This window comes from Ciconia boyciana, chromosome 3 (assembly GCF_034638445.1).
Source record: "Ciconia boyciana chromosome 3, ASM3463844v1, whole genome shotgun sequence".
In the NCBI taxonomy this organism is placed as follows: domain Eukaryota; kingdom Metazoa; phylum Chordata; class Aves; order Ciconiiformes; family Ciconiidae; genus Ciconia; species Ciconia boyciana.
Genome location: NC_132936.1, coordinates 114091015 through 114232361, shown reverse-complemented (window position 1 = coordinate 114232361; position 141347 = coordinate 114091015). Strand labels below are relative to the sequence as shown.

The window sequence follows — 141347 nt, the reverse complement described above, 5'->3', positions numbered from 1 at the left end:
TCCCATCCAGAGGATGATGGATGGGTAGGGGTGCTCTCGCATACAGAAGCTTCTCATGGGAAGCCATGGGAAAACGATAATCGTTGTGGCATGGTGAGATGCTAGGGCACTAGTTTTTCAGCAACGTGAAGGAGAAAAGGGAATCACAGCTGAGTGAGGACAGACTAGAGGTATGCATGCCCAGAGCAGGGCTGGTCAGCGTATTCTGAAATGGCCTGGAAATGACATAGGCAGGAAGGAGACAAAGTTTGCTGATAATTCGCTTTTCAGGATAGTCATACTGAGAAGAGCAGCAGAAAGGCCCTTGAGACTGAAAGAGCAGTAGAAAAACCCTGTGTTTGTACTACTTAAGGCCAGAGCAGAGAGTTAGACTGTCACCATGGTGCAATCCCCTGCGCAACACAGGCTGAGACACCTCACCCTATTACCTTTCTCCTGAGCCCACAAGCTGCCTTGGTAAAGACTGTGATGCCCAACATGCCCCAGCCCTCAGGCGAACATGGGTATACTGAGATGAGTCTACTGTTTTACTGATGGTTTACTCCAGCTGGAGACCTGTGTCTCACAGCAGCACCACTTGTGAGGAGAAGCCATGGTGACCTCACTCATGCAGCAGCAGCTGAGATGGGCTTCCTGAGGTCACCCTCAGCCACGCTTAAAGATCTCTCTTAAAATATTTTGGATGTTTGGCATTCATGTCTAAAACAAGACCCCGTTGCTGCCAAGAAACAAACACCGAGCAAGAGTCTGGGCTCCTCCTTGGTGTGTACTGGCAGAGAGTGTGAGATGAGCGTGTCCGGAGGCTCGTGCCAAGCTTTGGTCAGCTTGCTTATACTCATGCAAAGGACTGTCTTTATTGCTGTTTGCACAGCCGGGGACTGGAGTGGATGCCCCATCCTGTGCTCCTCCTGTGCCTTGGAAAGGGGTGGTATTTTCAAGGAACTGTGCTGAGGGCTGGAAGTGTTTCACCACCACCCAAGCCCTCTCTTAAAACATGATGCCTTTTTCTTAGTCTCCCTGTGGCATAAGGTAAGTTAGGGGTGTAAATGAGGAAATTAAGACTCCAGAGGAACAATTCTGAATTACAAACTGGGTGGTAAAACATGAAGAAAAAGGCAGCTGCCCCAGGAGAGAAAGCTGAAGACATTCAGGAGCAGATTCTCAACCCCCCGAGACACTGAATTCCAGAGCTCTAGCTCAACCTGTGCCAGCTGAGGGAGCTGTTAAGTTGGGGTCAAAACCCCATGTGGCCATTGCTTTTGTTGCTAAAAGGCTCCCACTGACTTTGACCTCAGTGCAAAGAGGCCAAACACATGCCGCAAGTCTTGTTCCTCCAGCCTTCAGGCAGGAGGAATGCTCTCCATCCGCCTTTCCTCCAAGCTCAGTTTTCCAGTTTCCCTCTGTCAACCGTAGACAATTCACAGTCAAGTTTGGCCCCACTTCTTTAAGAAACGAGATGTGTTAGTAATCCTGTCTCTGGATCTCAGAGGTCTTTTGGGTGTTTCTTGCCTGTTGACTGGTTTGAGCTCACTTCAGGAGAGGAGTACTCAGCATCAGTCCTCACGATGCTGAACTCCTAAATATTTTATAGAGAGAGGTGGCTGAGGAGAGGAGACAGAAACCTGAATTACTGCACCCACAGACAGAGAAGCTTCTGCCTATCATTAAACATTAGGGAGACTGCCAGGGAGAGAGAAAATATGTGTAAAATCCATGGGAAATCTGTCTTCATAAGCCTAGCAGCTCACAGTTTGGTTGAGTTTTGTTACTTTTTACAATTTACAAATGCATTTATACACACATGTGAGTTTAAGAATGAAATTCTTTAATTTCACTCAAGCCAACACATCTGGAGCAAAAAAGGCATGGTGAAAAGAAAGATCACCAAAAGCCACCATATCTGTGATAACTGAATAGATATTTCAGAGCCCAACTCTGCACTTAGCGTGCTGTGCCTGATGATCAATGAAGGTGCAGAGAGTCCAGAAATTAGTCTGTAAATTGCTAACGTGGGTTATAAAGAAAAAGTACAGGAAAAAAAAATGTTTAGGAATAGCTGAGATAGGGTGCAGGGGCACCAGAACCAAGCAATAGGAAGTTCACCATCCTGCCTCCCTCAGTCCCCTGACTTGGGTGCAGGAGAAAGGCAGGAGAGACTCAGCAGATAACTCCTATGTAATAACCATCATGGAAAGAGCACGGGTTCCCAGAGCCGGCATTATGCCAATAGCCAAGGTTGCTTGTATCCTTACTTTATCTGCTGGCTTTGAAACTAAGCAATCTTTCTGGAGAGTGTAACCAGCATTCTGGGTGTCAGTGCACAACTACCTGTGGAATTTATCATCCTCAAAAGGAAGACTTTGCCATGGGAAAAAAAAAAAAAAAAAAAAATAAAATTGCCATTCTCCCTAGGGCAAAGTTTAAAAAGAAATGTAAGACAGCCAGCTTCTTTTTCTATTTTCTAGTGCTTCTGAGAAATAGGAAAACACAGTAATTTGTATGTTTAAAATCCTCAGTGTATGCTAACACCAGTTCTGTCTCTGTTTCTGTTTATGTATTTAGTGCAGCTATTGGGAGCAAGAGAAGCAGTACCAATCCACTGGTATGGATATTGGTAGTACCCACACACAGCATGGTTGCAATGCACATGCATGCAATAATGTGCCATACTGGCCCTTTTCAAAATGCATTTACTGGTACTTGTCACAAATCAATTATGTTGCATAATGACTTTCAGCCGTTATGTCCACACATGCACAAAGTAAATAATCTTTTTTTTTTTCCTAAATCAACTCTTAAATCTTTCATGAACAGCTGACACACAATTATTATTGACCTATGGAGCTGAGAAAAGTCTGGCTAGATTTACCAGGGGCTGGGCTCAGAAGGGAACTGCAGGAAGTTTAAATATTTGCAGGAGGATTAAATTAAATGAAGTTTAAGAAATTTATCCACTTCTGATAGAGTTTAAGAATTAGCAAAAAAAAATCTCTTCTTGCCTAATCCTTAGGGAAAGCAGGAATAAATGAATTGTTGATTGAGATAGCATTTCCCCATATTTCTTCCTCTTAGAAAATCTCATATTATCTATAAAGTACCCAGCAAATCATAGAATCATAGAACCATAGAACAGTCCAGGTTGGAAGGGATCTTGAAAGATCATCCAGTCCAACCTCTTGTGGGAAAAGCAGCCTAGATGAGATTACCTAGCACTCTATCCAACTGCATCTTGAACACCTCCAGCGATGGGTACTCTACCATGCCCCTAGGGAGGTTGTTCCGGTGAATGATTGTTCTCAATGTAAAAGATTTCTTTCTTATGTTGAAATGTCTTTTCCTCCTTTATCACTGAGCCATCTGAAGTTGAGTTGTACTGAGTAAGTTTTGTCCCCACCTCTAATTTAGACCTTTCTGCCTCAACTTCCCACCACATGAAATCTAATTTCTTCCCAAAACACTTTTAAAAAATCCACAACCCAGACTCATCCCACTGGGGCTGTATCTGGTCGCATAGTCCACTCTATTATAATATTACAAAGGGAAATGAGGGGATGGTGGATTACTTGCCAACTCTGTGTCCAGCTGTCGAAAACCATGCAACAATTCAGCAGCCAGACCAAGCAAAAAGGTACGGTTTGCTGCTGTCTGTGCCTTCCCATCAACGCTCGTCCTGTGCCCCAAAAAATCTTGCTGGCATCATTGAGACAGAAGGGACACAGAGACCCCAAACACATCAGAGATCAGTGTCCTAGAGAGGAAAAAGTAGGGAAAACTAGCAGAGCAGCAAGAGTGTATGCCAAAGCAAACCTACATCACTAGGAGAGTCAAGGAGTTCAACCCTCATCAAGCCTGCAGCAAATCTGCAGCAGGGAGTTTCTGACTGTATTTTCCTCCAGCCACCAAGATTGTCTGGGACTGGAGCACTTGCCCTGTGAGGGGACACTGAAGGAGCTGGGTTTGGTCAACCTGGTGAAGAGATGGCTGAAGGGTACCTAACAGCACACCCCCAGTACCTACAAGGAGGCTGTTGAGGAGGCAGAGCCCAACTTCATGCTGGTCCACAGAGGCAACAGGAATAAGATGAAATGATAGCTTCCAGCTGGGTTTAAGGAAAAAGACTTTACTATAAGGATAGGTGAGCACTGTTATGGGTTGCCCAGAGAGGTGATTGAGTCTCCATCCATGGAGAATTTCAAGACCAACAGGACAAAGCCCAAAGCACCATGGTCTGAATTCACTGTTCACCCATCCTGGACTACAGACCTCCAGAGGTCCCTGCCAATCTGAAAGACTCTCTGATCTTGTGCAATATGCTAAGCTCACTTCTCTCCTGGATAGAAAGGTTTTTCCCATTTTTGTTTGTGTCTGTGCTCTTGTCTCTGCCCATGGTCTGGCTCCTAGGTGGTGAATATTACAGGGCAAGACCTGGGCTGACTACTCTGTGCAGAAAGAACAAATATTTGCTTACTGTTGCTGTAGCTGAAATCATAGGAGAACATGCTTCATCTCATTGCTAATTTAAGAAGTGGGGATTCTGCACCAGGTATATAAACTTATGAGCTGGTGAGCAAGTTGCTGTCAAATGCGTTTGCACCATCAGGACTCAAATCCTCTGGCTACCTGCTGCTGGGGGGCACAGTGCTGTTTAAAAGTTACATCACTTTAAAAGACATCACTCCAAAGTCAAGCAGAGAAAAATACAAATTTTAAAGTGTTGGGGGAATTTGTGTTGGACTATGGTGTAAATCCAGATAGGAACACTCCTGAAAGTCATAGCAGTAACTGCTCATTTCCCCCTAATAAAGTAATTATGGTTGTGATCGATGAGTTGATGAATTCTGCTCATAAAATTGAGACAACTTTTACTAAGTATGTGCATCACAGGCATCTCATCATCCTGTACATCATCCAGAGTGTTATGACCTGCAGCAAAGGCAAGCTCTATACCACTGCTTGGCCAAAGTGCTTGACTTGCATAAAGCCAGGTAACTGGAAAAGAGGGAAAATAATGCTCATTCTACTGGGACAAAACCAAAGAGGAGAGGTAGGAAAAGGTGTCCCTTAATGATAAGTCTTCCAGGAGGGGATGGTCCCAGAGAGGGTCAGGGTGGGTTTGGCTGAAGGTGCCACATTAAAGACATGCTCATGTATTTTGAGGTGAAGGGACTTTGCCACTCTTCATCCCAGGCAGCGTGCCCGGGGGACCACTCAGCCGAGCTCTGCAGGGACCAGGACATACCTAGGAGGGGAGAAGTTGCCCTCAGAGGGCACTTGGGCACTGCAGGACAAGCTCTGCTCTCACCTGGCTCCCCACAGCCCACACCGAGCAACTCCCCACCACAGTGTGGAGGTCCTGCTGCCACCAACAGCGGCGAGATGCAGCCCCAGAGCCATGCTTCTCAGTGCTCATCACCCTTCGCAGGCAGGCAGGGCACAGGAGAAGCCTCCTGGGGCTGGCAATGTCCCAGGGAACATAATAAAGTCACTTGCTGGGAACACTTCCCTTGATAAAAGTCATCTCTCTTTGCAGCAAGAGTGAAATAGCGCCGGGAAGGCATCTCCATCCTGAATTACCTGCAAGCATCTTTAGTGACACATCCTTCAGCAGCCAGCTGCTTCAGCATGGTCTGCTGTAAACATCCTCCTCATGTGCAGCTCCGGGAGTGGATTCTGCTCTCTGATCAGTGATGTGCAATTTCCCAGTGCAGCATACAGTGTGAATCTTGCAATCAAACAGATCACTCGCAACTGGCTTTCTGTGAAATAGTCAGGCTTAAACTGGCTTTTCATGAGTATTCAGCCTGGCGTGCTGGCAGCTTTTGCAGGAAGTGAGCAAACAACAATTGCTGATCTGTTCAAATGAAATTCAGCTTTTGCACTTTGAACATTTGCAGGAAGAAAGCAGAGGAGGCTGAGCCACTCGGGAGAACTCTAGCATGCTTGATTCCACCCCCTGCAGTCCAATGTTGAAGGGACCTGGTGATTAAAGGACATCGGGGTTGAACTAAGTGGATCTGCATAACTGCATCTATGGGAATAACTGTAACAACACAGATCAGCAATGTTCACCTATCTATGGGGAACAAGACTTTTCCCATCACCTGCTGATGGGGAAAATCAACCAAATCCCAACCCTTTGCTATGCGAAGCTGGTGGCTACTGAAAGATTTTAACGTTCACAGATGGGAAGCAGCATATTGTTTCTAGTTGCAGCTCCTGGTTTCGGTGATACAAACACACATTAGACAGAGTGAAGATGGGTAATGCCATGTGTATGAAATTCCGAACGTGTCAGGAGCACATTGCACAATCAGCTGTGGGAGGTGGGTTTATGATTCAAAGAGCCTGGATAGCTGAAGCTATATAATACCCAGAGTTCATTTTTTTTAATGTGAAGACTCGTATCTAATCTTAAATGCCTTTTTAGATGTGCTGTGTGGGTCCTCTCCAAAATAAGGAAAAAGCTTTTTTTATCCTCACAGAAGATGGCTGCATGGCAAAGGGGCTGCTGCAAGACTGAGTTTGGGGCTGAAAGAGGAGATAAGCTGTATCCCCACAGGAGATGGACTCATCTATCTGCGTCCATCCTTCCCCTCCTTCTCCAGCCTTGGGGCTTTCCGGATGAGCTCTCCAGGAGGAAAAGCGCAGTTTTGAGTGTTGTTGTTACTGCCCTATTTCCCCCTGGGGAGGAGATGGAAATTAACACTTCTGGCTTGTCTTTTGGACTTTTCCTTACGGCAAGCTCAACAGAAGCCACATCACACCCCATTTATCAGTGCTGCTGGAGGGATGCACCCTGGAGGCACCCGTGGAAGCGAGGGGTGCAAAAGCCAAAGCAGCATCCAGCTGCAAACATTGCACAGGGATGGAAACTGCAGGGCTGGAGGCGGGGACACGAGGGGAGAGACATTAGCAAGCAACGGGAGAGGGGCAAGGGAGCGTGCAAAGGCATGGTGCGGTCACTTGGCTGTGGGAGGAAAGCCAGAGGAAGCTCAGGGCTATACGGAGAGCTGCGAGAGCGGAACAACTCATGCCTTCTTTTAGCTGTGGAAGGTCCCTGTGCACATGCACATCTGCGGCCTGCTTAGTGGGAGGCTAGGTGATACAATTTGCAGTGAGAATGTAATTCATTAGGTGTAGGAAGATAAAAGGACACATAATAAATTTGCTGGAAATAATGCAGTTTTGAAGGTGCTGACATGAATCACAAATTGCATGAACTTTGTTCAGTAGAAATGGGTAGCTCAGAGTAGTTGAGATGTTTTGTTTCACCTTTTCCTTATGCATTTGCTTCCAGTCTTCTTTTGAAAGGAAACTTTTATTTCATTTTCATATTTTAAGGGAATAATAGAAAGAGTTAAATAACCTGAAAGTTATATGAACGATTTTGTCATAAGCCAGATATTGCAAAAAGAGAGAAGCAGGATTTTCTTTCCTTATGGCTATTAATTTTATCTGTGAACATGGGCACTTTTACAAACCCAGATATCACTTGGCCATACCCTTAGCTGACTTCTGCAGGGCTCTGTGGGCCAAACTGAGTCGAGTCAGCAGCATGCCTACAAATGACAAAAGCTTGTTATTAACAAGAGTAAAAGAAGGGGTCCAAAGCATAACGAGCCCCTGAATAAGAGCACTGCTGAGGGAAATGGGTCTATGGTCTCTTCTACACTGTGTGCCCTCATGGAACAGCTACCGTGGCTGCAAAGTTGATAAAAATTATGTTTTCTACCAGAAAGGAAGGACCTCAGGTGGTTAAGTCCTCTTGAAATGCCACAGTATGAACAGAAAATGATCCTTTAGGAAGTCAATGGCAGACCTTTCACAGGGGCATGCAAAAAGCCAGAACTGTTGCTCAAAACATAAAGCACCTATTTAACCCCAGCAGTGACCCCAGCACATCGGGTTCCCCACAGCGATGTGGAACATAGGCCTGAAGGACTCTGCACTGCAAAAAAAGTTCCTGGTTTATGCCGACAAAATGTAAGCATTGATGCATGGAGCTTGCAGAGACAGAGCAAAAAGTCCTCATCTCATTCCCTGTTCACCGGTACAGGACTATTTTCTATGAGCTAACACTGGTTCAGGTAATAATTAAAGGAAGTGGGAAGGACAGCAAAGCCAAGGCATCGCAGGGAGCAGAGCACTGTGTTGTATTCAGCCTCATATCTTTCCTGTAGCCCAGCACTCAGGTGTGAAAGTCCAAGACCAGCTTTGGCAAAATGTTCTCCTATTTTGTGAGCATAATTTATAATTGGAGAGGGCTGAAACTGAGATGCCTTTGAGTTTGCTCCCAAATATCCGAACCAAAGCCAGTTATTTGTCCAGGAGTGTATTAGCCATACAGTATTTCCATATCCTCTGGATTTGAATTGCAAATTGGCAATCTCACACACACACACGTGCCCTCTCCAAACAAGTGCACAGCATTAAACTGAGCATCTACTGCACCTCACGTCCGTGCTCCTGGGGGCATTACCTAGTGAGAACAATCCTGGACTTCTGTATGGGGCTTTTGTTTTTGAATGGAATAACTTCGGGCCTTTCAACAGAGGCACTTTTCCCTTAGAAATGTTTTCAAAGGAGTTTTTCCCCTCCACAATACTCAGCACATATAAAGGCTGAAAAGTTACAGCCAGTTACAGGCCAATAACAGAAGTGAACAATTACAGCAGCTGTTCTCTGAAACCATTAGCAGCAGAGGTTATTGCTTTCTCTGCCTCAATTAACCAGAACTGGCCAAAAGTGGATTTACTCCTTCCTGCTTCTTCCTTCCCTTCCCAAAGTAAAAAAGTTTACGAATCATGGGATGTCAGTTTGTAACAAAAGTGGCATCTTAGGTTTGTGATCATCTGAAATCAGTATTTTGAAGGACAACACAATTTTCATTTTAAAATCTAATTAAACAGGAACCATTTATCATTGCAAATAATTTATTTGCAATTAAAACATTGAAGATATTTTTCATTTTGGTGTCTCACTTCAGAACAAAAAGCAATTGCAAACCATCTGCCTTCCACTTGCAAGCTCTGGAAATAACTCCCCGAGGCCTGAAAGGAAAAATGTTTTCAAACCCATCTCAGCTGATCCCCTGGCTACCCTCTGCATTGGGGAGACTTAAGAACGCCATAATCCAAAGGCCTATCACTTTCATTAAGATTAAATTTAAATAATATGAAAACAATACTGTACTGTCAAACTTCTGCCTCCAAGAAGACTTCTGCCAGATCCAACCTACAGCTGGCTGGGCCGTTCACTCCTCAAACATGCCTGCACTCAACTGTACTGGGGCATTTCTAACATCAGCTACAGAAAAAACCTTCCCACTGAGAGATACAAGGAAATACATATGAGCAGTGCACTTTCCCTTCACTGCACTGCCAATGCTCCTGGGCTTGCACCAATCTGTTCTCTGCCACAGCTCCCTCCTCTGGGATGCAGGAGACTCGGTCAGTTCCTCACCTGGGTATGGCATTACCAGATTTCCTTCCTGAAGAACATGAGAGGAACACCTAGGTTTTCCCCAAGCCAGTGATCCATGATCACATCTCTCCTGGTGGAGCTGCTTTGCTGCACGGGAGTGACATGGAGCCAAACAAGGAGCAGAGAGGGAAAAGCAAGAGGTGGGCAGGTTGCAAGTTCCTGCTCCCGTCCACCACCCTGCAAAGATGCAGGAGCACGGCCGTGCTATGTTTTCCAGGAGTCCTGATGGAAAGCTCATTTCTCCCCATAAGCAGGAAGCACAGCCGTTGCGCCAAGAAGGACATGTTCAGGGGGAAAAAGCCAGTGTCAGAGAGGAGTGAACCACACTGCCATTTTTCAACAACTTCTTCATTCGATAGTCACCAGTATCAATCAGAAAAAAAAAATTTCAACTACAGCTCTCCTCTGCACAAGCATCTTTAAGATTTCTGCCAACTGTCAGCATGCCTGGCTCATCAAGGAGAAGCAGGAAAACTTCTAAGCAAAGAGATCAAGCGATCCAATCCCCTAAACATTTTAACTTCTCTGATTAAACACTCGAGGCTGTGGCTCTGCAGGTTTATTTATCCTGGGGTGAAGAAGCCAATTAAACACCCGACGCTTCTGCAGGCTGTCGGGGAGGTGTCACTCCCAGCCTGCCTTGGCTGCTAACATCTGGTGGCAACAAAAGGAATGAATAATGCGTTCTTTGTAAAGCAAGGCAGAAAAGGATAGTCATCTGGGGAGGAAACAATGTGCTGGCAGCAGCCTGTCCTCTCTACCTATCTGCACGGGGCTGTGAAAAAATGGGGGTAGAGTGATACTCACTTTGCTGTAAGGGGATAGCCAGCCCCACCAAGCCGTGGGAAATACGGCCGGAGATCACAGCTCTTGGCTATCCCTGGTTTTTTGCTCCTGGTCTTTCATCCGCGGCGCAGCCAGGCTCGTGGCCCTTACTGCCACCGTCCCTGGTCCCTGTGCTAGGCTGCAGCTCCCAGCCCCTGCTGAGCCTCGCTGTGCAGCAGAGACCAGACCTGCACCCCAGGCCAAGGTCTTGCAGCACCTGAGCCACATCCGTCCGGTGTCACGCCACACGCTCGCGCACTGCTCTTTCCCAAAACATTTGCATGTATGCATTTTGCATATATCTTCTGTATGTCTGTCCTTCTCAGACGTGTGTGCCCTGACCTCTCTGGCCAGTCTATCAGAGATCTGGGTGTACCCAACTCTGAGTGTACCCAAGGGTATACCTTTGATGGTGCTGCTAAGCATACATGATCCAAAACTTCGGCACACAGAGCAAAGCCAGTGTGGCCAAGCCTTGCTTTGCTGTCCTTATAGACCCTCCAACAGCATCTCCTGGCTGGAGGGACCCCCACAAAATTGTACTAGCATCCTAGTCAGGATTAGGAGGAAGGTGATTCCTCACTAGCTCTTACTACTTCCTCACTATTCAAACCTCTTTAGAGCAGGTTTTCAGAAGCACAGACCTACTTTGGGTAATGAATTGCATGGTCTCATGTGCACAGCAGATGTTGGTAACTTGTTCAGTGCAAAACTTTGAAACAAAACAAAACTGCAATACAAAAAGCTGATGTTATATTCTTGCATCAGTTTATAGAATATGAAGACCCTGTCCTGCCTGAAATGATTCTTTTCCTTTAAGGGGAGTGAATAAAGCCTGTCTTCTAATTATTTTTTAATTCACTTAGAACTGGGAAAGCTTGAACAGGAAAATAAGGCAAGCATCTCAGCGATTTGTAGTCAAATATTCATTGAAAATTGCCCAGGCGTCAGCAGCACTATCTAACAAAAATGATACTAAAATTTCAACTCTACAGGTAGGTTTGCTTCAGGGAAACTTAATATCATTATATTTCAATGTTTCTTTCCAGAACTTCATACATAATCATAGCATTTTGTACACTAGCATAAAAGTGCATAAGCAGAAAGATGCTGATGCTGTATTTGCACAATTAATTTCTCCAAGTAGTAAATTGACCCATGTGTTATGAGGGTCAGATTGAGAGAATTAGAAAATGTTCCTCTGCAAAAATTGAAAATTGCTTGTATTATTATGAGGTTGTTTATTCTGCGGGTGCCAGAACAAATTAAAAATTACATATTGAGAAAATTGCCCCAACAAATAAGAGCTCAGATCCTGTGTAACGACAGCAGTGAATGCTTATAGCTACTCAAATGGGCTTGGACTTTTTTTTTTTTTTTTTTGGGGGGGGGGGTGTCACTATTATTACTATTTTACAGAGTGGGGAAACTGAGGCAAGGAATGATGAAGCAACTTGCCCAAGATCACCCAAAAAGCCAGCACCAGAGCCAGAAAGTGAAACTGAGTCTCTTAAGATCCAGCCCTGGGTTCTGGGACATGCCATCCCCTGGGAAGCAGTTTGGCTCCCTGTTACTTCCACCAAGGCTCTCTGCCAAGCTGAGAACCACTCACAGGCCAACGTGCAGACCTCAGCACCAACAAATGACCTTGTAAAACCTGTGGGGGACCTGCCTGTTCCCTGCAGCAGATGGAGATGGACCTGCATGCTTGCCTTTTGGGCGAATGGGGAGAAGTCGGACATTAGTGACCAGAATATCATCCTGAAGTTCACAAACTCTGAACGGGGCTTCCTCCACCCACTAAGACTTTGGTGGAGCAGAAGAGCATGGCAGTCACACAACAGCCTGAAGCCATGAAACATGTACCATGTATGGACCTACTGCTACCATTCACAAACAGGACAAAACATAGCCCTTGCCCTGCAAGGGGGCCAAGAAAAACCACAGCACCAAAGATCACATCACTGAAAACATGGCATTTGCAGCTGGAGTCACAAATTAATGCAGGCTGGCAAAGACATCTGGAGATATCTGGTCCCACACCATGCTCAAAACAGGGCCAGCTCAAGAAGGTTACTCTTGGACCTGCCTGGTTGAGTTTTGAATGTCTCCAAGGATGGAGACCCCACAGCCTCTTTGGGCAAGCTGTTGCAGTGCTTGGCTGATGAAACAGGGAAATCCAGTCTGATCCTCTCTTGTCTCAGTCTATGCCCCCTCTCTCTCATCTTCCTGACATGCACTCCTGCGTAGACCCCAGCCCCATCTTCTAGATGACCTCTTTGAAGTACTGGGTATCTGCTCTTAGGTCCCCCTGTACCATTCCTTCTCCAGGCTGAACCTCACAGGGCAAGTGCTCCAGCCCAACCACCTCGCCAGTATGCATGACCTGGGGCCATATCATAGCACCACAGAAATGTGCAGAAGACAAAAATCTTCCCCTGTGCAAAAGGAGCAGGCCAGGATCCATCCTGCTCCATGAACATCACCATGCCTGCAAGCCATTTGCTCCTGATTCATGCACCACCTGATTCATGCACCATCCCAGTTACTCTGCAGCAGGCAGATTAATGTGGAATGAGTTTCCCTCTAGGATCAGCCATTCATCTTTCCTTGGCATCCCCCCCAGATCCTGCCAAAACACTTTGTTCAGGCTTGCAGGGCTGGGATTTTCAAGAGATTTCACTCCAGCTCCAGCACAGCCCAGTAAATGTGATTCGTGCCATTGCTAGTAAAAGGTCACGAGCTTTCTGCTGCCCTGACAGTGCAAGATCTCAGAGCATGCCTTGGCCCAAACTAATTTTGACTTCTTTTAGCTGTGACTCTAGATGCGAGGCCAACTGCATGTGAGGCTGATACCTGAGGTCCCAGCCTACAAACACAATGCACAGTGGTCAAAGAGTGGTCACTACCGGAGTGAGCATGTAAGAGCATGTAAGCAATGTTAAGAAAATATATAAAAGTAAACCTGCCACTAACTCTCAGACTCCCCCATGCCAAGACCTCAGGATAACCCACTGTGAACACCCAGTTTCTCCATGTGACTCAGACTGAAGTCCCAATCGAAGGACCCAGAGGTGGAAGGGTGAATGTGACACCCACGAAAAGGGATAGGTACTGGGAAGCTTTTGCATACGATGTTAACCATTTCATTGATGAGGCTTTTCTGATTGAGTTAGGGCAAAGCCCATTAATACAAGTGGAAGTGCACTAATAATAATACCTTTTGTGTGATACTTGGGTTATTAGGGTTTTATGGAAGACCACAAATAAACACAGTACAGGCAATACTGACTTGTGCATCCTTACAGGAGTGGTGGCAGGCAGGCAGGGAGAAAAAGTGGGGCTGCCACCCCCATTCTAACCTCTGCCAAATTTGTGTAAGCCTCCCCAAAACCCCTCTGTCTCCTTTTCCATCCCTCAGAGCACAACAGCAGTGTCTGAGCTTTAGTCACCCATGGTGGCTGGGAGCCTCCCAGTTTGCAAGAACAAATCCTCACGTAAGGTACCATCTGAAATCCCCCTCCAGACAACATGTTAGTTTAATATACAGAGGGCTTCTGCCTTGGAAACCACTGATACCTCTCTTGGGCTCTGCTGTGCAAGGTAAAGTCAAGACCTTAGGAGAACCGAATACCCATTCTTAGACATCCTTCATTCTCAGAACGATTTCTTTTTGGTGCAGTCTGGAGGTCTTACCCGTTTTTTATGGTACTTTATAATAGTAAAAATAGAACAAATCAGCAAAACTGACCTATGATAACATTAAATTCATTAAGAGAAAACCAGACAATTCAAGTCAAGTTACTCTGAGATGAACTCAAATTAGTGAATTAAGTGTTGTCTCAGACCTCCAAATCTTCCAAAAAATGGCAGCAGGTAATCAAATCCAAAAGGGGACAAAAAACTCTGTTTGCTGCTCCGGTCTTGGTCTCCCGATGGGTGTGAAAAGATGCTTTCCCTCTGCTCTGGCGATGGCCTCAGAGTACAGTGTTAGCTTTGACCAAGTGTTGAGCCACGTGGGTCTTAAGCAAGAGAAGTCACCCACATCAGGCACAAAACAAACTCAGTTACTAAGCACAGAAACAAAAAGGTTTCCTTCAATCTCACTGTATTGTTTTATCCTTAAATCGAAGAGTAGATAAAATAATTATTGATCTGTCTGCTCTTATTGAAGCTTTCTTTCCAAACCCAGTAACTTAGGGTTGAGATGCAGCTGATGACAAGACAACCCTCAAAATAAATTTTCAGTAGCTGTTTAGTAGCTATTTTGCTTCCAGGGAAGTAAGTGATGTAGCCTTCCACCTCCCTGAGCGGGTGTTGAGGAGAGCAGGACCTTGCGGCAGAGCTCCCTGGGAACTCCAAAAATGCAAATACTTTTCCCATATGACCACGGGAGGGTTCGGAGGGGACGTCCTGGCTCCCCCAGACACTGCCCTCATAGCAGCGCAGCCAGAGCTGTGTCGTGCTACGAAGAGCCCCTTGTCCCTTACTCAACATCTTGCATTCACTCACATACTGCCTCATTAAACTCCAGCTGGCTGTTAGCAGAAAATGGGGAATTTAGCCATGCCTGACCTGGGTACAGCCAGGACCATCCCTAGGACTCTGAGCTGAGCACTCCCAATTAATTTTTGTACCTTTGCAACCTTTTCCATTTGATACAAGACAATTTACGGTTTTCTGAGTCTCACCTCAAACAGGGGTCTGTCACCCTCACAGGGAAGAAATAAGCTCTTAACTGATGGCACAATATCCCAGGAGCAAGAAAGCAAGCAGGAAGCAAGCAAAAAATGATCCTGATTTTCATTTCTTCTGCACAATGATCCCAGTTGTACCATATATCACATCATTTGCATTGCCACAACACAGCCTTTCATATCTGCTTGAGTTGCAAGCCATTTAATCTCAACGTACCTTTAAAAAAAGGCTTGCAGAAAACGAGACGCTTTATGCTGATGCAGTTAAGGGAGCTAATTTCAATTCCGAAGCAAACAAGATTTATTCAAGTTAATAGCCTGAGGGGTCCAGGAGCCAACTAGAGTAAGGCTGTTGTTCTGTTTTAATAATCCATGGGACAATCCCAGGTATTTACATAAATTGAATCCTCCAGATCTCATCTAATTTCCAGGCATAATTTCCTAGGGGGGGAGGACATTTACCACTAATTTCAGAAGTGTGCATACAACTTTTGCTGGCTTTGCATGTGGCCCTGAAACATATTTGGGGCAGCATAAAGACAGTTTCCCACTTGGTGCTTATTTGCCAGGATTAAATGCCACCGGTATCAAAAAAGGTAGTTTCAGTGTCTGCAGAGTCAATGGTTTACTCCCCCCCCAGTTGCAGGGTCTGCCGGTACAAGAAGCTGCTATTCAGCAGCTCCAATATTTACAAGCAATGCAGTGGCATGTGTCAGCAGCTGTTCTTGGGAAAGCAATGCAAAGTTCTACAAAAGCATAATAGACTGCATTTCAATTAGGACAGAGATCTGAAGAATCACTAAATTAATTTCATCTGTCATTAATATATTATAACTCCTGCAGTTTATTGATCATGCTGGAGAAACATCCAGTTTCTTCCTCTTTCTTACAGAAACATATTGAAAAACAGCCAATTATTTCACCAACAGAAGGGAATATTTTCTTATGCGGAGCCTGGTTTTCCTGAGGAGCTAATCACAATGAGATATCTCCAGTGTAACATTTTTAGCAGAACTCAGGAAAGTTCATAGCCGTTCCCCCAAACATTTATGTTGGTATCTGTATAAAATTTGTAACGGCCACAAATGCAATTTGTCAATCTTTGTGTTTGATTGCCTCTCTGAGCACCTGCCAGGTAGGAGGGTAGTGAACGATCTGTGGTCGAGGATGCACATATTTCAGTATCCCAGTTCTCACACTTGCCTACACAGCCTCAGGACCTGTGCTTGCAGAGGCACAACCGAAGCTCTGCAACTATTTTCATCACATCTGGGCTATCGAGCAAAACGCATTTTCTATTGAAAAATGAACGGAAATCACAAAGCAAAAAAAATAACCAAATCTATGTACAATCACTCAACAACCCAGCACCAAAAACTGAGTGCACAAGCCCCTCTGCCACTGAGCAGCGAGGGAGTGAAGGACAAGGCATTTCTCTGCTCCATTTCCCACCACTCTGTCTGATTCAGCCACAGCATAAGCATAACAACGGCGGCTCATGGCACACAGCCCTTTGCCCAGTGCCGGCTCTGGCCACTGTCACAGCCACAGGTGCCGCTGGAGCTGCTGGAGGATTTTCTAGGAGAACAGAGAAGCCCTGTGTTTGCTCCTGCGGTGCTTCTGCAGTCTTAATGCATGCCAGGGGAGGGGTTTGCTGGCTGCATTGGCATTTCATGTCCCTCAGATAAACCATGCCTCTGAACCAGCAAGCATGGCTGATTGCGCCTGCCTGGAACGTAGGTGAGGAGGTGTTTCCCCCTTGCTCCAGACTGAGTGGATGAACAAGAATGTGTTCACAACACAACATGTGTTTTTGAGTCCTGCTTGCATGCTAAGCCCAGATTACACATGCAGAACGTGTTTCGGGGCATACATAACGTCAGCTGTGGAGGACAAGCATGTTCATATCAGCATTCCTCAAAAGATGGGGAGAAAACTCAGAAGCACTGAAGACTCAAGAATTATCTTATCTTGATCTCAAGGAACATGATAAATGCTTTTCCCCACCTAGGGGCTGATACATTTGATTTTGCTCTTCGCACTTACACAAACAGCTTAATTATCCTCAGAAGCAGGACAAGAAGATGAGACAAAATTAGAATAATTTCCTTCAGTTTACGGACCACCTGGACACAAGATGCTGAGAGGTATCTGTTGACAATGGCAATATCCAGGCAAAGAGCTGCAAAAATGGGTGCTGATCCTGCAGGAGAGCATCTGTTTGGGACATCCAGGCTTTTGAGGGCCTGAACTGAGGCAGCATCAGTCCCTCTAGTGCCCTTCTGCCTGGGCGATCAAAGCAAAATGCGTCTCCAGGCAGGCTGTATCAGACCTTCCTCCAGGAGGCACCTGGATGGAGGTGGCCTGGATGGAGATGACCTGCTGGGATAAGGGACAGGGTTGTGGCAGATGCCTGGCTCTGCCTTGCTTTTGCTAAGGATAAGAAAACAGCCTGCCTTGCATCCCCAGCCCGGTCCTGCATCCCCTGTGAGATGGTGACCCCCTGTGGAAAACTTTTAGGTTACACATATCAGGCTGCAAGAGGTGAGAGCATTAGCTCAGCACTGGGGAAAGGAAGGCTTTACTTAGCCCCAGGTATCTGGGACCACTTTTGCCTTTCGTCTTTCAGGAGGGCTTGTGAGACAGCATCTTCCACGAGACAACACAGACGTCCCAGGAAAATGCAGATGGGGATGATCAAGCCCAGGAAAGAGCAGCCCAAATGTCAGCAGAGGGATGTTCTGGTCACATCTGCAGCTTACGGGCTGGTTTCAGACCCCATCACACAGCACCTTCCCTAAAGGTAGATATTCCCTCAGCATTCCCTATAAAATAAAAATAAAATTTAGAAAAGTAAAAATAAAAATATAAACCCTGCTTGCCTGTGTCAGTATTTCAGACCCAGGTCCAGTCTATACCTCTCTGTTGGCTAAAGCAGGGTTTCTGGAGTGCCCTGCTCCCCTCGCAGCAGATACTTTGGTACCACGTGGAAGTTTCAAAGGTGCTTGAACAACCAAGGTGCTTAGAGACATCACATCAGGTGACGTACAGCCCCTCATATGGGGCATCGCCTGGCCCAGCAGTGGATACCAAACACAAGATTCAATGAAAGGCCGAGAAACTCTCTGTGACTTCAGGGGGATTTGGGAGCCCATCTCAGTGTGAGACCCTTTGCTGTCTGCACTGCCAGTCCCAGGCACTGGAGGACCCCACAGACAGCAAGGCGTCCTGCCACAGCTCCTGTGTTGGCTGTGTGTGCTTTGGGCAGGGTGAAGGAGCAGATGCCAGCCCTGCAGCCACTCACAGGGTTCACTGACAGGAGCCATGCCCGGGACAGGTCCCTGCTCTCCAGCTCAGCCAGATTAGCATGGCCCCGCTGGCACCGGGAGGGGAGAGGATGTTCACCAGGTGCTGCAGCCCTTTCACGGGGCTCCTCTCAGCAGCACCCGGGCAGCACTTCTCCTTTAAAGTCCCTGAAGGACAACTGAAGTGCTAAAGATTTCTCCAATCCTCTTTAAAAAATAAGGAAAAAAAAGTTAAGGCTGGCATGCAGCTTATAGCACAGGCCCAGAGGCAGGCTCGTTTCCAAGCACGTCACTTCGGCTACAGTAATGCTTTAGATCAAAAACTGTCTTCCACGCCAGGCTCTGCCATGAGCATCGCCCCCAGGATGGGCAAGGATGCTGGGGACCGCATCCCTGATCCACAGCTTTGCACCAGCCTGGCACTCCCCTGACCTGTCCCTGAGCAGGGCAGCAAGCATCAGTCCTGACTGGAAGCTCTCCAGATAGCCAACATATGGAAAAGCAACGTTGTCATCTTCCTTTCTCCCCTCCTAGCCCCAGATGCAGTGAAGCCTTGAGCGCTTTTCCACTTCTGAGGACAAACAGACTAATTTCAGTGCACTCAGTATAAGATGTGGTAGGTATCTGAAATGTAACCAAAACATGTCAGTCTGGGGCCAATGTTTAATTTCTCACTCACTACTCGCTATTCACTCTCACTACTTCCTGATCGAATTGGCTCTGTTGATAGCCAGAGGATGCTGGGTTTTTTTCTAATTGCCAGCACCGCAAACTCAGCGGAGGGTCTGAAAACCTGTCAGGCATTTTCCCTCCCACCTTCCCCCCCCACTATCAGCTGAGGAGCTCTGCGGTTAGTATTGAGCTGACAATCTTTGTGATGAGGTGGAAGAAATTGGTTTATGGCAGCCATGGCTCTTCCCTGGCAAATCCTACCCCACCAGACCCGAGCACAGACCAGCCCTTTTTCCTGTGAGTCCTGCCTGCACATCGGCCTGTCCCACAGCGTGCACAAACCACGCTGGCTCCCCCCGTGCAGCTCCAGGCACAGTTGACCCCAATGACATTTGCTTGGGGGATTAAATATCTAGGTCTGCCCTCCTGTGCTGCAGACTGGGTTTCTGCACAGCAGCTGCTTCCCCCAGTGAGCGCAGGCTTTGGGCTTTCTTTATTCCCATTAGAGCTGGTAATCAAGGGGACAAAACGAGATTTTTCTGAGCGCTCTTGATTTGTGCCGGATTGCTGAAAGCATGTCTGTGCTCCTTTTCCTCTAATATCTGAACTCCGCTGCTTCTTGCTTTCCCAGCACAAGCATCTGCAAGAAGCATTTGCTATATTTGGGAGAGAGTAGTTTGAAACAGCACAGAGCAAAAAAGTCTCTTGCCAGTTCTACAACTTCCTATCAAACAGATCCCAGAGCCAGTTCTGTTCAAAAGCCTCTGAGCAAGCCAGCTGGGCAAAAAGTATGTCAGAGCTGTGGAAACACTATATTTCGTTATTCTCTCAACATTTCGCAGAATAAATAATTTTCACTGAGCTACCTGGGGTGTGCAGGAGACGGACAAAGTATTGGATTGAACAGGAAAAACATTTCCAACTATGTTATCTGGCTAACACAGAAAGCAGTGAAAAGACCTACTATTCGGGGAGGAAAAACGGATAATTAAAAATCTGTAGTCATCTCAATAAGTTCCATGAGTTTTAACAAGGAAAGGTCAGTGTAATTAGCCAACCTGCCCAGCCAAGGCATGCTCAGAGGTCCAAAGCTAATTTCATTTTATAGGCTACTGCTCTTCTTGAGGTAAGCCTGTTCCTGAAGAGTTCCCAGACATCCCTTCTGGGATCAGCCCTGTGACCCCCAAGTTCACCAAATCACAACTCTGCACAACCGGAGCTTGGTCTATCCTGTTTCACCCGGACAAGCTGCAACATGGTATGCGAAGAGCATCTTTTCAAATGGCTCTAGTGCCCCCTCTCCTCCGGAGAAGACATGCTCAGAACTAGCACGGCTGCATTTGCAAACTGAAGTCACCCAAAAAGCCCAGTCAAGCTTGTCTCCGGCCTCTTCCTCATCAGCACAGTTGGCTTCATCCAGCTTGGCCATCAACAAGCTAACGCCAGGCTCACCAACCACAGAAGTCTCCTGATGCTCCTGTGTGTGGGAAAATCACTGTGCTTTTGGCCTTTGGTACCCAGAGGTAGGAACTTCCCTGGGCAGCTGCTTAGGATGGGTCCTGGTACAGCTCGTCTGGCACCTTAGTCAACCCAGGACTACAACAGTGATGGAGCAAACAGCAGGTGAAGAGAGATGGTCACCAGCCCTGTAGCCGTCGCGGCTGCCACGTGATGGAGGGTGGTGGTTCATTTTCCTCTCTGTCATGTAGCAGTTTGCAGCCTGGCAGAACTTGTCACTGCAGCAATTCAATCAGGAGACAACAGAGGGTTGAAGATGTTCAGAGAGAGGTGGTCCGTGCTTCCCTCATCGCTAGTGAGGGCAGGATGTCTCTGCACAGGAAGCCTTTGAGGGTGACAGCAGTAACCTCACCACCCACCCCACGGTCAAGGGTGGGGGACGTTACTGGGAACAAGGAGGATTCAGGCTTCACTGATGTTAATGCCACAGGTTTTAAGCCACTCTTAGCCACTTCTGGCACTTGGAGATGGTAACTTTTCTCCAGGGATGTCAGGGCTTCCCTCCCAGCCCCATAAGGAGGGAAGAAAACCACTGCGCACCTGTACAGATGGGGGGACTTAATCTAGGACAAGGGAGAGGGGTATGCTTAGTGTAAATGTCACTACTTCACCTGAAACCACTCTTTTCTTGCTAACTTTTATATTCAAGATTAAAAAAATAAATTCCCTGGCCAGGCCTGAGTCCCAGTTTCTTCTGCAGCTGGCGGTAGTGCCCTTTGTGGTACCTGTACTCCATGGGAGGACAGAGAGGATCCTGCTGGGTTTGGCTTCTCTGTGGGATCATCCTGCAGCTGAGTACATGCACACACTTAATTCAGAAGAGTCCCTTAGGGAGAAAGTTTGACTTTTTAGCACTCGTATTGGTTCCTATCTGCTCACATGATTATTTTTAAAATTGATATAAAGTTTACACACCTAGATTTTATTTTAAGCTTCTTTTATTTTTTCCCCCGCGTCACTCTCCAGGTTAAGGGGAGAGGATGAACTGATGATACCACACAGTGTCCCCTACAGACTGTTGCTGTGAACAGCCAGGACCCCTGTTTGCACGGTGAGTGGCAAGAGCCACCTCCAGCACTCCACCTCCTGGCCCACGCCTGCAGACATGGGCCAGGAGGTAAGTACAGGGAGAAGATGCCTTCGCTTGCTGATGATGGCCTCATCCCAGCTACAACAGCCAGATCACCCCGGGGTGTTTAAAAGAAACGGGGTGGACATGGCATGACACAAGGTATGACGTTTCTCAGCTGGTAGGGAAGAGGGGACAGTGACTCCCAGCAAGGCATGGTACAACGAGCACATCGTGAGTCACTGGTGTTTTTTCTCCAGCTGGAAGCAGAGAAAGGTTTCCCCATCGTTAGTCCTATGCACACACATACCCACACCCAGCTCCAGCAAGGTCAGAAATAGCACCCAGCACACACCCCAACACTCATGCACCAGACATGAGTGGGTGAACTTCTCCTTTTCTTCCCTATTGCAAAATCCTACAGTAGGAGCCTACTTACCAGCTCGCAGAGGTAGAGCAATGCCATGCGAGTGCATGACGACACAGAAGAGAGTCTTTAGCAAGTGTCACCTTGAGCCCCGTGTCCTGCCCCAGGGTCCACCACCACACTGAGCCATGCCCCATGTCAGAGGGGGACAGCAGGGAGACGCTCATGAGAGATTTGCGCTGTGGACCCTGCAGGTTGGCTGCTCTTCTCACTCGAGCCAGGTGGGCACCAAGAGTCCTCCTCACCCCTCCTTGCCAAGGCTGGGACCATGCTGCCTGGAGAGGAGAACCCGGCACCTGCCCTCCCACCTTCTCACCAGCAGGCCACAACCAAAGAGTCATGGAGGGGCCCAGCATCATCAACAGTGACCTAACTTAGGACACTTTCCTGCTCAACCCTGCAGAAATGATTTCCAGATCAACGTTGCATCCCGCAAGGAAAGGGATCTGAAGTCTTACCTCTCTGGTGTCGTCATCAACAGATAAGGCATGAAGAGTCAAAATGGGATGTGGGTTTGATCAGTAAATTTGATCTCCTGAAGGATCCACACTACAGTGAATCTAAGGCATTGCATGTTAACAATGAATACAACCAACGTAGCATCTTCAAACACTCACTAAGAGGTCTCCATGCCTTAGGCTAAGCAATATTGGACATCCCAAGCACATGCACATTAGCAACAGCACTGGGTGGCCCAGCCCAGGGCTGCAGGGTGACCTGGATCCTCACATGGTCATTTTCTTTCATAATTGCAGGAAATTGCAATTTAGGCTATGTGCAGAAGGAAGTCTCCATACCTAGCAGGAGTGCTGATATAGCTTCAAGGATCTCAGAAAGACCCTGCAGGGCCACATTCCAGGGCCAGCATGAGGAGGGGATGAGCCAGGAGCTGAGGGGGCCCCAGCACTGGCCATGCCCTCCCCAACAGGGCACAGTCCCATGGGGGCTCGGCAAGGCCGGTAGAGCCAAGGGTGGGACAGGGTCCATCAACAGCCCCAGACACAGGGAGGGAATGAACCAGGACCAGGGTCCCTCCAGGAAGCCCAGTCTGGAGCAGGAGAAGGGACTGGAGACAAAGCTACAAGGCAGGTCCAAGGTCCATGCAGCAGCCAGGGCTGGAGATAAGGACATATCTAATGCAGCTCAGACAGGGACAGGGGACCAAGGCTTAAGCTTAAATGAGGTCTTAGGCCATGGGCAGAGGAAGTGGGTGAGGGTCCCAGATAAGGTAAAAAAGCCAAAGGCAACCTGTACCGCATTTCTCAACACTGTCTGGGCTCTTCAGTTCTCGTGCTAAAGCTGCTTTTTATGACAGACTCTCACACATATAAGATGCCCTTTGAAAAAGCCAGCTAGGCTGAATGCTGTCAGCCTGGTCGGGTGGGATCAATTCTTCTGTTTGTTCATGCCAATGAGGATATAGCCCCATTGTCTTCAACTGAGCACGCCATAGTTGTGGCACACCAGTAATGCCCACAGGCTCCAAAAACATCATGACTTTCACAGCTCTGTGTCTCAGCTGTGCTTTGCAGAGCTGGGAGCTACAAGTCCATGTGAGCATGGCTCTGCAGGTGCAGGCACGGCTAAGGAGAGCTACACTTCTCAGCCGGTTGGCCCTAAATCTCTCTGAGTCCCAGAGCCAGGAAAAAGCTTTGGGTTCATGAGCTGCAGCAGCAGCTCTGACCCCATCTAAGTTTAAGGAAGCATGACCCCAGAACTGATCCATCAGATGCAAGCAAAGCATAACAAGAGACAACATGAAATAAGCACTTCCCTGGTCACTTGTTCATGTCTGTTGCCGACATTTGAAAAAGTCAGGCAGTGAATGCAGCTAAAAATGAGGGCTCAGCGTTCAGCTGACCGAGCTATCGCCAGCCAGTCAAGCAGAAAGACCTGTCAAGCAAAATGCTCTTGGCAGGGGACCTTCCACTATTGCTCTTAGCCTGTTGCAAACGCAAAGTAACACAGCCCACAGTGGAAGGTGCTTAAATTGGGTCAGGCTTTTTTGGCATTTGCTCCGAGTGGAGAGCACGTACGGACAATCACCAGGGCTGACACTCAGCAGCTTGTGAGGACAGGGTAATCTGTGCCATTCATTTATGCCCTTAGTCATTGGCATTTCAACATGAAAATGCAATACCTTTGAATTCAGGAGCTTATAACACTCAAACTCTCATTTTTTCTGGCACAACCACTCTTTTTGCGACATTCAGAGACGCTGGCTAATAAATATAGCAAAAGTGGTGGAAATGCCTGGTCATGTCCACCTGCATCCTCATTTCTTGCCTAGTCTCTTTACTAAGGAGACCAGTGCAACTACCCATCCAGGCCTCAAGCCAGGATGATAAAAGGGAAACACAGGCAAACCCACCAAAAGCATGACAGAGTCCCTTCACCACTGCCTAGTGCTTATACAGATAGACTGGAAAATGGGGAATAAGCATGTATGAATTAAGGGAGTAGTTAGAAAAATGACAAGTGAGGGCACCTGAGTGGCTTGGCACCAGGATTTCCTTGGTCAGCAGGGTTAGCAACCCAACAACACAGCAGACACCTGCACAGTCACTGACCTGGCTGGCAAGAGAAACAGGCCATCTTCGTGCATGGCACTCGGGAGGAATGGGGCAATGATGGTGGGGAAGCAGGGGGAATAATTCCTATCAGATCTGAGCAGATCCTGGACGGAGATGCTTGGTGTCAGGCAACCAGCTCATCCCCCTGACAACGTGAATCAAGATCTGGCCTCATGCTCACTGCAAGCTCATCACACCCTGGCAATGATGAGAAGTGGCATGTCCCTTGGGAGAAAGGGCAACCCACAGAAGATGCACTCCTAGGGAGCTGTATTTCCCACTAGAAGTTTGTTTTCTGGCTACTCTCTTGATTTGCTCTCCTTTATTACATCCAAGCCCTGCCATGCCCAAAGATGTGGTTGTGTTAGCTCTCATCAAGATACCATTTTTTAGGCAAAGAGTAACAGCATCCTTGCACTTCTCACCTCAAGCTGCTTTCTCCAGTCATCAGATCACTTCTGCAGCCCTTCTCTGCACCCCTCCCACCTGCCTTTCAAAACAGGACCACCAGACCTGGACACAGGACTCCTGGGCTTGAGGATTAACATACAGCATGACAGAACACTGGACTCACTTTATCCCTGGGTGAGATTCACACCAAAAGGAGTAGGTTTACTTCAAAACACAGAAAAGCAAAGACACAAGTAAGAAATGCCCTATTAGAACTATGCAAAACAAGAAGCATCCCTGTTGTTCACCTCAGCACCTTCACCCACTCCCAAGACTCCTTCGCTTGACCTGGCACCTTCCTCTATTACCTGAAGGTTAAGTTTCTTTCGAAGGAATCCTGCTTCTTCCTTCCAGTCTTCCCCCAGGACTAAAAACCAAAAGACACCTCCTATGCACAATCCCAAGCTCCAGTCTCCCTTGCCTTCTGCTCATGGAAGCTTCCTTGTCTCTTTTGCTTGGGTTCTGGGACATCACATCACAAGACATTGAAAAGCTACATTTTTTTTCCCTAGATCTGGAGCCGTCTTTCCCTGTGATGCTCACACCAACCTCAAACACGGTGCCGTACTTACTGAAACTAGCAGCAGTGCGCTTGACTGAGTGAAAGACCCCACCAGGCTTGTACATGCACTTGGATTTAGAGGGTTGCTTCTGGGGAACATTCACACCTGCACAACAAAGCCAGGTTTTGTGGACAATACCCATTTGCTATAAAACTACACTGGCTGGTAACGTTTCTTTCTTATCAGTTATCCCCTTAACACCAGTTACTAACTTTCCCATTGTTTTTGCACTAGGCTGCCCTCAGGCTAAACAGGTTATGGGTATCAGGGTCACCTGTCCTTTCCCATGCAGGCACAGTATCCCCCATTTCCTTGCAATACAAATTAATCACAGTTTAATAGCAAACACCTCAGCCAGTTCTCTTTAGAGTTCTTGTGTGCTGATCCTCTCTGCCTGCTGATTTAGAGGTATTTACTAGATCAGACATCATTCAAATTCCCCCCAGTTAATACACAGCCAGACTGTAGTTCAGTCTCCCCCCCAAGACAGACATGTCAGTGATCCATTCCAGGCATTTCTGCACCCATCTCTGCTTGTAAACAGAAGCTGTCATGGGCCAGGCACACATGCCAAAGCAGCTGTTCCTCCAGCTCCACTGGTCATAGTTTAGGTTATAAATGAAGTGACCCATGCTACTGCTTGGACTGCAAGGAAAGCCCTGGGGCCTTCCGCTCCGAAAAAGCTAGGGATACAACCTGCAAGGACCAGACGCCATCAGAAGCAAGGGTTCCCAAAACACCTCAAAGGCAGTGCAAGAAGACACTAGAGTGGTTAACTCTTAACACAGCACAGCTGCATAAACACACACAGCCTCACAACAGAACAGTATAGCAGCCAGGACCTGAAATGATCACAGCCTTAATACAAGCTTTAGCTAATCTTCCCAAGACCAAGTGTTGCATACTGCAGTGTTTTCAAAAGCAGAGTGTTTCTTCAGTGCAAACAGCTAGAGACTTCCACCTCTTACTCAAAACCAGAGGCCAAGTTAAGGGATAAGGAGGCATGGTTTATCTCCCCTGTGATCAGGGCCCCACATTCCTTCTCACCCCAGTCTTTGGGCATGATAGACTAGGTCACAATAAAAGCAAACCCTCCCTCCAAGACAGCAGAAGCTCAAAGAAAACCATGCATCACAGCAATTAAGTTCTTATGTTCACAGTAGTCACTTAACAGGCATACCAAGTTTTTTTAATCAGAATTCTGATGTTGGAGTTACTTTATTGGTAAAGCTGTAGGAAGACCAAAACAGCTACTCTAAAACATAATTATGAAGAAGAAAAAGTTGAGATCATACTGTGCTTTAAAGGAAGTTACATAGTTTAACTTGCATAGCACAAGCATACATAAGTAGTAAGTTAACAGGCATTGATAAATCCTATCTCAATTTGTGTTATTGCTTTTTTTCTCCTTTTAAATCTGAGCAACTGGTTGCTGGTCTCTGCTGGAACCAAGGTAGGCTTATTGGCAGCTACTCTTCTGTAGTTTCATTTGGTTTAGCCAAGGAACAACGTACACTACGAAGTTGCAAGTGGCGCGCTAAGGAGAGAAAGAAAAAAGCAGTTATCAGATTAAGAACATAAAAGTGTCATAGACCATTGTCCTACACCGATTTACTACCCCACATGATCCAGAGTGTATGCCACTGCCCTGGCTCTCTAGATTTGCACTCTCCTAACAAGTATTCTGGAACACCACTCTTGTTAGCATCTGCTCAGGATTAATCATTTCTCTCAAATAAAGAGAGAAGCTGAGCAGTCAGCGCTTCTGAAGATCAGGTTACCTCCTTTACCCATTCACAGACAGGAAAGCTTTCAGCATGGGTAATACTCCACCATAAGCTCCCAGGCACAGGTAGGCACACCTGCACAGCTCATCTGTATGTGCACGTGTCAAATCATTGCAGCTGTCGTAACAGTACACACAAGCTTCTAGCTAGGTGCTTAATGGATCACTTGTGTGCAGTTATACTTCTCATACATGCAGGCAGAAAGGGCATGTACACAGTGAAACTAAGCCTATCACCATGATTAACAGAAGTAATGAAGTACTATGGAAGAACTAGACTCAGGCCAGATCAAGGCAGATATATTTGGTGCTCTCATCTGAAAAGCTAAGTACTCCTTAAAGAGCATTGCTATTAGACAAACTCCTATGTAACAGCTTGGTGGGCACAGAGAACAGGGGTAATCTGCCCCTTGTGATCAGTGCATAGCCTGAAGTAATTTAAGTCCTCCAGGAAAGCGTGTCAAATCAAGCATGTTTCCATCACCATGGGACAAGAGGAGCAGATAATGGTATGGGGACTCAGGACACTGGACTGAGAGCCAGGAGACCTGTAGGCTTGGCAGAGTTTCCTCCACATATCCTTGTGATCCAGACCACGAGCACTTTTTAAGAGGATTGAGGCACACACTACAGCCTCAGATCCCCACTTACAAAACAGGCTAAAAGGCCCTGCCTTCTCTGTCACCATCATCTGGCAAGACAAGTTCCACAAGGGCAGTATCTTGTTAAGTGTAAAGGCATGAGGTCTCTGATCTTGGCTGGGGGAGACAGGGGACACTGCCCATACCTCTCTGTACTAAGCCAGCCAGAGGGAAGGGGTTGGAAAGCCAGGGGCCAGCACACTATGGAGCCTACCTTAGCCATCTGTGGCTCATCATGGAAAGCACAGCTCTGGAGATCAGCTACTGGCTTTGGGCAAGTTGTCCGGCCAATCTCAACTTCCATTATGTACTTGATTCCAGACACAATCTGCAACAAGACAAGAGAGCACAAGCAGCTTTATTTGCAGCACATACAGAAGAGCTCTCTGACAAAAGAAGCCTAGCAGAAAGGCAGAGAGTTTTCTGGTTACATGATGGAAACCAGACTCCAAAAGTACTAAGAGGATCGCGCATGGCAACCTCCACAGAAGAGGCACTTGGCACCCTTTCAAAAACAGGAAGCAAAATCCAAGTAAACAAGTCTCACAGCGCAGCTTCCTTAGTCAGTAAACAGAGACATGTGTTAATTCATCAGCAGTGTAAGGACCTAATAACTTCCTTCAATAACACACAGCATTCAAGGGCATTCAGATTGACAAGACCCAAGCTATAGAAAACCACTTTTATTCACCTCCTGCGGAAAAAAACAGCTGGAACAACCCCTCAAGCTGGATGCCTGCTCCTTCTCCAGAGATGCCACAGGCCTCATTTTCAGCTGCTCCCCGGAGGGTGCCAGGGCCGACCCCGACACCTCCCCCCGGCCCGGGGCCCACCCGGCCGCCACCGTTTACAAGCCCGTCCCGGCACGCACCTGCCTCTTGGCGCTGATGATCCGCACCACCCGGCTGGAGTACATGTCGTTGCTGGCCCTGTTGTACTCCGCCATGGCGAAATGCAGAGCCCGCTGCAGGCCCTCGTCGTTGTCGGCTATGCTCATCGGGGCCCCCACGAGCACCGCGCGGCTCTCACTGCCCAGCACGGCGCCGGCGAACATCAGGGCCGCGGCCAGCAGCACCAGGAATCCCGTCGCTCCCGCCATGGCTGCTCGCTCTGCCGCCCCTCCGCCGGCCACCGCCATTTTAAGGCCGGCGGGGCGGGGCGGGGCGGGCCGCGGCCCCGGCCCAAAACACACCGCCCCGGCCCGCCCCCTCCCGCCGGCAGGGAGGCCTGCGGGGGCGCTGGCCTGTCCCCCCCGCTCGGCTCGGCAGGCCTGGGCTATAGGGGTGGCCAGTGCCAGCCTTTAGTGCCAGCCCCAGACCAAGCTGTGCACCGCCAGGCTGTCTGAGGAGCAGCCCGAGCGCCAGGCGACGCTGCCTGACGCCAGGCTTTCCTGTGAGGGGACTCGGGGTGCCCTGGGACAGGCTTTATAGCGAGGCAAGGTGCCTGACTAGAGGCTCCCCTCCGAAGTCCCTCTTTTCTCTTCAGAAAGGCCAGCGCTGTGAGGAGGAGGGGGTTTCAGTAACGCCTGAAATCTCTCTGCGCTGGGGAAAGGCCTGTGCCCTAAAGCCATCTTCCTTGCGAAAACACACCTGTGTCCCCTTGTCCCTCGGGAACGGGACAGGAGGTAGGCGAGGATGTGACAGTGGCATTACACTGCCCGCGGCCCTCCACAGGGTAATGGGTGGAGGAAGATGTTTTCCCGCACGGATCCAGGAAGTTGAAGACTCTGCCTCCTCATGGGTTATTCTAGCACTTACGACTCTCTACTGTGAAGGGAAAATAAAAACCACAGAGCATTTTAAGCTACAAATGTGGCCCCCAGCACAAAACACCATGTGTCATTTCCTATATCTGCCTCCACAGCATTGGTGTTACCTCATCTACACTAATTGCGCCGCGGAAGGTCAGAGGGGCGTCTGCGGCAGGGGTGGCTTCCCAGACAGATCGCTTAACTTCCAGTCTCCTCTCGTAACCACAAGCCTATCTCCCCCATCCCGTCAGGAATCCTAAGTTTGGAAAGACAGGACTTAATATAGCGTGAGGGAGCTAGCTCCAGTGAGATTTAAGGCCTCATGGAGTTGTTAGGCTAAGAGAGGGCAACGTTTTGCGCCTGAATATCCGCAGCATGCCTTATAATGAAAAGGAAAGGGCTGGTGCACTGACTGGAAAGGCTGCCTGCATGCTAGCAATATCCAGCCTGAGAGTTATCACTGGAAGAATTCCCGCGTTCAGCAACAAGCAACTAATTCAACAACGACGGGGCATTGGGGTAGTTTTTACAGCTAGAGAAAGGCATGAGCACCACTGAAAGCACCAGAGAGGGGACCGGGACGTGGGTATTGGGACATGAGCCAGAGCTGCTAGCGGCTGCACGAGTCTGTCTCCATTTATCTTTCCCCTAATTTGCCTTGGATCCAGACTGGATCAGTTTAAAAGTCAAGGTGAGAGCTTGCCTAGTGTCTTTAGAGGCAAAGGCTCTCTTTTGCGCTGTCAGTGACTGCTGATAACAGGAACAGCTGGCTCTGGCCTAAATCAGTTACTGCACCTCCAACATACCTGCCAGGTCTCCTTCCCACCGCCCTGTGCTGACCCTGCCAGCTCAGGCCTCCATCAAGCAGTGCCCCGGCTCCCAGCTGCTGGAGATGCTCATCAGCCCCACGAAGGACACGCAAGGATCTGTGCCTCACACTACTGCACAAGGGAAGCACTGTGAGAGGGAAAACCTTTGGGATTCAGGGAGCTTTGTCGTTGGAGGCAAAGAAGCAAGCAAAGTCTTAGCTCTGCTTGGGTGACCTCATTGGAGTTAAGGTATCCAGCGTGGCTTAAACTCACACCAGCAGGCAGTAAGTCAGCTTTCGGTACAGTTGTGGTGATCTCATGGTTATTGCTGCAAGCGGACATCGTGCATGATGACACAGATGACGGTACACAATGACACAGCTGTGCTCCCGCTCACCTCTGCTTTGACGCCACAGCATGCCCATTCAGCTGGCCCTGTTCTCCCTCAGAAACCCAGGGCTTCAGTTTCTTCTCACATGCCAGTCTGTCACTGGCCCAATGATGCCACATTGGCCCAATGATGGCCCAATTGATGCCACAAAGCCACTCCAGCAGAAAAGACTGAGGAAGCAAAGGAGACTTGCTTCAGTAATGTGAGGGGTGGCGACACCTTTTGGGAGGAAAAGGTTCATCCCCCTCCTTAGGCAGATAATCATTCACACAGTATGGAAGAGGCTCAACACAGAGAGGGACCATCCTCCCCAAAACAGGGACCATCTTGCCTCCAGAGAGGCAACAGCCTGGGCACAGATGTGGAAAAGTTTCTGTCTTGAGTTTTATGAAGCAGAGCCTTCAGCCTGAGTTTCTTCTCTCCCTGGGAAGTGCCCTATGTACTGGCTCCTCACAGGTGGGGAATTGTCTCTATGGAGTTTCAGCCAAAAATTTCCTCCTCATCAAACCACTGTCTACAGCTTCCCCAAGCTGCAGCTGAGGCAAAGGAACATTTTCCAAGGAATAATGCCCAAACCCTTCCCACACACTGCAGACAGGCTTTCCCGAAACGCTGTCTGCCCTCCTGCTCACACCACCAACTTTTGAACCTAGAGGCAAAGTTTACATCCAGTTTGAGAGAGGGGGAGAGGTCTCAAAGACTGCAGCTCACTGGTCACAAGCACTGAGACATCCCATTGCCAGTAGCAGCAGCAGTGCCAAGTCTGCCACACCCTGCTTTTTCCCCCAAAAAAAGTGCACTGGGCACTTTGACATTATATCACTGTGATACTTAAGGTCACTGATGATCTCCATTTAGAGGATCCCCACTTACAGTTTCCTTCCCAGGTACAAGTCAACCCAAGCACAGGAGTCTGCTGGATTTGCAGCTCAGAAGTCAGCTTGGCCCCTTTCTGCCAAGTGACTTAGTCAGGTGCTAGAGGTCCTGAGCACTGATAGTCCTTGAGCATCAATATCAAAATTCCCTGTTCTCTCCCCTGGTCCTTCTGCATTCCTGCTCCCTCCCACAGGAAACAGAGACATATCTGGAGACCTGGTGGATGCCTGACAGCTTTTTAAAATGTCTGAAAGGAGTTGCACGTTGGTCAATGTCATGTTGTCCTCTTCCTTGGTCATCAACTCTTCACTCAGTTGAACGCATATAACTGCAGAAAGTAGAGCTGGTCTATGCTCAGCAGTGTCAGGCCCTGGAGTTTCTTTGGTGCCAGGATTTCTCTTTCGCTTTCCTAACAGATGCACCAACACTTATTCTGCAAAAGGGTGGCTGACAGAGTCCCTCTTTGACACAGTTCATGCCTCGCTCTGCTGTGCAGAATGGCTGCAAAGGGAAACTTGCCCTTTGGAGTTCCTGGTTGGACAGTGCCAGACAGACCCTGCAGGTCCACAATGAAAACAGAAGCAAGCTGCATTTGTTGACTATTGCCAGTCCAAACCTCACAAAATCAGGACTTGAACCAAAGCAATTTTGAGAAATAAAGGCTTGGAAAAAAATGATGCTCTACAATCGATGAATAAAGGGAAACTGGTTCATGAAATAAAACTGCATTTTGTCCTTTTGTTTCTGAAGGGCGTAACCATTTTTCTCTAACAGAGGCACTTTTTAAAATATAAATAAAACAGAAATTCTGAAATAACAAGATGACCAAAGGAGCTGGTAATTTAAGGAATCTACCAAGCAGCAGGAGACTCATGATAACATTGCAGAAGTTTGTAATACTGTGTGCTATCAGTATAGCTAGAAAAATAGAGTTTTAGTGTCTTACACAGTTGGTTCAACAGCATTTCTGCAATATCCAGTATATGTTCATCTACCTTTTTGTCGATGTTTCCATTTCATTCAGGACTCGTGAGCTTTTTATATTACCAGGCATACTCGTTTCTCCAGATAACTGCTACATTCCTTGCCCTTGCTGTTGACGTCCGTCATCTCTCTTTTAACATCCACAGGAACAATTATAGATGTCTCTACTCAGTAGCTGACTGAAAAGCTCTGGAATACTGTGACATGTCTTTCAAAGTACAATTAGAAAAGGATGTTTGAAAAAGCAGCTAGTCCTTTAATCAAGAGTAACAGTTTCTGCACCGAGCTGAACTCTGAATTACCCTCGAGAGAGAGTAATTACTGTGATAGAAGCAGGAACAGTGGGAAAAGCATGATCGAACACTAAACATCTGGTTTCAATTTCTCTTAACTGAGGGACAGCAGGCCAAGTCTGTGCTGGGGTCAGTGCTTTGTTCAGCAAATGCCTTCCACTGAAATAATTAAGATCAGGATTAAGGAGGTTTGGCATAGCTTTGCAAGGAAACGTGCAGAGACCCACTGCAGGATCCCCTCCATTGTCTCTGGCATGCTGCTGGTTTTATGAGTATTAAGGCTTTCACAAGCATTCAGTAATAAATTAGGTAGCATTTTCTTCATTCTCTACCACTCAAAAAATATATTTCTCAAACGTGAAAGCTTTGCTTTTACAAGTCTAGCTAATTAGAATATGTTCATATTTGCAGAAAATCCTTCAAATATATGTCCTTTAGCCTCCAGCGAAAGCCTCTTGCCATCTGGACAGGCACAGAGAATCCTGTGAAATACAGTCAGCCAGAGCATTTTCCAGTTAGATAGTTATACGGGCAGTCCCTCAGTCCCTCTGTCTCAGTGGGACTGAAAGATAAACTCCCCAGTTTAATTCAACGGTAAGGTTCATAGGGCCAAGCTCATAAAGACACGGACAATAGAAATGGCAGGTGAAAGTATGATGGCACACATCAAAAGGTAGTGCTGCTATGGGCCATGTTCCCAAGTTTGCTTTCATAGTATGAAAATAAACACGGCGGCATGTGTTCTTTTGGAAAATAATATATTTAAGTGTGGGAGATCTTGTCATCTGCTCTCAGCTTTGGCGATTCCTAATGTGTACGCAGAGCTATTCTCTGGACACAGAGTTTCAGAGTTTGGCTGCACTTCCCAGAAAAATCGCCATTATTGCAGTCCCTTGCACGTTACCTAAGTATCTCCACTCCAGGCCTGCTATCTGCATTTGTCTAAAGATAATTACATTTAGCACAGCCCCACGCTGGTTCCTGCAGGGTTGGAAAGCCAGCCCGCAAAGCTCTAATCTCTACACGGCACTCAGGACGGAAACCAGGACCTACAAGAGGGACAATAGTTTTTGCCATCACTAAGCAACAAGAGCAAACCTCAGATGTTGAGAAATGAGTAATCATGCTCCCTAAAGCTAGGAGATTACCTTTGAAATATCTCAAAACCAATACAATCTAAATGCTTTTATTAATCTGCTTTTTTAATTCTTTTTTAAATATGTCAATCATAAATCAGGGTTAGATTTCCCAGTTTTCCTCTGCCAAACTGGCAGCCAGAACCAAATGCAGTATAATGAATAACAGGGTTTGCATATGTTCACATGAGTCAAGGGGCTGGAACTTGAAAAAAAATCTGCAAATTATTGTGAGATCTCTGAGAGGAAGCCAAATCCATAAGGGTTAGCAAGGCTGTGGTGATACATCACTGCACCAGCCCAGCAGCAACATGTAGTAATCAGAGATATTTATTAGGCAAAAGATGTTTCTTACAAGACTGAGAATAAACTAATAAAACCATGCACATATGAACACACACACAGACACCTATCCAATAAAAAAAATAACTACCTGAATAACTGAGAGCAGCAAGGGGAATAAAAATTATGCATGAGCCTACATTCTTGAGAGATCACTGTTTTTAAAATCTAAATTGCCACTCAGATGTTTGAACAGTTACTTCCCGATCAGGCAAGCTGTCTCATTTGGAGAATGCACGGACAGTATGTGTTCAACCCTTCCTCTTTTCAAATGCCAGGGACCTCTAAAATCAGTGAGGACAGAATAAAGAGAAGTTAGGCAGCTGGATGCGGAATTAATTAACCACACTGACACTTGGTATTTTCTTTCCAGTTATTCTGAATCATTTCGTGTCAGGTCAAAGCATTCCACCGGGCACTTAGATACTGGCCGTTAAACTTCAGGACTCCAGCTGAACAGTTTTTTACGTAGTAGGAAATCACTCAACAACAAAAAGGCCTTATTTACCATGGCTGCACTTTACTACGAAAATAGAGAGCAACTGCGCATGCCTTTGAGGCAGTCATTACAAGTATGCCATGGCCACTTCAGCATCAAGCAGCATTATCCACCTAGAAGTCCCACTGTGCTGAGCAAAGCAAGCACAGTCCCACTGTGCTGAGTCTGTACAAAGCAAGAAGCCTGTAGGGTTTACAGTCCAGCACTCCAATTCTGGGCTTGAAAACACACAGGCAACCAAATAATGTCACTCTTCCAGGCAGGGTAATGCTTTCTTGATGCAAACAGCAGAAGCAGGACTAACACCTTGTTTATCTCCAACTTTCAAAGATGAGGACTTGTCTCCTGAACCCTTTGTTGGCTTCCCAAGGAAAAATCCAGTTGTCCTCCAAAAGTATTCATCTAAACCACTCCTAAGCCACCTTCTCTTTTTCCTTCAAATTCCAGAATAAAACTTTGCTTTGATGAAAAGAAAATAAAGCAGTGGCAGGAAGGTAATGCATTAAAGCCCTGTCCTGCTGCTTGCCACTGTGTTCCTCTGCCCAGATCTCGCTGTTCATGTTACACGGTAATTTGAAGCTCTGAGTGGTAAGAGCTGCTTCCTTCTCCTGTGCTGGTACAGCATCTGCAGACACAAGCAAGGAGTTCAGCGCTTAAGTGTCACAATACCTCAAATCATTTGGAGTTCACTGGAGTGAAGTCAGCTTGCACTGGGTGAAGACCTGTCCTCTATGATCTTTCTGCATCTTTCTTGAAGATCATATCTTTCCTGGAGAAGTTAACTGTGAATTTGGGGAGCTGTCAATATGGCTATTAATTGAACTTCTAGTTGCAAAAGCAGCACAAGCAAGGTTATTGCTCAAGAACACACAACATCGCTGAATACATTGAATCAGATTCATTCAATACATTGAATCAAGGCCCAGAATCAGGAGAGGGAGATCGCAAACATGCCTTAATACCTCTCATTTAATTGCATTAATTTTTCTTTCTTTCTTCCCTCAGCATATTTCCTTTTAATCACAGGGGGAAAGTCCCTCCAGGAGGTCAGTGTTAATAAAGAAAAAGGCATATTCCTTGTACTTCTGATTAACATTAATGACTCATTGCATGCCATGCAGTAATCCACCCCCACACACAATTAACAATGTCCACATTAATAATGTCAGGAATGCAGGCTCTCTTCCCCCCACCCCAAACGATTTTGCCTGTAAAAGGGTCCAATATTTCAAGGTGACCCCAGCAGTCTCCGGTTTGGACATAATTCACCCCTTTGCTTACACAGACTTGAACAAGGAAAATGGGTGGTTCTAACTTAGGTCAAAACCAGGACATCCTCTCCCCACTGCCAGATGAAGGCACCTGCTAGGGCCCTAGTTTCCAGAATCACAGGAGAAACTAGAACAGCCTCACTTCTTCTATTATGAATGCTAGTTTTCAGGCTGCTGTAGAAGGGAAAAAGAAGGTTGCAGACCTCTTACCATGATACAGATTATAGCAGAAAAGATACAGAGAACATCTACACAGTACCTCAGCTGCCTGAAACCCAAGAGCTCCAACATCTGCTTCTACAAGTCCATTAAGAGACAATTCAGGCTGCTTAGAAATCCCACCTGCTTCATCATGAGCAACACGGGCCCTTCCAAGGGGGTTTCCATAGCCAACATGGGTGAGGGAACATCATGTCAAGGGCAGGTGGAACAATGCGGATGATCAGTGAATTAAGCCAAGAGGCTGTCCTTAAGATGCAGTGTCTGTGTAACTGGATATCCCCTAGCAGGGGGTATGGGGAAGAAAGAGCACAGAGGGTTCTTACCATGAGAGAAGTGATACCAGGGGAAGCACATCCCTTTGCATGAGGCAGAAGATGGGGTTTGCAGGGAATCCACGGGGCTGAGGAGGCTGAGAGAGTGGCCATGGGAAAAAGGAAACGTGAGGGACCTCTAAGCTGCCCCTGTTCTGCTCCCCTCCTGACTCCAGCCCAGGGGTCAGGCAGGGTCTGGAGATGCTTCCAGCTCTGATCCCTTGCTGTTCTCCCTTCCCCGCCTGGGCCTAACCAGCTCAGTCACAACGTGCGACTCACTGCTGGGGTGAGACGAGTTGAAGCCTGTGCAAGCGGGGGCAATCCCACTGAAGACAGAGCAATTGCCTCTGCAGTCCTCTCTGACCCTGATCCCACATGAAAGCCACTTTCTCCAAAACCCTCTCAGCCACGCTCAAGAGAACAACAAACAGCCCAACCAGTCCCCACAACAAGCCATCCTCTGTTGTGAAGCCCACGCTGTTGGATTTCAAGTGGTGAAAGTGTCCTGCCACTCTAGGAGTCATTCAGTCGCCAAAGAGTTGAGATTAGAGATTAGTGATTCTGGAAAGAAAAAAACAAGCAGAAGTAAACCAACAGTTGGTCTCAGATCAGAAAGGAGTCCCAGGCCATTTGGGCATTTGGGGACATGGCCCATAAGATGAGGGTGGTTGGCTAGCTCTCAACTTCATGAGACAATCCTTGACTCAGGGAGCTCCCAGTATAAGCGAATGGAGAGAATGGGAAGAAAGAAGTGAGGTGATTTACCTAGGGCTCTCAGGCAACCATTAGCAGGGCTGAGACCTGGGACCCAACTGCTGAATCCCAGCCTCATGCATTGCTTCCTCTTGGGCGTACTATGGTCTTGATAAACAAGTAACGCTTGTGTCTGCAGCTGCTGCTTCTAGGCTGGAAGCAGTTCTCATGTATCTCTCCACATATGTCTATTCCCATTAATATCAATTTTAAAAGAACCTCACTGCTTTTTCACTGACGTCCTCACTGCCAGCCATACACAATGAAATGGAAGAAATAAGAGGCTTTAGCTGTAATTATGGTTTTGTCTATTTTGTAGAGAAGTCATCCTGTGAAGACTGACACAGCTGAATACCTGCCCTGGTCACCAACCACATCAGTTCTCTCAGTGGGAGTTTTAAGAGGGAAAAATTAAATTGCAGCTGTATAATACATTGAGCGCTCAGAGGCAGGCAATGCCAGTGATTATCCAGCAAAATGACATCAAAAAGCACAGGCACCAACAGTGATAACTTCCAAGGGGGCATAAAGTATTCTGAAGAGTTACCCTGCAAAGGACAACAAGGCCCTTCAAGAAGATTGTCCAAATCTAACCATTGTCCTTATGACAGTCAGGAAAACCTGCAATCCACTGAAACAAAGTAGTACCTACCACAAACTCTGTGCTTCATATGTAGGAGTACTGCACTTTCAGTGGGCAAAAAGAAAAGGGGCGAGGGTGTGTACAGAACCACACATATATTCATAACCTTTACTCTTTGGCTTCTCTGTGAGACCTATAGGGACTGGACCAGTCCTATAAAACTTTGCAGACACTTCACATGTGCTTGCAGGTACACCTCCTCAAATTCAGCTGGCAAGTCCCTCCTTTTCCTCTCTTTCCCAAGCCACGAAAACACACTGGCCAACCTCCCAGTTCAATCCCTCCCTTAGTTCTGTTCACCCCAGTGCTCGGGCACCAATCCTGCCCTTCCGCTGGCTGCATGACAAGGGAGCACTCTTTTGAACTCCACTGCCTGAGTGTCTCACTGAATGGAAGCCTGTCATCCCCCGTCCCAAAAACCCACATCTATATCTTTTCTCTAAAATTCACAGCATGGCCAGGACATTGCCTTCTTTCCCTTCCTGCCCACCTTGGCAATCAGGCAACCCTCCTTGCTGTTGCAAGCGGCCCGGTATGGTATGATATGTAAGCCCTGTGGCTCAGCCAAGCTCGGCGCACCTCCTCAGCTGCTATCAGGCTGAGCAAGCCCACCTGACAGACAAAGCCAGGGAGGTTTGCTATTTAGGTGAGTCTGCAAGCCCATGGTGAAGAGTGTGACATGAAGCAATGCTAGAAGGCAGCAATGGATCTACAGCAACAAACACAAACCAGGAAACATAGAGCTGGTCTGGGAAGCAGCCACACCTTGACTTGGGGCATGACTGTGAGGAAGTGCAGAAATGTTCTCCAGCAAGGTATCTTTGTAATGCAACATCCCCAATGCCAGGTATAGAGGAGTCAAGATGTCAAGAACCAGGCACAGAAGAGGTGGTAGTTCAGGGAGATGCCAGATTCTGTAAAGGCATCTGGGGTCATGGGTGAAATCACATTGCTTGCAAACCGCCACAACCACAGTCCTGTCCGCAGCTGTGCCAAGGCCAGTGTTTTCTGAGTCTCTCCTCGACACCTGTGGGAAAACAAGGGAACATAAGACCCACATGATCACCCTATGGCAGAAGTCCAGGTATGAGGATGCTTCAACAGCACACCCAGTGTGTAAACACACAGCAAGTAAAGAATCCAGCCAGTGTGGATGCCCGAGCACTACTCAACTAATCTCCATTGCAAGAACCCACTGCCTGTTTTATCAAAGGCCCTGGCTTATAAAAGAAGGGCCTTCTCCACCACCACCCACACACACCCTTCCTTAAATGTAAGCTTTTATCATCCATGTGCCATAAACACTTTGCCAAAGGCAGAGGCCTAGCCTGGAAGTTCCCCAGATGCTGACAGGTCATGTCCAGCTGGTGTCTGAGACAGAGCTGAGGAAGGAAGCAGACCCAATTCTCCTTCATCTGGGGAGTATCTCCTTGACTCTTCTGGATGCTTCAGGGATATACCTCCAAAAACATGTGTGCACTGGGGGCTACAAGGAGACATAAAAGCTAGGGGCCATCTGCTCTTTCCAAGCTTCCTTCCCATCTGGCCTGACACACCTCCTGGCCCAAAGTTCAGCACTGTTCCTGTGTTCCTACTTGGCTCCATCCACTTCAGCTATCAAGTTCACAGGGGTCCCAGGATGCATGCAAAAGTAGATTCCTTTCCTTCCAAACCTACACCTTCTGCATATTACCTCAAAGAGTTTTATTGAAGGTGAGGGGTGGAAATAGATTTCTAACAGTTAACGTTTTCCCCACTTTTTTCTTTCCTGCTACAAATCAAACTATCTGCCTGTTTTTCTCAGGCTCCTCAGACTTCAGAAGATTCAGAACAATCTTCATATCCACTCATGCAAACCAAAAGACAACAGAAATGCCCCAGAATGCAAAAATCATTGCATTACATCTCATTTAGCAGAAGACAAAAAGCCCCTGGCTTCCCTTCCCTCTATTACTTTCTGCCCCTGTCCAGGGTCATGGGGCCTGCACACCAACTCTTCATACCAGGTGACACTCAGTCTCCAGGTCTACAGCAACCCAAAACTGCAGTCTTCCAGATCATCGGCCTCCTGATGTTGCAGTGTCAAAGTTACTCCCCACCTGCTGTCCTTAGGACAAAGTCAGCACCCACCTCCAAAAGCCCTGAACATCCAATGCACATCAGTAAGTAAGCCTACTGGTTAGGACTCATTTCTTAGGCTCAGGGCACACTGCAGACAAAGTACATGGGCTACCTCTAAGCTTAATGAACTGAAGAGAGGCTTGTATAGATAGCAGAGGGGGGTGCAGGGGACAGGTGGAAGGAAGGGTGGTGGAAACATCATTAAGAACATGGCAATGCCTATGCCGTGTGTGTATTTTGTAGGACAGGAAGGCATCTCCTAGCCTTAGGAAGGAGAGTGCTAACCTTCCCTCCTTTTGCAGAGCACAAAACTTGCAAAAACTAGGGCTTACAAAAACAATCCAGGCAAGGAATGGGGACATAAATTTAAATTTTCCCAGTGTTATACTGTCTGCAGTGAACTTGGCAGCATGTCACAGCAGGGCTATACACCTCAGTCTCATCATGACTTTCACTGGAGTATCTTTGCAGTAAAAACACTCTTCCAAACAATTCAGTAACTCTCCAGAAATATTCTGCAGCTCTTATCGCATTCCCAGGTCAGACAAACTTTCCTCCAGCTCACTAGAACAGAGATGGAGTGCCCCACAGAACAATTGGTTACAGATCCAAAAGTTCTGGAACGCAGAGAGAGGAGGGCAGCACCATGAGGCAATCACTCAAGCAAGGGTTTGAAGCACAAACATGCACACAAATAAATCAGACGCATGCTCAGTTTATTCTGGAATGAGTTCATGCCTTTCAGCAGTCCCCAGAAGCCTAGATGCAATGAAACAACAGATCCAGATTCCCTACAAGCACCACAGGGATAGCCACACCTAGTTTATCCTGTACAGATGTGGAGCAGTTTGCCAGGAGAGAGGATGGACTTCATGCCACTGGACAGGAAGTTTTACTCAGGTTAACCCTGCATGTAGACTGCGAAATGGACCAAATGGCCACCTCTGATTTCCAGTTGTTGTATTTTACCTTTTGTGTCCTACCCATATTCCAACAAGAAACTAGACATTTTAGTAGATCCCTTATACCCCAACGCTGAAAAAGTTTCTTACTATACCACATGACAGAGCTTCACTCTCTCTGTTGATACTCTCAAGTTTATTGGCAAGAATATTTACAGGACCAGCCAATTTCAAACAAATATTACAGAACATGACTAAAATACAGCTTTTCTGCATGCTCTCACACTGCATACCTAGTTTTAAAAGAAAAGGAAAAACCAAACTCCTCACAGAGAACAAATATTCCACAGGAGATGTTTCTCACACATTCCAGTAAGCCGGTCCTAAACAAAACCAGCAACGAGGCACGGGCATTACTGGCAAGTATCAAAAACACTGCTGAGAAACATCACAGACACCTTGCCAACAACACCCCAGCTGGGCAAGAAGAAGGAAGGAGAAATAAGCACTGAAGGCATCAGATCTGTCAGAAACCACTTCTCTCAGATCTACCACAGCTCACGGATTTGGGCTCTGATGGTCAGACTCCCACACACTTTGAGGAGAAGCTGAGAAAGCCTGTAAAGAAAAATAAAAATTGGGATTTTTCACTCATTCTGCTACTGCATCTTGCTCCAGCAAGCATGCTGAGTACTGCCAGCCCAGTTCTAGGGTCATGCTTTCTGCAAAGTCGTCGCTTAGGAATTATAAGTGGCAGTTCCGAAGTGAGTGTTTTGAGAAGTGGCTAACCAGTTACTCTGGAGACCAGCAGTGCCACAGTATCTTCATAGACTTGGCCATGCCACCTCTAACTTTCTATGTCTCACCCTGCCTGCTCAAGTACTTTTAATCACTATATGCCATCCAGCAGCTTCCTCTAAAATGTGTACACACCACTTATTAAAGGTTGGCAAACACAGTCAGTCCGTGCTATGAGGTGTGACTTGACGTGTGGCTCAAAGGAATGCCCACTTCTCTCTCTCCCCAGCTATGCCACTCTTGCTTTTATTTATTTGAGCTGGGATAGCTCAGCCTCCCATGGGGCCTGTGGCAGCCTCAGTTGGTGGCAGGATGCAGGGTCTGTTACCAGATGCACTGGTTCTGTTACAGATTTCCTACGTGGTCTCTAGCAAGTCCCCTACAATATAATGCTGCTGAATTTATCATAGAGTAATCCAGGTTGGAAGAGGTTTCTGAAGGTCATTAAGTCCAGCTCCCTGCTCAAAGCAGATCCAGTCCGATCAGGTTACTCAGGGTCTTATCCAGTCTATGGCAGTTAAACCTTGGAGGCACCTCTCTTTGTTGGTTTAAAATGGGAGTAAAGCTACTCCTGCCCCCACCTTCTGGCAGCCTGTTGTATACATTGCTTAATGCATGGATCGGCCCTTGCCTTGCACCCAGCGCATACGGGGCCATTTGAGGTTACTAATACTGGGAAAGGCCTGAACTAGATGGAATAGAAAAGCTCAACTGCTAATCATCCATATGGCCTCGAAGTCCTGGACAGCCATGGGCCTACCACAGGATGATAGATACAAACACTTAAGCTCTGAAGACAAGGACTCTGACAAATAAGCTCTTGCAAGCCTTTCTATAGTTAAGACATTTCTGTCTCGTATATATGATGCTCAGAGCTGCAGATCTTATTCCGTGGATTTCTAACCTTAACAAAATAAAAAAAGACATCTGGAAAAGAAAAATCACACCAGGGATAGTACATCCCAAACACTGGATGGTCCAGGTCTAAAAACATCATTTCACCTAGGTGAAATTTCCTCAAGGGAGAAATGGTCCTAAATGCCCCCAGCCTGACTGCAGGAGAAGCTGAGAGATGGCAGTCAGCAAGGGCTGTTGCAGAGTTCAATACTGCGTGGAAGCACTAGCGTCCACCCGTGGTTTCTCCCCTAAATGCAGACACATGGAAGCAATCTGCCTCCCACAACATAGGACAGAAACCATACCCTTTCCAGAACAGTCCAGGACAGGTTTAGAGCAGGATGATGGTCTCTAGACAAGAGCCAGTAGCCGTACTGGCTCCAAAGATACTAGCTCCAAAGCTGTACTGGCTCCAAAGCTGCGCTGTGCAGAGATATACTAACTTCACACCATCATGCCTTTCATTCATGCACCCACAGCTGTCACACGTGCTTCAGGATCTTCTTCAGATGAGCTGTCAGCCTTGGACAGTGCTATATGCTGGTTCCTCACCCTCCCCAGGCCAGGACTTCCCCAACACATACTGATGCCATGAGCTTCCCATGTAGGTCATACTCATCCCATTTCTGTTCTTTGGGACTCCAACAACCAGGGCTTTGCAGACCCTTTATTTTCATTCTGCAAATAGGGAATACAGTTCACCACATAAAACCTGGAGTCAGTCAGGAGGGTCAGGAAAGGGACTTCTTCCACAAGACAAAGGGCAGGATGAGGTCCTGGGATACAACAGGGTTTCTGTTCTCATTGCTGGCTGCTAAGATGACTGTAGCCTGAGCTCTAAATATTCATGCTGGAAGGACTAAGCTCAGGCTAGCTGCTGTGGATGGGGCTGTGCCCAATCCAGCCAGCTCCTAAGAGCAAGATCTTAGGCCCACAGCAAGTGTGTTCAAACCTCCGTCTTCCAGCTTTCAGAAAGCACAAGAGTTTGGGCCAAGCCAGCATCTGAGCTTGAATTTGCCTGTTAGCTCCAGGAGTGGAGGGCAAGAACAACCTGGTCTGAAGGCTGCAGCGAGGATGAAGATACGCAATTATCATTCCCATGTCGCACAAGTGGGGGATAGGAGAGAGAAGGATCTGTGTGTTTTTCACCCTCCAACTTCTGTCACACCACCCAACGGCTTCACCAGCAGTACAGCCACAAACTTTGCCACTACAGACCCTCAGAGTCCAGCTCTGCTTGGAGAACTGAAATTCCCTCTCCATGAATTCCTGCATTGCGCATGTCTTTCACCAAAAACTCCATCATCTCCTCTGGAAAAACAAAACAAGCCAACAACTTCCCCAGTCACGAGAAGATGAGCTCAAATGTGACTTTGAGTGGCACCACTGAGCCACGCGGAAACATCATGCACTCAGCTGATAAAAGGCAATACCCAGGTGCAACATCACCCACCACCCAAGGTGGAATTTTCCAGCACCAGCTCAAAACAAAGCTGGAAAGCAAAGAACAGGATGAAGAAGCCAAAATGAGGAAAGGAAGAAAACACCAAATCCAAGGTCAACATCAAAACCAAACCAAATGGAAATCTACAGACGGAAACATTAAAGTCAAGAGGGAAAAAAGCATGAACCAAAAGAGATTCAGGATTAAATTCTCAACTCAGAACAAAACAAAATTAGTTGAGAAACAAAACAAGAGACAAAATGAGACTCGAGCAATGCTAAAGAAAGTTTTGAAAAAGAGGTGTTCTCACCAGAGAAATATTCAAAAAATATTTTATTTTACAGAAATATTTACTTTTCATAAAAATTAGTATTGCTTAACCAAAAAGAGACTAAACTGATTCCAAAATCACACATGCCCTCATGCCAGCAGCCAGGTCCCAAAAGGCAGATATTGATACTTTTCCAAACTGCAGAATTTCTAAGCCAATCTAAGGCTGTTTATTTGCCATCTCAATTTTAAAGATATGAACCAATTTTTCCATTGTGTTTGGTTTTGATTTCAACATCCTATCTGGAACATTCAGCTCATGTTTTCATGTTTTTCTAAGCAACCACGAGGGTTAGAAACTCACTTTTTTTAAATGAGAAAATTGAGACTCTTATGCAATATCTTCCTTCCAGCAGCTGGAATTTTAAGAAAAAAACAAAAAATATATACAACATCCTGAGACTGCTGACAAAACCATGAGGCTTGGTAACCACTGCAATATGCCATTAAAAAAAATGCTGTCTATTTCCCCTCCACACATAGCTCTCTTATTTGTATAATTCAGTCTCTTCCAAAGGTTTACTGGAGTGTTTACTGAACCAGTGTACTAAAATGAACTATTTGTAACTTCTTTAAAGAATTTCCATTAAAGCATGACTTGGATGGCTCAACAAGCAAATATCACTGATGCTACACCTGTCACGGACAAACAAACAACATTTGTGCTTGGATGTGATCAAGACATTGTTTTATGGAGAAGCAGTGCTCCCAAGACCATCACAAATCCACATGGTGCCTGTTACTGGCAGATTTTATGTTCACATCTCGAAGTAAACTGAAGGAAGTGGAAAACCACAAGTAGACATGAAGCCCCTTAATGATTTAATCAACAGCTTAGAAGAGTCCTGTGCTGTATTTGTTCTGGCAAACCCATGAAATATCTAAGCCTCATGAAAATGCAAGTGTTGGAGCATGTAAATAAATTATGAAGCAAGTTCTCCTACTCTAGAAGAGCCCTGGCTCTTTTTTGCCTGTGGATATTCACACACAGATGCATTCTAGCATATGGTGATCTTTTGATATGTATGCCCCCAGACTCACCCTTTTGAAACATTTCCCCTGACCTGCACCAGGATTACAACTGCAGGACTCCTGCTGCTTTGAAGCACCCTGACAGGTCAGACAGCCTTCCAGGATGCATATCTCCATCCAGAGTTTTGGTGCTGTGACAGAGTTGTGTTGCAGCTCTGTTCAAAAGCAGGACTCCTCAGGGCTGAGAAGCTGTTCTGATGATGACTGAAGATATACATTCTTTAGATGTAAGTTTCTAGTGAAAATCTGGATAGCAAAAATGCTTCAGTCAAAATGCAACCTATTTCAGCTAAAAGTGGAACTGACTTCACAGCTGCTGCAGCATTGGAGCCAATTCTCATTCATGCTAAAGATCCTTTACGCTGCTCAGGAGAAAGACAGGACACTTTATATGGCACCAGCATTAATTCACACCCCATTTAAAATCCCTACATGCTGGAGTGAGAATCAGGCTCTGCACCCAGAGCAGGGAGGTCAGCAGGAGGGAGAGAGTGTTTTGCAGATGAGATCTCCGTCTCCAAGCTGGCTGTTCAGTTCTGCTGGTTTGCTTCTCAGCAAGACGGAGCTCACTGCGTATGTCAGAGAGTGCAAGCAGAGCTTCTGGCTTGCCTTGGCAATTCTGCCTGACCCAGCACTCCCAAGAATGAAACCAACACCCCAGGGGCCTCTTGCAAACTACCTCGAGCTGCTGCAGTCTCTTGTTGCAAACAGGGACGTACATGGCCGATATGTACTTACTTAAGACTGCTACAAGATTATATTTCTAGCTTGGGGTGATCTTCTTTGATGTAATGCTACTGCCCAGTGCAGCCAGAGCTGCTCGTGACCAGAGAAGGGGTAATGCTGCAAAACAGGCTCGCATCCCCAGGCTAGGATAATGTTTCTGGACCGCTAACTCCAGCCAGGGTCAGAAGGAAGACACATTGGACTGAAAAGTGCCAGAGAGGTGTCCTGAGTTACCTGGGGTAAAATTATTCTCCTGGTAACCACCTGGATTTTGAAGGAATTCCTTCTCTTCCCTGGCACTATGTGACTCAGTTTCCAACAGACACTGCACACAACCTTTGTGGATCCATCACGGGAAAGATCCTAGGCCTAAGAGGGAACTTGTCAGGAAGGTCTCTGGAGATGTGCTTCCACTCTCCTCTCTATGCTGCAGAAACTTCTGCTGAGGAGGTCCTTTGCTCTGACAGACCAGCTGAGGACATGGATGGAAGTTACACCGTTCTCGATGCTGCTTTTTAAGAACCTCCAAGAAAGGACATTCATTTCTTTCCCAAGTAACCTAGTCCACTGGTTTGCTATCCTCACCCTTGGAAACATTTTTCTGATCCAAATGCTGACGTCCCTTGCTATGATCTAAGACTAATACAGCTTGTCTTCAGCTAGCATGAACACAATGAACACACTACTCTTCCACAGCTGACCTCACATATGTTTGGAGCTTGCTATAACCTCTGAAGTCCTCTCTTCCTTAAACTCAGCAACCTTCCACTTCCCTCCATCTTCCCTTGAAGATCATGCTTTCTAGACTAACACAAGCTTTTACCTTTACCTACGGTCTCCATTTCCCCTATCCTGTGACTGCACGTCAGTGCTCAGCATAATGAAACCTGGAGGGAACCTACCTCCCAATGTTACCTCACAAACGGAATTCGTTACCCGGTGTGCAACACCCAATATGCACACAGAGCCAAGACACCGATTTATTTCTGGTTTGGCACAAAACCAGGTGCTCGGTGGCAATTCCACAAAGCTAGCAGGCCGCTCGTTCATGCAGGTACAATATTTATACAGTCTAGTTATACATATGCATAAGAAATTATGCAAAGCAGTTTTCTATAGGTCTACATTTTCTTGTCTTACCCTTAAAGCTACAGTATTACTTTAATATTCTGCACATACTCAAAGGTGAGGGGTCTCTGCTTGGGCCGGGGTCTCCAGCTCAAGGGGTGTGATTTTTAATATTAGAATGAGGATAGTTCGCATGAGGGTGCTTCTTATCACACTTCTACTAGTAGTTTCAGATGGTTCCCAAAACATCTTAATTAGCTTACATATTCCTCCAGGATGTGTTTCACTCCCAAGGACAATAATTTTTGATTAGACATTCCACATCCCAGTCCGAGTCCCCCTTATCAACCTTATGTAAGTCCCAGCCTTCCACCAGTTCTAGTATACTTCTCACATCTAAAAACTTAGATCAGACCAACCTTCCACATATACCTCTATAACACTGAATCTGATTGACTACAATTCCCCCCTTTGAGACTATCTAAGAGTATTTCTTAGATAAGTCTCACTTTCTCCTCAGGTTGCTTAGCATTTGCTAAGCAACATCTGCAGGTGCATTGTAGTAACACATATAGAGACATACAAAGATGCTTAATCCAATCAGTGTTATGCCCAACAACCTCTTTACCCATGGTCTCAGATCAGGGAACCAAGAGGTCAGCCATCTCCAGGTCTCTTCAAATCCTAAGGAAGTATCATCCTTTTGAATTTCATGTAAAATTTTAGTTTGTTGCCAAATTTCATTTAGATCGGTGGAGATTCATCCACTCTGGTCAACGTAAACACAACAACTAGTGTTTAACATTGTACAGACTCCTCCTTGTGAAGTCAGTGCATGTCTAAGGCCATTCTATTTTGCGTAGAAATATCATTAGGCAGAAGAGGGATATCATTCTCTCTATTTCCTTCACTCTGTACCTTAAAGAATTCAGTATATTTACAAAGATATGTTAATAATATTATTGTTCCCAATATTAGAAGAAAATACAGAAATAATTCCCTTTGAACACAATCTATATGGGCTATGGATTCTATCTGAGTCCAAGTGCAGCTCATTTAATTCCAAGTCAGCTTCAATTTCAACAGTGCTGTTTCTCTCGATGTCCACTCTTCCGGAGGGGAGGTACACCCACATGTAGTGAATCCAAGAATCTATTCCTTTTACTTTAATAGCTGTGGGGGTAATTAGTAACACCAAATATGGTCCCTTCCAGCGTTCTTTCAAAGGTTCATCTTTCCAGGTTCGGATGTAGACTTGGTCCTCTGGTTGAAAGGTATGTACTGGAGTGTCTAGTGGAACAGGTGTTCTCTCATTCAGATACCTGTGAAGGGAAGTCAAAGTACGCCCCAATGACAGCAGATATTCAGTCAGTATTTGGTCTCCGCTGACATGCATTTGATCACTCCTTCCTGTTAATTTATTTACAGGATATGATTTACCATACAGAATTTCAAAAGGACTAACCCCCTCCCTAACTCTAGGGGTAATCCTGATTCTTAGTAATGCTATAGGTAGAATTCCTATCTGTTTCATTTGGGTTTCCTGGCATAATTTTGAAATGTGTCCCTTTTGATTCATCCGTTCTACTTGCCCACTGGATTGCAGTCTCCAAGGGGTATGTAAATTCCAATCAAATTGTAAAAACTTAGCAACCTCTTGTACAATTTTAGCAATAAAATGGGGCCCATTATCTGAGGCCATTCCTTCAGGGATACCAAATCTAGGGATTATTTCTTTCAACACCAAGGCAACCTGCAGGACTGCAAGCAAGAAGCAAGAAGAGCAGTGAAAAACAAGCCTAGGTCTCCACCAGACCATTTTCAGAGCACAATAAATTGCAATAAAAGCTCCCACAACACTAAGCTGTCGCACAATGTGCCACTCCAGGAAGCAGGGAGCCTGATGATTCTGCACCGTCTTCTCCAAGAGAGCACCCTGGCTTTGAACAGGATTTCCTCTTGGCCACAGCTACAGCCAAGCGTGGCCCTCACTCATCATCTCGACAACAAGGTGAGGAGGGGAAGGAGCCAGTCTTTGGGGCAGAGTCGCACAGCTAACACCGACTGGTCTGAGGCTCTAGAGGCAAGGGCTTTTTTAAATATCAGGCTACTGCTGCTTTTTTGAGGTATGGATTTTAGGTACTGCTGGCAGATAGGGCCTTTGTTGAAGTGGCTCTCAAGCAGGACAAGAGAGACTAGATCTGATGAGATGTGACTGTTTTGACCTCTAGTGCCTTATGCTCCCCAACCCTCAGTTCCTTTGGGATTTCTCTCAGGTATAGCGCACCATAGAAAAGTGGTGTCTAAACAAAAATGGAGGAGATTGAGCAAATTGAGAGCAGTTGCAAGGATGGGGCCTTCAATCTCTGCTGGTGCAGGGAGCTGAAACTATTAGTTCGCAGATTGTCTCCACCAAAATGTCATGGGGGTAACTGCTCCTTGGCTGACGTCTCACAGGCTCCAGGTGAGCCAGGGCTTCCTCAGGCTCTCGGCATGGGTAAGGGGCAGGGAGGAGAGGCAGAGAAGGAAGGCAAGACATCACATTGGCCCCCAAAAAATGGAGCGCAGTCATTTTTTCCAAACTCACTGTAGCATTCAGACTGCTCATCCAGGTCTAATTTTTCAGTTATCAGTTTCACATATTCAATGAACTAAACCAATTATCCATCTTTTCCTTCAAGCATGGAAGACTTGTCTCCTCAGCAAAGCAGAAATGTGGGAGGATGGAATATGTGTTTGTGAAAGTGCCAGGTAAGAGCGGGGAAAGGAGCCAGGCATTAGAAGGAAGGAGCGTGGATGGAAAAGGCCAGAATTACATTGTTCACGGAAGTTAATGATTCAACCTTGTAATTAAATAGGAAAAGTTATATCGCTGCTGATTACAAATTCAAATTAGTACAAAACTAAACATACTGCATGTGCCAACACTGACGGTAGAACCGTAAGGCACAGATGCAAGCAGAAGTGCCACGTAGGTTTGTGTAGGACTTCTGTAGGACTACTAGCAGCGAGGCTAGTGCTTCAGGCAGACCCTCTCAAGCCCTGCTATTCCATCAGCAAGACTGTCCAAACCACCAGAGAGAGGAAAACTGCATTGCTGCCACCAAATTTCCACCTGCTCACTGTGTTTTCTCTCATTAGCCAGCCTCAATATACCCAGCCTCAATATCCCCACTTTCATAAGAAGCCTGCAATGAAGGGGAAAAATTCATCCAAGCACTAAAAGAAAAATATTTTTTTTAAAAGGCAGAGAAAGCACCACAGAGTCCAGCCCTTACTACAAGAGCTGTGATGCGGTGGAGACTGAGGGACTTTTTTGCCATGCTGGCCACTATTTCCTCACCCTTGGACTGGTGTGAAGGATGGGAGCTCTCTGGTGGCAAAATGTGAACTTGCAAATACGGACTTTCAGTGGCCCCACTGCTTTTCCCTGCTCACATGGAAGGCACAAGAGCATAACAGAAAACCAGTCCTGTGCTGCCCTCTCCTAGAGCACTGAGACAAGTCAGACCTAAACACTGGACGAGATGTTTTTTAGTGGAGGGGTGCCTCTTTCAGAGCCTGGCACAACTCCTAGCTTGCAGCCTGCTCCTCATGACTCTGCAGCCCTTTCTCCACCCCAGCTGTGCTGGGACACACGTTCACAGCCCAGGAGGTACCTGCATTTCATTACATGACAAAAGCAACAGCAGCCAGCCACATGAGTGTTTTCTAGGGGCTGCTGTGGCTCCAGTCCAAAGAAAACAGGGGACAGCTCCAGGAATCCGAGATGCTAGTGAGAGAACGGGAGAGTTGATGGGATGTCTCATGGGAAGCCAACAGCAAAATGAAAGGGAAGTGCATGAAATTGGTCTGCTTGGAGAAATACCAGCAGTTGTGTAACCTGCCAGCTGAGGGGAGAAACACCTCAGTCCTCACCATCCAGGTTTCACAAGACCTCACAATATAAGCAAGACCCAGCCAAAAACCAGGAGAATTTGGGTGAGAAAGAGCTTGGACTGCCATGATTTTCACAAAACAACAGGCCTCCACTTTTCTCTACCTGATTTTTGGCACTGCTTTCTTAGGGAACAGTCAAGCTCAAGTGTCAAACTGTTGGGGTCTCAGGGGATCTGGAGGAGCCAAACCACCCCATCTCATACAGACAGCTCACGTACAAGGCTCGCTCCTTAAGGCCCACTTTGACACCTGGTTCTCAGCTGTGTGCCACTGCTCCTCTCTGCTTGAAGATCAGCCGATCCACAATCTGGACACATCTGGCATATCTGGTCCCTCCAAGGGACCTGGAAAATAGAGACAGCAGTGACATGCCACCAATCCTTTCTGGCATGTGGTCTGAGCCACGAGCCCTAGCATGCAGATGAACAATGCCCATGCAACCTCGGACAGCTGTTTCCACCTCCTGGCCCAGGGCAGCCTCCTGCCCAGCTGCCCTTCCCAAAGGTGTAGTGAATGCTGGGAGCCTTCATGGGTTCAAGTGGTGATGAGTCAAAATCAGGAAGGACGAAATCCATAGAAGGTTATTCAAAATAGAGGCACAATATCAAACTCAAGATGTTCCTGCCTGCACACTGAAGGCTGGCAGACCATCTAGCTGATCTCCTGCTGCCAGCTCACTGCCTTCGTCTGTCCTTTCCCAGGCATCTGCTGTCAGGAAGAGGATACGAGGCTAGACAGACCTCTGATTTGACCTAGGACAGCTCTAATGGGAGCAGAGCTGTCACATCTCAGGTCCTAGCAGAGCCTGTCCTTGGGCAATTCCCTCTGCAGCTCTGTAACACTCCTTCCAGTCTGAGAAACTGTACCATGCTCCAGGAATGACCTGGAGCTGGCCAAGTTTGTCAGCTTAAGCCTCTCTGCAAGAGGTTATTGCAGCAGCTGGGGAAAAACAAGCACATCAGGCAGGTGGGGAAAGCCACAGAGGAGCTTAATGCCGCAAAAGAGAAAAAAAGGGTGTGGAGGGGAAGTTGGAAACTACTAATTAATATCTGGCTGAGAAAGCCAGCACTGCTCTCCGACACGTGTGGACAAATTCCTTTCATGCCACCAGATGGTGCCCTGCCTTCAGTCACCAGCAGGCAGCTGGCCTGGCAGGGGACAACAGCCCTCCGCTCTCCTGCTCCACCTGCGTTTGGTGGGCACTGTCCTCAAAACTGCAGGGAGAGGGAACCACCAGCCTTGCTTTGCCTCAGGGCCCGGCCTCCCCAGCAGGACATCTCACGGCTGCAGGGCCACCTCCACCCTGAACCGGGGTGAGGCTGACTTTGAACCCGGGACCAAGAGACTCGGGAACCAGGGGAGTAGCGTAAATCAACCGCCTGCCCGGAGGCGAGGCCCCTGGAGCTGGAGCGCAGCTCAGAGGTACCTCCTTGAGCACTGTGAGAGCAAAGCATCATCTCTCGGGAGAAAGACTTCTGTGATGGGGGAAGCACTGTCCAGGAGTTGTGCTTTGGTTACATTCAAGTCTTTTTGAACCAGAAGTGTCAGAGCCCTGGAGAAGGATTGCAGGGTAGCCTGCGAAAGGAAGAAGTTGCTCTGCCAGGCCAGATTTAGCCCATACACCATTGACTGGCAACCTGTGCTTCCTGGCCTCCTTCAGAAATGCAGCTGCAGTCACGCTCCTTGCCAGCACCCACGTACGGCTTGTTGGGTGACTACCCATCAAGAGATCTGAGCAGTGCTAGTCAGGCAATGCAATGCTCAGAAAGACACCATTGGTTGCTGAAGACTGGAAACACACAGGCTCACCAAGCTGGTTCATCCCACCAGACCAGCTAGCCTTTCTGCGCCCAGTGTGCCAGAGGAGAGCCAGCACACCAAGCACAGGCCACCATCACAGATCCAGGCACAGAACAGATCTCAAGAGGGCAGTGGGAAAGGGCTGCTCCACTCGCACTACCCTGTTTGTCAGTGGAGACTTCCCCACAGCCGCCTCCTTGGACAGGATCAACCACAACAGGAAGATATAGCTCACCATGGGCCAGCTATCAGCCCAGGTGGCTAGCAGAGCTATAGTTATCAAGCCACTTGCCCACATGGCTAGCAGAGCTATAGCTATCAAGCCACTCTTGACCCCATTCTTGATCTACACATAAAGACCACATCCTGCTGCAATCGCACCCACAACACAGATAGGAGAGAGGTCAGGGATACTGTCAGAGGTTCCCATCCACGGCTGTGTGCTGTCTGCCTGCACACTTGCAGGAAACACAGCAAGACCCTCCTCTTTTCCAGTTTGTCTCTCTGCAATGTCCTCCTACTCCTCCACCTCATCTCGCATAGTCCAAGTGGCAGAAGTGGTAGGAGTGTTGGATATCTATGTGTGAGGCAGGCTGACCAGGAAAGCAACACCCTTTCTTAGACTACCTGATATATTGGAAGGCAAAAAAATAAGCGAGTACAACTTGGTGTGCTTGCTCTCCCTAGCAGCCACCCGTAGTGCCGCTGGCACAGCCAGCTCTCATAGCTCTTAGACCCATCCAGTCCCAGGCTGTCGGCAGGAGATTTGTCCTGCTGCCTGCCCTAGTTGTGCTCCACAGGCACTGGCAGTGCTGTGGCTTCTTGCCAGTGTCACAGTAGCCAGGGCTGTGCTTTGGAAAGGAGTGCTTAACTCTCCATACCTGCCTCTACAACTCAGGCCTCCAGTAACCACCCTAAATTCTCAGAGCACCCCCTGGTACAACACTGCATTCCCAGAAATCACATTCAGTGCTACTTCATTACCTTTGGACAGTTTTGAAGGGCCTTTCTCTACCCTCTAGCAAATCCTTCCCAGCTATCAGGCTGCTGTTGATGAACACCCGTCATGCTGACTAATATGGTCTCATTGCTTCCTTTTTCATTACCCCATGCATTTCTTATCTTATGGTTAGACAGTAAGCAGATTAGGGTGGGGATTTTCCAGGCTATGCCTGTACAGCACCTTGCACGATGGGCAATACATGTGGTAGGGCTAATTCACATGCCATCTAATCTTACCCTCAGAAGCCCTCCTTATAATGAACTCCCAATTTTAACCACCCCAGCAACAAGAGCCAAGCTCCCCCCATTCCCAAGAGCTAAACCTAGACAGGTTCAACAAGTGGTCACAGCCCCAACAAACACAAACAGGCCTGGAGTTCCCAAGCTAGAAGAAAGAGCCATCCTGCAGAAGCAACACACCACCAAGAGGTTTCTTTGTTATTCTGATGCAGCTACCTGATCATGAAAAATACAACCTGCTACAACAACCTTCTGTCTGGGTCGCAGTGTGAGAGGAGTGGGGGTTAATTTAGTCAGGAAATAAAAAATTATTAATGGCATTGCAGATGGATCTCAGCAGCAACCACCTCCACACCTGGAACAAAGCCCACATAAGCCACAAGTGCTTATTCTCTAAGAAATTAATGCAGCCATGCCGCGTTCGATGAAGTAGTATTATTATCTTACATGCGCAGAGGAGAGATGGCCTAAGGGTTAGGGTGTTACCCTGTAAAGGCAGTGAAGACTTCATCAGACTTACCACAGATTTCCTGCCCGAGGCTGGGAGAGTCATGCAGCCTCTCTCGGCTCAGCTCTCCCCCTCTATAAAAGGGGTTGTGCACACAGCCATGTCTCACAGCAAAAGCTCAGGAGCATAACCACACTAAACGCTACAAAGTGTTCGGGTAATACAGCTAGAGATGCTGCTTAAAGCTTTACTCACTAGTTAAGAGGACTTCAAGGCCTCAGTGTACTCAGCATGAGCCTCCCTTCTCAGATTGAGGGGGATTTAAGATCCAATTCACATGCATGCAGGGAAACCAACGCATCATTGTAAATTTTGCTTGTTGCCTATTTTGAGGATTTAAGCGAGAGTTGAGGAGTGGCTAGTCCTTAAGCTGATTCTGGGGCAGGATGCGTTTCACTCTCACCATACAAAGTACTTTGGACAGGCACTTTAGTGGCAACAAAAGTGAAAAAAAAAAGGAAAAAAAAATTAAACAAGCCAGGTAGGAGAGTAGCTTGATGACATTCTTGCATATTTAAATTAACATGGGGCTGTTCCATTCCTGAGCTGCCTTCTTGTGTTATTCCCTCCTACGTCCCTCTAGTGGTGAAAATGCCCCAGAGGTAATGAAGCATCAGGCTACCTTCCCCATCACACTCAATCCAGAATGGTTCTGATGAGGCTGATACAATTAGCCAGGTTTTACAGCAGTAAGGAGGGTCAGATTTTGGTCCAGTTGTTCATAGCCTGCAGAGTTTTTACCGTGCGGAAATTAAAAGGATTGCAACCTGCAGCAGTTGTGGAAGTTGAGAGCAAATTAAAAAGAATACAAGTTCTGGCATTCATCCTCAGCAATTTAGGACAGCCTCTTCATTACTGTAAAAATAGCACGTATTTATAAGCAACACCCAGCTCCGATCTCCACTAAATCTCAAATTGCATTACAGAAAAGGCAGTAACAACATTAACACTTTGCAAATGGGAAACTAAGGCAAAGGGGGGAAAAACAGCTTGCCCAGCCTCACCCCACAGGCTAGGGCAGGGGTTTGGACCAGACTCCAGGTTCTTGGCTCCTGCACGCTGCCTGCTGTGCCACACCACCTCCTTGGAAAAGGAGTGGAGCATCATAGCAGTTTCTGGAAATCACCTTTAGGTTCTCCTCCTCCCCCAAAATTTCCCTTTAAATTTTGATTCTGGTGCATCTACTAAGTAGAACGTTTCAGCAATGCACAGCTATGGGCTTCTCAGTGCTTTGTTTCTGCCAGTGAAATAGCTATGACTGTAAGGTTTACAGAGACTTTCTGTTCCTGTCTAAAATTATCTTTGCTGAGCCTTGCGACGCCAAGAGCACAGAGCCAATATTCCATAAGCCCTGAGAAAAACGGACTACATTTCAGGCGCACTCAGCTAGTGCGGTTACAGTAACATCCATCAGCCACGACCAAAGCTCAGGGCCACCACCACATCAGGCCTCGCACACGGGGACATCGCCTGTTTCTTTGCTGCATGAGACAGCACGTAAAGTCAGGGCCTGATCCTGCAACGGTGGGGGTTCTGCGGTTGTGGGGTGGTTGTCCAGCCAAAGAGGAGTCTCTGCCATCCCTGCTGGAACTGCAATATCAGGGTGAAAGAGTATGAAAAGACAGCAGGTGGATGCAGACAGATGGGGAAGCACCGGCTAACAGGGAGACAACAGCAATTAGCATAAGCAGCAGCAGTCTCAGCTCACCAGCTGCTTTGCCAATTGTCTGCCTCCCTGATTTCCAACAGCAAAGAAGCAATTTGCCTAAGAGCACAGTCAGTAGCTAAAACTGCCCCTCAGAACTGAAAGTATTGGGGAAAAAAACCCTGATTTCCATGGTACAAAAGCAAGGCTTGCAGGGCTGTCATGTAGGAGTTTGCCTAAGTAAGGCATGGAGCAGGCAGCTCAAAACAGCCACCAAATACTTCAGAGCGAAAGGCTAAAAAAGGAAGGTTTTAGAGGAGGAAATGAGTCAGTAGCTTGGAGGACGGGAGGGGGAGTTCAAATAGCTGAGACATATAAAGTAAGCAAGTAGTCACCATCTCAAATGCTAGAAAGTCAGTGAGGTAGATGTATTGATCTTTGGTTTCTGTTGATGCACGGTCTCATTCACAAACGGGAGTCCATGGGCAACTTTTTCTATTGACCACACTGGGCTTTGAAACGGTCCTTCACTGGACAGACGCCTGTCGGCTGCAGTTCACACCAGTGTTTCAGACTGGAGCCAAAGTAGTCACCACCAGCTACAGGACTGCTGAAATTTCTTGGGGTCCCCCATGGCTGGGGGGTGGATTTTCTGGAGGGAAGTTTCAGGTTAATTGCAAATGCCATTTGCCTTAAGAGAGGGAGGGGGATTCACCTTTCGAGATGGTTCGTCCAAACATCCAGCTTGAGCTTTCAGCCTAGCTTATTTATAGCTCTAACACTAGGAAAAAAGGACAAAGCTTATTCAGTGTTGAAAAGCAGCAAAGCCAGTAAAAAAAATTCCATCTCCACAATGCTGTAGCAATCCACAGCGCTCATTTTTTTCTTCATAACAACCTTGTATTGCACTGAAACCCTGGGAGTGAAGGGGTGAGTCTCAGCTCCTGGAAGCCTTAACCTTGCTCACTCGTACACCACCACAGCAGCTGGCCGTAACAGGGCGTGCATTAGTGGAGCAGTAAGCCATGAGAGGGTTAGTGTCAGTGTGGCAACAAGCCACAAGGCACGACTTCCTCACCTCTGCCCCACGTCCCTGTCCCATCAAAAGGGCAGGACTGATTAAAAGGGAGCTAGTAGAAAGCAGCACCAAAATTCCCTCCCACTATCCCCAAAACAGGGAGCTTCCCCTCTGTTCAGGCACCAAGAAGACAGCTACGTAGCTGCCGCACAGGGACCCTTCTGCAAGCCCTCTCTGAGGGAAACTGCAGCACTGCAAATGGCTGGGGTGATGCTTAAGGTCACAGGCACATGAGGAATGGGCTGTCGAGTCAGGGGAGCAGCACAGGACTGGAAAAACTCTCCCTTTCCCCTACACAAGCAGCAGCACGGGATTTACATACAGCAGGGGTTCCCAAACTGTGACATATGTACTGGTAATCACCGGCAGGCAGCTCCCGCTGCGGAGCTGGAGCTCCCAGTGCCCGTGCTGGTACAGCACGCAGCGTCTGTGGAGCCCTGTGCTAAGGCAGGCTGGTACCACCATAAGCCACGCACTTGTCAGTGCATCTCGACACACAGCTCCTGCCTCTAGCTTCTTCAAAGCACCACAGCCGCTGTGTTTATGCCTCACTGCACTATGCTGGTTTGTCTTTTGGGGAATGAAACCTTTCAAAAAGCCATCATGGTTCTCAGTAAGTGTCCTTCCCACAGCAAGCACATCTTCCCCATGAGACAGAAACAAGTGAGAGAGATCTCCCGTACTCTGCTGGTGAAGGAGCTCCTGTCCTTGCTGAGGTTCCTTTAACTAGTTAGATACCTTCTCAACCCACTGCAGTTTCTAAAAAGACCTCTTGAAACAGACTGAGCCAACAGGACAGTTCCAGCTCATTTTTCCTTATAAGTATACAATGTGAAACAGCCCTAGCCCTGTTCTCATGGCCTTACATCATCCCTTCCCCTCCTCCCCAGGATGTCTTACTTCTGTACCCCTCTTTCATAGTGAAACCGATCTATGAAGAGCAAGCTTGGAACAATAACAGACAAATTACCCACATCAATTAAGACTAAAAAGCACAGCTGCCCCAGGTCTCTATTATGTGCCACCAGAGATGGAGGTCTGCTACGGCACTGTGCATCACCAAACTGCCTGCCTTGATTTTCTCTCCCAGCCACGCAGCACGCACTGCCACCAGGCTAACAGTAACAGCAGAAAGATGGGACCAGAACAAATTGTCCAGCCAAACGTATTTGTAGGACTGAAGCTCTACTATTACACAGGCATTTTATCTTTTTAGAACTATACTTTAAAAAAAAAAAAAAACCAAAAAACCAAACATGTTCCTACTCAATTCTTGTTATTACTTCCAAAGTCAGTTAAGACTTTAGTCCAAATTTAAGCATTCCTTGATTAAATACATCAGAAAAGAGCCTAGGGAGGAACTACCCACCCACCCCAATTTAACTCTAAGTCATACTGGTAGGTCTTTTGCTAGTTTCAGTACAAATCTGATGCAAAATGCTTTTGCAAAAGGGACTCCCGGCCAGTGTAAGCCACCCAACAAAAGAGCCTAACACAATAGGGCTGCTTTTCCGATACATGCATCTTCAGCATGGGGTCTTTCAGCAACTTTATCTAATGTGAACGGGCATAACAGCATCTAAAAAGGGCATCTACTGGGGTATGCAGCAAGGAGGGGAAAAAAAAATCAAAATGTAATACCCTTAATTAGAACACCAATATGGATGAAAACTGTAAGGTACAGCTCACACCTTTATTATTGCAGCTTTATACTAGCTGTAACCTGGTATGAAGTATTGCTGCCTCATACCCCAGCCCTGAAACATGCAATCGAGTCTTGTTTTTGTTTTCTGCTTACAAGCAGGCACAGAAACTCAACAAAAAAGCTTGAGGCCGGGGGCTCTTTGCTCATCAATTCAAGCCGGGAACACCACTGCAGTCAGGATCCAGTAATGAAACCTAACTGTCTACACATTTTTTAACATTAGCAGGTGCTTCTGTAATCTGATTACAAAAAGCTCGAGCTTCATTGCCCAAAAACATTACGGAAATAATATTTTCATAGCATTTCAGAGTGAGCAGTACTGCAACAAACATGGAACAGCAGCTTCTCCGAGCACCCCGGTCTCAGCAGCAGCGTTTTCTCAGCGGTCAGCTTTGTCCCGAAGACAAACCGTTCATTGTTTCAGCCACCTGAAATAGATGCCGCTCTGATTCATGCCGGGACGCTGCTGCCGCTGCTGTTAGTGCTGCTGCCGCCGCCGCTGGGAAGAAATGCACAGGGTTTCCTGCAGCACACGGCGAGCGCAGCCGGCCTGAGCCAATCAGGAGTGCCTGACTGAGATCGCACCAAAGTAGGTATTAAAAAAACCCTCAAAAAAAAAAAAAAAAAAGAGAAAGAAAGAGAAGCCCCACACTTCCTCCTCGCCAGCTCTCCTGACCCCCCGCCCCCATCTGCGGCCTTTCAGGCCGCCTCCCCCCGCGGGCTGCCCTCCTGCTTGCCACAGGGCCGTGACCGCGCCACAGCCGCCCCCTTCGATGCCCCCCCGGTGCCCCCCAGCAGCTCCCTCTGCCCCCCCCCATGATTGCCGCCCCCGACCGCTCCCCTACCCCTCACGACTGCCTCAGTCCCTTTCATCTCCCCAACGGCCCCACTCCTCTTTTGCCCCCCGGCAGCCGCCCTTTCCCTCGCGGCTCCCTCAGCCCCCAACTCTCCCCTCAGCGCCTCCCCGCCCTCCCCCTGCACACCTTGGGGCAGGTAATCCCGCCCCACCTCGCAGAGGAGCCGCCACCATTGGCCGGCCGGCGCGTGACCGCCGTCAATCACCCGGCGGCTCCCCCCCGTGATTGGGCAGCCCACCCCCTCGGCCGGGCTGGAGGGGGGCTGGGGGTGCGTGGGTTCCCCTCCCCCCGGGTGCGGGCGGACACGCGCGTGCGCGCGGAGCCGGGTGGGGTGGGGGGGGGGAGAGAAGGAGGGGTCCGGGGCGTTGCCACGCAGGGCTCCCACCATAGCAACCGCTTCCTCCTCCGGGCACGGCGGCCGTGACGTCGGCAGCGTTTCCGCCCGGCTCGCGCCCTCGCCGCTTCCCTTCCTGCTGCCGGAGCCCGCGCCGCGCCCAGCATCCGAGGGGAACAGCTGCTGCCGCACCGCGCTCCGCCGCCCGCCGCGCCCCGCCGACACCATGGTAGGGAGCCGGGCGCCACCGGGGGAGCGGGGGGCGCGGGCCGTTACGCTTCTCCCCCTCCCCCCCTCCTTCGCCTTCATCCCCGGGGAAAGAGAGGAGGGGGGGGTCGGTACAGCCCGCCCGCCGCATCCCGGCCTGCGCTCCGGCCGGCGCCGCTGCTGTGCCCGGCGGCACGACCGTATCGCGCCCCCCTTTCCTATTCCTTCCCTCTCCCCGGTCTTTTCGCCTTTGAACTTGAGGCGGCGGATCTGTTCTCCTCCCTTCCCCCCCCATCCTGCCATGAGGCGGCGGAAGGTTACTTCCCCCCCCCCTTTGAGGCGATGGAACTGTCCTCTCGCTTTCATCCTCCCCCCGTGAGGCGATGGTAGGTTCCGCGCCGCACACAGGCGCTAGGGGCGGGCGCGTCCATTTCGCCTGCGGGGGGGCGGCGAGGAGAGCGAGTGAGGCGGGAAGAGCCGGGGGGGGGGGCGGCCGCTGCCGCCGCGGGGCGATGCGCGGCCCCTCCCCGTGCCGCAGGGCGCGGCTGGGGGGGAGGGGCGGCGGCTCCCCCCACGCGAGGGGCTGTGCGGGGAGTAGGTCGCAGCCTGGCAGAAAGGCCGCCGGGTGTGGTGGTGGTGGTGGTGAGAGCCCGCCCCGGGGGCCGGGGGGCTGCCCTGCTCGGGAGGAAGCGCGGCCTCAGCCGCATCCGCCCCGACGGCCGGCCCCCGGCGGGAGCCATCTTCCCCAAAGCTGAGGGGTTTCGGGCCTGGCCTAGAAAACGGCGGCGGCACCTCGGCGGAGCGGGGCGGCTGAGACGAGCACCCATCCTCCCGCCAGCCAGAGCCCCGCTTCGCCGTCCCCGGTGCGCAGCCTCTCGGGGCCAGGCCGCCCTTAATCAGGCCCGGCTGGAGTCAGCAGTCCTGGTAGCAGACAAAAGGGGGGAAGCAAAACCGGCGGAAGGAAAACGCTGGTCGTAGCAAACACGTTTTTGTAGCGACTGCTCGAAGAAGCTTATATTTTAAGGTACTTGCTGCAGAGGTTTGGGAGGTTTTTGCCTTGCTTCTCTGCACAGAGAAGATACAATGGTGGAAACATAATATCTAAGGTATGATGCTGGAAACAGGAAACGTAGAAATGTATTAAATGTACACACTGACTTGCCCATTTTCTCTGGCTTTCAAAAAAATGCCAGGGGGCTCCTTTCATAAATGGGGCAGAATAGACCAAACAGCTATTATGCTTCATGGTGGTTCATTTTCTGTTGGTTTGCCTACACTAAAACTTTGCATCCCCGTTTAACTCGGGCTACTGAGACTGACACATTCACTTGACTTATTCACTCATACAGTTTTAACTGCTGTCCCATTTTTGCTTGAGTCGTGCACAAACACTTGTCCAGCAACAAACATTTGTGTGTTTTGACACACTTGCCTAGGTTATTGGCCTTTAGTAGAGGGGTTACATATTGAGGCCTTCCCATGGTATTTACCATCAGTTTCTTGAACACGTGGTATGTCCAGTAAATAAACTTTTAGTCTGTATAGACCTGGCAGACAGGATGTGCTACTAATCTCCCTGCTTCCTGTAACACCTGAGTTGAAGCATCTACGGCTGGTCTGCAGCGTGGAACAGAGCTAATGGGAGTTGCAGATGAAGCTGCTAAAAGTCTGACGAGACTTGCAGCTCTGGTTTAAAATAGGCTTGTCTGAACAAGCTAGCTACCACCTCTGCAGTACGCAAACCTAGTTTAGAATGACTACTCAGTGTGTCAGGCTTCATCTTGCTTCAGAACCAAAGAATTCCCCAGTCAGTCAAAACTAGTATTTCTCATAGTGATCTCCTTTTTGGAACAGGGTCTGGTGGGTGTTTTTTTTTTTTTAAGATGCTTTCCAGTTGCTGCAAATGAACTTGCTTTTGGGCAAAGAGTGTAGGCCTTCTGGCAAAGTACAGTAATGCCAGCAGGAGGGCATCATTTGGTACCAAAAGAGCATTGGATTTTCTGCTTTTGTGTTTTGCCACAAGGTTCAGTTTCTTTGCTACTGGATTAAATGAGTCCATGGTCTTTGGAGGACCGTGCAAATTATTTTTCTTGGTTGTTAGTCAATACTATTCCCAAATATGTGTAAGTACAAGGTACATATGCCTCATATACAAGATGACAGCCTCCTGACAGTTGATAGTGTGGGTGTCTGGCATGTTCTTACTCGCCTTGTCAGAATATCGCTATCAAGAGGCTCCTGCTGGGAGCAAGGGCTGACCTAAGCAATCTCATGCGGGAGAGCCTGCAGACAGCCAGAACTTGCATGTAAAGCTGTTCAGAGCCTTTTGCTCGCCTGACTGTTCAGTATTCACAGCAATCTCCAGGAAGGATACCTCAGTAACGAGTACTGGGATGCCCAAAGCAGGCCTTCAGAGCCTGTTTTTAAGGGTGAGGTTTAAGCTTTAGGTTGCTGTAGGTGCCTGGAGGGCCACGAGAAAATTCTTACAGATGCTTGGGCTCATAATAGCTGATTTCTGTGCTGAATGCATTTCTAAGAAGCTTTGCTTTCCTGCAAGAGTCCTGTTGCGTACCAACTTACAGCCGCATTACCTTAAAAACATGCATTTCAACACAGGAAAGGGTACTACTCAAAACTTCTGCCCTGCTACTGGCTACCACAGTTCCTGTTTTTCAGCAGTGTTGCTGGGATTGCCTTTTGCGGGTACTGCTTTTTCTGCCTACCTTGATAATTATATCAGGAGTGAACTTCATGGTGGCTCGGAGAAGGTGATGATTTCCTCTTTGGCTGAAAGCTGAGGAAGAGACCTCCAGGAATTCAGGGGAGACTTTTCTGCTTTTTTTTAATAATTGCTTTCTTAGTCATCTCTCCTTGTCTAGGCGATAACCTTTCTTACTGGCAGGGAAAAAAAGCTGAATAGAATTTTGATTCCTTTCCCCCCTCTCCCCAGAAGAGACCAAATAAAGCAAAATAAAAAAACTCTTGAGTCTAGCAGGCAAGATCTGCCTACAAGTGATATGCAAATAACTCTGTACTTCTTGCTGGTTTATGGTGTGCAAATAATGGCCTCTTACACAACAGCAGTAAAAAGGCAGTTAGTTATGTTTCCTGTCATGCTTCAGATCTGAATTGAAGCTTTGGAGTTTCAGATGCATAGGCTGCCTGGCATAAGTGGAGGTGTCTGTCTGTCAGGCTGTAGGTAGCAGAGGACATGGGCCTATTGGGACTTGGAAGTCACTGGTGTTCCCACACTGGTGCTGGTCTTTGGGGTGAAGGTAAACTAGTCACTCCATGCATTGCCTCTTTTCCTACTCAGTAAAGTGGGGGTGCTAATATCAAATGGGTTTTCTTGAGTGCTCAAATAACAGATTAAAAGCAAAGCAGTATTTAAGATCTGTGTATCTTTAACCACCCACATTTTCAGTCGGCTTGTCTGCCATAGCTGACAACTTTTTCGGAGGCCTGATCTGGCAAAATCTCCTTGTCTGTTAGCTGCAGCCAGGCTATGTGACCCTCCGTATCTGCTAGGTGCTCTCACAATTAACTTGGCTTAGCTTTCCCTTTAAGGTCTCGGTGCTGATGATGTCCTAGGGTATTGTGTGGCAATGTAAGGGACAGCTTTGTGAAGGCTGCTGTCCCAGAACAGTCGGGTAATAGGTTTAATTGAAAAAACATTTGTCGCAGAGATGTACTATGACACATGACTGAGTCAGATGGAAATGCCACATGGTTACACAGGCAGTTCTGGCAGTGGCAAGGGATTTTGAAGGTAGATAGGAGGGATGGTATGCCAAGCATAGGGGAAATTAGGTGTTTACTGGAGAAACTGAGAACCAAATATATGGCAGCAATGTGGCTAGCAAACATGGGAGCACAGTGTTCTCAAATCTCTGCCTTTCCAATTAAACAAGGCATACTTTATTAAGTTCTTGGTGTCAAATTCTGGAAAAATTTATGCTTTTCCAAGAAGCAAAAGTTTCCACTTGAGTAGCTGTGGATAGTCCACGCCAGCTTATACCATGTTTGTGCGTGGTTCCCAAACAAAACAAGTCACGAACTGGTTCTTGAAATGTCTCTGTAGATAATACATGCACAGACACCACTATGGAGGGCTCTTAGGTTCTGATCACAGGAAAGCAAACTCACACTGTAAAACCGTCAATACTTAAAAACAAATTTAGTCCTTCAAACTTGTCTTGAGGCAAACTAAGTCATTAGTTTAAAGTCTTCTTGGCTGTCTTACAGTTGAGGGGGGAAAAAATACTTTTCTGAGGTAAAATATTTTAATATTCAAGGAAAATACTGAGTTCACAGTGCTTCCTAACAAAAGAGAAGGCAAATCTCATTGTGTCAAAGTTGTGTTTCAATGCAGGCTTGCTACAAATCCAGTTTATCAGGCGTCTGGTATGTGTCTTGCTCCTGAAATGGCTTTCTGTATACAGAGATTTTCTTGAGAAAGCTTTGGATTATTCTTCAGTCTTCCCCCATTTAGATTAAATTTCAGTTGTAGAGTACTTGGCGATGGAGGCAAAATGTTGGAAGCTATTAGTGGAGGCAGCTGGGGACGGCTCTTGCAGTTGGAAGCCTGCTAGACAGAAGGCTCTCTCTTTGGGCTGCCCTGTGTAGGGACGGCATTCTGCTCTCACAAGACTTCTGCAGTGCTTTGCACTTAAGGCAGGAACGATGGCTTTGTGTAGGGAATAAGAGCCACTGTGTTACTGCAGGGCATGCTGACGAGGCATTTAATGCAACCATTACCTCATGTGCCTACAGCAGTCTATATGAAAATACAATGGGGATACTGGTATAAGTGCTCTGGAATAATGTACAAGGCAACGCTGCCTGCAAGACACACTGCCTTTGCAATAGTTGCATGGAGATACTGGGGGAGAACTCATTTTTGCTGATTCCCTCAGAGAAACTTACTCTGTCCATTCTTGCCTTAATGTGTCCCTGAATATGCTGTACTGGTGTCAGTTTCCCGTCTGATAATTAGGTGGCTTGCCTCCTTGCTGCTGCCTTGTTTCAGTGAGGTTAACAGGCCCTGCAGTTAAGGTCCTCGACATCTATAGAAACAGGCTGGCTACTTGAATGTAGTCTTTCCTCTGCAGTTGTGTCCTGAGAATGGTTTTAAGTTGGTGTTGCCTGTGTTACAGGGTTTATCTGTCCCCTACAACAAAATGTCACCAGCTAATGGTTGTGTGTATCCCACAAGTACCTGCAACATGGGCTGCTCAATGAACAGCCACCCGTGTACCAGTCCAAAGTTGGATACCTGCTTTCATACTGAAAAAGGAACAGAACCAGGCTAGCTGTTGTAGCCCTGCAGCATTCAAGCCAGAATGGACAAAATAATAATTAATGTGCTGTATTGAATCCTCTGAGCAGAACGATATTGGGCCAAAGAGAGAAAATCCAGACTAACAAATAAACACTTATATCCTGTCATTACTGGTGGGGTAGAGGCTTCCTACCAGCTATTCTTCTGGACAAATCAGCAGAGACACAGTTAAAATGTCGATTGAGGACATGTATTTACAAGTGTGGCATTTCTCCTTGTTCCAGTGCTCTTAACAGTCATCCTGTTGCTGCCCTACACAGAATGGTTGCAACCAACTTACAACAAAAGCTGCCTAGGGTTTGGGTTTTTTTTTCCTTTTTAAGTATGTTTATGAAGCCAGTCATGGCTGGTACAGGCCCAGGGTTGAAGAGGGAATCCTACAGTTACAAAAGTAGATCCTCTTTTTGGAAGCAATTAGTTGCACCAGGAGTATATGGGTTCGTTTCAACCCATACTGTGACACACAGCTATAGGGTTTTCTCAGATGGAACAAATCTGCATTGTCTCTAGCAATATAATGGCTGCTAATGTCAGCCTGCATGATGAATCCAGGGGTTGTACAGCAGCTGTGAAAAGGAGTAGCACCAGCTACTAACAGCCTTTTGCTTTGGAAAGTTAAAAAAATCCAGTTCTTACGGTTGTCCCTTCAGCTTCTGGTCAGTCCCAGTTATCAGCTGCAGATTAACAGTGGACTTTGAGTTTCCAGACTGAATACTCTCAGCGTTTTTGGAATCTGAACTGACTTGCCAGCAGTGCTCAGTTTCTTTATAAGGAAACAACTTGTCTCCCAACTTGGAGACATGTTTCTGGCTGTGCAGTAGCACAAGCATATGCTCTTGACTGCACAGTTTGCGTCAACCTGCAGCTCCGTTGCTGCTGCTTGCTTCTGGCTCTTTGAGCATTAATCTCTTCTTGTCAAAGTTAACTTCTTGGGAACAGGAATTGGTGCAGGGGAATTAGTTGTTGTAGTCTTGGAGCAAAGACCAAGAACTGACAAAGGTAGAGCTAGGTGACATGAACTGCTTTTATGCAATTACTAGACTCATTCCCATGCTAGTTCAGGCTTTCTAAGCATTTTCTACTTAGAATGTTGAGGTTTTGTGACTAAAAACTGAGTCTTAACACCTGTTGTCAGCTACTGAGGTGCCATTAGTTAGAAGACAAACCTCGGGGCAAAAAGGTTGTCTTGAGTTCACTGTGGATTTGTCTTTAGTGAATGATTGAGTAGTTCTAGTCACTGTGCTGTTTGCTTTATTAGGGCAACCTTGTGTTATTTAGGGTCTTCCCAGAGAGCTCTTGCCTACACCAACCACAGGGATGGGAGGAGAAAGACCTTTATTCCTCATTAGTTCTTAATCACACTCTGACAAAGTGCAGTATCTCTGTATGTAGGAGGTGACATAGGGATGAGTCACTGCGAGTTGATGTTTGCACTGTTGCTTGAATTTATCCTGGAATAGGCTTTCTCTGCTTACTTTCCTTGCCTTACTGAAGATACACTGAAGGGTGGCTGCCTGCCAGACAGCTGAGGGATGGTGATTTACTCCCTGTTCTCCTAACACTAAGTAAGTGCAAGGGATTCTGGATAGATTGCACCTAATAGACAAGCCATGCATTGTAAATTATGAGGGAGGTCCCCTTGTATTTGAGTAAACCCTTAAAGAGCACTGTTCTCCATGCTAGGGAAAAGCTTCTGTCTCAGATTCACTGCTGTATGAGATTGCCCTGATTTTGCATGACCAGCACTTGGGAGATCTAGATGCCATACTGCATGGTAATAGATTCTGCCAGCTGTGCCACCTCTCTTCACCAGGTTAGCTGACAGGCTGACATAGCTTTGCTATGTCAAGTTATAGAAAGAGATGTTGGTAGAAAAAGGAGAACCTGGGCTCATATGAGGTCCTGTGTGGTAGGCATTGGTCAACACTTTAAAAAAAAAAAAAAATACACATTAAGTAGTTGTCCAGTCAATAACCATCTCTTGAGGACAGCTTGTTTGAAAGTTAGCACTAAGCAGTTCCCCTTCACCACTGATTTTCCTGGTTTTGCAGCTGAACTCTGCTGTTTCTTTAGAACATTTCCACTCTGACAAGGTACAATGTCCCCCACAAAATGAATCCATTAAGCACATGTTTTGGGGCTGAGCTTAAGGAAAAACAAAATGAGGAACAACCTTTAGTCTTTTTCAGTTGATATATCTCACATGATGCTTTACCTGACTGTTTAGTACTGCTGACTGTGCTTGTAACAGTGACGTGTGGCAGTTTACACAGAGGGAGGAGGGCGATTTTCGTTCTGAGATATGAATTGGCATATCTGAGGATAATGTCATTTGAATTTGGAAGACCAAAACCAGTGGGGGAAGAAGCAGTATTAGAAAGGAATCTCACTGTTTACACTGCATGCAGCATTTTGAACAGATAGATGAGTGTTAGGCAGGCTTCAATTTGGTCTTTACTGCTCTGGCCATGATGTCCTTTCAGCAGTGTCCACTGGCCAGTATACCAGTATAGCTCCCTGCATTTGCTATTGCACAGCTGCTTTTAAGCTCTCCAACTTTGTTGCACTCTGAGAACAAAACTCAGATACAAATGCTTCTACCCTACCACCTCTCTTTTTTTTTTTTTTTCCCTTTTGGTCTCGTTCCCAAAAAAGCAGCACACGGAAAATGCAGTTCAGCCTCTTGTCATTCTTGCTAGGTCTTGTCCTCTTTATTCTGTGCAGCTGCCTTTAACATTAGATTGGTAATGCTGCATCTGCACCTCCTATTACAGCTAGCACAGGAGGATACCACTAAGTAACTAGAATTTCCCATCAGACTTGGGGGGGGGGGGGGGGGAGTTGAAAAGGCAGCTTGCTTTAAAAACTGATGGAGGAACTGCTGGGAAGTAGACACTTTAACTGTTAGACTTGCAAGTTCTCCCTTTAAAACACTGACTTCGGAGCAGCTTCTGAAAGTTGGCTTGTTCGGCTAAAAACTGTACAACTACCCCACTACATCTCTCTTGATCTCTAAACCAAATCCATGTGACAAGCATGGAATTCGGCCATGTTTTACTTCTGTTCTAAAGCTGCTAGCAAGCATGCTAGAAATGGCTATGAAACTTTGAACAGAAGATCCTTGTGGACTTGATTGTCTAACCAGCCTGAAATGGGTAACAAAATTAAGCTGCTCTAATGCCAAAGGATCTGCCACAACTGAATCTCGGAGGACAAGGGGTGGACATGCGTGTAAAACTACCCCAAAACAATGTTCTAATATAAGTAGGATTGTGTCTTCTTTGGAATAGTTTTGGTTTGGCAGCTGGCTGTGGGCAGCATTGAGACTCCAGATTCTTTACTTGGCTTGGAAAAAGAGGGCTTGCAGCCTTTTCTGACAAGACTCAGGCCACTGGTGACTATTGCCAGTATAGGTTGTCTTCTAGCCTCAGATTTAAGGTGGTGTGATAATGTAGTTCTGAAAATTTGTGGTGGTAGCCCTGAAGGTCCTTGCTCTTGTCTTTGCAGGCATCTGGAGTACAAGTTGCCGATGAGGTATGCCGTATCTTCTATGACATGAAAGTGCGGAAGTGCTCTACGCCTGAGGAAATTAAGAAGAGGAAGAAGGCTGTCATCTTCTGCCTCAGTCCAGACAAAAAGTGCATTATTGTGGAAGAAGGCAAAGAGATTCTGGTGGGAGATGTCGGTGTGACAGTTACCGACCCTTTCAAGCACTTTGTGCAGATGCTTCCTGAGAAGGATTGCCGTTATGCCTTGTATGATGCAAGCTTCGAGACCAAGGAATCCAAAAAAGAAGAGCTGATGTTTTTCTTGTGGTAAGCCATCTTCCCAACTCATTCCTAACATGCAGTCCAAGCACTGTGGGTGAGGTCTCTGAGCATTTGTATTGTCCAGGCTGGCAAGATGGCAGGCTTAAAGTGAGCTGGACAGCCTGATGCCTGTATTGTGAGCCATGAGATGTTTCACTTGTTTGTAATCGGTAGGACACTGCTTCTGTCTATGCTGGATAATATATGTCACTAACTGGACTTTTTTGGTGTATCCCATTAGGGCACCAGAACAAGCACCTCTCAAAAGTAAGATGATCTACGCAAGCTCCAAGGATGCAATCAAAAAGAAGTTTCAAGGTACGTAATACAGCTAACGCTCCTAGCTGTGCCATGCCTCTAGAATGCTTACACAGCAAGGCTTAACCGTTGGCTAATTGGCTTTTTTTTTTTTGAGATACTAGTGAGAGGTGCAGAACTTCACAGGTGAAATGCCCTGTGACAGAGCTAAAATGAGCTCTGGCTAAAACTTACGCTGTCTGACCCTGAATTTCAGAGGCACTAGAACTGTGCTCAGGACAAGAGCAGGCTTTGCAGTGTGTGACACCGTAGCTGTACTGTACAGAGCAGCACATCAGCACCATAAAGGCTAAAAATCATTAAATTCATAACACTGAGCTGGATTTTGTGCAGAGCTGCCTCTGTGGCAGAGGACTTTCAGCCCTGTGTCTATTGAAATACACAATCACATGAACTTACTGTGCTGTAGTAGTAGTAATTAGCAATTCACTTGATTTAGAGATGTGGTTGTGATTACTCATTGCAAAAGGCATTGCATCTCCAAGTGGAGAAGCTAAGTTCTGTTCAGCCTGTCAGGCACCATTAACCAAGGAGTAAACACCTTGCTGCAGCATTGAGAAATTTCATGCTAACTTGGTCATTATGATGGCTTGCAGCCAGATAGCACTGCCCCCCCTTCAGTTCCTCATGCTGTGCTGGGCCACAGTCTTGCAGTGCGCAAGACTGACAGGGTCATTGTGCAGCCGTACCAGCCTTCACAGGACAATCCACCAGGACTGGAATCAGCCAGGGAGACTACTGTGTGCTGCAAATGTGGAAGCTGAAAAAAAAGAAAAAAGAAATCCTGTGGTTTTTCTGCTTTTCTCCACATAAGACAGGCTTGCGTTGGACTCCCCGCCCTCCAGAAAACAAACCGCTCTTAATTCCTTAGACCAGCAAAGTCTTTCTCATCTCTGCATTTCAACTTACCACTGATTCTTTCACCCACTTCTCCAGAGCCAGCGGGAGCTGAGTCAGCCATCTTAGTGTGCTTGCGTGTAGCATCCTCAGCTGCCATATCCAGGGTAGCACTAGAAATGAGAGATTCACTTGCAAGATAGCCTGCAATGAAAAGGTTAACAGTCTGAGCACTGATCTAGTGAAAACTTCCTCCCTGGTATTTCTATGTTGATATTTGGTGTGTAGCCAGATGTCTCCTGTGACGTATCAGGGGAAAAACATCCAAATTCCTAAGCGAAGGCAGGACTTACCTGCTTGAGTGACCAATTGCCTCTTCTAATATTACTACCAAGTATGTTTCTTTGATTGATTACTAGCATGTTGAAATAGTGCATTATTGAGTGTTTTGCCTCTTTTTTTAGGCATAAAGCATGAATGCCAAGCAAATGGGCCAGAGGACCTCAACCGAGCTTGCATTGCTGAGAAGCTAGGAGGCTCCCTAGTCGTAGCTTTTGAAGGAAGTCCCGTGTAGATGTCATACAGTGCCACAACTCTACAAGCATTCCATGTTTTAATATATCAGTTATGTAAAGCAACCATTCTAGGCAAGGGTTTCACTAACTGTAGGGAAGCTGTCTTGTAGAATAAAGTAGATTTTGGAGATGTAGCTTGTATGTACAAATGACCCTAAATAAATAAAATCTAAGGATTTATCTTGGTGTATTAATATTTGCATTGGTTTTCCAGCCCAATACTGTCCCTGATGGATTAACACTAAAGGTCTCCAAAAATTGTGGTCCAATGCAGCAGTGTGTCATGGGATGAAAGGGAGGGGGAGGTGAGAACAATCTGGTTCTGGTTCTTACTTTTCTAAATTGTAACAAGCAAAATTCAGTCAGCCTTTTTGAGGCTACTGGCCAAATTGCCAAACTCAAAAACTTTTCCCCTGTAACAGTTTAATACAAAACTTAAAACCCATAGTTAAAGTTAGGCTAAAGCAACCTGTTGGCACCAAAACTGGGTTAAATTCTTAGTGCTTGCAGTTGCAGAGCAGTACTAATAAAGGCTAATTCTGAACTTAAATAAGAGATAAAATAGACACACTTTTCTGGAGAAATAGTCCTAATCCACTCTCTTCTAAACTCACTGTGCAGTAATAATATTTAAAGGTTCACTTGTTCTGCAGGTTCAATTTTCTTGTTATGAAGTGTCTTGAGGTCTCTTTCAGCCTGAGTGATTCTATAAAAATTGCTTTTCTGTTGACATAGTTTAATTTAGAACTACCTTAGTTTCACTAATACATACTTAGTAGCAGAGCAGATGCTCTGAGGCTTTTACAAATGCAGATGCTTATAGCAGAGTTCTCCAGTTATGGGTAGTACAACGAGAAGGAACCACATCTTAAAAAGTGGTATTCTCAGCCCCAGTCTTTGGTCACTTGGTCCATTTGTCCATAATTACTATTGATTTAACTTGGTAGAACCAATCGGCCTGACTAATACGGCTTGATCTGGGCTTTTTGTCTGTTAGCTTCTTTAATTCTGTAGAAATGCATGGAAATGTCACCTACTAGAAAGTTTGACCTGAAATGCCTTTTGTATGGGGGGTAGAGAACATTCCTGTGCCAGCCACAGAGATCTTAAAAGCTTCCATGTTTCACCAGTGGTTTATTAAAGCTGTTTCCTTTGTGTAATGTGTACATGGGAGTTGCATAGAGTTTTCCTGTATGTCTGTAGAGGAAAAAAAAAAAAAAACAAAAAAAACCCTTAGCCTCCAGTGCGTTACTGTGATATGTTCTGTGCGTGCCAAATTCTAATAGCCTAAATAAATGGGGTTTCCCTCCCCTGGGTCAGTGACTGATTCCTCTCCAGCCTCTGGATTAGTCGTCCTGCAGCGGGGCCGGTGCTGCTGGCTGAGCACGCCGGTGCCCTGTGTAAGCCGGCTGCTCGGGGAGCTGGTACGCCTTCTGCAGGTACCGACCTGGGCTGCTCATGGGGGAGAAAGGATGGGGGGAAACAGGCTGGAAGGAAGAGCTGGTGGAGGCGGAGGGAGCTGGGGGTGGAAGGCAGGTTCATCTGTCTGCACAGTGTGCTGCCTGCCTTGGCCCTGCACCCCTCTCACAGCTGAGCAACTGCCAGCCTGCCACAGGCTCTAGCTCCCTAACAGCACCTGGTCTCTTCCTTTTAGGCTTTGGACCCCATTTCCATGGGCTGGGGAACTTCCTGGGAAACGTGGTATTTGCAGCCTGAGCAGGAGAAACCCAGCACATGTCAGTTATTTTGTGCTGTGTTCCTCCTAAGAACTGAGGGAGCTTCTCTGGCCAGCCTGATGAAGCCCACGCCGTTACAGGCTGCCCCTTCCTCTGCAAGCTGTCGCCAGATGTGCAGGGACGGAAAGCTGTACTGTCCCCGCAGCTCCTCGGCAGGGCAGCGCGCTGCGCTGGTTTATCTGCGGGGCCAGGGAAATAATGGTCCATTACCTAACTCAGCATGTGCCCTCTCTGGCCATGCTGCATGGTTAAAACTTTAATTAAAGGCAGGCATTGACTGCTTGCTCTAACTTGGCACCCACGCAGGTCACAGGGTTGGGAGCACAAGCTTCTCCGATGCAGAGATCCACCAGAGCAAAGCTTTCTGATTTGGAGAGGAGCACACCGGCCTGGTTTCTGTGGGTGCTTTTAGCCTGTGTTTCAGTCAGCTCTGAGCTCTCCCAAGTTGGGTAATCATCCCCATAAACAGCTCCTCCTTGCCTAGGTGTCTGCAGTAGTGGTCTGCGTCCAAAGTCCAGGCTGAAATAAGGAAACTGGAGTGACACAGCGGGAGTGGTGCTGCCTGACAAACAAAGGGAACTCCCAGCCAAGATCCAGCTGATAACTAGTGCCTCCAGACTGCGGGCATCTTCGAAGAGATATCCAGCCCAGGTGACACTGTGGTGGACTTTTGCCTGGGATTTCCTTTTTTGGTTAGAAAATGGAGCAGGAGACCCTGCAAAGGGGCAAGGATGGCAGACCTGGAAGGTAGAAGGGCACTTCCCACAACATGAAAGCCCTTGGATCAGGGACTTGGGTATGAAGTGCCTTAGTTCCGGGACTTTGAGGGATGAGAGGTCTGAGGTGGCGCTTTGGGCCTTGGTTAGGTGTGGTCCCACAGCTTCAGGTGATCTAAGGGGCTTTGGCCACTTTTAGGACCCTTGCAGCAAGCCCTGAGGTATTACACTGGCCTCACTGGAAGAGTACTCTTGCACTCCAGCACTGGCAGTAACTTAACCTTCAGAGCTATAATGCTTCAGGCTTGTCTACATCATGGAGTTAGTGGGCCAAACTTCACCACCTCCAAGATTGTTTGCCCTTCTGCAGTTGGAGGGGATGAAAAGCGTGGGAAGATGTTTCCTCTTGTGACTGTTTCAAACCCTTTCAGTTAAGGTTTCTCCCAAATCACCTAGACCTTCTGAAAAGGCAAGGCAAGCAGGGAGAGACAACATGAGGAATGCTTCCTATAGCTTGGCCAGTTGCTGGGGAGAGAAATTACTTTCTAACAAACAGAACTACATGAAGAAGAAAAAAGGTGAAGGAGTTCAGATGACAGACATGGCTCAGACCTGTGCAAGCTCAGCAGGACCGCAGCCCAGGTAGCGCAGCTCAGGTATAGCAGGAGCAGAGCTGCTAGAAACCTTTTCAAGTCCACATGCAGGCAAGGGTTTCCCGAAAGCCGTTTTTGTCCATTACACTGTGGAGAAGATGGAGATGGGAGATGGAGACTGGTAATTCAGGCCCGAGTATGAGCAGTAGATGGTGTAAACGTAATTTAGCTGCTCCAGCAAAGGTGAACTTGAGTGTCTGAGCTATGGCTTTATAAGCCCATGTACCTCGGCTGAAAGGTAACTCCAGCCTTGGCTGAAATCAGCAGAAAGATCCAGCGCTTCCATTCAAAATCACCCCCACTTGATTGCTTGATCTTTAAATAAAGTACCTGCCTGTAGCACCCTGGTGCCTGGCTGCCGATCGTACCTGCCCTGAGTCAGAGGCTGACAGGTAACAAGCCAACAGTGTGGCTTGCCTGGAGGAAAGGAGATTATAACCCTTGGCAAAGCCCATGCCATTGGGCAAGCATGTTGCAAAATCCCACCAGCTCCTGGGAGAGCAGGGGCTGGCCCGTCCTCAGTCTTGCGTGCTGGTGGTTTCCTCAGGTTTCTCCTAGCCCCTTGGGATGTCCTTCTCCTTCCACCAAGGTACCAAGGGAAGAAGAAAGTCCCAGCAGTACCAGTCCAGGTATCAAAAATTAAGCTAAACATCTTTCTCCAAAGAGACATGGGTTTTTTTTCAGCTTTGCTTAATCAGCCCCTCTCTTTCTTCCTAGAACAGTCAGCTTGGCAATGTGTCCTGGAAGGGCACCATGTCCCCCCACACTGGGGACACCGAATTGTGACACCGTGTGGCTTTTGGCGCCCCATCAGAGCCCACCTGCCCTGTAGCACGCTTGGGATGCCAGCTGCCATCCTTGCGTTGGCTGGCTGGGGGCTTTGTTACTGCTCTTGTGTTAACGCCTGGGTATGTATGTGCTCTCTTTTGCCCAAGTGCTCACTATAAAGGAAATCCTTGTTGCAAAAGCAAAACAAACTGAAAAACCAAAGGATTGCATCACTTCGCTGTGCCTACTGCTCTGGGCCCCTTCCCACTGAGAGCTCTCTGGGGGGGTGGTGGCCACTCCGATATGCTCAACAGCTTGGTCCAGCCTATGGGTTGGGTGGGGTTTGTTTTTTTTTTTTCAATCCTGGTAAAATCCAGGTGTCCCCTCACTTTTGGAGATCGTAAAAGCCGAAAGGCAACAGGCCAGGCAGGCATGCTGCTCCGTGGTGAGAGGCAATGCTGGCAGCGTTGAGGTCACCAGTGGTCCTTGGCTCATGAGATCCTCCCTGTGCGTCACAAAGACTGGAAAGAGAAACCAAAGGCCCATCACGGCTGGGGGGCAAAGGTCTGCTTACTGAGTTTGTCTCTCTGTCGTGGGGAGACAGACCTGCCAGAGCCCAGGGTGCTTGCAGGATCTGCCGCCTACGCATATGCAACAGCTCTCATAGAGCAGGGCTGGGGGGGCGGGCAGCAGCAGGGCTTGTAATGAGTGTGTGGGGTCTCAACTGCCATGCAAAGGGCTGGGGCCACCACCCTGCAGGGAAACACAGCCCTCCAGCCAGGTGCTTCAGCTCCATCACCTCCCATCCTGCAAGGAAATGTAGGCAGGGGCAGGCAGTGAGTGATGGAGGGGCATCACTGAGCCACCCACCAAACCTGGAGGGTGGCCCTCCCCCCTGCAGCTCAGCACAGAACCCCCAACGGTGCTCAGCCCATTTCTGCAATGAGCGTTGATGGGCTCAGTGCTGACGTGTGCCCTGACTTCTGGGTGCAGGAGCCCTTGCTCAGCCTCCATCAGCAAAGCCCCAGTGAGTGCGGGATAAAAGGGTTCCTTTGGACAAGGATGGGAGGCAGGTTTTGGGGGAGAGGGGGGCTCTCAGCTTGCCTCTTCCTCAGCCAGAATTCAGCAGGACCCCCTTTTCTTGCCTGGTCAAAGATGGGTCACACACACACGCCCCCAGGCGTGACTGCACACCCCTTCTCCATCACAGCCCCGGAGCCAGCCTCAAAACTGCATGGAGTCTCTGGTGTCTAATATAGAGGTTGCGCGCACACTGCCTTCCCCGGGAACAAAATGGAGGCAGGTGTGTCCCTCATCCCCCTTCCTGGCCTTAGCTCTTCGCGCACCCCGGAGGGACCGAGCGATCCAGGGCCTCTTCCCCCCCGCTCTCAAATCCCGCTGATGTCAGCGCCCGGCTCAGCAGCTTTATTGTGGGGAGACAGGCACCGAGCCGTCACGTGGCCTCTGCCATTTCCTAAGAAACCAGCTTAAAAAAAAAAAACGGGGGGGGGGCAAAGGGGGAGGAAGAGACAGAAAAAAGTAAAAAAGGAAAGCCGCAAGAGGAGAGCAGAGGCTGGCAGTGACCGAGGACCACCACCGCGCTGCACCCACGGGGACAAAATGACAGGGGAGCGCTGAGGTTTAAGCAAGGAGGAGGGACGGTCCCCGCAGGGCCGGCGTGACCGGCCTGGCTCACCCCGCCGTGCCCTGTCCCCACGCCCGGCGTGACCCCACAGCCGTGGGGCAGCAACGCCCGGCCCCGGCTGCCACCGTGTCCCCGCCGCCACGGCGCGCGCGGCGCTCCCTCTGCCGGGCCCCCGGCGCGCGCTGCCAGCCGGAAAACGCTGCGGGAAGGAAAAGTTTCTGGAGGGGAAATACCCGGAGGGGATGGCTTTCGCAGCACGGCAAGGAGCAGGGAGGACCCAAAGCAGGGTCCTTCTTCAGTGACCCCAAGACCCGCCTGGCCTGCAAACTTTTAAAAAAAAAAATTAAATAATAACCTGAAAAATAAAGCAAGGACAAGCTCTTTTCACGATGTCATTATTTTAATTGCATCGACACCCAGAAATAAACAAAGGATACGCGCCAAGAGCCACCCATCAAAGAGAGGCTTCCTTCCATGGTGGGTCCTAACTTTCACACTTCTTTCACTCCACAAAAAAAAAAAAAAAAAAGAAAAAATATAATAATAATTGCACTGGTTGATGTACAAACACAGTCTTCCCTTTTCACACATTCGTGGATTCTGCCGCAACGAGGGTGAAGCCCCGGTGCCCACCCCAGCACGGTCGGAGCGGCTCCCTGGGGAACGAACAGTTGTACAAAGCAGTATGAAGATTTTCTTACAAACGTACACCTGCAGTGTTTACTGGTTGGGGTTTTTTTGGTTTTTTTTGTATTTTTTTTTAAAGTTTCAAAACTAGGTTTTGGGTCACTAATGGCTTGTATCTTTTATCTACAGTAAATTCAGCATATATTTTTATTTTTAGGAATGTATAAGGCATTTTGGTAAGTTGAACAGTAAGGTCTAGGTCACAGACTCATCAAACTGAAGTCCCTTCCTTTGAACTGTCCTCTTCCCCCTGGAGAAGGAAAACAGAGGTGGGTTACTCAACTGCGTCTCAACCTTATTCTCATGGTGGCTCAAGCATCAAACCATTTCGCAGATGGGCCAGGTCCTCCCTTCTGGGCAGGGAGAACTGCGACCACCATCTCAGGTGGTCCCAGGGCTTCCCAAAAGCCACCCGGATGGTTTCTGGCAGCAGGTGCCACCTTGCTTCCCATTTGAAACCACCGCCTGATGCACACTTGCCCGCGGCCTCTGACAGTATCAAGGGGAGGGATGGCTGTGGCCACCGAAAGTACCGTTTCCTGAAGCTGTTCTTTCAACTTCTTCACCGTTTCTCTCTCTTTGGCCAGTTGGTCCTGGGTAACCTTCAGTAGCTCCTGTAGTTTGGTTGCTGCCTGGCCCAGGTCCTTTGTTAATTTTTTTTCTTTTTCAAGTCTTTCCTACACAGGATACAAAAGAAGGCATCTGCCTAAGCCTCCCTTTGCCATCTGGTGACATCCCCCCCTCCAAAACACCTCTGGTCACCTCGGGTCTGAACTGAGCCACCTTGATGGCCATGAGCTGGAGGAGCACCCAGCTCCCTCTTTGCCAGAGATGCCAGGCATCACCCCACCACCTACAGCTCGCTCTTGCTCCCCGTCAAACCCAGGAGACGCCATGGGCTGAGACAACCTTGCCGGAGCAGAACAATTTCCCAATACGTGAAAAGCCCAGCCTGCAACAGCATTTGCTCAGAGCATCATCCTTATCTGGATGAAGGAGCTGTGACTTGCACCCTGCTGTCCTTCAGCCACGTCAGAGCTCACAGCCAGCCCTGGGGCAGGGAGCTACCTGCAAGGGAACCATCTACCTTGCCCCGCCATTCCCAAGAACGATAAACCATGCCTGCAGTCCCGCTCAGACATGGCTTTTGCTGTCTTGGCTCAACACCAAGCACAAGACAGCAGGGCAGACAAATCACCTTGAGATGCTGGGCCTCCTCCACGTCTGAAGCTGCTGCATTTTCAGCCAGTCTCAGCTTTTCCAGCTCTGCTTGCAAACTGCACGCTGAGCTCTGGGCCTGGAAGGGGGACACATACTCAATTAACACGTGAGTTAACAGCAGCAGGCACCTCCCGCATCCTGCCCTGTAGAGCCCCTGGTGCCTGGTGGGTCTGCCTCTGGTGAAGAGTTAGGTTATACAGCCACTGTCAGACAGTTGGATGCTAAACGCAATGCATTGCTTTTGCTGATCCAGCTTCCATCAGGAAGACGGCATTTCTTGCCAGAAGCAGAAAAAAACCCAGCTAAAGCCCTTAACCCTCAAGGGAAAGAGCTGGCAAAAAAATGGGGGGACTCAGAGGGCCAGCAATTTGAGGGGCCAGCAATGCCACGTGGCTTTAGCACAGCTGCCACAAGAAGTTCTTCAGATGTGTGAGGGAATGGGGCAATGTCTGAGATGCAGACAGGGATGGGGAAAAATGTTCAGATTAATTCTTGAAATTAATTCTTGGGCTTCATTAGCAGCCGAAAACCCATAAAGGCTTTACAAACCCTTGTATCCTCCTTGCCCGCACCTACCTCCTCCAGCTCCAACACCAGCTTTTGCCGCAGCACTTGCTCCTTCTCCACTAGTGCTTCGTTTTGCTCCAGCTGAGTTTTCAACTGAGTTGAGAAAAGCAGAAAACACCCAGAAATAAAATTTAAAAAAAAGACCCAAGAGAGGAGCTAGCGGGAACATCACCAAGAAAGCTGGGCTAGACAGAAGAAACGAAAACTGAAGCTTTCCCCAGGGGACCGAAGGGCAATAACTACTGGCACCCCTCCTCTCCGCACAAAAGCCGGGAGGATGCCAATGGCAAGCCCGGGGCTCAGCTTTGCATTGCCAAATTTTGCCTGCTCCTCCGGCAGCACCAGCTGGGACTTGGGATGAGAGACACCCCATAGCGGAGGGCGTGCCTGGCAGGTCCCCGCGCCCAGGAGAAGGCTCCACACTTAACGGGATTAAAGGAAAGAGACAAAGCCCGGCTCTTAGCAGCACCGCCACCGGTGAGAGGTGTTAGCCTGAAAGGCAACAGCCGCTGCTAATGACCTCAGCCCAGCTCTAGCAAGATTTACAGAGCCGCCGTAATCCTAATCCCCACTGGCTGAGAAGGCATCCTGGTGCAGCTCTGTCAGGGTGTCCCCTTCCTCCGAGGGGATCCAAGCCCTGAACCCAAGGCGGCATCGTTGGGTGGCGATGTTGGCCCGAGGGCTTGCAGCATCTCCTGCCTGCCTCCCCCAAAATCCTGCCAGCCTGGTGCTGTGACAGAGGGCTCCCAAGGGGAACAGCCTGGCAAAAGCCAGCTGGTGACATGTTCCCAGTGGGAACAGGATGCACGGTTGACGGGATGGGGGGCTGGCTTCCCCCACAACACACAGGACGGGAGACGAGACAGCCGCGACAGCCCTGAGCAAAGCCACGTGCAGTTCTCCATGCGGTTAGAGATGGTGAGACAGGACAAGGGACATGGTTAAGGGTCAGTGCCTGCATGGGTAGCAGTCTCACCGCCCTAACCTCGAGGGGCGCAGGCTCGCTTGGGTCAGCTTGTAACCCCACTACTTCTCCATCCTGTACATGGCTCTTCATCTCACTCAGCTGCTGCCTGACCTGGAAGGAGGACCAGCAAGCCTGGCTCAGTTACACATGCCCGCACCGCAGCCATTACAAGACCCACAAGGACCTACAGATAAAGTCTGATGGCTTTTTTGCTCGCACACGAGCTAAAATGTTTGGAAAACCACCTCAGTTCCTGCTAGACGCAGGATGGTGGTGCCTATCCTGGGCAGCTTGAGGCATGACAGCTCCTAGGGGTGCAGAGCACATGCTTGCACCTTGTCTGCTCTCTCCTTTGATCACTTGGCACCTTGGTTTAAAGCCACTGCTGAGGGTTTGCACTAACATAGTTGAGGTGTTAAATAAAGCAATTGAGGCAGAGTGGCAGGTCTCATTTTGCCATCGATCACAGCTGGGATGGCTGGGGAGGCAGTTACTTGAACACCCTCCACCCCCCAATTAAAACCCCCCCACTCCATCTACCAGAGCTCCATCCTGCATCGCAGCAGCACTGGCAGTCAAGCTGCAAGCTAACAGAGTGCCTTGGCCAGAAGAAAGGGAACACATCATTGGATGAACACAAACGTGTTCCACACTTACAACCGCCTGCTCATCTAATGAGATTAAGGCTAACGACGACCGCGCGCCACATTCCCTCGAGAGCAAGAGGCTGCATCAGCTCTCTGAGTGAGCTGGACAGTAGCAGCTGCAAGGCTGGGAAGAGTCATGGCACTCAAGGGAAACCATACTCCCGGCTCGCTCCACTCTGAGCAGCTCTGCAAGCCAGCAGTACCACCGAGGATTTTTAAAAGTCTCCTGAGCCTCTCACAATCAAAGCATGGACTTAAAAACAAAAGCCGTCATGGTTTTGGCAGGTCTGTTAGCTCTCCTGGCCCTTTATCGCAGTCCTCTCCCCCACCTACCTGCAGAAACCTGGCCCCATCCTTCAGCCCCCTGAGTGACCCCTACACACGGGCTGCACAGCCTCAGTCCTCCCATCCGGAGGTGCATGGGCGGATGCTTAAGGCACCCCAACCCCTGCCCCACGGTGGTGCTGGGTAACCAGTGTCCATCGGTGGGGTGGCTGGGGTTTTCTGCCACACGCCAGGTTCAGCAAGCCTTGCTGCTCTCCTTTCCTTCCCACCCCCCATCACAGGAGGGAAGGCAGGCAAATAAAAATCTCCTCCTGGGTCATGAACATCCGCTCTGAAAGCTGGATCAGTCTGGTGCCCAGGAGCACCGGCTTTCCCCATGCGCTGGCTGTGCCTTCCTCCCCTCCCCAAACCCACAGGGAGGATGCCAGCCCCACAGCTGGGTTTGCAAACCAGCCTTGGGCAGAGCAGCCATGTCCCAGCAGGGCAGTTCCGGAGGTCCCCCTTACCAGGGCCAGCTCCTTGCTCTGCTTCTGTGTTTCCGTCTTCGCTGCCTCCAGCTGCTCCTGGGACTCTGACAAGAGCTGCCTCAACTGACGAGGAGGAACAGAGAGAACAAAAGTCCATTTATGCCCTTGGTTATGGAGCCCTTTGGCCCAGGGAAGCATTTTTATGATGCAACATCTTCTCAAAGAGGCCGTGATGGCATCACTTGCTAACCTGCCTGCTGATGCCTGCTCAGAAAGAGATGGCTGTGAGACAGCTCCATCTCACCTGAGCCACAGAAATCCTGCAGACCACTGAGGAGCACCACTGAGGACAGCACCTCCATACAGATCTCCCTGTCCCATCACCCTGCCAGTGGATCTCCTGACCTTAAGTGTCTACAACCCAGACTGGAGCAAATACCTCAATCTATTTTCTCCTGCTTTGCAAAGCTGCAGATCCCCAGGGCACTCCCCAAACCCCCAAAATGTGGATGGGTGCTGAGTCAGGCTTGCTTAGAAGAAAGAAGGTAACGGCCGCCACACTTACGACTTCAACTTCTTTTGTGTAGTTTTGGCGTTCGGAGCTGGCTGTCTCCAAGTGATTTTCCAGTTGTGTTTCCAGAAGAGAGGTGTATTCCTTTAGCTGGATTAAAAGAGAGGAAAGCAGGAGGGGGTTAACTGTTTGAGGTCCAACAAATCCCAAACATCCCATGGTTCAAGGCTGCCCTCCCCAGGGCAAGTCAGGAGATGGGTCCCAACTCAGCCCAAGCACAGCACGCATCTGTCTGGCACCTGTGCAGGGACCTTCTCCCTTACCCAAAAAACCTTACCTGATCTGTGCTCTGCAGATCTGCTTTCAACTTCTCCACCATGTCTTCAAGGGATTTCAGCTGGAGTTGCGACTAAGCCAGAAAGGATCAGAGAAGGTCAGTGAATGGTGTCTCACACGGACACTGAGCATCTTTTGTTCAACCAAAACCAGGCCAATGTTCCACTCCCACCTCTCCCATTTCATCCTATACCCAAGTGTGGAAGAGACCTGACACCAAAGCGGAGGTCCACAGCCTTCAGGGCAGGAGCTCCTCTTCCCAGGGAGGATGAGTCCAACAAGCCCAGGACGTAAATCATGGAGCAAGGTAACAGCTTTCGCCTGCAGGACTTCAGCTGGCTGCAGTCAGCTTTCAATACTCGAGAAACTGGCACCAGACTCGGTGCAAGTTTCCTACTGAAAGTGCCTTTGGTTTGGAAGCAGCAAGGTAGACTTTCCAATGAGGTGTCATGGACTTTGCTATTAAGAGAAGCCAAGCTATCAGAAAAAGCATGGGGTTTGCATTTAAACCTAGACTGATTTTTGAAGAGGACTCCATGGTTGCTGAATTTTTTGGAAAGGAGGAATTCACCTCTTCTCCACAGAGAGGCAGGACTGCTCTGGGACCTGCCCTAGCCACCAGACGTTCATCCCATCACGCACACCCTGCTGCCAGCACACCAACAGCAGCCACGTCATCCCTGTGCAATCCTACACCAGCCCTCAGCAGCGCTGGCGCTGCAGGAGCCAGCAACAGGCTGAGAAATCAAAGATTTCTTGTACAGGAACTCCCCCACCTCCCTGCAGCCCCAGTTAACTTCAAAACCCCATGTGATGGATGGGGAGCAGCCAGACCGTGAAAAGTAGCTTCATCTCAGTTCTGCGTTCAAGAGGGAGGAGATAACTTAAGTCTGCTTTGCAGAAAAGGCACGGCCAGCCAAGTTCTCCTAGACTCCAGCTAAGTCACGAGAGCTCACAAAACACACTCCCCACCAAACTCCTGGGCAACAACGGCTCTCTGGCAGCTGCTGGCTGCTTTTTAGCTAGGAAGAGCGGTACCCAGAGCTAGACGAACAGCTGGACCCAAAACTATGTGCAGTACGTGGCTTGGACCTCAGCTCCTTTCTGAAGGCTCAACGAACGCCAAGGTCAACCCGGGTTTTGAGAGCAAGCCAACTTCTTCTGAAAATGGGAGTCCAAGAGCCCTGCACATGCTCTCCTCCCGTCAAGCCAGGGCCCACTAGAAGGGCTCAGCCCGATTTCCAAGCATCAGAGCTTGGATTACTGAAGCTGTGACATGGTTTCCCAACTACCGTGCCTGAACCGGGGAGCTACAACCATTCCTCCAGCTCCACTGGCAGGATCTAGGCACACACCAGGCAGGGAGGTGGGATCCAGGAGGAAGAGAGGCTTAGCTCCTACATGAGATGGGCTTCTTGTCTGCTGCTTTGGTGACAGGAGGGGTAGATTTGGGAAGAAGAGAAAGTCCTTGTGTCTCAGAGTTCAAGGCTGACAGGAACAGTAAGGGTCACCATCCGATTTATAGCCAAGAGCCCCTCTGCTCCTGTAAGTCCTGCTCCACAAGCGACAAACCCAGGTGTGCCTCAAACACGCACCTTTTGGAGTTCTTCTTCAGACACCGTGAGCTTTGCTTTCCACACCTGCTCCTCCTCCTCCACGCTCTTCTGCAGGTTTCGCAGCATCCCTTCCTGTTGGCAAAGCCTCAGCTGAGCCCAAACCTCCTCCAGCCCTCCTAAGCCGAGCAGTGTCAGGGCTGGAAGCCCTGGCATACCCAACACCTCTCCAAGGATTTGGGCCAAGAACGGGTGACAGAATTAGGTGCCTCAGGTGGGGGTAGGGTCTCCCAGTTCCTAGACTGGCTCAACCACCCTGCTCATCAGAACCCTTGCTGTGCCCCATCCCACCACCACCAGGAAGGTTTCTGACACAATTAGGCTGAAGAAGAGCTCTAGAAATTCAAGTTTCTCCTATTCCCCTGTCTCACTGGCAAATAGTCTTCCTCACGGCAGCCCCTCAACATACTAAGGGATGCCCACCATGAGCCCACGGGCAGCCTGGGCTTCCAGGAGATCTCTCAAGAGGTATTTCTAGTGGAAGACCAACACAGTGCAAAGGGCTGCAACTTACCGTCTCTGCAAGGATAGCTCTATACTGCTCACATTCTGCTTGTAAAGTGCTTTGTGCTTCCTCTGCCTCTCTTAATTTAAGTGCTGAATCCTGAAAAGAGAGGGAAGGGATGGAGAGAGGGGTGAGGAAAAGAAACAAGTGACCCTCAGGCATTCCCTCACCCCTCCACTTTCCAGCCCCTTCACTTACCGTAGGCTCTGTTGCAATCGTCTGCTGCTTTAGCACATCTATGGTCCTCTCCTTAAACTCTTGTAGCCACGTGTCATAATCCTGAGTCTGAAAAAAAAAGAGAACAAGGAACAAAACGGATGCTTAGACGTCTGTCCTTCCCATGTGGTAGAGACTCTGCGGGGGTCTGAGAAAGCCCGTGCCCACCTGCTGCGAGGACATAGTGACTCCGGGGAGGGCAGAGAGCAGCATCTGCTTGGTTCGCGTCTGGAGCGTGTCCACCTGTTGGGCCAGCTCTTCCTGTAAGAGGGACAAACTGGCATGGGATAGAGGTCTTGGGCACCTGACAGCCAGGCTGCCAATACCAGTCCTGCTTTTCTGTGCCTACAGGGGTGAGCTGGCATGGGGAAACCAGCCAACAGAGAAAATTGCTGCCACTGAGAACCACGAAAATGTCTCTTCCAGTTCACCCATCTTCCCAGTTCCCTGACCATGACCTGTACCAGGGATACACAGCCCTCAAGACAAACTTTGGAGAAGCTAGCAGGAGGATTGGGCCAGCTCCTAAGAGGAGGCAGGCAACACAGGGCAAGCATCTCTGGTGGCTCATGGAGGCTGAATTACAACACCTTACAACACCACCTTACAACACCCTTACAACACCAGCATCACCGCCAGAAAGAAATGCTGGGCTCACCTTTGCTTTTGTAGCAGCAAGTAGTTTTTCCTCGCACGCCTTCTCCATTGTGGTCAACGCTTCCATTGCCTTCCAGTTCTTCTCACGAAGGTCCTGCCGAGACCACACACAGAGGGCAATAAGCCACACATCACGCCGAAGGCCACCAAGCTGCTTGTTGTCACTGCGGAGGATTTCAAAGCCTCCACTCAGGAAAACAGGCAGCAGCCCGTTGCTTTTGTCAAGGGTCTTCCATTCCCACTGCCCGTGTGCGCCCCCTTCCCCTCCATCCTTGCAGTGGCCCAATGCACCGCATCACTCAGGCAGTGGCCTTGAGGGAGCAGAGCAGATCTGGATGGAGGCAGGAGCTCCAGAAGCAGTCCTCAGGATGCCTAGAGCTGCCTGGAGAGGACACAGGCCAAGTGGAGGGCTGCAAGGTTGCCTCCGCATAACTGATACTGCCTTGTAGTAGAGGGATAAGGAGCAGAGGAGCAATGAGGTGTGACGGGCCCCTGCTCAGGGATTGTCTTGACCCTGCCAGGTCAAGATTTGTCTTGATTGTCTTGGTCAAGATTGTCTTGGTCAAGATTGTCTTGACCAGCCTCCCTGGCTTACCAGGTCCTAAATCTCCCAAGAGAACAGGGGACAGACACCTCCACCCAGGCAGCCCATTGCCTGCTGCAGCCCATCAGCTCGAGCTGCGCAGCCTGCCAGGGGGATTCCTGCTCTCTGGCAGACAAGGCAATGCCTCCAGTGCTCTGTGGGGCTGGAGGAGCCTCTGGCTGCACCACAGAGCCATCGGTAGCCAACTATGATGGGTTGTCATTCAAACCCCAGAGAGCTGGGTTTTGGAGGAAAACATTGCAAGCAGCAAAAGCTGAGCCCGGTTCACTCACGTACATTGTTTTTCGCCTTCTGTTGCTCCACTGCCTCTCGCAGCTCTGTGGCTTCCCTTTCCAAGGATGAGAGCTGGTCTGTCTTCTCCTGGAGCCTGGAAGGGCAGGATGTAGGAGTGAGTCTCAGCATCCACCACCCTCCAGGGCAGCAAGCTGTCAAGAAGGGGATCATAGCCCCTCCTATCCCAGTCTGCTCCGGGATCTACACACAGTGGGAGGAGGAGGGAGGTGGACTAAAAACCATGACCATGGCAATGCTGGAGTGGGGTCTAGTTTTCTACCAGCTTATCAGCAATAACAAGCAAGTGAGTAGCTGGCTGGCTGTACACCCAGGACAAGAGGAAGAAGTAACCTGATCCAAAGGCCAGAAATTCTGGCTTACACAATTGGGACTGCTCCCAACACACTCCCATCCACGGCTCGTTAGGCTGCATTTTGAAAGTATCATCCTACTATCTTGAGTAACCATAAATCAGGGCTGCCAACTAGATGCCCGAGAGCCTGCAGCTTCCCTCCACACCCTCAGATCCACCATGTGCCCTGAAGGGAGCCTCAGCTTGAGCAGACCAAGGAAGGTTCAGGCCCTTGACAAGAACCACCCAAGTCTCTTGTCCTGGGTCCCAGGACAACTGAACAGCTTCCCTCCTTTAGAGGAATGCTGGATGCTTGCTGGCAGTGCGGGCATCTGAGAAATCCTCCCCCCGTGCACAGCCTGAGCCTTCTCAGAGGTGCCCAGCACACGGACAAGGGGCAACAGGCAGGAGCCGTGACACGGGAAACTCCAATTAAACGACAGGAAACCTTTCTGCACTGGGGGGAAGAGGTTGTCAAACACTGGAATGGGGACCCAGAGAGGTGGTGAATCTCCATCCTTGAAGATACCTGGAAACATCCTTAAAAAGCCTCCTCTGGTTGGCCCAGCTCATCTTGGATCAGAGACATCCCACCCCCAGCACCACCACCACCAGAACCTCCTATTCTGCAGGACCAGTCAGCCTCCACATGCCTGCCAGCAATTACAGTCTCACTTCAGAACAGACTGGCTGTTATTTGGGGCCAGCACTGGAGCCAATTAATATTTTAAACAGTTGTGTTGGCTAGGATCGACCTTGTCTTCCTAGTGTCGCAGTCCCCAAACCTGCCTAACGGAGAGGGTGGGAAGCCCTCACCCACAGGGCTTGGTGCCCAGGGAAGCCTGGGACACACGGACAGCAAGGTGGAGGTACCACAGAAGTCTCCATGTGCATCTAGACCCACCTTGAACGCAGCTGCTTCATTTCTGCTTCATTGGCTGCCTGGAAGAGAGAAAGCACTTTCACTACCTGTCCTAGGCACGTGATGCAGGTCAGCCCTTTCTGCGGCATCCCAGAGGGGATCCCAGAGCAAAGATAGCACAGGTACTGCGTTAAACACAGTGCAAAAACACCTGCTTGAGCAGTGTAACCCCCTCTCCTCCTCCCACCCCAATTAAACGAGTACGTGACCTGCAAGTCTCTGTCTTTTTCTGCCTCCCTCATCTGGCCTGCCTCCAGCAGAGCTTCGATGGATTTGATCCTCTCCAGGAGCTTCGTGTTCTCCAAGCTGGCATCTTGCAGTTTCCCCTTCAGGTTGTCCAGCTCCAGCAACTTGCTTTTAACCTCTGCTTCGGAGCTCAGCAGCTTGGCCTGCAGTTCTGTTGGAGGAAGGGGTGAAAAACATGGTAAGGTAGGTGCAAACGAATTTGGAGACTCCCCATCCTGCTCTGCCCAAGCAGGACTCTTGGCCAAAGAAGCCTTGGCCGTGGATGCTTTCAGGAGGCACAGAAAGGGCAGGCAGGGATGCAGGACAGCACAGGAGAGAGGCATTGGAGTGGCATCCTAAGATAGGACCACGGACCAGTCCCACATCTTGCTCACACTGACACCAGGCAGCCTAACTCATCCCTGGGTCTACTTGTCCTGCCCCGACCAGCCCCATCAAGCACCTGGCCCTGAAAGCTCCAAGTCTGCCCCACAGCTCTCCCTGCACCGATCCAAGGTCCTCACCAGCAATGCTCTGCTGCTGTCCTTTGGCCTTTTCTGCATCTGCTAACAAGCTTTTGTAGCTGGTCTGGGTTTTGCGGAGCTCGTCGCTTACTTCGTCCAGTCTCTTCTGCAGCATCGCCTCCACCTCCCTTTGGGAAGCCTGCATGGCAGGAAGAGAAGGCTTTCCGTAGCATGCCAGGCACCCCGGCCAATTTGAAGCAATGCTCCATGTGTCACATAATGTTATTTTTAAGCTGTGCTTTGGGGGGTTTAAGTCATCCTTCCCTCACACTCCTCCCGTGCATGAAGCACCTTGCCTTGCACTCGCATTTTATCATTTGCCAGCCCTCAAGTGGGAAGCAGACAACACTCAAACGTCTCGGTTCTGGGCCAAGACCACAGCCATCTTCCCCTCTGGAGAGCTAAGCTCTGAAAAACCTCTTAAAGCCCTGGTCCTAATGCACAGCCCCAGCCCAGCAGGGAGAGGTACTGCCACGGTGCTTAGCAGGACGGAGACACCCAGCCACGTGTTTCCACACGTGGAGGAATTTTCTGTGCGGTTTGGGCCAGAGAAGACTTTTTTTTTCCATCTTAGAAAGCAGTGAGGAAGAGGCCTGGCCAAGGCAAGCGCTTCAAGGGGGAAGGCAGAGGAGGAGGACGAGGAGTGTGCTGCAAACCAGCAGCTCTACGGGTACAAGTTGCACTCTTGCAGATGGAGAAACGTTGCTTTGCATGGAGGGGACAGAAGAAGGTAAACCAGCAGCCCCGTCTCTGTCTGAGTGATGCTTCCAGAACCACTAAGAAAGCAGGACTTCTCTGTTATTTGAGGATTTGACCCCGTATCCTCAGCTCAGAGTTCCAGGTGTTACTGTGAAGCACATTCTCCCTAGCACTTTAAACACATCACTGGCTTTAAAGGCTTCCAGCTAGTATGATTTATTTAACTAGTATTAAGGTGTGCAGCAAGCTGACAGCCCTGGAGAAGTTCTCCTAAAAGCATGCCTAGAAGATGGTGTTTTGAGCCAGGAAGGCGGCTTCTGCCTTCATGCCGGCTGCGTGCCCACATCACCCCCCTTTGCTCCTCACCTACAAAAGCAGCAGGGGCCAAAAACAGCCCACCAAAAGGAGTCCGCATCCTCAGGCACCCAAAAGATTAAGAGCAAGGATACTGAAGGCCCCTTGCTCTAGGAGCACCTCTACAAAACCATTTTGGCATGCCCAGATAAAGGTCTCCACCACCACAGCCCCTTTGTAAAGAGGCCAGAGCAATTCGGAGACCACAGCACATGCAGGAGGGACACATCACATCCCTCACCCTGTCTGCCACCCCTGAGGGAAAGAACTCCAAGTTCCCAGGTCAGGGGTACCCAGGATCAAAGGTTCCAGCCCCCGGCTTAGCTAAATCCCAGCAGGAGCACTGCCACCCCCCCAGAAAATGCTCTTCCCTGCGTGGGTACAGCCTGCCTGCTGACAATGCGCCACTGCTTCTCCACCGACAGCATGCTCAGAGGCTCTACTTGGGAGGTGTCCTTTAAACACCCCTAAAAACTCCAAACCCAGCCACGCCCTGGTGACAACAAAAAAGCCACAAGCTCTACCTCCTGCAACAAGGAGGGAGAGCAACGGGCTTAAAAACAGCTGAGTCGAGAGAGAGCGCCCATGTCTGTGTGAGCACAGGCTGGCAGGGGCCAGTGGGTTTCCCCTCTCACCTTAGGGTACCACCCATCTGCGTGCACCTTCTAGGCTTCCCCCCCACACCTTCACACCAGGCTTGTGAGCTTCACAGGTGAGCAAGAAGAATGGCTTCAACCGGGGCATTGTGCTCCCTAGGCTTTGCTGGTGATGCTGCACAAAGAGTGCATTGCATGTGACAAACTAATGGGGGGGAGACAATTAAGAGGTCCGCAAGGCAGCTTGCTTTCCAACCGTGGATGCTCATCTCCCTCCAAAGATCTTCCCATGGCCAAGTCCACAGATCCCATGAAATTTAGCCACCCACCCCATCTCTGTGAGGGGAGTGGGTTTGCCAGTGCCTGCCTGACCTGCAGCTGCTCGATCTGCTTCTCTGAGGCCACTGCTTTGATCTCCCAGCTCTTCTTCTGCTGCTCCTCTTGCTGCAGCACCTCTGATTTCTCAGACAGCTCTTTCATCAGCTTGTTGCACTCTTGCCGTAACTTGGCCAGCTCAGCGTTTTGCCTGCACCAACAGAAGCAGGGTTATTTTAGCCTGCAGGCCAGTCAAGCATCTCTGATATTACCTAGGGGGGAACACATCCTCCTGTGGGACTGATACAGGACTTGAAACATCTCAATGGTTGCATTCGCCTGTTTCTAGGACACGCCTGGTCCTTCAGGGATGGGGTGGAAAGAGTTGACAAATCACTTTTCAAAAGCTGCGTTTCAATCACAGGAGACATTCCTTTCTCATGAAGTAGAGGACGCGAGGATCTGTGTTCCCAGACACAAGAGGAAGCACTCTAAGCAGCTGGAGTTTGCTCTGTAATTATTTGACCGCTGTTAATCACCAGACATTTCAGACTTTATATATAAAGGAGCGTGAAATTCTTCTAGCTAGCTCCTATTTGTTCTGCATGCACCGGGCAGGTCTCAGTTCTCTGCAGCATCACTCCCATCAAAGAGCCAGCTGCATTTCTTCTGAAGTTTGAGAGTACAAACTCCCCTAAGAGGGGGAAGTGCCATGGTGCCTTCTGGTTCCCTCTCCCCCCCTCTGCTGCCTGTTGGCTCTAGCATCAGCACAGGTGACCCCAAAGCAGAGAGGGTTTGCCCTGCCCTTCCACTTGGGAAGAACATCCTTGTTTCCCCTGCCAGCCCCTCAAAAGCCATTTGGCAAGCTCTTCCTCGCTCCCTCCTCTACCTCCAGCTAGTTAGGGTGTCTGTAGAAGCACCTTCAAGAAAGGGGGTAGCCAAGCCCAATGGACAGCCAACCCCAGGGTTTGCCAGAGGGTAGCCCCAGGCTCTGCCCCCTGCCCCTGCCTTACTTGCTCTCCGTCTGGCTGGTGGCCTGGTTGAGGGCGTCCCTCAGGATGGAGTTCTCTTGCTGCAGGCGAGCCAGCTGTGTGTTGGGGCCGTTCTCCAGCTGCTCCTGCAGGGTCCGGATCTAGAGGAGCCCAACAGGGGTTAATGCCACCACTAGCCCCTTTGCTTTCCCTGTGAAGGCCACCCATAGAGCAAGAGGGACTGGCAACACAGTGGGGTGTCTACTGATGCTGACAGCCCCCCAGGCATGCGACATCCCGTGAGGATGCTCCCACATGCCTCTTCTCCCTCGAGCACCACGGTCCAGGAGCATCGCAGGCTCTCGCTCCTCCCTGAGGCTCTGGTCCCCTCACACATCTCAGTCTTCTTCAAAAGACCATGCATCTGCCACCAAAAGCCACCCGGCAGCCAGAGGAGGAAGCTGCAGATCACAGCGTGGGGCTCACCTTGCTCTGGAGCTGCTGCGTTTCACTGACGTGGTCCTGGTAGCTGGCCTGCATGCGTGCCTGCACCGCCGTAATCTCCCGCTCGCGGGCAAGCAGCTGCTCCTTCAGCTTGCCCTCCACGGCCGCCGCCTTGGCCCGCTCAGCCGCCAGTTCCTTCGAGGGAGAAGTCACCCAGTTAGTCCTCAGCGTACGAGTTTCCCCGCTTTAAGGGGATGTGAAACCAGTGGCCTCCTAGCTCAGAAGACTTAAAAGTTCAGCCCTTTCAGAGCTGCCCCCGTGCCCAGCTACGCCATTTAGCACTTACATTTCCTCCTGCATTTTGTTTTGGGCTCTGTGGCCACTGGATGCCACTGTTGTTCCACATTGGGCCAGCTAAGAGAAAGGAGTAAGACAGCCTGGAATTTTATTTCCCCCCCTGCCCAGGATCAGTAACACCACATAAGGTTTGGGGTAAAGCAGGAAAATTAAAAAAAAAAAAAACAAAAACAAAAACCCAAAACAAAACAAAAAAACCCAAATAAACAAACAAAAACCCACCCTCTTGCCCCCCGCCGAGGCAGGGGTGCTCCGTTAGCTGGCTGGGCAATGCTGTGCCGCTGCCCTGCGTAGTCTGCACAGGCAGGGGTTTAGCACAGTGCCCAAGTACATGGGATGGCTTTGCCCTCTCCTCTCCTGCCTGCAGGCAGATGGACTCGACGCTGCTGGGTCCTGCCAGCTGCAAGGCAGGAGGTGCTGATTCCAGTGTGGTGGGGGTCTGTTCCAACTTCAACACCCAAAAAGAGGTGCAGGCAGGGGGCTGAGTTGGGGATAGAGGGTATAAATAGGATCAGGCTCCTTAAAAAGGGATGGATCAGCTCCTTCTCAGCTTAGATGATCCGGGCAGAGACGAGCAGGGATTTCTTTTCCTCCCTAAAGCAGCAGAAAGAAGCAGAAGGCTTTCCCCTGCTTCTCCTGTGGCTGCCAACAGGTGCTACCCTGCGGCTCTTTGGGCTGGTGCCTTCCCAGGCTGGATCAGGCCTGGGGAGAGGAGGTCAGGCGGGGATCTTCTCCCCTTTTTGGGGAGAAAACAGTAAACAGGTGAAGGACCCAGAGAGCCCCTGGGCTTCACCTCCAAGGGGGATGAGATGCAGGGAGCGGGAGGCACACCAGCGTGACCACGACAAGCAAAGCCCACGCCGGGGATGCTGGGAGGGCTGCGCAGCGCTTACCTTGCTCAGCTCCCGCAGCTTGTTTCTGGCAGCAGCCACATCCTCCTGCTCAGTGGTGAGCTGCTTCTCTTTCTCTTCCAGCTGGCGTTTCAGGACGGCGACCGGGTCACCCTTCTGCGTGGCCTGCCAGCGGGGCAGCACATCAGTGGGGACCACCACCTCCAGACCCATCCCCACCATCCCACACGTGCAGGATCCTGCCCTCTGCTCCAAGGGAAAATTCAGCTCCATTCTCCAGGACTGACCCTCGGGGCCAGCCTGCCTGAAAACATGCCACCTTCCCTCCCCTCCACACCTCCCGAGGCTCAGCAGAGCCCAGGCAGCAGGCGGCCACGACGGCGTTGGCAGCCCTACCGTGTGCCAGGTGTCCTGGACGATGCCTGCCTTCTCCGTCAGGATCTCAATGAGCTGCTGGGCCTCCCCCTCGCTGAACACCATGCTGCTGACGGTGGACACGAGTGTCTTATAGGGCAGGTAGAGGGGCCCGTCTGAGTCCGCGGGTGCTAGGGAGGAGAGAGGAGGGACTGGGACTGCTCGAGCTGATGGCAGAGCTGAGTAGCATCATCTAAGTTGGCTTCAAGCTCACAATTGCCATTTCAAACCAGCATCCACTCAGATTTCCACAGTCAAGTTTGATACCTCTCTAACTGAAAGCAATATGAGAAGTGCTGGAGGTGACACTCACCACACGTGTGCTTCTTGAGCCAGCTGTCACTTCTGCCTCGCTCTACTACTGGTCCCACCACCCTCCCACCATCCTCCATCAAACTGAGTGATTCCCAGCAGGAGCTGGGCATGCTTTGCCAATGCCAGGGACCAGAAACATGTTGGGCATCAGAAGCTGGACCACACCGCAGTACAACCTTGCTGGGGGATGTCACCCCATGCAGTGGTGTCAGTGATGCAGAGCACAGCAAGGTCATCTCCCGCCTTTCACTAGGCAGGTTTGTTCCAGCTCTTTGCTAAGGGAATGACACAACTCCAACCCTTCCCCTACCCCTATGCTAGCCTGGGAAAGCCAAGTAGCATCAAGGACCATGATGCTGTTGTAGGACCACAGTGCACATGGTCACGATAGATAGAGGGTGGCGGGCAGTGGTTTAGGAGCTCCTGCACAGTATCTATGGCCCAGTGGGCTTATTTTCCTAAAAAATCCCAGAAGAAAAAGCAGTTTGGACTCCAGTAGCTCCAGAGCCTCTAAAGCCAGGGTCTCCTGAATGCAGAGCTTGGACCCTTCAAGCAGCAAGGACAGAGAAGAAGGAGGAGGAGGTGCTGCAGGCATTGGAGCAGCTATTCCCCTGCAGCCCCTGGAGAGGAGCCCACGCTGGAGCAGGTTCATCCTGAAGGACTGCAGCCCACAGAAGGCCCCAGGCTGGAGCAAGGGAAAGGTGTGAGGAGGAAGGAGCAGCAGAGAGGAGCCATTATGGACTGACCACAGCCCCCATCCCCCTGTGCTGCTCAGGGAGGGGAGGGTAGAGGAGATGATAGAGGAGTTAAGTTGAGCCTGGGAAGAAGGACAGGGGGGGAAGGTGTTGTTTTAATTTCATGTCTGTTTCTCATCTATTTTAATTGTCAACAAACTAAATCAGTTTTCCCCAAGTCGAGTCTGTTTTGCCTGTGATAGTAATTGCTAAGTGATTGCCCTGTCTCTATCTCAACCCATGAGCTTCCCCATCTTATTTTCCCTCCCATCCTGTTGAGGAGGGGGAATGAGAGAGCAGCTGGGTGGGCGTCTGGCAGCCAGCCACAGTCAACCCATCACAGCAACAGAGCAGCAAAGCTCGGGAACGCCTAGCAGCTCCAGCACACAGTTTGCTCCTGGCTTCTGGTAGATCCATTTGGGATGGCAGCGCTAAGCCCTGGCAGCAGCAGAGTCTGTCTCACCAGCAGCAGCACTTCCCAGTAGCACAGCCGGGGCAGCTCCATCGTCTTGTGTAACCAGGGCCCAAGAGCTTGGCTCACACTTTACTCACGCTGGCAACAGTGCAGATGCAGGACAACACATCACATCCCCTGGCTCGGTCCCGCTGGGCGGAGGGACCCACCAAACAAAATTTTGCCCATCTCCTGGCGGCGTTGCGCAAGCAAGCCTTGCACAAGGCAGGCACGATGCAAACCCCACCTTGCAGCTGGCAAACGGAGCTGGGGCAGCCTGCCAAGCCACAGTAAAAGGAAGCCTACGCTGCTGCTGAGCCCATTTGCAGAGTCGGGAACCTCATGCCTCACCGAAGGAAGCGGCGAAACAAGAAGCAGCCATGCAGCAAAGCTGCTATGGGAAAGCACAGCACGGACAAGGGGTCTGAAGAGCCGCTTCTCGAACCCAAGGGGACACAGCAGACACGGATGGCCCTTGCATGGAGCCCCACACCCGGGAGACTGCAGCCCAGATTGGGTACCCATGCATGTTTCGTGGGAAGTGCGTGGCTCCTGCTATCATAGATAACAACCTGGGATCCGAGTACACACTAACCACTTGCAAGCAAGTTTGTGTGATGCAGGAGGCTAAAAACCAACCACACATGAGAAAGATACCCCAAGACACTCTTGTCAGGTTTGCCATCTGTTTCAGTGCTGAGCATGTGTCTTTGGACACTTTGAACACCCATTTTTATCTGCCATGGGATAATTTGTTGCTTCTACCTTGAGGAGGAGAGATCGAAAGGCTGCTGAAAGGCTGCCCATAATACCTTGGTCAAACTGCAGCCAACTTCGTGATGCAAATACTGCCAAGAGCTTTCCTTTGAAAAATCCCACAGGAGCAGCTAAGACATCACTCTTGGCTTTTAAGACATGCAGGACCAGCACTTCATTCCCAAAGGAGTGGGTGTTCAGAGCAGCCAAAAAAACTCCCAACTTAAGTGCTAAAAGTTCATCTCCCATCCACATTCCCTTGGCTGTTACAGCTTCGATTTAGGGCCACGTTTTCCAGTGTTAGAGAAGTACATCCCTGCATGCACATGCCAAACCAGCCACCTCCAGTTTCCCCAACAGCATCACTGCGATACCCTCCAGTAGCGGCTATGTTTCAAACCTCATCACTATGTGGAGATGGCCTTTAGTAAAATCCTTTCCTCAGAGGAGCAGATACAGAAGTTTTAACGCAACCTTGGAGACCAGCGGCCGCAAAATGTCCTGCTGAGCAGCAGGCCCTCTTCCAAATCGTGGGTGTGGAAACTGCCAGGTTACACAGCAGCCTAGGTTTGGATGTGCTGGAGAAGGCTATCAAGTAGGGGTGTCTTTTTGTTTGGTTGGTTTTTTTGTAGATAAAGAAAGAAATGAAACCTATGCACACCACATCACATCTTTGAGAACACCTGAGAGATTTCTCCCACATGTCCATATGGGAACACTTCTACACGTCTGAAAGCACTCACATTTTTAGTGCCTGTAATTATCACTCAAGCAAAAATAAAATCCAAACTGTTCACGTTGGTACAATGAGAGGCAAGAATCCAGCTAGAGCTGTTTACAGAGTAAACAGCTCCCCACACCTATTTACACCCTGGAGAGTTCGGGATCACCTTCTTTAATCTCTTCCATCTCCGAGTCAATCAAGTGGGGCATGAATGATGACAGGCAAGTTTTCCCTTCCCTGTGGCATATCCAAAGTCACTTCCCTCTAACTATCCTATGATCAATCCCCCATGGTATAAAATCCCTTCAATCCTCTTTCCTCCAATTGGCTGTTTTTTACCTCCACTGAAGAAGGAGGAAACTCTAGCAGTGACCCACCTCCCCGTAGAAGAAGAGTGGTAGAACTCCTGTGTGCTTTTAATAATCAGGGGTGGAAGGGGAAAACACCTCATCTTGGCTTTCCACCCAGATGTTCAGCACCTTGGCAGCTGCTCCCTCTCCCAGGACAGGTACATGCACCTCCCATTCATCCTCGGTGTGCAGATCTGCTCAGAGACCCCCAACACAACAGCAAATCTGAGAGGAACCTGTAACTCTCCAACATCTGTGTGCTGGACCAAGGAGCTAAGCACCAAGCAGGGGTACCCGATGCAGGAGGCAACACATTACAGAGTGCAAAAAAGTCAATAACCTCTTGACTCAAAACGACTCTACTTCCCCCCAGAGAGAACTACAGTACAGTACAGGCTTTTTCAACCCACCTTCCCCTTGGCGCACATGGTCCATCTCACCAGAGACAGCCTTTCTACAGCTGCCCTGTTTCCAACACTGAAGAACAACAAAGAGATCTCAGAATGGGACAGCTCTGTATTAACAGCACCAAGATGCCCTGCTGGCTTACTCGATAGGGAATATGCAGAGGAATTTGGTCTTACCTGGCTCACTCTTCTTCTTGGATGCAGCCTTCTTCTTGACAGGTCCATCATGCTTCTGCTCCTCATGGGTCGGAAGAGCATCGGTTTTCTTGATGGTGACTGAACCGATGACCGGAGCACTTTGCTGCGTGCCAACTGGCGGCACGGCCATGACAGGCACCTCCTTAGGGGTCACCTCCAAGACGGGAGAACTTTTGGGGACACTGACAGGAGGCGAAGCCAACACTGGGCTAGGAGCAGGCTCTACCTTTGCCACCTTCTTCTCCTTCCTCCTCTTCTCCTTAGGTGACGGAGCAGGTTTCTCCTTTTCCTGGGGGGCCGCTGACACCGCTGCGATCGGAGACTCAACAGTTACAGGCTCAGGTACCACAGCAGGCTCAGGAACCACATCCTTGGGAGAGTCCATCACTTCCTGAGTCAGCTGCTGCTCCGGGATCTTTCCATTAGGTTTCTCTTCTTTTTTCTTTGCTTTTCCTTTTTTCTCAACAGGTTTCTCTTTCTTCTTTTTCTCTATTTTCTGCTGCTGGGTCTTCTCAAGCTCTTTGCGTTGCTTGGCCAAAGCTTCCTCGTAAGATGTCTCCTTCATGGAGAAGGTGGACACCAGGAAGATCCCGATGGCTGATATCACCATAAAACCTCCAAAGACCATAACTCCCAGCGTCTGAGGGTCATACACATCCATCCTGCCTTATTCTTCTGTGCCTGCAAGACACCAGAACAACAGTTAGTTGGGGGAAAGAAAGAGATGCAACGGCCCCTCTGAGCAGGGAGTTTCATATGGGCATCTGTGTCTCCAAATGGCACCATGCACTGAAAAGACAAACACTCAAGATTCACACAGCTCTGGTGAGGGAGACCTACCTACACACCCCCAAATTTGTGCTCCTCCACTATGTTGCCTATGCACAGTGGTCCAGTCATACTGCAGTGACTAATTTCACAGGCTGCAGCAATCTCCAGAAGAACCAAAGAGGGGGAAGAAAAAAACAGATATGCTATTAGAGACAGCCATGAGCAACTACCCATTACATGGCCAATGGCATGGTTTTGCATGACCCTAGGCAATACCTGCAGCCCTGTGGCAGTAAGAGAGCCCATTTTCAGACTGTTTGGTGCAGGCTGGACAAGATCTGGGCTCTCCCTGGAGCACCTGGCCTTTTCATTGAACCCAGATGCACATCCAGGTCTCGACTTTGGAATAAAGCATCCCCCTGGAAGGAGAAAGCATGCACAGGAGAGCTTTCCCCAGCTTTGCAGCAGCTCTGGCCTTCTCCCTTTGCCACCTGCACCCTGCAGCACTGCTGGCTTCTGCCCAGCCCAGAAGGGAGGACACGCAGTGACCGCATCCCCCTGGGTAGCTGCTCCCAGCGACGAAAACCACCTCAGCAATGATGCTGCCTGCACAGACGCCATACAGAGAACCAAGCCACAACCATTTCCTTGAGATGCAAATACCAATAAAAGTCCTAAGTTCAAGCTAAAGAAAAAAAAGCATGGTCATTAATTCTCTCATCTTCCCAACAGATGCCTGCAGGAAGAAGTGAGACTTGCAAAGGGAGCGCTGGACGTGGCACTTCTCTTTCCACCTCTGCTATTAGCTGGAGGGCAAGCCAGGCACAGGGTCCTTCCCACCCTCCTCTCCAGCCTCAGTTTCTCCACCCGTAACACATGGAGCAGCAACAGAAACCGTACTGCCTGGTCTGAGATCTGGCAGGTAGGGTGCAGCCACACAAGGAGAAAGATGCTGCTATCTCCACTCCTCTTAATTGCTAATTGAACCCTGCCCCTAATTTCGAAGCCAATCTCTTCTCTGCTGTCCCACTCATGTGTTTGTCCTATTGGGGCATCACCTCCACGTGGCTTCGAGGTGGCTCGTGAACCCCCAGATGCTGAAGTCAGGCAGTTAATCTGCAAAGGGGCACTTTCCAGGAGATGCCAGGCTATGGTTTCTTGTCATTGTGCCTCAAAACATAATCAGGAAAATGCAGAAAGTCCTCGGCTATCAGAAGTTCCCATCCCCACACTTAACTGTAAACATTATCAAATTTCCTCTTTAAGAGGTTGTGGGTTGAGGAGGGAGGGAGGGGCTGAAAGGGGAGGAGGCAAAAATAAGAATAAAACTAAGGAGATCAGCATATTTTCAAAACCTCAGTGCTCGCAGGGAGAGACCTCGGAGCCTTTTCCTTTCTAACAGCTGGAGCAGCAAACTCGCAGCCAAATCTGCAGCTCAAAGCTGCTCGTGCAGCAAGGGGGTGACAGTGCAATGAAAAACCCTCCTCCAATGCCCAAGCAGGGGGTACAGAGCTGGAAGGAGCTGCAAAGCAGCCGTCTCCCACCAGAGATACACACCTGCGTGGGGAAGGATGGTTTAACCAGCAGCCCAGCTCTCCCTGCCCACCTCTCCAAGCTTCTCAAGCAAAGCAGGAGAGAGCTGGCAGGCAGGAGGGCTGCCAAAGCCAGCTGGAACCAGCCTCCCCTGGCAGGGCCAACTTTCTACCCTGGGGCACCACTCGAGATCACAGCTGATACTACAGGCATCGCAACTTCACGTCCGCCCCGGCTGTTTTGGATTTAAACAGCGTCAGCCCACTCAATCCCAGCACATCTGGTGCCAAGTCACTTCCTTCTGACTAGGTAGCATTGCTTTGGGATGGTCCCCACCAGGACAGACAGATTATTCCTAACCTGCAGGGTGAAGAGGGCTGGATTTCTTCTCCTTGGCAGTAAATAAAAAGTAGGGCTGGAGAACGCATACCCACGACCTTGTGCTGGTTTTAGGGCTACACTGAAGCAGCCAGGAGCTCTTTTTGGGGCAAAACAAGGCAAACTGCATTCCTCGCCCAGCAATCCCAATACATCGGTAAAAATAAACCCTTCCTGACCTCACACCATCACGGCTTCATATTTAGATAAAAATTTGCCGCTCCAGCTTAGGGCAAGGGCATCACCAAGCACTGGCAAATGCACTCTGACCCCACCAGCTGCTACTAGCACCTCCAAAAGCAGATGGATGGAGCCCACAGAGGATGGGAACGGAAGAAAAAACCCAAACCTCTGCTGTTTGGGTTTTTGTGAACCTCCATTCCATCCTGCCCAATAGAGGCATCCAGCATGCAGAGGATGGATGACAGAGGACAGTGTTATTACGCAGGGATCGGGGCAGTGAGGTGGGTGAGATGGCGGTGCCGGATGCAGTGCCGCGGTGCTGGACGCAGTGCCATGGTGCTGGAGCCCTCTGCCTGCCCCACATCTCACCCCACACTGCTGTCCCCCCACAAAACCCTTACAAGCAGGGTGCCTGAGCCCCACGCTCCCTCTCCCCTGCAGGCAGCCTCACCCAGCCCTGCTGCAGTAAAAGCTGCCTGTACCTTGCCTCCTGTCAGGCTTTACAGCCAGGGTGAGATAACAATGCCGATTAGCATTAAAGTCCTTTCTAGCTAAACAAAAAAACCCAACAACCCCCTCCAAAACAAAACCAACACAAGAAAAAAGCAGCCCAGAGCATTAACCTAGAGGAGCTGTGGACCTGCTGAAAGAGCCGTCACAGCAGCCGGAGCTCATAAAAGCAGCTGAGATGTCTGCATGGGCCATTCTCAAGCTCCCACCGCTGGACCAGAGAAATCCCGTGTTGCTCCCAAGGACCGGCGTGCCGGCAGAAAATCCTAAATGAAGAGAGAGAGATACCAGCCAGGCAGCAATTACTCCCAGCAGTGCTATCATGGCAAAGGGAAACTTTGGTCCTGTCTCAATGCTCGTGCCCCGCAGCCCACAGTGGAGGGCTGGTCCTGGCAGACCTGGCACTGACTCCAAGGAGCAAGTTCTACCAGTAGAGTTCCTCCTGCGGTTGAGACTTGGCATGGACCAGCCCAACAACTCGTCCACAGAAGAGCCCATCGCTCTGACGGCGCAAAGACAGCAGCAGGCTGTATGCTACCACGTGCGCTTAAATCAAACCAGGCTGGCTTTGGCATTTGGGGGATAAGGAAAAGTATTCCTCTGGGAACTTCCTGATGCATAAATGCAAGAGGCAACACGCTGCAGCATCAGCATCAGGAGCGAAGCTCTGCTTTGGCATTTCCTGACCTCGCTGCCTTCTCCCTTCAGAGGGCTGAAAGTTTGCTCCTGGATTTGCACAGCAAGATGCAGTCCCCCTCAGGAGCGCAGTGGCAGGAGTGTGTGTGCCTTGCCCTTCAGCAGAAAAGCCCTCCACACTTCCCACCTGCGCAAAGCCTTAGCCAGGACATGGAAAAATAGGGCGCTGAAGGTACCACTGCTTGTCTGTTCGTGGATGCCTAGAGAATGGTTTCACATGTATAGGTTCGTCTTGACAGCCAGGCTTTGAGGCAGCTTGAAGACTTCAGCATCCTCCCCTCTCTACCTTCTCCTCATCCTTAGAGGCAAGCTGGAGGATTGGGGCATGGGATTTTCTCCCTGTGACCACAGTTTTCTATCTGATGCCCGGGCTGCTTTGGGAGAGGGTTGTGTGCCTACAGGGTGCAGAGACACAACCAGCCATCGCAGTCCACATTCGAAAAAATCAAGTTCATGTTTGACACTGAGCACGTTTATCTGCATGAAGTTTCTTGAGCAGGATCATCCTGCTTTATCAAGATGAAGCATGATACTTGATAAAGCTTTATCAAGTTTCTTAAGCATGATCATCCTGCTTATCATCATCATCTTTCCCAGACAAAACAGTGGAAATCATCAAACATCTCCATATGCAAACTCCCTCCCCAAAATACCTTGTTCAGATAAAGCTTTTCACCACCACCAGAACAGGAACAAGACAGACAACTGGTATTTCACTTGGCCTTCTCATGTAAAGGAACCAGCTGAAACGCTGTGCTCCAGCTCTTACGTTCCTTTGGCTTTTTCTTGTTATCCATCAGACTTCCCAACATCCCAGATAACAGCCCAGGAGACTCCCTCGCCACCCTGCACGTGCAGTCACCTCTGTTTGCCCTGAGCAAAAGTCCAACTCACCATAAGGAAGCAAAACCAGTAAAGCACGCAGCCTTGCTGGGTTTTCAGCACCGAACAATTTCCAGGACTAACCAACCGGCAGAGAAGCAGCTTGACAGCACTGGGGCCACCCTCAGTGTCTTGCGGTCACATTTTCCAGAGACAGCTAAAAGTCAAAAACCAGACTAGAGCCTTCCCACCTGTCCAGCCTTTCCTCCCCTGTGCAACTGCTTCCACAAAATCCATGGGAATTCGATACCTCTGCAACTCAGCCCTCCACCAACCCTGGTTTAAACCAGACAGGTCAAGTATCAGGTGGGCAGGAGCAAAGGAAGAGACAGGTCGTGCAAGAGTTACAGAAACCTTATTTCTCTACACAGCCAAAGGAAAATATATCTGTTACCTCCCCCTGGTCTAGATAGGTGCTGCAGGTGGGAAAAGATGCTCTTTGCAACCATTCCCCCTGTAGTTCAAGGCTTGCACTTTGCCATGGTGTCAAGGTGGCATCTCTGGTTAGAGCAATGTAAAAGAAGAGGTGATGGAGCATTGGAGGGTGGAGAAAGAGAAAACTGGGTTGGTGCAGCCAGGCTCTGCATAGGCCACATCAACGCTTGCCTGCAAAGCGTCTGCAGCACCCTTTCCTCTACAGCACCTCCCAGCAGGTTAAAAAAAAAAACAACAAATAAAAAGCTCTTCCCTCCCTAAAGACACAGGCACATGTCAGTCAAAGCTCGTTGACCCAACACATAAGTTTCCAGGTTGAGATTTCAGCTTCCTCCAAAGCGCAAAATTATGGCCTGGGCCATGAGGGCGAGAAGCAGGCAGCACCTAAGGGACCAGCCGCTGTTTCAGGCGGGCACTGTCTTGGCCTCTGGTTCAAAGGAATAAGGTCTTGTCTCCTTCCCTGCCCCTGGTCTGCAGCTTCCCTCGCCAAAAGGTGGCACGAGGGCAGAGACATGGCCAGGGACAGTGTTCCTCCAGCACAAGGGAGCGAGAGGGCGAGGGAGAGGGAACTGGGAGGCTTGATCCTGCCGATAGCAGGGCAGCCCGGCAGCGGGAGAAGGCGGCAGCACTGCTAGCAGATAAAAGACAATCAACAGATACTCCTCCTGGAGTTTCTCTCTCTATCGCCCTGTTGCGATAGACAGAGATGAAAACTAAAAGCAAATGAGAAAAGCCCACACGCTGCAAGTGGGTCCTGCCCGTGTCCCCGGCAGCCTCTGTTTAAATACATTTTCTGTGTAAGTGACTGTGCATTTCCAGCCTCCCAGCAACATGTGTTACTCTACGCAGCAACTCCAGAACAGCCGCCGCACCGATCGTCAACAGTTATAGCTCGACTTAATTGAACGTGTCTTAGCGCTCCATTAGCTCTTGCAGTGCGGCAGCAGCAGCCGCGGCCTTTGGCAGTGCTGCCAGCTCCCTTCCTAAGCCTTGGAGTTAAAAAAAAAAAAGGCAGAAAAAAGATACATATACACGAGGAGATCGTAACAGGCCCGTAACACAGCTGCAGCTTGACTAATCTCTGCGGCCGCTATTGGGAATTGTCTCTCCCCTCCCCGGCCCGAAGCGGCATTTCACCTCTGGCCCTCCTCAGCGTCTGCTTGGGGCTCACCTCCCCAGGTAGCACCCGCCTCGCCCAACTCCTTCCAGCCCTTTCCCGGCGACGCGGGCGAGGGGAGGCCGCTGCCAGGCTCCTGTGAGGAGGCGAGCCGACATGCCAGGCGGGGCGGTGCCTCCCTCGCGCCCGGCCACGTGTGCAGGCGCACGCTCTTCGCGCCGGGCCGCGTCCCCGGCCGCGCGAGGAGCGCGGGGTCCCGCCGGCAGCCCCGCGGGACAGCTGCCCACGGCCACTTCGGAAAGACCCCAGGGTGAGGGGGGGTCTCTGCTGATGGGGTCGCTGCCTCCCTCCGAACGCTTCGGGCATCGCCGGACCCCGCGCTGCCGGGGGTCTCCCAGGGCTGGGAGGGATTGGAGGGGGGGGGGATAGTTAAGCTAAGAAAAAAAAGTAAGGCACAACCGCCTGGAGCCGTGACCTTTTGTAACCGCGCTTAATCAGATTAATGAATTTCATCAGGCCGGCGCTCGGGCCGGGAATGGGTTTGAGCGCCGTGGGGCGGGCGGCGATGCCCGGGGGGGGGCGGGCAGGGGCCGGGGGCGGCGCGGGGCCCTCCCCGCCCCGGCCGGCCCCACACGCCGCCATTCCGCACCGCCCTCGCCGCGCCGCGGGCCATTCATCCGCCCGACCCCCCCGCAAACGTGGCCAGACCCCAAACCCGGGATCCCATCCCCCCTCCAATGTGCCTTCCCCGGTTCCACGCGGGACACTCTTCCGCGCGTGGGAGCGGCGGGGCGAGGCGGCGGGGACGCGTGTGTGTGTCCCCACCCCACTCCACGTCTGCTGACAGCCGGAGGGAGGGGGGGGAGCGCCGGGGGGGGGGGGGAATCCCCCTCGCAGCGGGGGGCAGGCGGTGGGGGGATCCCACGGGGCGACGCCCCCGCGTGGAAGTGGAAGAGGAAGGAGAGAGGGAGGGTGACCGCCGCCGCCTACCCACCCGTGCCGGGTCGCGGTCCCTCCTCGCCGCCGCGGCCGTGTGGAGTCGTGGCACTTTCCGCCGCTGTCTCGCCGGGCTCGGCCGTCCGGTCCCGCCCCGCCCCGGCCCGCCCCGCCGCTCCGCGCCGCGCCGCGGGGCCCACTCAGCGCGGCGGGGCGGGACGGGACGGGACGGGACGCACCGCCCCGGCACTGTGGGGCATGTAGTCCCCGCTTCACCCCAGCGGGTGGGGGTCCCCCGTCCCTTCCTACCGCCGCGGAGCCTCGCCCGGGGCTGGACCGGGCGTTTGGGCAGCGGGGGAGCGCCCGGCTGCGAGGCGGGAGGCGGGCTGGAGGGCCGGTACCGGGCGCCCCGGGCTGGGGAAACCTCGCAGACCTCTGCCCCGGCGGTGCCGGCGGGTTGAGCTGCCGGGGATCGGTGTGCGCCGGCTGTGGCTGCCCGCCGTGCTTGCTGAGGGTGTCAGCGCAAGCCCTAAGGCGCGGCCGGGAGAGGATGGATGGGAGACCCGGGGAGTTCCCTGCAAGGGGTGGGGGTGCTGGTTCATGCGCTGGACCCTCCTCAAGGGCTGGGTGCGGGCACCACGAAGCAGGTCGAACCCTAAAGATGCTGACCCCGGTGGGAGCCTTTCTTCAGGGTTTGCCAACGCTGTGTGCTTAAACAGCGCTGGGTCTCGTCCGTCACCCGCCTGCTTGTGGGTCCCAGGATGGGGACAAAACCATGCCCAGAGCTGCCACGATGGCCAGTGCCACCCAGCGTGGTGGCTGTCCCCTGGGCGTGCACCCTCTACGTGCCTCCTGGCCTGGCCGTGACCTTCCATGGTGGGACGGAAGAAATTGGAGGTGTATTACTCAGGTGCCTGTTTGCACTGGGGCGAGTTAGCTATCTGGAAGTGAGTTGGATGCCCCAGTACCTTGGAAATGAAAAGGGAAGTGTTGGAAGGGACTCCCTTCACGTTGGAAGGGACTAACTATTAGGCTGAACTGTTGGAGAAGAGCCAGGGCACTCTTCAGGAGATGCTGTACCCTGCCGGTCTGTGCCATAAAAATGTAAGAGCCATCTCTGACCAAAGGCCCATCTCCCCAAGGAATGTGCCTCCAAAACCAGCCAACCACCTGGACACGCAACCAACCAGGAGCCATAAACTGATAGAGCAGAGGTTTGCTGCCTACCTTGTAATACACAGATTGCACTGGCTACGCTTTTCACCCAAAATCGCACAAAATGTCTGGACTCGGGTGGGAGTATGTCTCCCATGCTTCCACGCCTTCAGCCAAGCTCAAAGCCATCTCTCTCCCTTTCCTGAGCCTCCTTGGCCATGTTGTGGCGCACACCCTAGCTTCTGCACTTGCTAGGTACTGACTGTGGAGTAAGAAATTCATTTGCTATAAAAGTGGCTGGGAGGGAACGATAATTCGACATCACAGGGCAGGCTGTTGGGATCTTCCAGCCTCCTGCCATCTCTCTCCTTGCAGCCTGTTGTAGATGCTTGGAGCACCAATGTTACTGTATTTCAGTGGCCAGACCTTCTCAGGGGGTGGCAATCAGGGCTGGTTTTAGCATCATCCCTGGGATTTACATCAGCTGCCACCGCATCGTTGCCCCTTGCACAGAGAACAAGCTGTGCTATTGAGGCCGGGCTGGGGATGGGCAGCAGGTCCTGCCCACAGCCTGGTACATCTCGACACAGTGGCAAGGACAATAAGTGACTGTTTCATGCAGGCTGATGTGATGGAAGAAGAGAAAAATATGCTAATGGAGAAACGTTTTGGCTAATTATGATAATACAGCTTCTGCAGAGGGACCTGAAATAGGCACAAACACTTCTATTCTCAGCACTCATGAGAACTTGTAGACTTTTGGGGGGTTTCTACACACTGCAGGCAAACCAGGCAGGGCAGGGCTCCCCACCACAGCCAGGACCTGGACTGGCAAGACCCATGAACACAAAGGATGGCCAGAGAGCAATCCAACATTCAGCCCTTAAGGCAAAGGCATGCAGGTTTGGGAGCTAGCCCTGCCCCAGTCCCCCCTGGGATCATCAGCTAGTTAAACCCACCAAGGACCACGCTCAGAAGCAGGAACGTGGGGTCTGAACAGCACCAACGTCCCAAGCCCCACGGGTCCCCGTTTCCCCAGCTGCAGCCACGGTGAAGCAGGCAGCCAGGCACCCTGCCCGCACCCTGTCCAGCCGCCCGCCTTGCTGCGAGCATCCTGGGGGGCTGGGGGAGTTATCTCATGCCTGCCGCATGTGGGAGACACGGGGCTGGGCTCTCTCGCGCACTCTTAGCAAAGAACTGAGTACTTCATTATTCGCCGGGGCAGGGACTGGCACACACTGCCCCAGCCAAGCACCCAGGGCATGGGGCGGTGGGCTCACTCTTACCATCTCCAGCCAAATGAATAATCGAGTGTCCACTGCAGCGTGGAACAACAAGGGCAGGGTGATGCATGTGTGTGGGGAAATGCACGGTGTGGGGTGAAACCCTGGTCAGATGGAGCTGGGATGTGAACCTGGGTGTCCTCTGCCACCATGGTGCAGATGTGCTTGGAGGATGGCTCCCTCCCCAGCTGTGTTTCGGGTCTGCAGACAGATGTCCGAAACCCTTGCTCACCCTCTGCTCACTGATACCTACGTGGCTCAGAGCTGGTTCACCCCACAGCACTCCTCCCAGCATCCACGGTCTCCAGTTGGTCTATTCTTGGGCCTTTCTCCCCACTTCTTCAGATGTCAAGCCTATACCTCCCACCATGGTGTTTCCCTTTGATTCTTGCAGTGCGCTGCTGATCCAGGCCACTGGGTCCTATACTATCAGTATAATTTGCTTTCACCCTGTGTCGAAGGAGTTCTCCCTAACTACTAGTTCTCCCAACTCTTTCCCAGAGGCAGTATCCAGCCCAAATCCAGAGGTCTGTGTACCCTGTTGTTAAAACAACCAAAGTGCTGGCGATTATCCACAGTCGTCCTCACCGCTAGAAAGTTTTTCTTGGGTTCAATTTGAAAATCCCTTGCTCCAGCTCAAGTTTTTCAGTTCCTAGTTATTTTTGCATCCACAAGTCTTTGGCTGTTGGTGAAAAAGCTGTTGTTTAGCTCTGGAACGGCTCCAAATCTTTCCACTGGATGTATTAGTTACCCTAAATTCATAACCATCACTGGGGTATTTTTAGCTCTGTGCAGCAGTTGTCAAACAAACCCTGCCGCAAGGCAGGGGGACGGTCTGCAGGACTCCCCGAGGTCCCTCGCAGCCCTGCTCCTTCTGAAGGTCCAGGCTCAATCGTGCAGAGACAACTACAAAATCCTACCTGGGGAGCCAGCCAGGACTGTGACCAAGTGCCTTATCCCGTCCCCATGCGATCCGCATCCAGACTGCAGCTGAACACGCAGACAGGCACAGCTTGTGTTTTCTTACAGGCGAGCAGTCAGCTCTGCCTGGGCTCGGTGGTGCATTTTGATCCTGAGCCCTTGGGGAGGTGGGGAGGTGCCTGCCACACTTGCTCCCACCGTGGGACACTTACTGCTGCAGAAATACGCCAAAAAGCTGGTAGGAGCGAGAGCAGAAAAGTCCTTTGCTCCAGATTTGGCTGCTGCCTGCACTATGGACGTGATGCTGCGTTGTCTACCAGCTGGGCTGATCCTCCAAGCGGCCCCATATCCACACTCAATCCCTTCGGAGACTCTGGAAGCAGCTGCCCCTTTTTTATAAAAGCAGGGATCAGTAAATCTGGCCTCCCCTCCGCTCCCTGGCTGTCCCTCCCGCCCTGCGCACCTTGCCAAGCGCTTGCTGGTCTGGGTTTAATAAGTGGTGGCTCTGCTCCAGAGATGGAAACTGGAGGTGGATGCTGCAGTGGAGCACGGCACGGGGCCGCGGAGTCACCGCAGGGAGGTGGTGGCAAGAGCTTCTGGGTCGTTCCTCTCCCTCCTCACCCATGTTTCTGTGGTGGCACGGCTGAGGTTTGGATTAGAAAATGCACCATCCCACATCTGTGCCAGCTTCTGGAGCAGGGTACGCCCTGGCCTCCTCCTTTTTCAACCCAGCTCCACGTGGGGACTGGAAAATACCGCCTGAATATGAAATATGAACCAGGACCTGTAGGACACCCTCCCTTCTGTGGGCTGGCAGCCAGAGACCAGCAGGACAGCCCATTTCCCAGAGGGCACTAAACCCCTGTGTCTCAACAGCTGGGCTTTGCCCTGGGTGTTTGTAAAATAACACTTTTCCAGGAGTACTCACGTTGTTCACCCCTTAGATCCCTATTTTACTGTTTCCCTGTCCCCACAGCTCTGCTCTGTAAGGTGCCCCAAATGCTGGTGGGAGGAGCACCAGCTGGGGAGCCATGGGGTGGAGCCGTGCAGGTCTGCACAGCTCCCAAAAGCCTCTGTCGTTCCCCAGAGGGGCATTCACCACTGTGCTATCAACCTCCAAGCAGCTGGTAGCCTCTTAACCGAGGAGGTGCACCCACCCAGCCTGCCTTTCCAGTGGAAAAAAACGCACTTGCACTGCTACCAAAGACGGGCATGGTGTTCCTCTAGGACAGAGCTACCCTGGAGTCAAGGATGGGTTTTGGTGGAAGCCACGTTCCTCAGGTGGCTCCCAGTTTGGGGATCTCTTGTGAGCTGGAGGAAAGTGCTGATATGGCACATGTGAATTTTGGAGGTGAGGCCAGAGTAGTTGGCAGTAATGTCCTGTGACTTGCAAATCAACTTTGCAACTAGACATGAATCCCAAGCCCTTTCCCTCCGAGACAAGAGTGACAGCTAGACAAGAGGAGAATTGCTCCTGCTCAGATGGGGTGTCACATGGGACCTGGGGATGGCCATGTTTCTCCTAAGTCAGAGAAGGGGTGGATATCCCATGAGCAGAGCAGGCAGACCCTGAGGACAAGATGAAATTCAGTAGTCCCAAGGGCAAGATCACGTACCTGGAGACACGATGAATCCCAGGGGAATCCCTGCACAGGAAGGGGCTGTGGTAGAGAAGGACCTGAGCATGCTCGGGTGGGGGTGTTCAAGGCACAAGAGAGAAACCCGCAATCCCAGAAATTCCTCCGGACTCCTGGTGGCATTGTCCTTGGACCTCTCCTGGATGGTGGCTGCAGTTCTAGTTGCTCATGTTCAAAGGAAGAAGCGAATCCCTCCAGGAGCAGCTGCTGGTTAGGGCCCAGGGGCCATTGGGGAATGGAGACCCAGAGTTATGAAGGAAACCAAGAGTTAACTATTCAGCTTACCAAAACAAAGGTCGAGAGGGAACAGGATGGGAAGCATGCTAGGGAAGAGCAAAGGGTTGAGTCTGTGCTGGCAGGGAAAGAAGTGGGTACCAAACCACAGGTTTTCAACCCACAGAACAAGGCACCTGGTGGGGCCTCGTGCTCCTTGTGCACATGGGGAGTGTGAGCACAGAGCCCCTAAACCCAGCTGCGACAGAGCAAGTGTGTTTATGAAAAGGATGTCACAGCGCAACCATCCCTGGTGGAGGAGTCCTTGGCTGCGCAAGCTGGAGGCTGCTGGCCAGCCCCTGCTCTTGTACCAACACCTCCACCTAGTCATGAGGAGCACATCTGTACTTTATCTTATTCTTTCCCTCCCCTTTCCAGCCACTCCAGCCTGCAGAAATGGCAACCAGAAGCGAAAAGTTCCATGACCTTGTTTTTGGGCCCACTGACGATCAAACTATTACAGAAGTAGGTGGCATTGATGAGGAGCTTGGAGTTAAATTAGCTGATGAAGGTTTTGAGAAGGTAACCTCTTTCTTTCCTCCCCAGCTACTTCTCACACTGCCCGCTGGCCTCATCAAGAACATCGCATTCTTGTGGCACCCTTTCTTCTCCCCTCCTGGCCATAACAGGGCTCCCACTGTGTAAGTCCATCTGAAATCTGGTAGAAGATTGCTCCGGGCCATTTCAAGGCATGACGACATTCGCTTTGCAATGGGGCAAGGTCAAATATCCATGTGGTTCATCAGTTCCTCCACCCCTCTTTGGAGATGTTTTAAGCAGAATGTAAACCTGTTCTGTTGGAGAATTTACTTAAACAGACTTACCTCCACAGAAGGAGGGTTGTGAAGCTACACCACCTCCTGTGGCTCAGCCAGGAGTGAATGAATGTTAACCAGCTGATTTCAGACCCCCGGACACATCTTCTGGGGATAAGGCTTGACACCAAAGAGATGTGCCAACCAGTAACTTCAGCTTCTCAGTCACATGCTCGACCAGACCTGCTCTGCAAGCAGCTCCTGCTCTTCATGGCACACCTGATGGCACCCCTGATTAATCATTTTGTGTGTGTGTGTGTGTGTGTGTCTATCTTGTTGGCACTTGGAAAATATTTCACATTCTACTCTTAATTTTCTCCCAGAACTTTTCATTGTTTCAGTTCAGAATGATCCTTGGCAGGAGGAAAGCAGAAACAGGTGAGTGACTAGCAGAGGGATGTGCTAGACGGGCTCAGACCCATCCAGCCAGGGTGGCTTGAGATACCAGAGCTGTGCACCTTAGCCTGTCCCAGAAGTTAACGTTCCCTTCTGCCGCAATGGCAGGGAAGGAGATGCACCATTGTCCTGGCTGCCTCTGGTCTCGGTCCAGCACATGCCATGGTCCTCCAAGCCTCGCACCAAAGCTTGGGCTGTTTGAAAGTTTCCACACAGCTATGCCAGGCACTGGAGAGCTGCAGGGCTGCAGGACCAGCTCTCTGTAGTCTCAGCATCAGCCTGAGGTCACTCAGGAAGGGCAGCTGGTAGACTGAGCATAGCTGCATCCATCCCGACCACGACGTAAGCTGCGCGCTGCGATGCTGCAGCACGTGGGAAACTGTATCACTGTGCCAGAGCAGGCTTGTAACAGGAAAAGCCAGCCTGAGGGCAAAGCCAGGAACACAAGCTAATTTGGGAACACAATGGTTATGCTAATCAAAACACCTTTCAGAGGAGAAGGGAAGGAAATTACCTAATCCTTCACCATGCAACGTGGCATCCCAGTGCCTAGTCTGCAGGAGCAGGGCTATATACAGCTTGGAAGAAAGGGCATTCCCATCTGGGCAAGGAAAAAAGTATAGGGACCTCTTTCCTCCAGACCCTCTTCATCCACACTGGATGCAGGAGAGTCCCCCTCTTCCCATCCCCAAGCTGGCTTTAAGTCCAGATAACTTCATCCCTCTCTTGAAAGTTTGGCTGGACATAAATTTACGTGACGCCAGGAGCTGAGGCTTAACAAGAAACCTCTTCAGGACTTAGAAAATCTGGCGAGAAGGGTTGCAGTGATTCAGGGACGTGCAGCTTGTCTTGCTCTACCACCAACAGATTGCGATGGGGCAATTGCTGGTTATAGCAAGGGAACTCTTCTCACTTTCCATGTATAATCTTAGCAGGGTTCATGCTCGTTGCCTGATTCAACATCTGGAAATTGTAATCCAACTGAAAACAGCCCAGGAAGGACCTCCTAACATGCCAGGAACAAACACAGCTCCCAGCTTGAGAAATCCCAGGGCATGGCCCCAGATGGAGAATTTAAGGTATTTTGGGGATGCTAGCACTACAGAGCACAAGAGGACATGAATGCACTTGCAGGATTAAATAAAAAGCTGCAAAGTACCTCTGGCTTAAAAGAAACACGCCTCTTCTGGGGGTAGGCTTCTCTGGTTGAAGCTCTCCCACATTCACAAGCCTCCTCTGCCTATTGCCACCACAAGTCAAACGTGAAACTCGTGCGACACCTCTCCTCCCCTGGTTGAAGCACCCTTTGGGGAGAGCAGAGTCATTTGCTTCTGCAGGTACCTTTTCCCTGGTGCAACCTGCATAAAGCACAGGGGTAGGAAGAGACAGTCCATCTCTTCAGCTGTGCACGAGAAAGAGTGCGTCCATGCTGGTATTGCGTGTGGATGGCAACACCAGTCAGGGACAGAGTCAGAAGGGTGACTGGCTGGTGACACCAAGAAATTGCAGGCATGGATCCTCTGCAGGGGTAGACACGCTGCAGTACGGACAAAAGTAGGCTTACGTGATCCATGCGTCTACTTCCCATCAGCAGCTCATCTCCAACCAATCTAGCAATGGGCCGTAACCTTCAAAGATACTGATGCAAACAGGAGAGGTACCCAGGAGTGCTTTGGCTGGGTGAAAAGCACAACAAGCAGTCGGGGGGGCTGAACACTGCATGGGAAGAGCAGCAGAGGTGGCCTGGCTTCCCACCCAACAAAAGCTGCACAGCAAAGCCTGAGGGCCACCAGTCACGCATATCCCTGAAGGCCAAAGGGAAGAGGGAGCTCAAAGCACGGCAGCTGTCACCCTGCCACACCAGCTCCTCTTCTCTCTGGGCTGGTTTTGCTGGGAACCAACGGGGGGAAAGTGTGAACTGTGTCCATGGTCTGAGGTTTGGATGCACCCAGAGGGACTGCAAAATCTTGGCACAAGAGCCAGGAAGGGAAAGCAAAGACCTGAAGGGGTTTCTTCTGTTCCATGGTGCAATGAAAGCTGCGCCTCCGGACAAGTATTTTGTTTTCATGTATTTATTTATAACCACCACATCGCCCTGGCACACAGCGTGAGTCTCTCTCACCTCGGGTTCTGCCTGGTGATGAGAAGCAGGAAAAGCAAACAGCACCTTTCTGAAGTCATCTTCCTGGGCTGCTCGGTGGGACTTCAGCACAACCCCGCAGGGAAAAAAAAATCTCCCCGAGGCTTTGTGTCACGTCTTTATGGACATGCTACTAATGGCAGTTTCCAGTATGTCACACCAAGCTGCTGTGAAGCACTTTGGATGGAAAGGCAATACCATCAACCCCCCTTTTCAGGAGGAGAAATGCAGGCAGAGGGAGGGTGCAGCTTCTCCAAGGTCTCTCCTGGGCCAGCGGTGGAGGCGTCTCCCAGGTCCTAGCTGAATGTGCTGACTCCCCAAGAAGCAAGGTGTCGTGCCACCATTCATGTCTGTTGATGCACAGTGGCTCCTCCCAAAAAACCACGTTCCACAGTCATACAAAAAAAATACACCCTGTAAGTAGCATATGTTTCTGGAGGAGAAAATTTCCTGTTTTGAATATGGAATTCCCTTCTGCCTCCACCACCCCAAATTTTAAGGGGCTTTCTATGGGAAAAAATTAATTTGCAATTTTTTCCCCTTTGATTTTCTCCTGTTTGAATGTTTCTCCAGCCCACAGATGCCAAAGGGGCACCCGTGGAGTGTGGAACTGATCTGTGAGCCAGCAGTGGCGGGGGGCAATGGGAAGTCAGTGGATGCCTGTGTTGGAGGAAAGGCCAGGGGAGGCAGGTGTCCCAGGACCCTCTCCTCCAGCCCAGGACACGAGTGCTCCATCAGGTCCCACGATGCAGAAGGGGCCGTGGCCAGACCCCTCTTGGGCCAGGGCAGCCTGGGCAGGACAGGCAAGTGTGCAGATGCGCTGTGGGTGCAGGAGTCGGGTTGTACCTGAGGCTGGGTGCTGGGTGCGCCTGGGAGAGGTCCTCTGTGGGACCCAGCCACCCCTTCTGCCCCTGCCATCCCTCTGGTCTGCTCGGGGGGGATAGAAACCTTCACACTCTGAGCTCAACACCACCTGCACTTACACAGCTTCCACACTAGTGCTTATTCCTCTGCTCCTGTGCACTAGCAAAAAGCAGACAATCCCTCCACCTGCATTTTGTTAAATCTCTTTATTTCCATGTCACCTGAAGCCCCCTTCCCTCCACACACACCTTAGGGTTAATTTCTCTTGCTGGGCACAGGCATCCAACACGTACCCACTATTGCAAAGGGGGCTTTGCAAAGGGTCAGCAGCACCTCTCTGTCTCTGCTGGAAAAACCTTGCTTTAGATGTCCTGGGATCTGCCACATCAGCACTGAAATGCATCAGAAGGTCTTGAAACAAGACACACCTAGGGATGGTTATTTACCCAGAGAAGCTGAACCGGTGCAAAGGGAGTGCTCTGAACGTACTGACTCTGTAACAGGACCAGTGAACCAGATCCTGAGTAGAAGAGGAATAAGTAGAAGAAGAAGGAGGAGAAAAAGAAAAGAAAAAAAAGAAGAAGAAAAGAAAGAAAAAGAGAAAAGAAATTTAAAAAGAGAGAGAGATGAATCATCTTTTAAGTAGTTTTCCTTCCAAAAAATACAGCAGGAAACCTCAGGCTTGGGGAGAGGTTAAATCTGTGTGTGAGGTGGCACCAAATAATGCCAAGGTAAATCCTAACTCTGCATTACTCTTCTTAGGGCAGAGCCGTGTACTTGCACTCTGCCGTCCGAGAACACGCTGTGCTTGCTGCCTGCACACAACACTTTGTACTCAGGAGTCTCTTAGCAGAGCAGGGATTTTTATATTAGCAAATTAAAAAAAAAAGACCTCTCTGAGTAAGTGACACCCAGGTGCCAAGCTGACATTTTGGCCGGGTGAGGGGTTTGAATCAATGTGTGGGTCAGCAGCATTCGACCATGCAAGCCCGGACCTTGCTGCAGCAGCACAGTATGACGGCTGATGTTGGAGTGTCAAAACATCAGGAGTTTGGGGCTTGGGGAAGTTTTTGGGTCTGCAGGGGGGAGCTGGGAGTTGTAGGAGAAATTCAAAGTCCCCTTTCAGGTTTCCCATCTCACTTGTGCCCCTACCCTGAGACAACAGGCTGGTATTGAATTAACACACCAGTGGGGTGGTTACAGGGTGGCTGCTTGTGCCAGCCCTGTGATGGCGGCATTGAACTCTGGCAGGGGGAAGGCACTCCAAAATCCTAAAATGCCCTGCTTTGCCCTGTTTCTCCATGGGGAGCTCTAAGGGATGCTTGCAAAACACATCTTCCCTTGGATGCACCATCGCTTATCCCCTGCTGTGTGCCTGGCTCGCCTGCTCACATTTTAAGTTCCCCAGATCTTCATGCAGCACCTAACACACCAGTGAGTGCAACCTGGCCTGACACCTCGGTGCTATCGCCCTGCCCTCCAGATGTGCTGAAACAAAAACCGCTCTGGAGGGGGAGGCACATCCCCAGCCACCCACGCTGTGGGTCTGCTCTCCCAGTGCGGCCGCGAGCACTTGAAAGCTGTCGGCTGTGGTTTGCATTAAAAGAGGACTTTTGGCTAGCAATTGCCTTGGCAAGGGGTGGCGTTATTCGGTATTTGACAAGGGCCTTAAAAATAAAACCAGAGTGAAAGGAGATTGAATGGGAGAAAGCTGGGGAATAAGGTCATTGCGACACTGGTCAGTTTGAAGCGCTCTGACACAGCAGAGCAGAGCCGTCCCGTGGGCAATGGCCTTTGGCGTGCTCGCACCTCCCGGGGAGCCGAGCGCCTGCACCCAAGCGCCTGAACCTGCCGAGCATGCAGACGCGGCGCGGATCCGTCCCAGCCACCAGAAGCGGTTCCCGTTTCTGCTGCCGGGGGTGGTGACTCTCGTAAAGTTAATTCATCTCTTCTTACAGCACAATTAACCTGTGGGAATCGCTTATAAAGAACAACGTGTTGTAAAATCCAAGTGTTAAGATGTGACATAAATGCCAAGATTATCTTAAAAAACCCACACTGAATCCCTTCAAATAATACATTTTAAGGTCTTTCTGACTCAGCAGCACGTGCTTAAAACTTAACAGAGGGCAGGGGTCACGCTCTCCGGACTTTTTCCCAGCTGTCCTGGTTAGAAATGATCACACATGCTGTAATCTCACGTGTCTCCGTGCTGCTGGAAGAGCAGACTTCAAGCAGAGCTTCCCAGCGGCAGCCGCCTGTGCTAGAACTGCGAGAGGTCCCAGCAGCATGGCAGAAGAGGACGGGGCTAGCACTGGCCCAGACTAAAGCTGGCATACTTGCTGCCAGAAAGCTGCCATTTGTCCCTGGCTTTATATATATATTGCAAGCTGTACTTTGACTCCGTGTACTCGAGGGAAATATTTTACTTGAGAGCAACAATATAAAGCTTGTCTGCATAGCTACCTCTGCTCCTAATTGTATACTACCTCATCAACCTTTGAAATGCGAATCACCACACTCACACACAAACACCATCTGCAGAACATAAATGTCATATGCAAAAAGGCTGTCCCTTACGTGGGAGTGCAGGTCTACTTGGAGGGCTCAGAAATGCTCAAGGGGGAGAGAGGCCTGATTTAAAAGCTGGGTTTTTTTCCATCTGGTTCCAAAAATTAAAGGACTGTCTTGACTCCTGGATGAGATGCATTTTCCTAAAAGAGTCAAATTTCCATTAATAGCTAAAAAAGCAAGAATAGATACTTGTCAACCTGCCCTAGTTCAAGCGGAAAAGCAAGTTACACACTTGTTTGCAAGTCTGTAGATATTACTGAGGGCACTTTGTTCCAAAGAGGGACTTTGGGATTTGGGATTAATTTGGTAGCCATTCAGGCAGGATCATCAAAGCCTTGCTCAACCATCAGCACCTGCTCTCCTGGGTGAGAGGCTGGAGGTGACACAACCACCCGCCTCCGGGGAGAGGCAGTGGGGTGGACTATCTCCGCGGATGGCTCTCCATCGTTTCCTGGGGCTCCAAGGAGGACCCACGGGCGACGCAGTGACTCAGCCCTGCTCCTCCACAGTCTCTGCTCTCCAAACCACCCCCTCACTTTGGGTTCCTCTATTTTTAAATGTCAGGCCACTTTGCTCTTCAGAAGGTGCTAAACACTTACAGCCAGGGCTTTTACTAGAAAATTTTCTGCATTTATTAGTATTATGTTAGTACTAGAAAAGGGAGGGAAGGGCTTGTAGTATGGACTGTGCAAACTCAGATCCTTTTTGCTCATGAAATGGCTTTTCACCCTTACCTGATCAAAAAGCTGTCAGTCCAAGCGGACAACAGACAGGCCTCCACGCCTGCACTGCCGCTGAAAACCACAGTACCAAGCTGTACACAAGTTCACAGGAGGGCTCAAACAGGAACCCCGCCATCTCCCAGCCCAAAGGGCAGGTTTGGGACCGCAAGGCTACACTTCCTCCCCAGTCACCTAGAAAAAAATACACCGTCACCCCAAAATTTATCCCCCTGCAGCAATTCAAATAAATTCTAGCTGAGCCAATCAGAACATTTGCTTTATCCATGCTCGTTTATTGGGTGCATTGATGAAGCCACATTCATTAATCAGGCTCATTAAATGTTCTGCCTTACTCCTGCCGCTGCTCAGGAACAAGGAGTTTTGTCCTCCGGCGTTCCCGTCTTCCCGGGAGAAATGCTGCCCGTTATGCGGGAAGAGGCAAGGCTCACACGGAGATCAAGGGGCAATTATAGGTGCAGGCAGGGATCAGGCGCAGACAGCACGGGGGAGGCTCCGGCTGGTGCTGTGCCTGACTGCAACCAAGCGAATAAACAGGTAATAAATGCAGAGCAAACACGTCTGCTGGGGAGCCCGTGCCTTTGCGAAAGAGTGTCTGAGGCTCAAAAAGAAAAGAAAAACAATAATAATAATGCTGCCTGACACTCCTGAATCTTCTTTAACGGCACCGAATGGTTTGCAAGAGGCAAGCTCGTAGTGGATCTTATGATGTTTTAAGAGTTACACAGGGCCAGCTGGAGAAGGGGACACCCAGGGACGTGCATGGCCAATTTTGAGAGAGCAACACTGCTCCTGTAACCAGCAGCTGCTGGGAAATTTTTGCAATCAAACGGTGGGAGTGAAAGAGAAAAGCAGCCTGGCAGTAAATATACTTAGCAAATTCAAACAGTGAACGAGTTCCAGGAAATTGAGATAACCCTGCAGGCACAAAGATCCTGATCCAAAGCCCACGGAAGTCAGTGGAAAAGAAAATCATGTTAGCCTTTAGCAGGCTTTGGATGAAGTCCAAGGAAAGTCAAATAAGCAATCCAGTCCCAATGACTCTGTAATTCTTCCCAATTAAATAGCCACCCAAATCTCACACACCTTCCCTGGCAGCTCCTCACTTGCCACTTGGCCCCCATACTGGGAGTTTATACTGAGGGTTACCTATACATACATTTTTCTGCTCACTAACTGCTACTGGGTCCTGCTCTCCTGGCAGCTCTCTGGTGTCTGCGGCTTTGTCACGAGACTAAGCATTTGGCGTTTCTCCTTGAGCCTCCTGTAGTTACAAGGGTGTTTGAAGATTTCAAAAGGCAGCAAACAAAAACTGAGCAGCCCCAAAAGCAGCGAATTTCCACGTAACCTCACGGCACTCAGACCCAGGGTGTGAGATCCACGGGTCATGCAGCAGGGACCATCATCCCATGGCATGGAGAGGACACATGACAGGAACAGCCAGACACTTGCCAGGCTGAAGAAGATCACCCTGCACCCATCACAGGGTGGAAGCCCCCAGCCTCCCACAGGCATCCATTTCCCAAGCAAAGATGGGCCCAGAGGCATCTGTGAGAGGCAGCAAAAGTCAGCTCTTCGTAGACCCAACTGAGCTCTGGTTACATGCTCGGCCAAGCAGCTTTGCCTCGTGCTTTCTGGGAAGAGCATCGCATACAAGCTGGCCACCATCCAGAGGTCCACAATCCAGCAGGCAAAGGAGAAGACCCAACATCTCCCCTTGTCCAAAAACATTTAACCAATCTGCCAGTTTTTAAGCCCGCTGGCCCTGACTCAACCTCATCGAATGCCGACGGTTGATGACGGTGAATCATTTCACGTCATCCACCCTCCACGATAACGTGGCCGTGAGTCAGATCCTGAGCTGAGGTGGGAGCCCGGTGCCCCCTCCACATCTGCAGAGCTGCACCCTCCACCGCCCTGGATCTGGCCCTCTCTGCCTGGGGAGCCACCCCAGCTTCAGCCATCCCAAAACGCTGCATCTCTCATTTAACCTCGCTGTTTGGCTGCTGTAGCTAGCAGGCAGACATCAGCTCCTCCAAATAATAGCTGCTCACCTTTTAGGGGGGATCTTTTTGTCAGATTTCTCACAGCCACATGGCAAATGAGGTTCAGCTGACGGCATAGCCATCCCCTCTAATGCACCCATGCTCTATGGGGTTGCAAAGCAGGAATTTGGGTCTGTTGGTAGAAACGTCCTTTGGAGAGTTTCACTGATCCAACCTACATTGCCCACAATTTTCTCTGCTGAATCCTGTCCCTGGTGGCATGCACCAGCCTACATGCACCGTGCATGGTGCAGAAACACCTCTTTTGGAACAACTGCCTCTATGAATATTGAAATTACTTGAAAAAGTAGGAATACCTTACAACCCCTCCTCCTCCCAGGAATACTTGCAGCTGATAAACACAGCAATTTCTGTAAGCCCTTGCCTTCTCTTTGAGGTACAATCTCGGCTAGTGCTCACTGGTATGGACAGTATGGGTTGCGCTGTGCTCTCCTTCCATGGGCTCAGGCAATGCTGGCATGGCCAGACCTTACAGAGGTTCACCATCGGCTGGATGTATTGCAGATTCCTGACATGCTCACCATAAGGTCACTGGGTTTTTCTTTTTCCTCCCACAAAGGAAAAAGAAAAAGAAAAAGGGTTTTTCTTTGTTTTTTCTTTTTCCTTCACAAAGCCCTTCATTTGTTTAGAAAACAAAATCCAAATAAAGTAAAATCTCTCTTTTAAAGAGGACAGTCTCAATTTTCCCAAGGGGTGAGCAATTCGGTATCTCTCTCTGCTTTGGGGGGTCTGGTGCAATACCCTGGTTTAAGCAGGATCCTTGTTTCGGCTGCTCAGCAGCAAGGGGACCTGGCCTGAGCGCTTTACTTTTAAAATAAAATGTGGTGTTTTTCCTTCGCTCCCTTTAACTGCAATTGTCTGGATAAAAAAAAAAAGCAGTTACACAGTGCCTGCTCCAGAGACCACTGACATCAACAGCAAATTGCTCCTGCCTTCAGTGGGCTTTGAATCAGATCCTAAAAATGCAGCCCAGCCCATCCACATCAGCAATACCACAGTCAGAAATGAGTTCAAGCATCCTAGAAATCCAGAGAGGCGGGGGAAAAAACCCCAAGGTGACATCTAGGAAAAGAAATGTGCCACAAGTCAGCAGCTGCGTTAGAGCCTGAGGGGGGATCATGGGGCGGTGGGGATCGCTTGGCACCGCCGCCGTGGAGTTAGAGGGACAATTGCCCCGTTAATATGAACATTATCCCACTCCAGCCAGGCCACTCAGTTTCTCCACGCTGACAAGTTTTACTGTCCCTGGGCTGTCAGGGCAAAGTTAAGCAACCGTTTTCCAACAGAAAGACCCTTGTCAAAGAAGAAAGTGTCTTCCTAAGAACGATATGTTTGTATGAGAAAATACAGACATTTTATTTCTAAGCACTCCCTTCCCCCACTGAATTTATAACATTAAAATGAATTGTAGAAAAAATAAGACTGTTGGGTTTTTTAATTACAATATTTATCAAAGAGCGGCTTTCATGATGCTGGAAAGGAAATCGAGTTGAGACTTTGGAAAACTTTTCCAGGAAACAACTTTTTTTTAACATGGTTTTAGTATGGTTTCTTAAGGCCATTAAAACTTAAGCAAGAACTGCATCTGCTCATCATTCCCCCTCTTTTAACATTTCAACGCACTGAGCCCTTTCAAACAGATTTGATAGAGGGTAAGAACTTCTAAAGATAGTAAATTTCAGTGAGTTTTCTGGGGAAAGAGCTCTGGAGAAGAGCTCCTACAAAGCCCTCCCTCCCACCAGAGAGGCTGGAGCATGAGCTGAACCATCATTAGACATCAGAGAAGCCATTGCAAGGCACAGATCCATAGAGACCTGGCACATCAGACTGGCACAACCATTTGGGATGGGTCCCTGTTGCAAGGGACATGAGCCTGGAGGGGTTCGGTGGATTATTTTCTGGAAGCAACTGGGAGCAGCTCGGCTACAAGGGTATCTGGCGCTGTAGGGCTGTGCAGCTTTGCCACCCACAAGACCCATGGCCAGCATGTGGGCAAGGAAAAAAGTTAAGGCTGGGTGACACAGCCTGCTTCAAGGCAGAGATATTTCAGGTTTTCCATGCCTACCATTGGCTCCCCGGAGGTCACATCCTCAGTGAAAGAAGCAGGCAGTGGGTTGTGACCCACATGCTTCCCACCCACCATGCCGGCAACAGCACGGGTCCAGAGCCAACACCAAAAATCAGCCCTGTTCAGGATTACTGACGGTAGTGTCATGCACCCCACTGCTGTGGCATGACCTCTGTGGACATCTGACAAGGGATGGACCGTGCCCTGTTCTCTCCCTCCTAGAAGGGCTTGGGCTTAGGCCAGGTCTTTGTGCGACAGCGTGAAGGTCTAGGTTGGGTTGTGCTAATGATGCAGACTCAGCCCTTGACTCCAGACGGACATCCCTTCATTCTGGTCCTCACCGGTTGCCACGCAGGAGAACCACGCAGCGGGTCAGACGCACACACTTTCACCTCACAGCATAGCCGATCTCTTCCTGCTTGCCCACATTTGCCCATCATGGAAACTATCACTTGGCTGGCAGCAAGGAAAGCCCCAGCAGATGCACTGCCCTGGCTGCTGGCAGCCACTCTTGATTGCTAACGCGGAGAGGATGTGGGTTACAGCTGTTTCACGGGGACGTTCCCTGCTGCAAACTCACATGCATCTTTCCCCAGTTTTTTCCCCACTACGGTTTACTTCTCACCAAATCAAAGGCAGCAGATCATATCTTCCCTAGTCCAGCCAGGTCTGCTTTGCAGAAGATGGTGGTTACATGCATAAAGTGAAACTCCTCTTCTCTGTGCCATCCTTCGCCTCAGCACCTCCCAGCACCAAACCTCTTCTGAGAGTCAGCCTGAAGGACACAGTGCTCAGACTTTCTTCTCATTTGAGCCGAGTGACTCTGGGGTGGTTTCTTTCTTCTTCCTTTAGTGAGGCGCAGTATGATCTTCTGGTATTTGTCAGTGTTACAGCTGATCTTCCTATTGACTTCTCCATTCACAAGTGGAGTTTGTGACTCTGCCAGGGAGGGTCGGGACACGCATGCCCGAGGGCCATCAGCATTACAGGGGTGTCTCCCACCCTGTCCATTCCCAGAGCTAGAGATGCCCAGCTTTTGCTAGAGGAAAGGCTTGAAGTATTCATTTCCCAAGCTGTCCCTTGGGGGTTTTGTCCAAGGACTAGAGGCACGCTGGTCAAGGCACAGAGCCAGCCTAATACTCTGGCCAAAGCAAAGCAACTTCTTCTGATGTTTGACAGAGGCAAGTTAAGTCCCAACTGCATTGATGCAGACACAACCAGGCAGAGAAATGCAGGACGCCTACCTAGAACTAAAGAAAATGGCCCAGAAGAAATAGAGAGCCATCTCTCCATTAGAGGACAGATGAACACCTGGTTAGAGCAGCTACCTCCCAGGCTTGGTTCAGTATTCCCTAGTCAAAGACAGCTCTCCATTGACACAGAGGGGTGTCAGTAAGGCTGCTGTGAGTGTCCCATCTCAGCAGTGACTCAGATCAGGTGCCTGCCAGAACTTTCCTTCTCTGGAGGCCAAGACCAAAGGACCCCATCTCTTTTTCCCCTGAAGGAGGTTACTACAACTACTTGCCAGAAGAGCTAAGCATGCCATCTCCTTCAGCTTTCCAGGCTCATATTTGCTATTGTAACCAGCTCTAGATGCAGCTTAGATTTACAGATTTTCAGCTTTGACTCTCCCTGTATCTGCATGGAAGAGTCTTGGGCTCCCTCTGTACGAAGATGAGGACCTGTGCAGAGCACGTCTCATTGAGTGAAAGCTTTAGTACTCTGCAGCATATGATCCCAGTGAGTGCAAATGTCCTGCAGAGACAGGAAGGGAATGCTGTCTCAAAAGTGTTTAAAAGGAAAAGTGAAAGAAACCATCCCCACACCAAAGTAACCTGACCCCAGAGGGTTAAAGCAACCCATACCTTGGGAATTGGGTGGCAAGTGTTCAAGTCTCAAGCCTGGCTCCATCAGGCCAGGCTTTTGAGCTCTTGCATTTATAAGCAAGAGCTGTAATGACCATGCTCTCAGCTCTGTGGCAGGCATACACTCACCCTTTTCATCCCATCCTTCATCAAACTGGACCCTGCATTCCCAGGAAAAGTTTGGCTGCCAATTAAAGCATCCACACAGGTTTTCCTGCAAAGCCTCTGCGTGCCTCCCCTTCCAGCAAGGGCTGGATGGCAGGTCTAACAGGAGAGGGAAGGAACAACGCTGTGCAGTTTCCGATGCTTGCTTTTTGAGCACATTCCTGCTTGAAGACAAAGGTTTCCAGCTCCTTGCAGCATTTCAGGGAGCCACACCAGTAGCTGCTGAAAGGCCTTGGGCCAGACCGCCTGCAGCTACTTTGCTGCCACTCTGTAAGCTGATGTGCTTCTGCTCATCTACCAGATCACCAGATGAAGGCCTGGTCTGCTCTATTTTCTCATAGTTATTTCCTCTTTCCCATAGCATTTTGAAGGGTCAGGAGGTTTCCTCTATATACAAAATAATGCTTTTCCCCCCATCCTTGGGCAGCTCAATACCTAAGAGTAATCCTTTTATAGAAGCCTAGTGGTTTAAATTACATCATGTCTGTTCTGATTGCCATTAATAATATTGGATTAGCTGCTCTGCAACCAGACCTGTAACGAGGAGGAGGTCCCACTGTGCCCGGTGCTGTCCAGGTGCGTGGGCAGACACAGCACCCTTCACATTTCACTCCTTGGGAAGCTGATCCGAACCGAGGACCTGTCCCACAGCAGCTGGGAACTGCTGTCAATAACCTCTGAAGCAGCAGAGGCTGCGTCCCCTCCTGCCCCAGCCAGGGAGGTTTGTTTTTTCCAGCAGGTGAGTTATCACGGCTGAAGCTGCCCATCTTGCAGAGAGTACAGGCTTCGTTCGCACCCCTGCTCCTTCCAGTGATGTTGCTAGAGAGTTGAGTAAATAACACAAGATATCTCTCAGCATTAACATCCTGGGCAGAAGCTGCAGGGGAGAAGTGCCATGTAGGAGTGCGCTGGAGACTGAATTGTCACAGGAAGATACGCTCATTTATTTTTCCAGTACAGATCTCATGATCTCAACATCTCCCGGGGCTTTCCCAGCCAGCCTGGAAGGTCTCTGCACTGATGTGCATTAGCCAGCACATGGTCTCGTTCAACTCAGGGGTAGCATGTCATCGGGGTGTATTAACAAGGGCCTGTCCCTCTGATGCTGCAGGCTTTTCTGGCACCCACGGACATCCAGGGTACACAACAGCAGCTGTGCCAGCTCCAGGAGCCTCCACTGCTTGGGGAGTATCAGTCAGTATTTTTGGTGCTGATTTTCCCAAGAGATTTTAGGGGCTCATGCCAGGGGTGAAAGACACTACCTCCTTCCCACACCCACGGCTTTGACCAGCTCCTGCTGCCGTAGCCGTGACGGACAGAGCAGGGTGGCTGTAACTGGGATGGCCTCGGGATGCAGAACAGAGTGCAATGACTCGCGGGGCCAACTTGGAGGAGAGCGATTGCCACTGAGTCTGGCAGTGCTTTTGGTGGCCAACCTACCAGGCAGTCCTGTGCTGGCTTCCCCCAGCCATGGGCAGCACACCCCTTCCCCGCTCCTAGCCACCCGCCACGGCTCACCCTGTCCCTGACTGGGGGGACAGCCTGATTAGGGAATGGATCCAGCTTAAAAAAAGGTCAATACTGGGGAGGGAGGAGGAGCAGGGATTACTTTCAGAGGCAGGCCCTTCCCCAGCTCACGGCGCTGTGGTGGCATTACTCCCAACCTGCCCGCAGCGACGGGAGCTGGGGAGAGACAGTCTGGGTGGGGAGGGGAGGGGAAGGAATTTGGTGAAGCAGCTGAGCGATGCCAAGTGCACGGTGAGTACGTGCGCGTCCTACCCTGGCCGCCAGCTTTGCACCCCGCCAGCCACACGCTGCTCCGAAGATTCCCATTCCCTGGGGCTCTGCTTAACTCATGCGCTCACAATTTCCTACTGGAAAAAAAAAGAGAGAGGGAGACATAAAGTAGGTCTGAGGGAAACATCCTCTCCCCCTTGCCGACTAGCCAAGAAGAGCTGGCAATAAAAGGCCAGTTCTGCCTGCTCCCTGGTGCTCCGTTTTATTTGCCTTTCCAACACGTGGAAAGAGACTTTTGGCTGGCACGGCGGTATTTTGAAAGGCTGAACTTACAGCCTTTCCTAGCTTTCCAGAGGGGGGAATGCTTGACCCGTCCCTGGCATCAGCGCATGTGTGGACCCCAATCTGTGTGGGGTCAGACTTGCACATCGTCCTTCTTTGCAGCTAGAAGTACTTACCCAAACATCTCTCTAAACACCACCAAGTTCATTTTTAACTTGGCTTTCAGCTCACAAGCTGACACAATTCCAGAAACTGCGATACTAGTCCTGAAAGTGAAGCCCCACATGCTACGTCCTGAATGAAAACAGCTTTGGAGCTGAATGAGAGCAGCACTGACCTGCAGATGTGGCAGGAGACAACAGTGCAAGGCTCACGCTCAGCATGGACCCCACCACGCTGGAGATCAGGCTGATGCTCCTGCCACAGCCTGGCCACGTCGCTCAGCACGTACCACAAACCTCCAGCCAGAAGACCTCAGGGGAATGGCAACACGGCCATGAAGGTACAAGATTTTGGGATGTCGTAGAGACAAATCCATCCAACTGCTACCTCTGCGGCCAGTCTGCACTACACTGATAGCATTGCCCAGTGCTTTTGGAGGCACGAGACAGAAAGCAACACCCTACTCGATGGAGAACAGGAAAATGAAGCAAGAGCTGATGGTGGATCACCAAGATGGTGAGTGGCCCTGCTCCTCACAAATGCCACCTTCCAGCAGCTGAGTGATCAGCATATCGACATGGATATCTTTAAAAGTACAGGTTAAACATCCATCAAACAGACACTGTTCAGAGTTTAAAACAAAAAAAGATCAAGGGCCACACAGAGTACACAAAAGTGAGTGTGACCCCCTCCCAGAGATGTTTCTGCACAGCTGTCTCCAAAGGGATGCAAGTACAGATTAGAAGACACTAGGTCTTCTTAGGGATTTTTACCCACTTGAATAAAAGAGCATGGCATCTGAATTAGCACGTTGCAACCAGAACCAGCACTGATAACCTGTTCTGCCAGACACTACGAACACACACAGCAGAGACAGCGACCAAGCTCCAAGTAAAAACAGACATAGGCAATGAAAGGGACATGCAGGGAAACGGAGATGAAGGGCCTCTGAGAGAGCCTAGTGGCATGGAGAGGTTTCCTGGGCCCAGACCAGCACGCCCAGCTTCCCTGGGAGGGTGCATCCCGACCGCACCGGGCTGCAGAAGGACAGACCCGCTGTCAGTGCTAGCTGTGTGAAAACTGTGATGCTAACCCTGCTGCCAGGCTGTGGAGCATCCCGGGACCAGGCATTTCTGTCCCAGTGCATCACACCCTCAAAGGCAGAGCCCACTGGCGTCAGGCTGCTGGCCAGGTCACGCCAAAGAGCATTTTGGAGGATCTGCCAAAGAGCACGCTGGGGATCTGCCACAGCGCGCGGTGCGAAACGCTGACTGGCTGAAACCAAGTCCACCGTCTCCCTGTGGGATGCAAAGATGCTCCTTTGGCAGCACAGCCACATCCGGAAGAAATTCGGGTGACCCTGGTGGCTGCGGGCACTTTTGAAACACAAAGGTTTGCAGGTGAGCAGGCTGCTGAAGGAAGGGAAGCAGAGGGAGTAGACTATGTTGCTTTGCCACAGCTCCACATCCCACAGGGTAAAGGGACTCAGCTCTCCCCATCCAGGCAGTCGCCCTGACGGGTGTCCTCACTCCAAGCTGGGGCTCAGGTGTCTACAGGCATGTGAGCGTGAATTCACCCCTGGGCTCCTTTCTCCTGGCCTCGAAACCAACCTTGGGCTTCCCAATGGTGAGTGACCGAGAACTCGGGAAGATTGCTACTTGACCTGCTTGATTCGTGCCACCACACTGTCCCCTGTGGCGGACCACTGTGAAGCAAGAAGATGCAGAACCGATGTTTTAGCAGCCGCTGCTGTGTCTCCAGAAGCTGGTGCCGTTCGACCTCTTTGTGGTGATTGTGCATCGGACAGCCAGGCAGGGGTCTGCCAAACGCCTGGTCTTTCACGGCGGTCACTGGCAGAGCTGAGATTTCTGGAGTCGCTTTTGGAGACAGTTGTTTCCCTGCCTGCCTTCCTCCTCCTGTCTTTCAGAGGCATTCCTGTGAAACATGGAGGGGCACAGGGCACAGTTAGAGATCAGCTGATCCCTTAGCCCACCATGGTCCAGAAGATATGAAGTTCACATTGTCCTTTATCAGATAAAACTTGCCAGGAGTGACTCCTAACGAGGCACAGTCTGTAACCCACAGGAACCATACAAATCTGCTAGCGGGACTAGAAAAGGTGATTTTTATATCCAGCTAACTTTTTGCATATGTTTTCATATGCAAATTGTTACATTGTAGAGAGTTTCAAGTGGGTTTTGATGGGAAAAGGGAATTCCCCAAACATATTTTGGCTAACACTCCAAAGCAGGTGGATTCAAAACATACTGCAACAGTGACTTACAGGATATGTAGTCTGATGCTCACTTATCCCTGTTCTCCACAGAGAGGCCTAATCTCCCAGGATGGACTCCTATGAGCAACTTCATGGTGGTGTTGCACCTTCTCCAGACATAAAAGCAAAGCACCTCATGGAAGATGCAGTCGTCCAGAGGAATTCAGCCACCTGGAAAGATGGGGAGAAGATGACACCTACCATACAGCTCCTGAAAGGCATGAAAAGTTTGAATCAAAAATATTTTTGTAAATCTTTTGGTAAGGTGCTTGCACTAGCCAGGCAGCTGCCTTCAATTGCTGGCAGCAGCTTCCCTTAGGGCAAGAGCTGCTTTTCTCCTCCTTGCCCAGGAGGGACTGACTGATGTCAAGCTGCAGCACATAGCTTAAGAAGGGGAGTAGGAGAGGGAGAAGAGCTGCATTTTCAAATACAGAGAAATATTTGTCTATGGACTGTACATTGCTGTGTCAAATCATGTCATTTAAGCTATTGTCCAAAACAAATCACATCCAAAGATCTTGTCGCAGGTTCTCCAGATTCATGTCCGGCCTGGGCCCAGCACAGACACTTGTTCATGTGGGTATACCAGAAAACACTGCAGCACATCGCTGCTCATTTCTCTGACCAGTTGCTATATTAAATATAAGTCCTGGGGAAAAGATGCACCCTCCAGGGATGGGAAGGGTATTTATATGAAAGCAGCACCTCACCAGCAGAGCACAAAAACAACTGAATTCTGGTCAACACTGCCAAAAGTCTTGACTACCAGAGATTTGTAGCACTGTTGCTGGTATTCCCATGAGGAACTGGCACATAGAGCAAGAGCCTTCATATAATCACACAGCCAGCCCAAATCCTGGCCTCTGCCCATAGTCACTGACAGCCCAGTTATAGCAAATTGCCGTTCTGGAAAGAGGAAACAGGAGTTGAAACAAGAACCACATCGCTGCTGGTAGCCGCAGCCATCACCAGCTGCTGAGCTCATTCCCTTTCTGTGCTGCAAAGGAACAGGCAAACCCCGACTGGCCAAGAAAGATGTGACTGAGTTCAAATAAGCCTGCAAACAAGTAGGTTACCAAATCAGCAAGGACACCCTGCAAGAGAGGTGGGGCACCCTGCCCAGGGGCAAAAGCAAGCCAGGTAGGGGAAGGAAGTCCTGAGCTAGGAAGAAGAGACGTGTAGGATAAGGGGAAGCTACCTCAGAAACACAGAAAAAAATATTAACAGGAAATAGTCTAGTTAGCAATGCAGCATTTAGCTAATGAAAACCACAGAAATGGTTCTGCCCAAATATCTACAAGCAGCAGGGAATATTGCCATAATTAGTAAGAATTGCAGGTTACACTCGGTAAACACAAAAGGAAGCAGGCACACTCATACTGAGAATCAGTCAGCCCCTAAGAGAAGCCACTGCCGAGAAAAGCCTGTCCTGTACCTCGCTGCTACCTGTGCATAGTGGGGCCATTCTCTCTGAGGTGTGAAAGTCTGGAGCTCGGCTTCTGAAAGCACAAAAATCTGCGTGAAGGGAAGACACCTTTCAGGAGAAAGGATGCCTTTTTGCTAGGTGTCAGTGAGAGGACCTTTACCATAACAGCTTTGTCCCGCTCACCCCAAATTCTCCCTCAGGGGCAAGCAAGGTATCTGAAGGGAATAGAGGTGTTCACCTGCCCATAAAGCATCAGGAAAGGGTTTGTGCTTTTGTTGCACTGAACTGACAAAGAGGACTTTGGCCATCACATTGCATCAGTAAGGAGAGTCTGCCCTCTGCTTGCTTGAAGAAAGAGAGGGTGCCCAGCAGGGATAAATCACTGCTGCCCACTGATGTTCAGAGTGACAGTGATTTCTGCCGGCTGGCAATAGGGATGGCCAGGCCTGGATCAAATAGGTGCAGAGGTTCCCCTGGCACCACCTTTGCTCAGGAACAACTTTCTGAAAAAAAGAGTGCTGGTGAGAGCCTTGCCCCCAGGGCAGGGGTGAGTTTTACCAGGGCCTGGCACCGAGTACAGGAGCTCTTCCATCCTGCCCTGCTCTCGGCCCGTGCTGAAATTCAAAGTGGCTGCCAGCACACCTGCAGCCAAAATCACCCCTATGATGGGAAAGTCTGAAGGTCACAGATGCAAACAAATATTTGATGAGTCGATACAAGTCAGCCTTGAACACTGCACCTCCAGTGTCGGGGAGGACCCCCCTCCGCCATGCCTGTGTGTGAATGCCCTTCAGCATACCGCCCACGCTGTGTTTGAGCTGCCCCGCTGTGTGCACACCGCTCGCTTTGTTAATGTTTAGACTTTCTCTGAAAGGCCTGTCTAGGCTCAGCGAGTGGGAATCAGTGACATGAATTAGCTGGAGACAAAGCGTTTACCTCAAATACTGCTATCACCTCTCTTTTCCGTAGGTGGACGAGCCACATTCCTCCTGGGCTTCTCTAGGTGACCTTTCCTCCACAGCCCACCTTCTCCTGGGACTGCCTGACCTACATCTCACCCGCTCTGGGGATGGCCGCCAGAAATCCCCCTAGCCACGTTCCTTCCAACCCTCCTTCCGAGCCTGACCAGGGTCAGCCCAGCTCCTTAACGCATGTGAAGGGCAGTGAGGGGCAAACGCATCTTTTGACTCGTGCTCTCGCAGATGAGTGAGAGGCTCAGGACCAAGCCTTTGGGTGAAAGCCCTGGTCCGTGTGGCAGCAGGACATGAGGTTGCTCATGGGACAACAGCCCTGCTTTGATGGACCTGCTCTGCTGATGTACGTGTGACTGTGTGACTTTGCCCTCAGGATGCATGAGTCTCTACTCAAGGGAGCACGAGGGACCAGAGCAGTCTCAGGGTTGCACTTAAACTGCTGTTGCTGATAAACCGTGGATATTGTCGCTGTAAAATCATGGGAGGTTTGTACAGGATGCCAGGAAACATGATTTTGATGCACTTGATAGCCTGTTCAATATCTCAAACAGCCTCTCCTGGTACCCAGCTCTCTGTCTCTCTCCGTCTTCTCTTTGCCTCTTCCCTCCCTGTCTCCTTCCAAGTCCTGTGGGATTTCTTCCAGCCCAGCTCCAAGGAAAACCTGCAGCCTTGGATCGCAATGCAGGAATATCATCACTTTGGGGCAGACCTTTTGCTCCATCAGGACCTGTGAAACAGGGGGCATTTTCCTCCCCCACTAAATTTTGTTGCGGGAGGTCTGCAAATTGCATGGCACAGTGCTCTCACCTGAGGGAAATGTCCTTCATGACATGAAGAAGAAGAAAGTGTTTTACTGAAACCTGAGATTTGGTGGGGTGGAGTTGTCTTGTCTCCTGACTCAGCAAACCTGGGTGGACCACCTGCACGTGCCCCAAGTGACTACTTGTTCTGCTGGGAGCTTTGTGGAAAGCTGGGAGAGAGAAGAAGTTTTAGGGTTGCTTTTTTCCACCACTCTGTAAATTTTCATATAGAAAAATAAGCCTGGCCATCCCACAGGCCCTTCAGCCAAATTTACTGCCCTGTCACAGTGTGGCAGGAGAGCATGAGACCCACCAGCCCTTCCAGCTCCCCACCCAGCATCTCAGTGCAGCTCATCCAACCGGTGCAGATTTAGGGCTCTGCTGTGGCTATCCTGAGGAAAGCCCGGTTTAAAAGGAATTAAGAGGATATTGCAGCATTTTTACAGGATTAGTTTAACTGAGATCTGTGCCACAGACAGTGACGAGCCTCAACGCCGCTCCTCAGAAAGAGGAACCTATAAGACAGACCTGCTCACAAATCTCTCTCACAAAAGTCAGTTATTTACCCCAAATAACTTGGCAAAGGCAAGCCATTTCATGGTGCCAGATTCAAACTCCCCTCCTTTCTCAAGAGCTCAGCTTTCATCACCCAGACTCCATGTACCACCTAAATCAAACGCCACAAGATGGTACTTGCTCCGGTGAGCTCTGATCCCCCCTTGCTGCAGGAGCTGGGCATTTATTCTTAGAAATCCTCCCAAACCCTCCTCAACACAGAGGCGGCAAGAGCAGCAAAATGCCCCATTAACCATTTTTTCCCTAGCCCTGCCTCATCTTCCCAGCAAACGAGGTTGGCAGCAGGTTTTGTTTGAATTCTCCAGCTACGTGGCTTTTTCTTTTTTAATGCTTGGCTGCCCAAGCACAGCCGCAGGGCTTGGCGAAACAGGCTTGACTTTCAGCCTTTGAGGTGGTTTCGGACCTAAAACACCTAAAATCCTGGTGCTAAAAATATACCCTGCCACTTTCAAGAACTAAAAAAGTGGCTAGTTGTCATGTTAATTTACCTGTCGGCCTGGCTTTAGCATCCCCATATGTCTGCTAGCGAGCTATTTCCCTCCTTAAAGAGGCGTGTTATCTCATATCTTTTTTCACTTTAAGTCTTAGCTTATAATCCGTGATGAAGGGACCATTTAAAAAATAGCATCGTGCTCTTCTGCAGCAGTTTCAGGTGCTCCAGTTCCTCCCAGCCATACAGCTGCGTGGGTTTCTGGGCAGAGGCCCACATATAATAGCTATTTCTCTAAAAAGCCTCTCAAAAATGCCAAGGGGTGACCCAGCACCAGGAATTCCAGGCCTGCAAATGGATGTGGTCCCATCCTGCCTGCCTCAAGCATGCCGGGGCTGGTGCCTCCCACCCGGGCTTGGGGCAAACCTTTTGGTTATGGACCCTGTCCAGTCCAGAAACATCAGGACTAACTAACCTGAGACAGAAGGAAGTCCCAGGATTTCCCCTGTACGTTATAGCCTGTATACACTGGGTGGTCCAACCAAAGCTCGGCAATCTTGATGCTCTTGGTGCAGCTCTGGGGAAAGCTACGCAGGTAAGCCTTAAAGAAGGGGAGAGCCCTGTAGGGTTTGGTTCCTGCACGCCTGAGCACCGCTCTGCCCATCCAGGCTTGCTCCAGAAAAGGCTCAGGATGTGTAAATTTGGTAACGTAGCAGCTTGGGAACAGTGTGGGTGCCGTGTCCAGCCATGCGACCACAAGCGCATTTGCACATCACTTCCTGGACGGGTACCAGCTCCCATGCTGCTGCGAGTCCAGCAGCACGACAAACTCTGTGCCCACTTCTCCTGGTGCAAGAGCTGGCCCTCGGAGTCAGCTGTTGTGATTTGGGGCCTGAAAATGCCCCTGAAGCTGCCGGCACACACACAGAGCCACCACCGGGGTAATCAAGCCGCTGCACCGAGACCTGAGCAGCCACCTCTGCCAGCACTGTCTGCCTGTCCCGACCCTCCTCTGCTGCTGGATGCCCCAACCATCGTGATGCACCCACAAATTGCTCTTATCCAGGATGCAGTGGGTGCAACAGTGATGGTAGCATGGACCTGGGGATGGGTCTGCAACTATGCTCTGAGCCAGCGGGTGTGTGGTTTCCCAGACCCCCAACTTCAAGCATGAGCCACTCTGCCAACCTCACTGGCAGGCTTGGATTGGAGTTCATGTCTGCACTCAGGGGCTGGTTTGGATGCTCATGTACACCTCCAGCTCCCAGCCATGCAGGTGATGTGCCAGGTGGTGAGTCCCTTCCTTAGAACCAAGCATTTTGCTCAGAGGAAGTATGAATATAAAGATAATCCTGATACAACTTAAGAGAGAAAGCCGTACGCAGGCCTCCTGGAGAAGGTAACAAATTGCTGTGTGAACAGTTGTATCTCCCTGTCCTTCCGTCGCCAGTGCATCCTGGATAAGAGCAATTTGTGGGTGCATCAGGATGGTTGGGGCATCCAGCAGCAGAGGAGGGTCGGGACAGGCAGACAGTGCTGGCAGAGGTGGCTGCTCAGGTCTCGGTGCAGCGGCTTGATTACCCCGGTGGTGGCTCTGTGTGTGTGCCGGCAGCTTCAGGGGCATTTTCAGGCCCCAAATCACAACAGCTGACTCCGAGGGCCTGACTCTGCAGGGCACAGGGAGGACGTGAAGCCTGTCTCAAGCTCAGGATTGCAAGCAGGTTTATTTAAACCTGCAGATCACCGGTGCCTCCCACTCCCACCTGGGCACCAGCCCGGCACCAGCAGACCTCAGCATGGCTGCTGTAAGCATTTCTATTATCACACAAGTACTGCCTTATCATCTGGCAGCCCTGTCTTTGGGCTCGGTGGCATACCTAGAAGACAAATTACCCAATCATCTCAGCTGTTTCTACGCATGTTTAAGGCCAGGTTCCTCTTGCGTCACTCCAGGCTTTCTGCCATGCAAATGCCCTGCAGTTACTGAGGTGACACCACAGAAGTGATGGAGCACTAAAACTGGAGTAACGCATAGAGGGGAGCAGGCTGGTTGTAAACAGTGTTTAAAAATTCTTGTATTTTAGCTCCTTGCCTGGGAGTTGTTGTGGAGCTTAGTGGAATTCAAGCAAAATTAGACAAAAGCTGCAGAAGGGACATTTCCAGCACCTATGTTGCAATAAGCCCCATCAACAGGCGGGTATCACCCTGGCATGATGCGGTCCAGCCCTTGAGGAAAAGAGGAGTGGATCAGCGGCGGTGTGGAGTAACTCCCCTCCTGGAGACCCTCGGGCACTGCGTAATGCAGGCTGCACGGTGGGTCTCAGCATTTGCTACCTCTGTAGCACCACTGCGGCGGTGGGCTTAGGTCTTAGGTTGTCTAAAGAGGCAGCTTAGTTGTAGAGGCAGTCTCCATGCTTTATCACCCCAGCATGACACTGGCTGAAAAAACAGCAGCAGACGTCCGCCTGGCAAGGCTGAGGGAGAGATTAACATGCTCATGGCCAATGGGGGAGGCAGCGAGGGGGACTCTGGCCACTGGGTTTCCCAACAAGGCGCCTTGCACGAACATGTGAGCCGTGCCACCTGGGCAGAGGCATTGGGAGGAGAGATGGGAGACTATCTCCTGCTGTCATTACCCACAGAAGCAAATGGATGAGAAAAGAGTGAGAAACCATCTCCAGAAAGAGTAATCCAGAAACCATTTCGTTCAGGCAAACCAAAAATTGTAATTTCGGTTTGAAAGCCAAACTGTAAAAACAACTGTTCATACAGTTGTCCCTGCAACCGAGAGAGAAAGCAGCTGCAGAGGGTTTGGCTTTTTTTTTTAATGTGAAACCAAGCAGCGGAAGTGTGAACAAAAACCTTGCAGAGCTGAGATTTTGCATATTTACATGTAATTAGGAGACTCTTGGCAAGGTGTGCTTTACTAAGTATTCCCCCATCATTTCTAGGACCTCTGACGCCAGCTTGCAAGAGTTGCAGTCTTCAGCGCCTAACGATGCATCCGGTGACTCTGAAGTGCCATTCGGGGACTGCCATCAACTCAGGGCTGAGCCAGAGCCTTGGTGTACCCTTAGGGCACCTGCCTCCCCTTGGATGTGATGGGAATTAAGCATCCCGGGGGCCTCGCTTCCACATCCTGGCTCTTGCCCCCTCCCGGTTTCGGTCCCTTCGAGGGACCCCACTGGCAGGGCTGCTCCCCACCTCCCACCCGGCTTCGCCTCCACCCCGGGACCACGTCACCCCTCCCACAAAGAAGGGCCTGTGCAGGAGCTGGGGCTCACGCCGTGCCGAGAGAAGTCATAAAGCTCCTTTTAAGCTGGCCAGCACAAAGCCGAGCCTGTTTGGCCGCAGGTTGGGGGCTGCTGCCTGCCCTCCCTGCCTCTGCCAGGCACTGAGTCATCGCCCCAACATGGGGCTGCCAGCCCAGCACCAGCAAGAGGGCTGGGGCTGGCAGCCAAGAGGGGAAAACCTGCCCCGCTAACTGCTGCAACAGCCAGAATGTGTGCCTCAAGGTATTGCTTTTTCCCAGAGATGGAAATAGGAAATATTGTCGAAAAGACCTGGGTCTGCCAGGGAAATGGGCAGCCACGTGGAAGGGGTCACATAAAATCTTCCTCGGGTTTGTATCTTCCACCACAAACCCCTTTCAAAGCTCTTTTTGACATAAAGAAAGAAGCAAGGGTTTCTACCTGCTTCCTTTTACAAGACGTGGGAGGGAAAGTGGAAGCTATTTTCCAGCTTGCAATGCTCACGACCCTCACGGTGGGGGCTTCTGCCTCCAAGACCCAGCACCCCAAGTCAGGACTGCAAAGAAATCTCTGCTGTTGTCTAAAGCAGTACAAATACAAGAGACACACAGTCTTCTGCCCACGGAGAAAAAAATCGTAAGTGGGTCTCAGCACTTTTTCAAGCTTTTAAAGCACTTTTATGATTCTGAGTCTCTGATTTTTTGACACTCTGAGCTGGCAGCAAAGCAATGCTTACAGGTCAGGGGCTTTACTGGTGTCCAAGGGATCAAGGTGTTGGTTCTCTTTAGCTCCCTTGAAAAGTACAGCCCAGTTCCCTAAGGGTAAATGGAGACGCGAGCCTCTTGCAGTGATTTAATGCATATCATTAGCAGACAGGGAGGACAGCTACAGATACACATCGTGATTTCAGTCTACCATCTCCTAAGTCATAGCAATACAAAAATTAAAAAAAATCTGGATAAATCCTGATTTACATTTTACAAATGTACAAATTACAAATGTACAAATTACAAATGTAATCCTAATTACATTTTACAGTTTGGCTTTACAGTTTGGCAGGATAAATCTGGGGAAAGGGTCCTGCCCAGAGCCAGGAGTATGAGATGGATTAGAGAAACGTACTCCCGACTCCTTTACGCTGCCCATGCCCATGACTGAGGTACACGCTCCCTTAAAGGCCAGTTAGCACCAGCAGGAAAGAGCAGCAGCCAATTTAAAATTGAGGGAAATAAGAGACTTGGAGCCAAAAAAATAAAGCCCTTGAGCACCTCACCTGCGCCCAGCTGTGCAAGTTCAACAGCTGGGAGGCCTGGGCAGTCGCTGTTGCGAAGGCTGAGTCACACTCCTAAATACGTCCCAACTGGCTGGTTTCGCTTAGTAATTGCCTTTTTAGATCGAAAAAGAAAAAACAGGGGGTGAGGGGGAAGACAAACCAAACAGCTTAGAAGTCTGCAAGTTGAGAGAAAAATAACTTCAGCACAGGAAAAAAAGACTCAATGCAGGCGGGAGATTCATCCTCTCAATTTATTTTTCGTCTTCCTGACTCTGCCTTTCCTCTCCCTTTCTCTTCCAGGTTATTCAAGGCATACTGACAGCAGAGCCTCAGCCAGTGTCACCCCAATGTCCTGAGAGTCTAAACCCAGGGAAAATGCCAAAGATTGATTTGCAAATTGGCATCAGCGCTGTGCAGGCTGATGAAGGCTTCCCACACCTCCACCCTGCGCTGAAGCCAAATTCACCCCATTTCTGTCTCCATAGATATCGTGGGCATTCTCTGACAAAGAAATGGTTTTTCATCTGACACCCTGGCTAATCGTGCCGTGATCTCGCCTGGACTCACCCACAGGTCCTGTTCTTCTTACAAGCATCACAGATTTTAGTATTGACCTCCCTGGTCGCAACAGGCGGATCAGCTCCAGCTTTTACATGTGTGCTGAGCTGAACATGTATTTGCTCTCCAAGGAAAGCTTGCGGTCTTGACTGGCAAGCAGAAGGCTCTGAAGGTATGAGTGGACTTAATCAGTGCTTGAAATGGCTTTCCACTCAGCCTCTCATGCAAGGGTACACCAGCGCAGCACACTTCAGCCATGCCAACCCAAAAGCTCCAAAGCTATAAAGGGAAGGGGTCAGACTCCTAAAAAAAAACCAGCAAAGCCCTGCAGATACTGCTGACAAGTGGAGAGAAGAGGCTCCCCTCCCCTGCCAAGGGCTTGCTGGTTCCCTCTGCAAAGGGGATGAGTACCTTGGGCACATGGGGACATTCCGGAGATGTTCACTGCTCTGACTCAGCCCCTGGCCAGCCTCGCACGGAGCGGCACCGGGCACTGCCTCTCCACTGCCTGACCAGCGACCACAGGGCAGCCCTGTGCCTCTGCCCACCCTTAGGTCTGGGGAACCAGGCCTTCACCACCCCCCCTTTTTTTTTTTCTTAACTGAATTAGTTGATTTTGCAGGGATGTAAGCTGGAATGGGACTCACCGACTAAGCTATTTTAAACCAGGCTTCCCTTTCATTTCCAAGGGCCAGCAATTCCCTCCTCCCAGTAGGATGCTCTGCCCATGCAGCCCACAATGTGCTTGAGCACCGAGGCACAATGGGGAGGAAGCACTGCAAAGCAACTGAGACAGCCGGGACTCCCAGCATGGCTCTTGGCTCAGCCACCCCACCCCAGCCCAGCCCCCAGCTCCACTGTTTGCTCTGAGCCCTGGGGATGCTGGCCCTGGCTGGGGATCTCCAGCTGCAGGCGTGCCAGCAAGCCTGCTTGAAGTTCCTTTAGCCCCTCCATCTCAGCCAGCCAGGAACAGTCTCCCCTGAAACACATCTGGCAAATCCAAGCTGGATAGTTTCAGGCAGACCAAACCAGGATTTGCCATTGAATAAGCTCCTTCAACAGCACTGCGATGTGTTGCAGGCACTTGAGAGCAGAACGGCCAGCTGAATCACTCCCTGATGCCCTCTGATCAGCCCTGAGCCTTTAATTTGCCCAAGGTCCAAATTAACCTCGCTGCAGTCCCTCCCCCTCTGCAGCTTCTGGAAGTCACTGTGTCCTGCTCCCCACGTCCTGGCATCTGTCTCTCCCAGGGCTCCTCGAACGGCATTTCCTTGCAAGGAAAAGCCCAGGCGAACCATATGCTTTCCCTCCCTTTAAATGCACTCCTGTTTAACTTCATAACCCTGTCAGGGCTGGCTGTGCTCCACAGAAAAGCCATGTGGGTATTCCCACCTCTGGGCAAGGCTTCACCTAATAGGAATGATCTAGGAGATTTTGTAGGGTGGTCTCTGCTACTTAGAGCCAGGCATTTGCTAGGGGAGAGAGAGAGGATGGTTTCTCACTAGGTTTAAGCTTGCTCCAGGTGATCACTTGGTAATCAAGTTTACATTAAAAAATACTTGATTTTGGTGGCAATTCTTTCCTTTCCCAAGTAATAAAAAGTCAAGCCAACTCCTGCTGCTCAGGGGAGTAACTTTTAACACCTCTCCTTAGAAATGGGCTTGCATATATATTACGTTCCAGGCACAAAATAAACACAGAAGTCAGATGGGAAATTGCTCAGGGAACCGCCAGGCACTGATGTCCTGCGGTCTTCACCCAGCTGAGCCCCCTGCGAGGACCTGACCTGCAGCCTTCATACAGCACCAGCATGGAAGTGCTGCCAAGCATCAGTAACCGCTCCTGACAGCCTCACATGAAGTCCCTGTCAAGATGTCAGGACCAATTAGTGAGCACGCAGGCACCAGGACAGAGAGCACTCCCCGAGTTGGGTGGACGCACTCTGCTTCCAAGGCATCTGCAAGCCATACACAAAGTGACCGAGGGACTGCGACCCTCGTGAGATGCTCCAATAGGACCCTTCAGCAAGGAGACCCTGCTCCATCACACACCCCTAAAAGCTATACCTTGCCAGCAGGTAGCGGGGAAGGACCAGCAGCTCAGCAGCCCTGGCTTTGGCTTCCTGCACGAGCGACCAAGTTCTGCAGGGTAAAAGCCACCAACAGACATAGGCTCCATGCTGAGAAACTGCAACGTTTCCATTCAGGCACTGCAAGGGAGAATGAGCTGCCCAGGCTTGGCATTTGCAGAAGCCAGCAAAGTGAAGAGCTTAATCCTTATCCCAGAAAGGAGGTTATCAGCTAAGGAGGGAGACACTGCCCCCCACCCCAGCCATCTCTCTTCAGGAAAGCTGGGAGCTCTCTCCCAGACATAAACATCCAAGCAAAGTCAGCCCTGGCCCCAGGGATGAACAAATCTGGTCTCCTGCATCCCACTCACCCAGAAAGTCATTCTGCCCAGAAGGAATAAGAAGCTCCCACCCAAAGTGACCGAAACATTCTTCATGGCCCAGAGCACCTCCTCCAACCCTCATATCAAGTGTTTTCTTTCTTCCTCCACTTTCTCCCCTAATCTTTACTTCTCACGCAGTCTCAACCATGCTCACCAAGATGCTCTGGCTAACCAAGACCTCTATGGCAGCTCAGGCACTCTCATGGGAGTGGGAAACTCCACCTCAAGCAGAACTGGGATCTGGAAAGAGCCATCATCCCCCTCGCAGGGGTGCAGAGTCTGATGGGACACGTGTCCAAAATCTGTCTGACAGCAAAGCCAGATGTGTGATAGACCTCACCTTACTCTTTTCCAGAGCAGCCTGACTAGGATCCTTGACATACAGAGATCTTCCTGCTCATCCCCTAGGGCAAGGGTGGCTCTGATCATAGCCCAGCCTCCTTGAAATTCTGCTTTTGGGCAATGAGCAGAGTGGGAGGGACCTCTCTCCAGCTCTGGTCCAGACAGGAGGAGGAGGCAGCAATTCACCCGCCATGAGGATATGCCCTATGCTGTTCTCATCTCCGGCCGGCTGGAGGTGGGAAGGAAGGACCGCAACACAGTGCCTGTCAGACAGAGATCCTTCCCTTCCACGTCACATTGACACTGGCAGTCATCCTCAGCCTCCCTCCCTCTTTCTTCCTTAATTTTCCTTTCTCTTTTGAAGATTTGCTTTCCCCCCCTCATCATTCAGGCCTCAGATTGCCTCTGTGACTCCTTGCTGGGTGGCAGAGGGGCCCTGGGGGACGTTTGAAGGTGATGGGGCAGAGGTGGCTTTTGCTCTGCATGGAGGTGTTTTTGCAAAGCAGCCCTCACATGTGTTTCACAACAGGCAGACTGCCACCAGCAAATGGTGTAGTAAGCGCCTGCAA

The 141347-nt window shown here is 49.9% G+C and overlaps 3 protein-coding genes, 2 long non-coding RNA genes and 1 other non-coding gene across 8 annotated transcripts; 2 read left to right on the top strand and 4 right to left on the bottom strand.

Annotated features, from left to right (window-relative positions):
* Window positions 1–26879: 26879 nt before the first annotated feature.
* LOC140649655 (cystatin-like) lies at window positions 26880–29174 on the bottom strand. The gene is made up of 3 exons (XM_072857146.1): window positions 28881–29174; window positions 28224–28337; window positions 26880–27119 (listed from the first exon to the last, which is right to left on the bottom strand). Exons 1-3 carry the CDS (start codon window positions 29145–29147, stop codon window positions 27042–27044), a joined length of 459 nt encoding a protein of 152 aa, XP_072713247.1. The 5' UTR covers window positions 29148–29174; the 3' UTR covers window positions 26880–27041.
* An 11417-nt stretch (window positions 29175–40591) lies between these two features.
* On the bottom strand, window positions 40592–40717 carry LOC140650423 (U6atac minor spliceosomal RNA). The gene has a single exon (XR_012041990.1). It is a non-coding gene; the product is annotated as a U6atac minor spliceosomal RNA (small nuclear RNA).
* Window positions 40718–60793: 20076 nt separating this feature from the next.
* DSTN (destrin, actin depolymerizing factor) lies at window positions 60794–71982 on the top strand. The gene is made up of 4 exons (XM_072857145.1): window positions 60794–60944; window positions 69771–70078; window positions 70314–70390; window positions 71692–71982. The coding sequence occupies exons 1-4, from the start codon at window positions 60942–60944 to the stop codon at window positions 71799–71801; spliced, it is 498 nt and encodes a 165-aa protein (XP_072713246.1). The 5' UTR covers window positions 60794–60941; the 3' UTR covers window positions 71802–71982.
* Window positions 71983–77701: 5719 nt separating this feature from the next.
* Window positions 77702–105493, bottom strand: RRBP1 (ribosome binding protein 1). 2 transcript variants are annotated; one of them, XM_072857143.1, is made up of 24 exons: window positions 105338–105493; window positions 97818–98519; window positions 93883–94031; window positions 93529–93651; window positions 92321–92473; window positions 91877–91995; window positions 90921–91074; window positions 88900–89038; window positions 88360–88547; window positions 88133–88170; window positions 86880–86970; window positions 86001–86093; window positions 85511–85603; window positions 85325–85411; window positions 85136–85225; window positions 84604–84696; window positions 83010–83081; window positions 82727–82822; window positions 82201–82284; window positions 80781–80873; window positions 79805–79888; window positions 79206–79304; window positions 78541–78684; window positions 77702–78257 (listed from the first exon to the last, which is right to left on the bottom strand). In XM_072857143.1, the coding sequence occupies exons 2-24, from the start codon at window positions 98497–98499 to the stop codon at window positions 78219–78221; spliced, it is 3003 nt and encodes a 1000-aa protein (XP_072713244.1). In that variant the 5' UTR covers window positions 98500–98519; window positions 105338–105493; the 3' UTR covers window positions 77702–78218. The 2 variants fall into 2 exon arrangements, with proteins under 2 accessions (XP_072713244.1, XP_072713245.1); XM_072857144.1 differs by lacking the exon at window positions 80781–80873.
* Window positions 105494–117452: 11959 nt separating this feature from the next.
* LOC140649651 (uncharacterized) lies at window positions 117453–140842 on the bottom strand. Of its 2 annotated transcripts, XR_012041703.1 has the most exons (5): window positions 140777–140842; window positions 137428–137539; window positions 128707–128868; window positions 128086–128357; window positions 117453–118251 (listed from the first exon to the last, which is right to left on the bottom strand). It is a non-coding gene; the product is annotated as an uncharacterized lncRNA (long non-coding RNA). The 2 variants fall into 2 exon arrangements; XR_012041702.1 differs by lacking the exon at window positions 117453–118251 and having other exon boundaries at window positions 121501–128357.
* On the top strand, window positions 120486–131594 carry LOC140649650 (uncharacterized). Its single transcript, XR_012041701.1, has 3 exons — window positions 120486–120670; window positions 128749–128915; window positions 131093–131594. It is a non-coding gene; the product is annotated as an uncharacterized lncRNA (long non-coding RNA).
* Window positions 140843–141347: the final 505 nt, after the last annotated feature.

Excerpts from the sequence above, each read along its gene's own strand:
- RRBP1 (XM_072857143.1), bottom strand. The coding sequence starts at position 98,499 with ATGGATGTGTATGACCCTCAGACGCTGGGAGTTATGGTCTTTGGAGGT. Across the intron at positions 91,075-91,876 it reads ACCAGCCAGACGGAGAGCAA|GCAAAACGCTGAGCTGGCCA; the intron begins GTAAGGCAGGGG and ends CTGTTGGTGCAG. Across the intron at positions 86,094-86,879 it reads AACAGAAGGCGAAAAACAAT|GACCTTCGTGAGAAGAACTG; the intron begins GTACGTGAGTGA and ends TGGTCTCGGCAG.
- DSTN (XM_072857145.1), top strand. Across the intron at positions 70,079-70,313 it reads GAGCTGATGTTTTTCTTGTG|GGCACCAGAACAAGCACCTC; the intron begins GTAAGCCATCTT and ends GTATCCCATTAG. Across the intron at positions 70,391-71,691 it reads AATCAAAAAGAAGTTTCAAG|GCATAAAGCATGAATGCCAA; the intron begins GTACGTAATACA and ends CTCTTTTTTTAG.
- LOC140649655 (XM_072857146.1), bottom strand. The coding sequence starts at position 29,147 with ATGGCGGTGGCCGGCGGAGGGGCGGCAGAGCGAGCAGCCATGGCGGGA. Across the intron at positions 28,338-28,880 it reads TCATCAGCGCCAAGAGGCAG|ATTGTGTCTGGAATCAAGTA; the intron begins GTGCGTGCCGGG and ends GTCTTGTTGCAG. Across the intron at positions 27,120-28,223 it reads ATGAGCCACAGATGGCTAAG|CGCGCCACTTGCAACTTCGT; the intron begins GTAGGCTCCATA and ends TTCTCTCCTTAG.